The sequence below is a fragment of the Electrophorus electricus genome, chromosome 7, assembly GCF_041902795.1.
Source record: "Electrophorus electricus isolate QZ-2024a chromosome 7, ASM4190279v1, whole genome shotgun sequence".
NCBI classification, from domain to species: domain Eukaryota; kingdom Metazoa; phylum Chordata; class Actinopteri; order Gymnotiformes; family Gymnotidae; genus Electrophorus; species Electrophorus electricus.
In genome coordinates, this window is record NC_137503.1 from 20,900,818 (window position 1) to 21,032,106 (window position 131,289).

The 131,289-nt window shown below is 38.3% G+C and overlaps 4 protein-coding genes across 23 annotated transcripts; 1 reads left to right on the forward strand and 3 right to left on the reverse strand.

The window, feature by feature from the left end:
• Positions 1–6,867: 6,867 nt before the first annotated feature.
• Positions 6,868–81,429, reverse strand: si:dkey-174m14.3 (brain-enriched guanylate kinase-associated protein). Of its 2 annotated transcripts, XM_027003963.3 has the most exons (11): positions 81,102–81,429; positions 47,881–48,089; positions 47,345–47,476; positions 46,455–46,533; positions 45,852–45,924; positions 31,639–31,843; positions 24,071–24,232; positions 23,071–23,137; positions 20,824–20,931; positions 20,512–20,592; positions 6,868–10,381 (listed from the first exon to the last, which is right to left on the reverse strand). In XM_027003963.3, exons 6-11 carry the CDS (start codon positions 31,707–31,709, stop codon positions 8,993–8,995), a joined length of 1,878 nt encoding a protein of 625 aa, XP_026859764.2. In that variant the 5' UTR covers positions 31,710–31,843; positions 45,852–45,924; positions 46,455–46,533; positions 47,345–47,476; positions 47,881–48,089; positions 81,102–81,429; the 3' UTR covers positions 6,868–8,992. The 2 variants fall into 2 exon arrangements, with proteins under 2 accessions (XP_026859764.2, XP_081574380.1); XM_081718254.1 differs by lacking the exons at positions 31,639–31,843; positions 45,852–45,924; positions 46,455–46,533; ... (1 more) ...; positions 47,881–48,089; positions 81,102–81,429 and having other exon boundaries at positions 24,065–24,153.
• A 4,264-nt stretch (positions 81,430–85,693) lies between these two features.
• Positions 85,694–94,010, reverse strand: nt5c1bb (5'-nucleotidase, cytosolic IB b). Of its 2 annotated transcripts, XM_027003779.3 has the most exons (6): positions 93,810–94,009; positions 93,520–93,687; positions 93,243–93,372; positions 88,832–88,954; positions 88,524–88,708; positions 85,700–88,426 (listed from the first exon to the last, which is right to left on the reverse strand). In XM_027003779.3, the coding sequence occupies exons 1-6, from the start codon at positions 93,924–93,926 to the stop codon at positions 88,061–88,063; spliced, it is 1,089 nt and encodes a 362-aa protein (XP_026859580.2). In that variant the 5' UTR covers positions 93,927–94,009; the 3' UTR covers positions 85,700–88,060. The 2 variants fall into 2 exon arrangements, with proteins under 2 accessions (XP_081574492.1, XP_026859580.2); XM_081718366.1 differs by lacking the exon at positions 93,520–93,687 and having other exon boundaries at positions 85,694–88,426; positions 93,810–94,010.
• Positions 94,011–98,105: 4,095 nt separating this feature from the next.
• On the forward strand, positions 98,106–108,918 carry syt14b (synaptotagmin XIVb). Of its 17 annotated transcripts, XM_081718107.1 has the most exons (10): positions 98,135–98,170; positions 99,317–99,387; positions 99,931–101,040; positions 101,193–101,917; positions 102,145–102,249; positions 102,776–102,975; positions 103,859–104,296; positions 104,749–104,971; positions 105,107–105,160; positions 105,590–105,906. In XM_081718107.1, the coding sequence occupies exons 4-10, from the start codon at positions 101,224–101,226 to the stop codon at positions 105,904–105,906; spliced, it is 2,031 nt and encodes a 676-aa protein (XP_081574233.1). In that variant the 5' UTR covers positions 98,135–98,170; positions 99,317–99,387; positions 99,931–101,040; positions 101,193–101,223. The 17 variants fall into 17 exon arrangements, with proteins under 17 accessions (XP_026861673.2, XP_081574240.1, XP_081574233.1 ...); XM_027005872.3 differs by lacking the exon at positions 101,193–101,917 and having other exon boundaries at positions 98,106–98,170; positions 99,317–99,364; positions 100,894–101,040; XM_081718103.1 differs by having other exon boundaries at positions 98,136–98,170; positions 99,317–101,040.
• On the reverse strand, positions 108,128–113,936 carry kcnk5b (potassium channel, subfamily K, member 5b). Of its 2 annotated transcripts, none has more exons than XM_081718116.1 (5): positions 113,311–113,936; positions 111,508–111,619; positions 111,137–111,276; positions 110,671–110,839; positions 108,128–108,912 (listed from the first exon to the last, which is right to left on the reverse strand). In XM_081718116.1, the coding sequence occupies exons 1-5, from the start codon at positions 113,494–113,496 to the stop codon at positions 108,137–108,139; spliced, it is 1,383 nt and encodes a 460-aa protein (XP_081574242.1). In that variant the 5' UTR covers positions 113,497–113,936; the 3' UTR covers positions 108,128–108,136. The 2 variants fall into 2 exon arrangements, with proteins under 2 accessions (XP_081574242.1, XP_026861685.2); XM_027005884.3 differs by having other exon boundaries at positions 111,110–111,276.
• Positions 113,937–131,289: the final 17,353 nt, after the last annotated feature.

A 131,289-nucleotide genomic window follows, 5' to 3' on the forward strand; every position in this document is an offset into this window, starting at 1 on the left:
TACCATTTCTTTACAGTATTACAGTATTTTCCTCCATCATAAACTTTTAGCTTAATAGCAATGAAGATAATATTGTCTTTTAGTAAGTTGTTGAACATTATGATGTTTTAGCACACTCAATATATATTGACTGATGACTTTTTGTGCATTTGGAGAGGTCTTTGGACACCTAGATGTCTAGGACACCTAGTGGAAAATATTGTGTTGCACCTGATTAATTTCATGTATATGCTCAAAATTGTTCACATTGTTTGACAATGAATTTGACAGTGAATCAGGAAATGTAGAGCATGACTGAAAATGAATCGCCAGCATCCAAATACACATTATAAACCCAAAAAATAAAAGGCACTATGAGCGCAAATGGATCCAAAATGATGGAAAAATAAGTCTGGATGTAAATTAATGTCTTGGCCCAAATCTCTGCTTCAGTTTGAATCCTGAATGAGCATTGTGCTATATGTACAAATTCAGATAACTAGTGTTAAATTGAACAATTTGAAGTACAAATTCAAAAATGATCTTAAAACTAGAGGTGCACTTAGGAGTAATAAACAGTAAAGTTGCTATTAGGGAGAGATATAGTATACTTGATGTGATATAATGATTTATTGCTTGTTTAATTGATTGATTGATTGATTGATTGATTCACAGCTGTCAGTCCACCAAAACCTCAAATCCCCTCCCTACCCTTGCTGGATTATGAGTTCTGACAAAATCGATGTACACCCCCAATCACATCCACTCTGTTTCTTGAGGTCACTGACTCTCTCTCTCTCTCTCTCTCTCTCTCTCTCTCTCTCTCTCTCTCTCTCTCTCTCTCTCTCTCTCTCTCTCTCTGTCTCTCTCTCTCTCTCTTGCTCTCTCTCACTCACACACACACACACACACACACACACACACACACACACACACACAACAAACAAACAAACAAATGCATGTAATTTACAACATCTAAACCTAAAGACAAAAAACATATTTTCCTCCACCAAACTGTCCTACTTAAAGGGATGTTTCACTAACTTCATTTCATTCCTTAGTACACAGCCATATTTGGATACCAAGACCTTTGAACGAACATCGACATGGATCACCCATTATCCAAATTTTTATCAACAGAAAGACAATGGTCCTATTTATCCATTCATACTATACCTTATTTTTAGAATAGGTTTTAAAAGTTACTAAAACAGCTGACAGGTAGCTATTATTTAGCTATTGGTTAAAATACTTACTCATGTGTTAGTTCAGGGCAAATTGCATGTCTTTGTTGAAAAAAGGTATTGGAAAAATTCTTAACATTGTAATTCATTACAGGTCTAGATAAACAATATGGGCATGAAACATGAAATGTATTAATCATATTAGAAAATGAACGTGAAATTCGCTGGTCAATCATCTTTTTTTTCCCCCAACATATTAGCTAGAATAGGATTAGATAATAATGATCTTTATGGAAATATGTCTGTATTTTTCCTGAATTAGCTGCCTGGTTAGCATTGAAGCTAACCAATCCCGTTCAGTCGAATAGAATGCTAAATAGCTTAGCTAGTTAGCTGGCTAGTTATCTACCCTGTTGCGTTTTATATCAGGCGACAGTATGTATTATGTACCACTACAAGCTGAGATATTTATACTTCACAAGCTAGCTAGGAAAGGTTATTGTAAAAGCTGTTAAATGTCCATATTCTGATGATTAATGGCAAATATCTGATATTACCACTGTGTAATAGAGATGCAGATATAAGTACTGAATTGTAGACGTATGTACATTAAATATATTTCTGATTATGTAAATAATATGGCTATTCTTATTCTCATGGCTTGGTAAATTGAATTCTAGGTTGTCGAACTAGAAAAAAAAACATCGTGTCTTTTCATTCACTGGCATACAAAATTATGTCTTTTCACATTGATGAACTACAACTATGATGGATATTTTCTTCAGCATAGTAATGACATATAAGGATAGTCTCACCGTATTGCCCTTAGTGGGCAGGAGGAGCTGTATTCATTTATTTCTTAGTATCTTACCCCATCTAGCGGTCATAAGTGGTTAGTCTTGAATTTATTTCTAACGTGTAATACTTTGGATATTAATGTTTAAGTTTTCTATTGCAGAGCAAGACATAGTTCAGAACAAGTATAGTCATCCAGTTCTAACCTTTTGTTACAAACTTTAACTTGAAAGTAAGTGAATATTTTTACCTAAATTGAACCAATAAGATGTCATATCATTTACATAACACCAATGCTTTACGAGCACTTTATGTGTAAGGGTTACTGTCAATGTGTTCTTTCTGCTTACTGGACAAACATTCTGAACTGAATTAATGCTTGATTGCATTAAATGAGAGGCTGTTATGTGGTGAAAGTACTCAACTGTGTGATTACAGTCAGTCGCAGAATTCTCCTTCCAGAATTCTCCATCCAGAGTCCTGCAACAAATGAAAATGATGTAGAGTAGATGGTTAACCCTAAGTGCACCAACAGTTTTAAGCCCATTTTTGAATGACTTGTAGTTGTCACTTTAACACTAGTTATCTGAAATTTTATTTTGGGGGATTTTATATTTTGTATTTGGATCCTGGAGATTCACAAACCAAGGTCTTGTCAAAAAAGTGAACAATTTTGAGCCCAAAAACCTCTCCAAAGGCATACAAATTCATCAGTCAATATATATCAAGCGGGCAAGAAATCCTTTTTTGCTAAAACATCACAATATTCAACAACTTACTAAACAACAATATTAGCTTCATTATAGCTTCATTGTTAAAGGCTAAACAATATCAGCTTCATTGCAATTAGATTCACTGCCATTAGGCTAAAAGGTTATGCTGGGGAATATACTGTAAATGCTGTAAAGAAATAGTATGCCTTCTTTCTCATTTATACTTAGAATTTGTAGCAGCATTACAAATTTTTCCAGCATTGAATAGAAACATCCAGTGATTTGTGATACAAACATAGTATTCCATGCAAGAACCCACTGTACTGTCTCTCAGCTTCCAGTTCATAACTGCACACAAACAACTCCACATAAACTAAAATAAGCCTAAAAAAAGGCTAAAATAAACCTTTTCCTTACCATGATGTGCAAAAGTATTGATCAAATTATTCAATAAAAACTATATTCACAACTGTATCAGTGTCAGCAAACAGTGTCACACGCATGCGCTACACTTTATCTGATTACTACTCACAAGCAATGTTTTGCTGTGCATATGGCTCTAGCACAGTGGGTGACCATATAAGCAAAGTGAGGTGTCTACGTTTTTGTCTAAGCATCTTCTATTTGTGGAAACAGCTGCCAATCACATCGTTTGTGCCTGGAAAACACTTGTGAAGTAATTTGATAGCTAACTACTACTAACATTAACATTCTACATACTATTTAAACATGACAAAATCTGAAGTTATCTTATACTGGAAGCATGTTTTAAAAGGCCATTTAAAAGGACAGGCATGATTGTTGTGGAAACCTAACAAAAAAACTTTCATTCAGTGTGGGATTTCTGGCTACGGTTGCACATAGAAGGCTGAAAATCAGTAAGCAGGTACTTATATTAGTCCTATGAAATTATATGTGGATAGATGGACTGTATTTTAAGAATATTCACTGCTATCAAGTTATTTATTTGATTATGCTAGATGAGGCCCATGGGCGAAGGGTCCAGTAGGTGGTTATGGTTTGTTTAATTTATGTTAATTTTTGTTAACCCTATTCAATTTTCATGCTGTAGACTGGTGTATTACTAAAATCTGTTGTCCGAGATCAATGGTCTTTTGTTGAATTGCTTAAACTTTGTTGAATGACAAAGTTATCCATAAAACTCAGTGAATCTGCTTCTTGGAATAGGTAACAATTGAAAAAGTCACATTCATAAAATATTAGTGTGACAGCCCGAGTGCTGCAGGGGAAGGAACAGGATGCACAGATCTCTCTCAATGAACAGATATTTATTAAGCAAAAGACAAAACAATGAACAAAGGCACTTCCACATAATGTGCTAGTGCAGCATGATATAAACTATACATAAACACGAAAGCAAAGCCCAAACATGAACGTGAGCAAGAATGCTCACATCAACACTTACGTGAACATGCACATGCTATACACATACAGGGGTTTAAATACATACATAACAATGTGAACAACAAGGTGCAGGTGTATGATAATAAGGGGACATGGTAGACAAGGAGCACTCACAGTCAAAACAGTCAACAAAGACAACTCGACATGCACATGGCAGGTCATAAAGCATGATAAGTGGGAAGGGTAGTGTACCATGACAATTAGGTGCACTGTTTATTTTAAAATGTAATATTTGAAAGAAATCTTGAAACAAGAATTGAATTTCACCCATGAGAATTTTTTTTTTTTTTTTTTTTTTTAAATCCTGGCTATTTCCAATAATACACTGTCATCACAATTACTGATGCATATTTTTTTTACAAATAAAATATTCAAAGGTGTCCAAAACCAGACTCTATCATTCGATTCTACTCGATATTAAAAAGTAGATGTTTAATTAAAACATGCATAACAACATATATAGTTGAAATATCTAAGCAACTCTAAATTCTTATAACCTATAATTTTGGCTGAATTCACATAAGAAGAAAAAGGTATTATTCTTTTCTTGTTTTTATCATTTATTTTAACTCCGTTAAGTACTCAGATTTACCATATTTCATATAGTTGTCCTTACTTCAGACACTGTTCATATTAATTAATATGATGATTATTATTATTAATATGATTATTAATGCTGTCTGATTTTTACAAAATAGTTACAGTTTTTACTATATGATTTCTGAGATATACTGTAACTTATTTTACTGGCACTACATTTACAGTTCTATGTATTTGGTTACTGTAGGTTTTATGCAGTTTTTGTAGCCTAAGCTTTTTCACTTGCATCCTGTTATTAATGTTAAGTTTGCCAAGTTTTAGTAGATTAAAATGATTCAAAGAATGGAAGGTACTTGTAAATAATATAAATTATGATGTGCTGGACATAAATGAAACAATTGTTCTCAGCTCGTAATCATAGGGCTGGATCATATGGCAAAAATATAATAATATGATATAATTTCTTCCTCATATTAATCAATATGAATATTTTTCACAGTATATCATTTGGTAATGCTGCAGTTAGAAGAGTATCCTGATGACTGAAGCCTGAGGAAACCATACGATGCCTTAATAAAAGTTAACTTCAATCTAAAAGAGGTGACTACTATCACAGATTACTTTGGCAGGGCAGCAAACATCTCAACTGTTTGTAGCAGTACAACCAAGACAAAAAAATAAACAAGTGGATCACAAAGGCCCTGGCACATTTAAATGTGTCTGTAATATAAACTAAAGTAATATTAAGTATGTACTGGTTTTATATTTCTCACATTTTAATGGTAAATATCAGTGTAAAAAGTTTAAATGTAAACATTGTAAACTAGTTATGTCATTATATCTAGTTTTTTTTTTTTTGAGTATAAATAAACTGCTCTGCCTTTGGAGGAGGTAAAGAACAATGTGTTAATAATGCAGGGCCTTACCAGTGTCCATATGCATACACAGGGGAGGACTTCAGGATGCAACTGGGGGTAAAGCATCTGGCTCATTTCCTCCTTACCTCGGACAGCCACTTCCTCCTCACGTTTCATGGCCACTTCTTCCTCACATCTCCTAATAGACCTGCTAAAGACCTTTCCAGCTGCATCATTTTGGTCTCCTCTGAGCTCTACAAGTACGGCAGCATCAACTTTGGCTTGAATAGTGTACAGAGCTGCAAGGCTTTCTGATAGAGCCAGAGCAAGCTCCTGGCCAAAGCTGTGGATAACCATGTGACCAAACACCTATGGGACCTGAGTGAAATCAGGGTGGAACTGAAGAGTTGAGTGGTGAGGCAGCCCCTTGTCTGAGGTCAAACTAATCTCAGAGAAGGATGGGTCAGTGGCCAGGACAGGAGGCTGGAGAAATGGGAAAGTAGAATTTTTGGTGCTCAGCCTTTGCTGTGTGTCTGAAAATGCCCTGCAGGCCTATGACAACACCTAGTTAAGAAGAGCAAATAGTGGAGGGTGCCATCAGTTTCCCTGAATACCAAACATATGAACCAAATGCCTATGGAACATATGGCTCATTGGAAATCTAAACATGAACCTTGAATATTTCATAGACTCTTGGCAAACTCTCCATAACAAATGTATTACTTTACATCAGAATTGTTATAAACTTGTAATGTTCAGGTTTTCAGCCATAATGTCTAATTGAGTTACAGCTTTAAAGTACAGCAACTTTGTAAAATTATGATCTTTATAATTCTGATCATTGGCTTTGGTAGCACTAGAAAAATTTGAACTTGTTTTGAAGTACATAAACAAGTGAGTGAACAAGTGAATGATTCTTCCAACACAGAATTGTTTTATTATCAGTACTCTGGAAAACAAATAAAAGTAACATCATTGCCTTTTCCACGTAAATCTGATTTAAACAATTTTTACATTCCTTTTGCTCTTTCTGGATATGGGTAGAACTGTCCTTGATCATATTTGTTGTCAAAGTATTTGATGTATAAATCTATTCTTGTTGTGTCCAGCCTGGATAGGAAAATGTGTAGTGGATGGGAGACTGTTGCTGTGTTGAGTGTAACTACCAGAGACACTTCCACTCTATGATGGAGTGAGCAGAGAGAAAGCAGACACTGTTATGTGTTAATACTGGCCTACACTATAAAACTTCACTTTGTATTTACTCACTTTGTACTTATTCATTTTTTGCATACATCACAGAGTGAGGCCTTATAGACAACAGATGAGTATGTATATATATCAGAGAGAGAGAGAGAGAGCAAGCACGAGAACCATGGTGCAGTGCTTCTGCTTTATTTAATAGAGAAAACAAAGCATAAGAAATAGTCATGCATCAGGGTGGCAGCTGATTAGGAGAAAAGGATCAGAGCGCATGAGGTAGAGAGGACCTGGGTGAGACTCTGACCACAGCAGGGACACAACTTGGAAAACAGCGAATAGAGAGCCACCTCAGATATTCCAGCCAGTAACAAAGCACAACAACAAATAAATACATACATACATACTTGCTTTCTAGTGCTTTTGTGATACTGTACTCCTATTGATGTGGAGCTAAATCTGAATAAGTAGACTTTTAAAAGAATATATGTATTAGTAGGATATTAACCTAACCATCCTGTTATTGTTAGCATAACCATGTCTTTATCAGAACTACAGACTAAGGATTCAAGTCAACTGTAGATTTACATTTTGAGGCTTTTTTTATAGCAATTGTATTTAGTGATTCCTCTGTAAAGATTATAATCTTAAGGGTTTATAAAGACAGCTGCTTCTCCAAGTGTTCTGTGCTTTCTGAGAGTCTCTGCCAACTAAGTCATCTGGCAAGATGTGCATATTGTTTACATTTTGGTACACATTTCCTGATACAAGTGATGCACCAATATTAAAATTATTGACTCAAAGTGAAATATGGCCACACTGGACCAAAGCTTCTTTACACTACTGCTTGTCTTCTCAAAAATTGTGGCTACAAATGGTGGCAGCATGCTAGCAGGGACCTTTCTTTTTGCTTCCGTAGTTTTGCTGCATTCTGCATACTGAACGGGATGTCATTTTTAAATGGTTTACCAGACCTGTAGTTGAGAAATCATTGGGTGCTATTATCCTCTTGAAACTTGATGTGAACAGTGATTACAAATTACTTGTCTAATATCCCTCTCAGAAACTATGAAATGGTTCCACATGGTTGACATTTTCACTGTTGCTCTGTGTCTACTGGCCTAAGAAACTAACAGTTCTGCATGACCAACCAGAATAAATGAACCTGCTGCTAACTACCAGCTCCCATCTGGGCTGGCTAACAGAAGGCTGGACAGTACTGTTCATGAAGGATAATAATAATAATAATAATAATAATAATAATAATAATAATAATAATAATAAGGTCCAAATATCATCCAACTGCAGAGCTTTAACCTGCCTACCCACAACATGGAAGCTCCTGTGAGGAATATTAGCAAGCAAACTCATTGAGTATAAATGCGATTACTGAGCACTGCTCAGAAGGGGAATGGTAACAACACCAGAAAAGCACCACCTACTGACAGATAGAACTGTTACCCAGGATTCCAAGATCAGGCTTCCATCAGGAAAGCATATGACTTCATATCAGACCTAGATACTTGCCTAGCCATGTATAAGATCAATAAGACTATAGGGCCTTCATCCAGAATTTAATGGAACACTGAAGGACAACACTAGGAGCCAACTTGAAGATAGTTGCCAAATTGAGCATATACGGTGGTACATATTAAGGGTATTGTCCCCGCTGCTGTTCTGCATAGGCCTGAATACTCTCAGTAATATCATTGATAAGCTTGGGGAAGGGTACAGTTTCAGGATTGTAACTATCATCAGCGATCTCCAGTATGTCCCTAGATGACATCCAGGGACATTAACTCACCGATCAATAGTGTGGGTTTTGGCCATTTTGGCCAAAATCTCTTTGTGTCCAAAATTTTGGTGCAGCAATAACTGATAGTGAGAATACGATATAATAACACATAAGTTAAATTTCATTGTCAAAATGATTTCTTTTAGAATACAGTATCTTCCAATAATCTCTGCAATAAATTCTTAGGTAATCTCAATTTGGCCCAGACTTGTTTTAATGTTATCTTAACCTACACACACTCTCACCCCCCCCCAACAACAACAAAAAAAAAACAAAGTAAATAGCACGGCATCTGTAACAAACTACAATGGCTAGTAAGATTCAGAGTATCTGTACAAATATTGTGATGGATTAGAGGTTCATACCAACTAGAGAATTTGGAGCACTTAATGTCCACTGTGTAGAAAACAACATGAACCTATGCAGAAGGAAATAGAGAAAAAGGTTCAATCAAAGAACTATGCATGTTTGAAAATCAGATGTTGAGATGGGGAAGCCCTGTCCTCAGTTAAGCAGAGTCCCATAGAGTTGAGCCTTGGTGAGACTATCTTTCCTTGACAAACCCAGCGAACTAAATGTTTGGTACTGTGCTGGTGGCTGGGGGGTGGGAGGATTGCTTCCCTGAGGGGAGGCACTATGTCGATCAGGTTGGTAGTGCTGGAGCTCTGCTGCAATCTCCAAGGAACCATGGTGCAGGGACCCACTGGAGCTGTTGGGGCTCACCTCCACGTACTCGCCTTGCTGGCTGGCCGCAGCTACAGCCTGCTCCTCAGGGCTATATAGGCTGTGCTCTGACTCCTGGCTGTCATCCTTGGCTTGGAAGAGGTGAGGCTGGCTGTGTGGCTGCCGAAGCCCTGGGCTCACCTCTGGGCTGGGGCTAGAGAAAGGATCCAGAACCCCCATGTGGTGGTGATATATGTCAGTCCCCTCCTGGAAGCTACTGTAGAGTGGCCCAAGCCGGATCTTTGCAGGTCGCAGGGAGAAATGCTGCTCAGAGAAGCTATAAGGTGAGGCACGTCCAGTGCTGTGATATGAGTGAGCACTCACATCCTCCACACTCAACTGCCTCCATCGACCAATCAGCTCTTCCTCCTCCGGGAGTAGTGTGCTTCCACGGCGACTGTCACCATAGGTGGTGATACTAGGAGAAGTGGAGTGTGGCAGGGGTTCATAAGGCTCACTGTAGCAGGAAGACATGGTCCTGCTGTAGATCGGCGAGCTACTGTTGTGGTGGGGGCTGGGCTCAGGTGGTTGGAACGTGTGCGCCTTGTTGAAGGCACTGGGGCTGTCTCTCTCCCAAGAAGAGTTACTCTTGTGTTCAAAATCAGTGGTATCTCTCCACTCCATATAAAGTCCGTGGGGTCGAGGGGAAGAGGCAGCACTGCTGGGAAGGTCTGCCCCTTTATCCTCAGAGCCACCCCCACTGAAACTGGAATAGGAGCTAGAGGCTCCACCCAGAGAGGTGGCAAACTTGCCAAAGTGCTCCTGGGAGAAACCCTGCTGTAGGGAAGGGGATCCTTCCTCTGGAGTGCTGTCTGTGGAGTTCTGAAGGCTGTAAAGTTTCTGATGGTCATGCAGATCCATGCTGGGCCTCCGTTCCCGTTGTCGCTCTTCTGGGCAGTAAAGAGCTGTGTCACTACTGTACAGGTCAGACTTAAATGTGGCACGCAGGCCAAGACGCTCAGGACTGCCCAGGCCGGTACCCACGAGGAAGCCCTGGGGTTGGTGGTGCTGGGGGCTAGGTGAACGTGATGCCTGAATACTGCACACTTCATCAGGCTTCTCCAACACACTGGCTATTACTGAAGCAGGGACAGTGTCAGAGTAGGGGGAGTGGCACAGGGATGAAAGTTCCATATGAAGTCTCAGCCTCTCCTGAAACTCTTCAGGCAACTGTGGAACAGGAAGAAGAGAAGTAAAGGACTTACTCTTACATAAATGAATCAAATGAAGTCCACTGGGACTTTATCACATCTCATCTTCTAGTTGTGACAATATTTGAATAAGTTTTATGTAATTTTTTTTAGTTTCAAGTCAGGTATTTTTATTGCCCAACAAAGGCTCAAAGTAGCTGTTTAAAATCTCTTGCTTATGTCCCATGCAAAGAAGGAAAATATTACCTTTAATCTGTTTCACTCACTTTCACTCCAGTGATAGTTTCACAAAGCAAAAAACATTGAATATAATGTGTAACACAATTATTACTGTTTCAAATGGAGTTACTGTTGAGGACATTTCTCCCACTTAAACCTGAAGAAAAAGAGATGTTTGTATTAGGCCCAGAGACAGCTAGGTTCTCACTCTCTAATTATTCAATTAACCTCAGTGGTCTCCCAATCATATCTTGTCTAATACTTCAGGGTCTTGGAGTAATTATGAGTCCCAGTCCCTCATTTGAAGCTCATGTAAATAATATTTTTATAAATGCCTTTAGCCACTTTTCTCTCCTCACATAATGCAAAAAAGCTAGTCCATACATTTTTCACTTTAAGATTGGATTACTGTACTGCCTTACTATATGACTATATCACTAAGTGCCTAAACAAGCTCCAGCTAGTTCAAAATGCAACAGCTAGAGTTCTTACTAGAACTAGAAAATTTCACTCCTATCTTCGCTACTTTAAATTGGCTCCCAGTAAAATTTTGTAATGATTATAAAATACTTCTAATGACCTGCAAAGCACTGAATGGTCTTGGTTCCTTCTGGCTCCATCCTTTTAGCTATGCTGCCATGGCTAGTTCTGTTGGAGTCCATCTTTGCACATTTTAGTTGCTTAATTTATACACTCTCATACCTGGATATGCGTAATCTTTTCTCACTTTTTTTCCGAGGTACACCTACCCCTGATGTCATGATGTCACTGAGTCTCAACCCATCTCAGCTGCCATGGCTACTCATACCACCCCCTGATGCCCCCTGCTATAGCCCACCATACCTGCAACCCAGCCAACTACTTCTCTGTTGCCCTTGATGAACTTTCTTGTGTGGGATGGGTTTTGGATATGCGCACACCATTGGGACCAGACAAGGACTTCTAGAAAACCAGACTAGACATTAATTGTTTATATTTTAGTATTTTATTATTAATGTAATATCATTTTTATAATTTTATTATAATTTATTTTTCTCTTTCGTTAATTATTCTGCTCCTTATTGTATATATTGTTACTATTATGGTGACAATTGTCTGCCAGAGGAGGATGCGCTAGGGAGCTTTTCCTTGCTACTGTCACCCTTGGCTTGTTCACTGGGGGGTTGGACTTGGACATTTGCAAAGCTGCTTTGTGACAACATCTGTTGTAAAAAGCTCTATATAAATACATTTGAATTTGAATGTAAGAATACATCTTTCTAGATCGCATCAGAACAGTATTGCAGTCCATAACTTTTATGTTAACATTTAAGTGTGGATCGTGTGATTTTTGAGAAATCTGTACTAAAAAACTCATCTTGAAATCATCTTAAAGATCATGAAACACTATAGACAATAAAGTGGCAAGTGTCAGATGATATTTATGTAAGTCTGTAGAAAAGTAGATGTGTATCTTGTGTATTTATTTTCATCATTCAGCTCTTCAGCCTGTTCCAGCACATATTTATGTAAAAGATTAGAATGGCCCTATCCATTCTCCATACCAAGTCTCTCATGACATTGAACTGAAATTATGTAGCAGGAATGAGACATCAAAAGACAAACAAAGGCACTGATATGACAACGGACATAAAAATGGAGATTCTTGACAAGATTGCTCATGCTGTGTTTGAATTAAAAGTATAACCGGATGGTGATGAAATTGAATCAGTAGCTTTGGCATTAGCACTAAAGTATATTTGCCTAAAGAAACCTGGTAGGGGCATGGGATATGAAGCATGGCTACTCAGCATAAAGGAAAATCTGAAAAACTATAGAGCAAAGTTGCAAAAGGCAGGCTGCACTGAAGTAAGTGTTAACAAAAAAGCAAAAAGCAGATGAAAGCCAAGAGAAGTTTTTGTTCTTCAAGTGAAGCATCATTATGGTTGCTTGGATGTTTTGAGACGTGATTTACTTCAGCATGCTTGGCCCTTTTAAGGTTGTAACTACATTGGCCCTTTTAAGGGTGTAACTACAACTAAATGTAGTTACACCCTTAAAAGGGCCAAGCATGGTGAAGTAAATCATGTCCCAAAACATCCAAGCAATCACAATGATGCTTCACTTGAACAAAAACTTATTTTGGTGGAAGAAACAAAAAAGGCAAGAAAAGACATGGGAGTTGTAAGATAGAAGACAAAGCTGACATTTTCCCTAAGGAGAAGAGAGATGATAGAGGACCAACTTAGTGGTGGTACTGAATAGGTGATGTCTTTTTTAGTATGCTAATGGAGTTTTAAGTATTGAGTAAAATTAAACTTGAAAATGAGGTATACACAAAATAGCATTGTTTGTGCTCAACAGATATGTGAAGAATTTTTCAAAGCTACCAACAAAAACCTGGTAGAAACCTTTAGGGCAGTCATTGACAAATGCACTATTAAATTGCTGAGAAAGCCAGGAATGCCAGGAAGTGAGCTTTTGGGCATGAAATGGAAGACTTATGGATGAAAAGGTTTTTTTATTATTTCAGTGTTATGGAACTGTAGCTACACTTGTTAATTAAACCACTAATTTGTAGCCCCAATCTTCATACTAAATATGCTATCATTTATATGTTCATTTTAAGACATCTGACATTGTCAACCAATTAAAGAGTGCTGTGCTAGAAGGTGTGCCTTTGTTTCTAAGAGAAGATCCCTGAAAGTTATTCAGAAATGTTTGGTACATAGTAGACATTAAGAAACATGTATGAGAGGTGAGAAAAGTATTTCTGTGTTTTCTTTGTGTCTCTCTCATAGGATATAGATCCTGAAAATGGGCAGAACAAAGGGGTATCTGTTGGAGTATTTGAAATTTTGGAGGATGATGTCTCTGTTGCAAGCTCTTCAGCAAACATACAGAACATCACTATTGTTGTTGAAGAGACTGGAGAAACATGCAGACATCTCTATAGGCTTGGCATACCTTTTTGGTCTTATGTATGCCCTTAACCTTTTTTATCTAAAAGGTCTTAATGTGATGCCATTCAGAATGTGTTCATGGAAAAGAAAAGATCTGTTAATAAGATACTGCTTTACAGTGCTTCAGATGTTAGTCCATTGTGCTGTTCATTGTGTTTTAATATATGCATGTGTGTGTCTGTATTGCCACGCCCTCTCGTGTTGTTTGCCTGATCCTTTTTGTGTGTAATTGTCATGTGTGTATATAAGTCTCGTGTCGTAAATCTCGTGTCGTGTTAATGTGTGTTTCGAGTCGTGAGTCAACATTAAAACGTATGTCTTTGTTTGATGTGTCTCATCCTCGCATCCTCTTTAATCCTTAATCGTTACAGAAACACCGACCTACCAAGGATGCCTGGGAAAGGCAAAAAGAAGAAGGGGAGGAAAGGAAGTCAACGCCCTCCCACAGCACGTGCAGCGAAGTCTCCCGTGTTCTTGGGCACCCTCCTGACTCCAGGCGCAGGTCCAGGTGCAGAAGCAGGGGAGTCATACGGAACCCTGGCAGGTGACCTGGACTGGTATAACGATTTCCAGTCCTTGGAGTCGGAATCTGTGGACCCCTACTGTCCAGCGGAGAGACCTTCCCTCATCCTGGCCTCGCTTGAAGGAACTACAGGAAGGGAGGAACCCGCTGAACAATTTTGGGGGGGACCTGTGCATGGTCTAGGATCAGACATTGCAGAGTCCTATGGAGAACAGCCGGACCAGGAGGACCGGTAGTCGGAGATGGACTCTGCTGGGTCCTACGACCCCTGCCTGGATGATCAATGGAGCTACACAGATTAAAGACAAGGGAGTGCAGTGATGTCTATCTGCAGTCAGATATGGGGTCTGATCTTGAGGAGAACCCGTCGATGGAGGTGGAGGAGGTACCTCAGGGGAATCCCTCCTCTCTGACTGACCTCACAGACTCCAAGGGTGATGAGCCTCCAGCACCCAAGGCACCACCCAGGGCACACCGCCCAGGAGCAAGCAGGCTAGTAGGGAGGCATCATTGTCAGAGGAGGACACTGCTCCGCCTAAGGCGAAGAGCCCCAGAGCACATGCGTCTACACCTAAGCCTCATAGAGGCAAAAAGGCACCAGCACCAGTGCCTGCACCGGAACCGGTCAACACAGCTAGTGCATGTCCTGATGTGCAAGCTCCAAAACCAGGACAGTCGGCGCTATCTAAGCTGGCGAGGGACACTCCCAACCAGGCTGATTGGTCCATGACCAAGCCGACGACTGGGGGACTGGCTGGGGTTCCTTTCCCCTTCCCAGGACTATTTAATGTATGTGGTGTTGTTCATGTGCCTATCCCTGTCATCGTGCCTGTCCTTGTAAATGTACCAGTTATTTTGTTCCCCTTTGTGTCTGTGCCCATGCCCATTAGTGTGTGCGTCCGTGTCCATCATCGTCTTGGTCCCTGTCCTTCCCCTGCTGCCCTGCTCGCGCTGGCCCGTGTTGGGTTGTCCGGTCCTCCAAAGTCGCCTTTTGGCTGTCAAAGCTGTCGGTGTTTAACCCAAGTAGTGTGTTAATGACATCTTCAATATCTCTTTCAGCTGCGCCGTGGTCCCAACATGCTTCAAGACCACCACCATCGTCTCCGTGCCTAAGAAGCCCACGGTGTCGTGTCTCAACAACTACCATCCCATCGCACTCACATCCATCATCATGAAGTGCTTCGAGAGACTCGTCATGATACACATCAAGACCCAGCTTCCCCCTTCTCTGGACCCCTTGCAGTTCGCGTACCGCTCCAACCGCTCTACAGATGATGCCATCTCTACCACACTTCATCTGGCACTCACACATCTGGATAAAAAGGGCACCTACGTAAGAATGCTGTTCATAGACTTCAGTTCAGCATTCAACACCATTGTTCCTCAGCATCTGATTGGAAAGTTGAGCTTACTGGGCTTGAACACCTCCCTCTGCAACTGGATCCTGGATTTCTTGACTGGTAGACCTCAGTCAGTCCGGATTAGGAGCAGCACTTCCAACACCACCACACTGAGTATTGGTGCTCCCCAGGGCAGCGTACTCAGCCCTCTGCTGTTCACACTGCTGACTCATGACTGTGCAGTGATGCACAGTTCGAGTCACATCATCAAGTTCGCTGATGACACGACCATGGTGGGTCTCATCAACAAAGACAACGAGTCAGCATACAAAGAGGAGGTGCGAGAACTGCTGAGCTGGTGTAAGGTCAACAACCTGTATCGGAATGTTGACAAGACAAAATAAATGGTTGTTGACTTCAGGAGAGCAAGGCGAGATCACTCCCCGCTAGCCATCAACAGCTCCTCAGTGGAGATCGTCAAGAACATCAAGTTCCTTGGTGTTCACATAGCGGAGAACCTCACCTGGACCCTGAACACCAGTTCCATCACCAAGAGAGCCCAGCAATGTCTTTACTTCCTTCAGAAGCTGAGGGAAGCCCATCTCCCATCACCCATCCTCACTACCTTCTACAGAGGTACTGTAGAGAGCATCCTGAGCAGCTGCATCATTACCTGGTTTGGGAACTGCACTGCCTTTGACCGCAAGACCCTCCAAAGAATAGTGAGAACAGCTGAGAAGATCATTGGGGTCTCTCTTCCCTCCATCACGAACATCTACATAACACACTGCATCCGGAAAGCCACCAACATTGTAAAAGACCCCACACACCCCTCACATGAACTGTTCACCGTTTTGCCATCTGGAAGAAGGTACCGCAGCATCCAATCCTGCACCTCCAGACTGTGCAACAGCTTCTTCCCAGAAGCCATTAGACTCCTGAACTCTGGCTGACTCCAATTCCAATTCAGATTCCAAAATGGGCACTTTTATACATGCTTATACACAGTCACACACACACACACACACACACACACACACACACACACACACACATACACACATACGTACATACATACATATCTATACACACACTCACACATTGTTTTACATCGGACTAGTGCTGAAGTCAAACCTCACACAAATAAACTACGCACTCCTGTTGCAGTCTTGCACATTGTCCTACTTGCTGCTAGAGTACTGTATTAAACCAGCACTGTACTCTGAACTGTCCTGGCTGCTACCAGTGACTGCTATGTTCAGGGTAGCATGTCACTGATTGCTATGCACAACTCGCTTTACATATGCCCAGTACTTTGTACTGTACTAAATAATTGCACTGTCTACTAACTTTGTATTTGCCCTGTCCTGTATTTATTATTGTTTATTTAACGTTTATTTAATGACATTTTGCACTATATTGGACTGTTTGCACTTGTGTAGCATGTTGTCTGTTGCACTGTTGTTTTTGTGTTGCACCATGGTCCTGGAGGAACATTGTCTCGTTTTTGTTGTGTACTTGTATATAGCTGAAATGACAATAAAACCTCTTTGAACTTGAACTTGAACTAATGTGCATTTCGAGTCATGAGTGTTAAATCAACATTAAAACATATGTCTTTGTTTGACGTGCCTCGTCCCCGCATCCTCTTTAACCCTTAATCGTTACACAGACAGGACCAGGACCCCCAACATATACCTGGAAAGTTTGACTTTCTCAGTCTGGTGCAAGTTGTCCCACTGTTAAAGACCCTCTAAAACTAAAGAGGGGTTCCTGCCATAGAACTTCTGCAAGGGGAGACAAAGACTCAGACTTTTCCTTTTCTAAGTCTATAACCTCTCGGTAAGCAGTTAGACAGACTTGAATCTTATTTTATCCTAGTTTTTTTCTTTCATTGTTAGTTTACTTATTGTTAAATTGTATTCATTGGAATTTGCTCACAGCTTATGTCAAGCAAAGGTTGCTTATAAGTTTTTCTTTCTTTCTTTCTCTTTTCTTTATTACCCTACTAATTAGCTACTTTTATCCACTATAAACCATTTGTGTTCATTTTTGCTTGGTTGCATTGCTTTGATCTTTATTATAGTGATTCTAGTGAACTCAATACAGCAGTCAGTATGCAAACTAGATAAGTAATTGTATAAATACATAGGTGTATATATACATATCCTGTACTAGGATGTATAATATCCTACACCATTAGAGCTACATTGGAGCTTCACACAGGGGCCAACTTTCTTTCTTCAACCCAGCAACCACAACATCACAAGCTCTTCTCAGGAGTCATCAGGTAGACATCTCCCTTCATCTGTGTTTTCTTGAATTAAGAGCATGACACTTCCAGGAGGGTTAACAGTGAGGTCTGGAGTCCCAGTCTCACCCCCACCAAGCTCATTTTCAGACACAATCCATGATGGCCTTCCCAGGGACTAAGGCTGTACCCAGCCCCACTGGCATTAATGTGTACTCGGTGCCACCAGTTCCACATGGATTTTACCTCCTTTTAAACTAAGGCACACCTCTTTATTTCAAACGAGGTGTATATATAAAAATTTTAGAATAACGCAATTTGAAGTAAATTTTTATCTAAATGAATGAGTTGGATAATCCTTTTTCTACTCCATTAAATAAAAGTACAAGAGAAATGTAAACCTTTGTATCCAATTACATTCTCAGTCAGAAACTGCGAGTATGCTCTGTGCAAAAACACAACAACTTTTAGCAAGTTAAACCTGATGGGTACTGCTCTTCAGAAGAGTTTTTGCTTTAAACTACAAGAGTTCCATATACTTAGAAGAATGGATGCCCACAAATTTCAGAATAACAATCTGTTCAAACAAGAATATGATCACATGAATGGCAGTTCTTCCCATTGTTATAGTAATGTTTACACTAAATTGTGCTCCTTGTATTTGTACAGTTTTAGATCAGAGTTCATGGATCAGAGTTCACAGCCTGCCCCGTGCAGGAGGGGTTCACCTTTGTAGCTAGCTACAACCCTATAATGGCACGTGCCTGCACAGGGTTTAATGTCAAGTGTTTGTCTGTCTATTTAAACCCCCGTCAGTGCGTGCCTCAGTGTTGGTCATTGTCAATGTCAATGTTAATGGTCATGTACGTGTTGATGTTAGTGTTAGCTGTTAACGCCACTGTTCATGTTCACTGTTGTTACTGTGTGTGAGTGCTGCTGTTGTCATTCATGTTTTATGTCATTAAATGTTGTCACCATGTCAAGGGAGTCTGTACGTCCTGTTCCGCGCCCTGCTGCACTTGGGCCATCACAATTAGATTACTGAGTTTAATTGCATGTAAACAGTTCTGTTGTAATCTACAGAGTGAATTATTTCAGATTGAGGCAAAATAATCTTTGCATGTAAATGTAACCAGTCTAATACAGCAATCTGCCTGACTTGCTAATGCTAACATTTACATCCATGTTGAAAATTTGATTCTAGTTAGGTATATACAGCGGGTGAAATAAGTATCGAACACGTCACCAATTTTCTAAGTAAATATATTTCTAAAGGTGCTGTTGACATGAATTTCTCACTAGATGTCGGTAACAACCCGTCCCATCCACACATGCAAAGAAATCATAGATGTCCATAAATTATGTGTAATAATGAGAAATGACACAGGGAAAAAGTATTGAACACACTTACTGAAATGTATTTAATACTTCGTACAAAAGCCTTTGTTGGTGTTGACAGCTTCTAGACACTTCCTGTATGGAGTTGCATGCATTGCTCAGGTGTGATTTGGGCCTGTTCTTCCACACAAACACTCTTCAAATCCTGAAGGTTCCGTGGGCTCCGTCTATGAACTTCCTTCCATAGATTTTCAATTGCATTCAGGTCAGGTGATTGGCTGGGCCATTGTAGCAGCTTTATTTCTTTCTCTGAAACCAATTGAGTTTCCTTGGCTGTGTGTTTGGGATCATTGTCCACCCTCGTTTAATCTTCATCATCCTGGCAGATGGCAGCTGATTTTTATCAAGACTGTCTCGGTACATTTGTCCATTTATCCTTCCTTCAATTATATGAAGCATGCCAGTGCCATATGCTGAAAAACAGCCCCAAACCATGATGTTCCCTCCTCCAAACTTCACTGTTGGTATGGCATTTTTGGGGTAATATGCAGTGCCTCCAAACATGGTGTGTGACCTCCAAACATGGTGTGTATTACTTCATTCAAAGAGTTCAATTTTGGTCTGACCAGATTATGTTCTCCCAGTATTTCACAGGCTTGTCTAAATGTTGTTGAGCAAACTTTAAAAGCGATTCAACATGCTTTTTCTTCATTAATGGAGTCTTGCATGGTGAGTGTGCATACAGGCCATGGAGGTTGAGTGCATTACTTATTGTTTTCTTTAAAACAATTGTACCTGCTGATTCCAGGTCTTTCTGTAGCTCTCCACTCTTCTGATATTTCCTTTCACTCCTCTGTCTCAAATCTTGCGGGGAGCACCTGGTCGTGGTCAGTTTATGGTGAAATAATGTTCTTTCTACTTCCGGATTATGGCCCCAACAGTGCTCACTGGAACCTTCAGTAGTTTATAAGCAATATTTCACAACAATAAGGTTGCAAAGGTCTTGAGAGAGCTCACTGGTTTTACCCATCATGAGATGTTTCTTGTGTGGCACCTTGGTAATGAGACACCTTTTTATAGGCCATCAGTTGAACCAGCTGATATTAATTTGCACTAATTGGCAGGATTGCTTTCTAATTACTGATAGATTTCAGATGGTGTCATGACTTTCCATGGCTTGCACCTCTCTTTCTTCATGTGTTCAATACTTTTTTCCTGTGTCATTTCTCATTATTACACATAATTTAATTTATGGATATCTATGGTTTGATTTCTTTGAATGTGTGGATTGGCTGGATTGTTACCGACATCTAGTGACAATTTCATGTCAATAGCACCTTTAGAAATATATTTACTTAGAAAATTGGTGACATGTTCAATACTTATTTTACCCGCTGTACTAGTATAGCAATACTCTGATTATTACACTGCCATGTAATCATCTTATTTATGTAAACATACTGAGTGTGTTCTCACTATGCTCATACTGACTGAAGGGCTTGATTATGGGAGCAGAATGATTGCATGATCACTTACCTCTGAGAGCAGGGCTCTGTAGTGGGACTTATTGCACTGCAAAAGCTGGGCAACTATTTTACAGTCCTTCCTGTACAAGTCCTTCAGAGACAGACAAAAACCATGAGGTCAGACCATTGACAGTCATAACATCTCAAGCCTGCTATGAAGATTCTGATTCTGCCATGTTTACCTCCTATGTGTGGAGGAATGACAACAAACATTTCAAGTATCATTTATGCTATTTTCAATATCTGGTGATGTTTATGTGAGCATTTTTGTGAGTACTGTATTTGTGCACTAGTGTATGGTAACTGTGCCTGCAGCCCTTACATTGTCGTCCTTCAGCTTCTCAATCGTCATCTTGGCTTCCATGAGATGGCTGTTCAGGACCAGGATCTCCCGTCCCAGTGCCCGCTTCTCATCATCATGGTGCTGTGACTGAGAAGGGATGCAGAGAGGCACAAGCTGCGGCACACATCACCATAAGAATTAAGCTTCTCTCTCATTAACTACATTAATGACATAACAGTGCATTCCAACTGCTCTCTCAATACTTGAGTACCTCAAAACATTTTAGTCCAACTGCTCTTAATTACATAATAACCATGTAATCCTTCTGCATGCTCATTAATTTAAATATGACTTAACGATCAGTTGTCCTTTAATGACATCATATCCAGGTAGTCCTGCTGCTTTGATATTAAGTATCAGGGTTATGAACTGCAAAATATTAAAAATGTTTGTTTGATACTAATCTAGAAGTAAACTACTAAATATTAAAATTTTAAATAAAAAAACAATATAAATATGAAAAAAATACTGTTCAAAATCCAATCAAGTTGATTCATCTGTTTTAGATGAGAACATTCTGGATATGATACTGATAATTCCAATGAGCATGTTTGATTGACAGCTTGTTGTCACAGACTAGCAGCATGCTATGCTAATGAAGCAGAGTTGAATATAATGATGCAAGCATGGATTCATTGAATTATACAAGCATAAACGTGACATACCAACCTACCAATGAGGATTTTGCAAATCATTCTGAAGTTACAGCACTAGATATCTTTGAAGAGCTGATGGAACATTAACTTTTTATTTTCTATCAGGATGAAAAGAAATCTATATGCATAGGCACAAATGGCTAGCTTTGTGGATAGTAAGAAACTGACATGACCACTGCAAGATAATATAGCCTTGCATTGACCACCTTTTGTTTTGTTTTTTTAGTTAATGTTACTGTAGCATAATCTAATACCTGTTCTGATATAATTAGAATCAATTCATGATTCTACAAGATTGGTCAGGGTAAAGCTTATGTAAGCTTTGCACAACATTAGAACTGCCCATTTTACATTAAGGTGAGAAATTCTGGCAAAATATATTGGATGTTGGAATGGTATCCAAAGGGACACACTTCATATATCTACACTGCATTCCCAGAAAAGCCAGGTTAACCTTAATAGAAAGAAAACACAAATTAAGATTCCCTGGAAATTAATGTTGTCATCATAACCTTGTGTTTTAGTTGTTCTTATATTAATGACATTAGAGATAAGATCAGAATCTTGCAGCCCATTTATTAATGACATTCACTGTTGAGCAGTGCTAGCTCAGTGGTTAAGGTATTTGACTTATAATTGCCAGTACAAGCCCCACCATTTCCAAGTTACCACTGTTGAGCTCCTAAGCAAGGCCCTTAACCCTTAATTGCTCAAAGTTGTATTTAGCCATGATTGTAAGTCACTTTGGATAAAAGTATTAGCTAAATGCCATAAATGTAAACATTCATAGCATCACAAAAAAATCTAGTGCAGCTGCTATCTTAGTAATGACATTATTAACACGAGAACATGTAATAATGACATTATTAACATTATTAACATGTAGTGAAACTGTCCTCTCATTAATAGCACACATCAAACCATGTAGTAAAGCTACTCTTATATTCACGTTAGTGACATTGTCAACATGTAGTCCATCTCTCTAACACCAATCAATGTAATTTATTAACAGTAGGCTATAGTAGAAAATCAAAATTGTAAATAATAATGTTTATACTGTTGAATATTTTATTCATTTTAAAGGAGCCCACTAATATAAAATATGAGCAGTGAAGTAACCTACTCACAAATTTTAGAGATTGCAAGTGAATTGTTTAATAAAAGAACATGTGGCTGTTATACAATGATCTGTAGCAAGATGGCAAAATCTGTAACAAAATTATGGTCTATTGTATTAATCCTCCTGCCAACACATTCTATGTAATACCATAATAGATGGTACAATACACTCACCATCATCATACTATACTTAACAAAAACAGTGTGAGTATAAGGCATTGAAATTCAAATATCTGTTGTTGTATTTATTTAAAAAAGCACCAAGAGCTAGGCACTCAAGAGGAATTTGCCACAGAAAAATAAAAATCTAGTGGGATATAGGTGATAAACACAGTTGCACATGCAAATGCAAACAGACATGGGCACATAGCATACAACAAAGAAATAAATGTCCAGTAATGCACTCAGAGATGTATGTCTTTTGTCTTGGTTTTGAAAAATCTTTACTCACTGTTCTGTGTATCTTTTCTTCTAGGTCCTGGTTGATTCTCTGCAGTGCTGAATAACTGCTCTGTATTCTGCAGTGGCACACAGAAGACAATAAGACCCTCTCAAACACATCTTAGCTTTGGCTCACTTGTGGAAGCTAATTCCAGTTGGAATAAAAATGAAAATTGTATATATACTAAATTACTGCATAATCTTGTCTCACAAGGAAATATTAGAAAAGAAATATAAATTGTGGTATATTTTTAGCTCCTAGTGTTTATCTGCATACAAGTCTTGCCTAACCTTCAAGTTTGCCTCTATTTTGTCCCTCATATAAGCCCTAGAAATAATTCTACTTCTAAGCTTAATATAATTGTTAAGAAATTAATAATAAAAACCATGTCCTAAGGCTTTTTTTTTGGATGGATAGACTATCTAGGCAGACTCAATATTCTGATAAGAAGGCTTTGAGTATATAATTTCTGAGGTATGTCAGTTTCATTGGATGTATCAAAAGACAAATTCAGCACATTTCTAATTTCCCAACTAAAGTACTTGACATCTAGCAACATTGCCCGTGCTGTGATTTTTACAACCACCTAGTGTTGCAATAGGGAGCTGTTTACCAAATGCTTTTACTCTGTTTGAAACCCTGCTACATTCTCCAGGGATGCTTTATGCAGCTATAAAATCATGTCACCCATGATGTCACTTAAGAGGTAGGTCTGATTTCACAGTGGTGTTTTTGTGTACCCAGTCAATACTGCACTGTCTAAAATAATCTGTGCAGATGGAAGTAACATTTATTAGATATAGTCTAAGGCAAAACTTAATAGCAACGGTAACCTATCTATCAATACTAATTAAAGTCTTAAGAGGTTCAATTGAAGTTGCATCAGAGATGGAATCTCTGCATGAGTACTTGTTTCCAGGAATAGGGTTATGCCCTACTGCTCTGCAGAAATCACCAGCAGCTATAAAACCAGTTAGTGGGAGAAATGGTTGGGCGGAGATACTTTTACCGCCGAAGTTTGTCAGTGAACTTGTCAAGTTCCTCCTGAGCACGACGCAATTCAGTCTCCAGGTACTGCCGGGTGGAGTCAAATTCATTTTCTAGTAGTTCCAGCTTATGAGTGGTATAAGATAGCCGCTTCCGCAGGTCTTCCTTTTGCTCCTGCAATGAGCTGCTCTCCCACACACAAACACACACAGCAAATAAAATCAGTGTATTTGCCAGGTATGTGACACATGCAAGGGATTTGTCTTGGTGAGTGCACATGTAACATACCAAACAAGCTGACACACTGGACTACTTGCAGTAGAATACAGAGAAAAGGAAATACACTGAATTTCTATATATTAAAAATGATAAATTAGAACAGACATGAAAAAAATAATGATGCACATATGAGCAAGGACTGGAGAAATATAAGTGTTAGATACACTATAATATGGTAGTTTATAAAATGGGCATTTGTGCATAGTGTCACAGAACGCTCCCCCCCACGAGTCATGTGGTACGGCTGCCGCATGCAGTGGGAATCATGTCTGTTTGTGGCCACGCCCTCCGTAAGGACACACACCTGCATGGGGTTTATCATTATGTGTTTGTCTGTCTATTTAAACCCCAGATAGTGTGTGCCTCGGTGTGGGTCATTGTGGGTGTAGGTGTTGTTGTAAGTGTTAATGTTTTGTATAATCACTGTTGCTTAGCTTTTGTCATCATTATTAATGTTCACATTGTTAATGTAATAATGCTCACTGTTAATGTTTTGTTTGAGTGCTATCGTTGTCTTGTATGTATTATGTTATGAAATGTCTTTCATAAGTTACTGGGCTTAAAAATTTACTGGGCTATCTGTCATGATGGTAGTATGTGGTGGCAGTGAGAATGTGATCTTTGTTTCTGTTAATTTTGTTTTCACGCTTGTCAATGTTCTGTATGTCCCTGCCTCCTTCAGGTGGTATGTGCTGTCCATTAGTTGTCACACCACCTGGGGGTTATTATGTCATTATGTTGCTCCTTATTTAAGTCTCCTTTTGTTTCCATGTCCCTAAAGGTCATTGTAATGTTATGTTGCTTACTTTTGTTGTAGTTAGTGCACATTTATGTTCATTTTTGTTACTTTTGAGACTCACATTTGCTTCCCTCCCTTTCTTTTTATCTACAGATTCTTTGCCCATGATACTGTCTAACCTTTATTGTTTTAAGGCAGATGGCAGATGGTTGCACAGTTAATGTTTCTCATATTTTTGCAAATAAATTGGATTCTAAAGTTTAACTAATTAACACTCTAGTTTCTGGCACCTCAACCTTAGCATAACCTAGTTTTACAACGAGCAATTTACCCTCAGAGCCAGTAAGTCTGCGTCACAACACCATTAAGAGGATTCAATTGTATTTAAGATGCACTTAAAGTTGCAAAGATTTAGGATTTTAGGAACTTTAGGAATACATTTTTTTTTACATCACCTCCGCTTCTGACCATTGGAGTTGTACTAGCTGGGAATATTTCCAACACCTTTTCAAGTTTCTAATGCCTGTTAAGAACTTGTGTGAAACTTCCAATGTAAGAACCATCCTGGTTCAAAATACACAGTCATATCAGAATATTATGGCCATCTAACTAATAGTGGGAATAACCAGCCTTTGCTCTGATGAAACTAGCAAGATGTTGTAGCATGGACTGTATTAGGTGCTGGAAAGTATCCGGAGGCACTCCTGACCATTCCAACTGCAGCACTAAGGTGCTTCAGTTTGTGTGCTTGTGGGTCAGCACGGTGAATTTGCATTGAATTTAATTATAAAAATATTAATACAATCAATAAAGGAAATGTATAACTTTTTGTTTGTAAACACAGGGAAAATGCCTTAGTAAAAATCCCTTCTAGCTGTGTGTGAGCCATTCAAACTATTACTCCTCCAGAGATTTTCTTAAAACTCAGGTGCAATAAAAGTAAGTAGCTTTTACCTGGAAGTCACGGTTTAGAAAAAGTGAACACCTTAAAAGTCCAGAACCTCTCACAAGAAGAACTTGAGTCCTTACATTGTTTAAAGTTTATTAATTTATTTGTTTGTCTTGGTAAGCACTCTGTTTTGTTTATATTTGTCTTATTCTGCTCATTATACACATTCTCAGTTAAGTTGATGTTTAGCAGATTCATGTCATTGACAGAGATGGAATTAGTTCCATCTGGCCAGCATTAATTAGTCCTAATTCGTCAACTAAGTAGTCAGCACCAAGTTACTTTAGAGAAGTGACCGCTCCTACAGGAACATCACAAAGGCCTATTAGATCTACTGTGGAATATAGCAGTTGCAAACAAAATTGGCTTGTGGTGGAGCTTGAGTCCCTCACCACCTCTTTTGGATGTGTACAGGGTCATCATGGTGCATTTGAAGCTACCAGCATCACATGCCAGCTCCCAGAGCCCCTAAAGATCCAATATTATCTAATTCAAGATAATTTTGACTTGAACTCATCCATTAAGTAAGGCCTTAAGGTTGTCTACATGGTCTGTTTTTATGCCAGTTTGCTATCTGTAATCATAACAATAATGTGCACATAGAATTAGTTTAGGGAACACCTGTCCAGTTCAACAATTAGGTGTCCTGTACCCCTTTCCTGGTTTCCTGGAAATCATACCCTGGTTTATCATATCTAAATTCTAAAGCATTTCCCCTAGATTCTGTTGGGGTTTCAGTGGTTGTGGTTATTTAACCTTATTGGCTGGTTTCATTGTTTTATTGTTTTTATGCTTATAGCTTATATGAATATAGCTTTCATGTGTTATTTCCATATACCTGAGTCATATCTGTTTATCTCTCATTTACTGTATTAATGTTTTTTATAAATAAGAACATAAACCTCAAACTATAACACTTGTGACCATGTAAAAAATACAACAGAAGTCATGTAATAGACATTTTCATGACTTTTCACATGACAGTTCAGTGTTCAGTTAACTGATGGCTTTCTAAGTCATTTTACAAAGAGGAAAATGTCTCAACTTTAAAGCTCATTAAAACCTGTCAAATGGACAAATATGTAAATGAAGATCAAGATGAAGCTGATCATCCAAGCTGAAGTCAGACATTAAAAGGTCCCAGGCAGGAAAAGCTCCATAAATACAGTGATGAATATTTAAATTTGGCTTTACTTGCACAGTATAACTAACTCCTCAATGAATTGGCAGTTAAAATTAAGTTATGATTAACTGGGGCACCTCCCTATTTTAGGGGAAAATAATTATTACTTCTAATTAAAAATTAATTAATTAATATTAGTTCAGTCTTGGCTCATAAAATTAGGAAGTTCTATAATGTAATTTCTAAAAACTCATTGACACATTCACCAAGAGATTAGAAACATCACCCACAAATCATAAGATGTAAAACTAACAGGATGTGTATTGATATGTCTGTACAGATTTCAGTATGTAAAACACAGGTTTTATTTTTGCTATTGCTGCAAAAAAAACCAAAATGTTTTACTGCCAACTAGTGGGTAATATGAGAGCAACTTTTTTTCCAGAAAAAAAATTATATTGCGATGCAGCAAGTACTTCTAGTACAATTAAACATTATCTAACAAACATTACCTTCAACTTAAACTTACTTCTGGCTTTAAAAAACTGTTATGCAACTGGAACTGTTTTTCTACCTTCGCTACTTTCTTCACCATTCTTCAATGAGTTTTTTTTGGTTTAAGCATTTGTCTACATGGAGTTTTGTGAGGTTGGCTTGGCAACCCCACCTCTGGAAAGCTGGTTATTGGTTGCTCAATTGTTTGCTTTTGTAATGGGCCAGGCAAAATTTAGACACTTGTGGATAAAAGACAGGGTTTTATTGCAGTTCCACATAATGGAAAAATGAGGTTGCAACAAAATGGGCCAGGTAGAGAGAGTAGCCTGGTAAAACAGTCCGTGTCAAAACCAGAAAGACAATCCACAAATCCAGGCAAAAATCAGTAATGAGAAACTGTAAATCTTAGGTACAATACACATGGTTTTCTTTATTTTAATTTATAGATGATTCTCGGTGGATTCTATGTATTCCTGTATCCACTAAATTATTTTCCCTAAAAGGTGAACACAAAGGCTATTAATATTCATGAAGTAGGCAGACCATTTTCTTAAGACATATCTGAAACACTGAACCCCATCTTCAGTCTGGTCCAAGGTGCAAGCTGCAAAAAACTACTGAAACAAAAAAAGGGGGGGTTGTCACGGACTGCTCCTCCCCCATAGTCACGTGGTACAGCCCACTGCATGCAGGGGGATTCACAAATGTACTGTGTCTTTGTTTTTGTAATCACGCCCCTGAGATTGCACACACATGTATAGGGTATAATGTTAATGTCTTGTGTGTCAATTTAAACCCCTATCCATGTGTGCTCCCTTTATTGGTCATTGTCACTACATATGTGTTACTGTCCATCTTTGTAACCGTAATGTTGGTTTGTGTATGTCACGAGTTACTGTGTATGTGTTAAGTGTAGAGTCACGATTACCGTAAATGTTGTATATGAGTGCCAATGTTGTGGTCTATGTTGTATGTAAATAAACGTGTTTCACCAACGAGGAAGTCTGTGCATCCTGCCCCATGCCCTGTGGCACTTGGGCCAGCAAACGTTACAGAATGACCAACCACCAGAGGACGCTTACTTCCCCGTCACATAACAGACTTCCTAGTGGACAGTGCTTAGGCACAACCTAACCCCCAGCCTAGATCCCAGAAGATTGGGGAGAGTACTGTGACCTAAGATCACAGAACCTCTGGAGGGGGAAAGGAACACCTCATGGAAAATTTTGGGGGGAGCCTAGGGCGATCAAGTCGGCGAGATATACGGCCAAAGACACGAGAGCCCAAGTTCTTCTGCTTCTACAGGCACACCAGGAGGAGGATTGGAAGGGCCCACCCAAAGTCCCTGAGGGGGAGTTCTTCTGGGGCGCTCATAGAGCAGCAGGATAAATGAGGACCGTTAGGGAAGGCTGCACATACAGAACCAGGGCAGATGTGCACCCCCATGTGACTAAAGGGCCCAAGGACACATTTACAGTGACTGCGAGATTAACAGGTGCTGCAGCACAGCACCTTATGTGTTTGTGGATTGACACTATTGTTTATGTGTATTCATGCCTTGTGTTTGTTTTCAGGAGCATCATGTTGTGAGGAGAGTGTCGGACTGACCCAAGAGAGCCAGGCACTCTGCTTTTTTCCCTCACTTGTGGAGGTCTCCCAAGTGGGAGGTTCCTGGTCTGCCTTGTGCTGGGTGGGCACCGGGAAATGCCGTGCGATGTTTGTATGTGTGCACGACGGTTCGCTATCCCGGAAAGGGAAGCGTCGGGAACCACGCCCCTAGGGAGGGGTCATCTTCGAGAAATGCTCCCTCCCCACACTACACATGGAGCATACCGGAATACCATGAGAGAGGCAGGGATGCTGCCTTTTTCCTTCAAGAGAAGTCTCCCCATTTGGCAGTTCCTGACCTGCCTTGTAGTAAGTGGGCCCCCAGGCAGAGCCATGCAGTGTTTATCTGTGTGTGTATGCTTGGCAGCCTGGGATTTGCAGTCCCAAAGGTGGACACTTCGGGAGCCGCGCCCCTTGGGAGGGGGTTCTGTCACAGACTGCTTCTCCCCCATAGTCACATGGTATGGCCCACCTCGTGCAGGGGGATTCACAAATGCATCCTGGGGGCAGTGGTAGCTCACTGGTTAAAGTACTTGACTTGTAATTGGAAGGTTGCCAATTCAAGCCCCACCACTGCCAAGTTGCCAAGTGTATAGGGTTTAATGTTAATGTCTTTTGTGCCTATTTAAACCCCTGTCTGTGTGTTGCCTTTGTTGGTCATTGTCACTATGTATGTGTTACTGTTGATCTTTGTAACCGTAACATTGATTTGTGTATGTCACGAGTTATTGTGTTACTTGTCTAACACTTATGTAGATTCACGATTACCGTAAATGTTGTATACGAGTGCCATCCTTGTCGTCTATATTGTATGTAAATAAACATGTTTCACCGACAAGGAAGTCTGTGCGTATTGCCCTGTGCCCTGCGGCACTGGGGCCAGCAATGTTATGGGGGTTAAGAGGTAAGTCCCCCCCCCCAATGGAACAAAGACTAATTTTTCAGTAACCTGTCACTAAGCAGCTATAAATACTCAAATACAGGTTATCTTAGTTTGTTTTCCCATATTTTGATTTTGATGTTTTTTTTAAATTTATTTTATTATTAACTTACTTATTTCTTATCAGTAGTGTGTATTTGTCAGAATTTGCTCATCATAGCTTATATTGACCAATACACTGCTGTTATCAAACCAGCTCCTGCTTCAGAAAGGCCTGCCTGTGAAGGCCTATATGTCTCTCATTCGTGCCAGCTCTGAAGACCCAATCCCTGATCCAAGAATCCTTTTCCTGGATCAGGTTGAACTCTGGCATCTGAGTTTGTCTTCAAGGTAAGTTCTCTCTCTCACTCCAAAAAAAAAGGGGGGGGGGAGATTAAACAAATAACAGGGACAAGAGGGAATTAATACATTCCCTGACTGTCCAATTAAAATCCCCAAATCATTGACCCACTCCAGAGAGTTGTGAATAACTGGTGAGGCAATACAAGCCTGCTCTCTAATGAGGGTTATACAGTAGGCTTCCCAGTGGACATAAGGATCGAGATGTTTGAAAAGGGGCTAGCTCAGTAGTTAAGGTACTTGACTTGTAATTGGGTGGTTACTGGTTCAAGTTCCACCACTGCCAAGTTGCCACTGTTGGGCCCTTGAATAAGGCCCTTAGTTTCTCAATTGTAAGTTGCTTTAGATAAAAGTGTCAGCTAAATGCTGTAAGTGAAAGTACTGATGAATAGTAATAATTCACTCTGGCCTGGACCTTTTATGAGATTTGTATTTCTGAAGATGAGTAAAAATGCATCTTATACTAGCTATTTTCTGTTTTGATTATAGATCTAGATTAAGTGGCAAAAATAGTATTTTTGCACCTGCCATGCACATTACTGTTGCTGTGCTGCATTCCAACTGCCTGATGTAAAACATTACATTATTTTACATAGCATAATATCACCTATGACATGATTTGCTTAAGGCACTCTCTATTTAAAAAACTTTAACCAAGCTTCAGCTACATTTTTGTAGACTAGGCTAAATTATAGCTACATTTTGAAGTAGGTAGGCGAACACTAACTGTGCTATAGAAAAATCTCTTTACAAAAATAATAAGCAAATTACAACTTTGTTTTTCAGTGATTGCATATTGATATAGTGTTTTTTAACAAGTGCAAACATCAGCATAAAACTGCTAGTGTTCAACCAATACTACTTTTAAGACATTTGCATGCGTTACACTTGTTGAATGGAGTGGGAAAGAAATGATTTTTGAGACATAACAATCATCAAAGTTCTGACAATTTAAAGATCCATTCCTTGCTCTAGTTAAAATTATACCCATCCTTATTCAACTCCCTCCCCAGACTACCCACTTTGTATTATTTACAGGCATAATCACACAATGCACAAGCAACACTGGTTGATGACATGATTCTGGTAGGGAAAGCCATGATTTATTTCCCTCTTACCTCTTTTTCTGATGTTTACCACCATTCCGAGAGGTTTTTGGGGCCGTTTTGCCGATATATATCTTTTTCATGGTTTACTTCTGAATACCAGCTCTCATTAAGGTTTTAAAGAGGTTTTCCCTCTTTAAAATTTGTTCCTTATTTACTGTTGACTGTTTATGTTTTCCCAGATGTTCTTGGAGGCCACAGGTTACCCCTGCAACTCCTGTCGACAGAGAAAAGATTTGCAAAATGACAAGTAAAATGAAACAATCCCTGCCCTAATCAATTAACCAACCAACCAATCAGTGTAGCTTTATTTATATAGCACCTTTCAAACAAGTTAATTGCAATTCAAAGTAATCAAATTGCTTTGCAAGCAACTGACAAAAATGTTAGATGATAAAATGGATTTTGAGACTAATACACATACAATTGAATCAGACAACAATAAAAATAAGATAAAGGATAGGTAATACAGCAAATAGAATTAACCAAAAAATGAAATTATTATTTCCTAAGAATACATTATATAGCAGAACAATAATGTTATATAAAATAACTATGAATGAAAGTAAAATTAATCAACAGTAATGTTGTAATGTTGAACGGTAAGGAGGCGGATGCATATGAGGAGAAGGTCGAGATTTATTAAGAGCAAATCCAGAATCGTAGTTGTTATAGCAATCCAGGGTCATAGAGCCAACACAGAGAGTACAGGGATACATTACAAAAAAACAAAAACACACGAAGGCAAACAGGGGAAGCAGGCTATAACAGAGGCTTGGAAACACGAAGACTAGGATAACAAAACAGGCTAGCATAAACAAAGGCTTTGAAACACAGACGAGCTTTCAGACTTCCACCAAACACATAAATGCAATTAAGTAAACATTTAAAGTAAAAATGCAATTAAGTAAACATTTTAAGTAAAAATGCAATTAAGTAAACATTCAAACAATGAACAGCCAAGACCAAGGGAAAAAGGAAGGGTTTAAATACATTAAGTAAATGCAGGACAGGTGTGGAAAATCAAAAAAGAAGCGGAGAAAATGAAACAATGGCATGCAACTAAAATACACAAGACAGGGAAAACATAGCACATGGAATCTGGGAGGGACTAATCATGGCAAAAATGTTAAACAAAAATAGAATAAAATATCAACAATAACAACAAAATATTGCTCTAACTACTAGAAATGACTTTAGGAGTAAATGTGTAAGCATGAACTGCAGCAGTCAGTGGACCTGAAGCGGTCATACTTACTGATGTCTAAATGTACTGTTCGTGTACAACAAAAAGAAACTTACAAAGTTATTAGGACAAACCATTAGAAATATTAGTATTTGTTCAAATCACTTTTTTGGGATATAATGGTGGCCAAAATCATTGACCCAAACAAGAAAATAGAACAGAAATCTCACTCTTATACCAGGAATGTACCTATTCCATGTTAATACCTGCAGCAGGGCATTTGTGTTGCTCTGCAGCTTCCTCAGAGGGTACAAACAATTACATGGCTGTAGGTGCCGTATACAATTCTACTATGAAGCACAGAATATTCCAATGCCAAGTAAAGTATTAAAAATGGAGTATTGTTTAAAAAAACAAAACCAACAAAACATGCAATCTCTCTCACACACTGCACAACACTGACTGCCAGCAAGCTAATGAAATTGCTATAATTTATCAAGCATTCTGAGCAGTTAATGTTTGTCTGCACAACACCTTGATAGCTAACATTTAATCACATTTAGATGTTAGCCTGCGAGTTAGTTTTACAAGAATCATAAAATGGTGTATGCTTCAGGTAGTGCACATAAAACATACTGAGAAAGGGCATAGTTCTCTAAAGATATGCTCCAACTACTGGTTACTTTGAATGAAATGGGCAAAGTGGAGAATGGCAATCCCCCCTCCCCATCCTCTTGTCCACACTCCCACCTCTAAACAACCTTCAACAGCCATCCTGCATGAACCAGGCCCAAACACACAATCGCTCCCTCATGTCTGGACTTTCCTACTTTATCAGCTCCCCAAATCTTCTTGGTAAGAGAGGTTTAGGACTTCTAGAAGGACACATGGTCATAACTTTATCTACGTATGGACGCATGGTCCAAACTTCTACATGATCCAAACAAGGACATATGGCTAAGGAACCTTGTTTGACCTCTATTATTGGATTTAGTGACCACTTGGAATGTAAGGATATAATCTACATTTTAATCTCCAACTGCACCCACGCCATAATTAAATAAATCACTTGAAAGCATCAAATATATCTTAAAATATATATATAAACTCCATCTATCAATAACAAAAAAATTCATACTGATTTTCAGCCATCTATGTGCAACCGTTGGCCAATCCAAATAATTTACCTGTGCTTTTAAATGGCCTTTTAAAACATGCTTCCGCTATAAGATAACTTCAGATTGTCATAGAAAATTCAATTACCATCAAAGTAACTGTGTGACATGTTTAAACAGTTTATAGAATGTTAGTAAAGTTCTTTATTTGCTTGCTTATATCTTTGTACAAAAACACGAGTTCATTCCTTCATAACCTAACACAAAATATGCAAGCCTTCAGTTACCACAAAATGCATGTTAATCAAATAGCAGTGTTCCTGAATAGACAGCTAAGACCCTCCTTTCTCAGTTTCCGTGGTTGTTATTGGGCCATAAAGAGCTATTTTCTTCCAGTGAGGCTCATTCACACCTACCAAGGTGCTAGGCGGGAAGGGGAGGGGGTGCTATCAAATTACTTCACAAGTGTTTTCCAGGCGCAAGCAGAGTGATTGGCAGCTGTTTTCACAAATAGAGGACAAATAGACAAAAATGTAGACACCTTGCTTTCCTTATTTGGTCAAGCACTGTGTGAGCTACAGCCATGCGCACAGCAAAAAATTGCTTTTGCACTGTAATCAGATAAACTGTAGTGCATGCATGCGACACTGTTTTGTGAAACTGATGCAGTCATGGATATTGCTTTTAGTGAATAATTTGATTGACAATACTTTTGGATATCTTGGAAAGGAAGAGGCTTATTTTAGCTGAAGTTTATGTGGAGTTGTTTGTGTGCAGTTATGAGCTGGAGATGGTTTAGTGGCTTCTAGCATGCACTAGCTATGATGTTTGCATCACAAATCATTAGATTTACATTTATGACATTTATCAGGCACTTTTATCCAAAATGACTTACAATTATCACAGTTTACAACTTGAGCGTTAAGGGCTTTGCTCAGGGGCCCAACAGTGGAAACTTGGTGGGACTTGTGGTGGGACTTGAACTGGGAACCTTCCAATTACAGGTCATATACCTTAAACATTCACTGCTGGAAAAAATGTGTAATTCTACTACAAATTGTAAGGATAAATGAGAGAGTATATTTCTTGATTTATTTTTTTACAGTATTACAGCATTTACAGTTTTACAGTATTTTCCCCAAGGTCACCCTTTAGCCTAATAGCAATGAAGCTAATAGCAATAAAGCTAATATTGTTTATCCTTTAATAATGAAGCTAAAATGAATTTATATTTGTCTTTTAGTAAGTTACTGAACATTGTTGTGATGTTTTAGCAAAACAAATCTTGTACTCTATATACTCTATACTCTTGCAATGTATATTGACTGATGATTGTATGCATTTGTAGAGGTTTTTGGGCAATTTGGAGATGTTTAGGACAGCTAGTGGAAAATACTGTGTAACTACTGAGTAATTTCATGTATATACTCAAAATTGTTCAATTGTGAATGAGGAAATGTATAGCATGACTGAAAATTAATCTCCAACATCCAAATACACATTATAAACCCCCAAAATAAAAGGCGCTTTTTGTTTTTAAAATATTTTCTCCTATATCACATGAGCTCAAATGGAACCTAAATGATGGAAAATATGCCTGGATGTGAATTAATGTCTTGGACCGAGTGTCTACTTCAGTTCCAATCCTGAATGATCATTGTGCTATGTGTATTATTTCAGATAACTAGTGTTAAAGTGAATATGTACAAATCATTCAAAAATAAGCAGGTTAATTAACCCTTGAAGGCACCTACAAGGTGCCTTTAGGGGTTAATTAAACTGTTCACAAAAGAGAACACTTACTGCTTAATGGTCTTTTTATTCTGTGAATTCACAGCACCCCTAAGTGACTGCATTCACGCATATATGGATCACCTTATTGGAAGTAGTGTTGTGAATAACAACTTGAATTGTACTTAGTCATGAACAAGATCCAACTAATCACCCTGGCATCTTTAGGATCCTTCTTTCTCTAACACCAACATATGCTATTTACTTTAATGTTTAAAGTAATGCCTTCATGTAATCTAAGCCTAGGGGGAGAGAAATCATGAATATTCATAATTTCCAGCCGCAGGCTAGTGAGGCAACCTATTCTTTGGGATGCCCCTAGAATCTTGGGGATATATGTACCCAGATGGAGAAAGAGAAAGTAGTTGGAATAGAAAAAAAAGGAAGAAGAAGCTTCAAGTCTAGAACCTCTTGTGAGATGAAACAGTTAGAAACACTTAGAAATGTGCCTGTATGTCATCCTATTAGTTCACTTTAGTTTGTTAAACTGTTTTTTACTGACCCCTATGTCATCATTCTAAAGTAAGTTTGTTTCATTGTTGAGAGAATTAGGATTAGTTCTGTTTGGCTGACTTTAATAGTGCGGCGGAAAAGACACATGGGTACACTCCAAGTGGGAGTCAAAAGGGAAAAGGTGTTTATTGACTCCTAGTGCTCTAGTGCAAAAGAAAAAACATACCAAATTTAAAAAGAAAAATCCAGCAATTATAAAATCTCCCTAAAAAACTTCAAAATCTTCAAAAAGCATGCCCTCTTGAATTTTCACTCTGAATCTTATATAGGGAAAAACATTAAATTAGGTGACATCGCGTCTTTCGGCGGGAAAATTCCCCATAAAAGTCCCCCTCAACACAGTCTATGGTTTATTTTCCCTCCAAAACAACATGGAAGCCTCCACAAAAATAATCACAGGTAAATTCATTTTTATCTACTTTTGTTTTACCTAAATATACAAACATTCCTGGCCAGATAAACATGAAACCTAAACTCTAGAAACATATTATAAGAACAATATTTAATTTATCCTACTTACAATAAATTTATCTTCCCCTGCAGGTCCTCACTAAATAGTACTTTTTCCATGCATGTTAATCACGTCACTCAATAAATCACATCAATAAAGTTTGATCAAACAATTTGTGTGTTAATTTGCATGCACACATATATAAATATATCCATACATAGCATATGTGCATCTCTAATAAAGAGTCCATATGAACACATTGTGGTGGAGGGTAGCTCCATCACACTGACAGTAATTAACTTTAATTAACTTCAAATCCCAGGCTATAGTAGCCTACGTCAATGGCCATTCAGATAACTATACACCTGAAAGCATCTTCGGGACACCTTTAAATGCCTTGTGGACTTTTGCAAAGTTCAACGCAATCCACAAGAATCGATCTGGCTTGTTTCATTGTCTTTTTCAACACCTTGGGACAGAAAAGCTGGGTTGCCGACAGAGTGAAGATTTTGGAATTATGCATGACAAATTACACATGTTTCATCCGAACTTCCAATACACAGAATTATTCCCTCCCCTAGCATGGCCGGGTGGATAACTGGTCTTCCATCATCCAGGAGTAGGCCTTTCTCCTTCATTCACAAGCTAACCTCTGGGAGCCAGCCATGACCCGTCATCCCCATAGATAACTTGTAGACAGAATAATATTTTTCCCATTTTAGTTCAGACAGTAGCCTCAAAGCTAACTTTCCCTGTCATGATGCCCTTGGAAGATTCTTCCCCTTTAATGGATGTTCCTTACAACAGTTTATGTTGAAGGTTTTTTTTTATTAGCATTTCGCTTGGGAAGATTGAGAGTTTGGGTTTATCCAATTAATTTATGTTAATTTTCCATACTTGTTAGTTAGGTTCTTAGGTTTTCTCCATTCTCAAATATTGGTTTTCCCTCAGGCCACTAATGTGCTAGCTAATTTTGCATATCTGAACCAAGTTTTTTTATTCCTCACCAACTATACATTATGATGTTTCATCAATAAACTTCACATGAATTATTTATTTATTTATTTATTCATTGTGGAAAGTATGTTTTTGTCATGGAACGCTCGCCTCTCGTGAGTCATGTGGTTTGGCCCGCCATGTTTAGTGGGAGGATCTTCATTTGTGGCCACGCCTGCACACACGTGCACCTTGCTTTGTCTTTGTGTATTTAAACCCGCATCAGAGTGTGCAGCGTTGTTGGTCATTGTTGATGTGGTGTGTTTAGGTGTTAGCATCTAAATGTAACATAGATAGCTATGTCTGTCTAGTTTGTGTTAATGTTAAAAATTGTTAGTATTAAGTGTGTCTGTGTTCATTGTTTGTGTTTCATGTGAGTGCCACTTTAGTCTCTATGTTTTGTGTAAATAAAAGTTTGTCCATGTCCAGAGAGTCTGTGCATCCTGCTCCATGGCCTTCGGCACTCGGGTCAACTCGTTACAGTTTTAACCAAAGGTCACTGCAAATGGTTTGAATTCTAGTTTCAAAATGAGACTGATACAGTGTTAATTAACCTAGTACACCATTGTTAATCATTTATAGATTGAAACATAATTTGCTACATTGGTTATGGTCTGAACCAGTTAGGTTCACTTTGCCTCCAAGGCAGAGCTGCCTTCGGGACAGTTTTGCATTTGCTTTTGCACATGAACTGTAAATACAAAGACCATAAAATTATAACACACTACATAAAAACAGGCAAAAATAAATGAGTTTTAAGTGTACTTAAAAGTATTCATTAAAGATTCTCTCACATCCACTGGAACGTTGTTCTAGCAGCTGGCAGTGAAATGCCTGACAGTAGCAACATCAATTTTTTTTTTCCTTTTGTGGAACAGAGGATCTGAGAAACCTGGTTCATAAACCAACAGCATTTCTAAGAGGGGATGTAAGGGGATATAGTTCCTTCTAAACTAATAAAAGATTTTTAAAATCAATGCGAAAACAGGTAACTAGTTTAAAGACTTTAAAATAGGTGTATGTGCACTTTCCTTTTAGTCTTAGTAAGTACTTGTGTCAGAGAAATTGTGTTAAATAAACTAGCTGATTCATTGTACTTTTGGTAAACCAGAAAGGAGAGCATTACAGTAATCTAGTCTGCCAGTTATCTAAGCATGCACAATTCTATCTGTGTTGCTCAAAGTGAGAAATGGCCTCTTTGATAAAATGTTGTTTTTGTTACACCCCACACATAAGCCATAATTATAAATAAAAGTCAAAAATTACTAGATTCCATACTTCTTGCTTGAGTTAAATTCTATTGTATTTAGGTTTGTGGTCAATTTCTCTCCCTGAGTCTTTCAAATTAATACTTAATTATTAACATTTAACCTGGCTGATCTGTAAAAAAAAAATTGGGATATCCAGGCAAAAAAATAGATTTAACAAGTATGTCAGTTGGCCTGATCCCATCAGGAGACATGGCCATATAGAGCTGACCGTCATCAGCATAGCTGTGGAAAGAGATGTCATGCCTCCTGATGACACTGCCCAGGGATAGCACAAATTGAAAAGTAACAGTCCTAAAATGGATCTTTATGGTACCCCACAGGTAACCTGATACTGATTGAAGCAGTGGTCATATATAGATATAAACATTTTTACCTGCTAAGATATGAGGTAATCCAGTTAATAACAGTTTCAAATAGGCCAACATCTTCACTTGTATATAATATAGCACAAGTGAGAGCCAATTTCTTTCTGCAAGATGATAAGAAATTGGTGCATGCTTTTTTCTCAACTACTTATTTGTTTGGCCAATTTATAGGTCTATGTTTCGAGTTGAGATCATTGGTTTTATGAAATCAAAAGTGAGAGGTGATAGTCATAGTCATAGTCATAGTACAATACATTGCAATATACTTTGGATGAGCACCAGAGAATCTCTGTGGTTGGGATGCAGTACATTTAAAGAGCACAGGGGCAGCACCCCAAAAAGATCAAGAGTCTATCAGTTATAGACAAAAGATCAGTTGTCTATAAAAATTATCTTAAATTTGTCACATGCAATTTTAGCCATCAATGTAAGAACAGAAGAATGAATTATTCTGTGTCCTTTGTAAGTTGGTAGGGGTCATGACATTGCAGTGTTTTTCCAGCCTCTTTTGAAAGGGTGGTAAGAAAAGTTTTAAAATGTTTTTTTTGAAGTTGCAGACTTGTGGTGAGAAGTATCATTGCTGCTGACATGTGACAACACAGTACTCATGTTGGCATGTTTTTAAAGCACAGCGGAAACTATAATAATAATAATAAGAAGAAGAAGAAGAAGAAGAAGAAGAAGAAGAAGAAGAAGAAGAAGAAGAAGAAGAATTAATTTATATAGCACCTTTCTCAAACTCATGTCATTCCTAGATCCCCCAGTCAGCTAGTCTTAAAGTTAAACATTCAAATATAAAATAAAGATGCAGACTTCAGAATTAGTAGAAGAGAAAGGCTGGTCCTGTCCTTTATTGCAGGTTAACGTTAACAAGCATTATTGAGGCACCCTCTGCAGAATGTCTAACAATCAAACAAAGAACCCAAATTTCTATACATTTGTCAGAAGTGATCATATATTTACCCCATCTTTTTTACATAGTAGTGTTTGCATTTGCCACTATTACATCCAAACCATATATTAGTCAACATATGCAAACTGATATTCAACACCCACACAGTTGGGTGTTTTCCAAGAAAAGACTTCTCTTAAACTTGTCCTAATGAAGTGTTTTTCTATACAATCCTGAGCCTGGTGGAGAGATCATATATCTTACCATGAGGTCCAGCAAAGTCTACCCAGGATCCTTTGCTGAAGCCTGCAGAGGCCTCTACAAAGACCTATGTCCTGTACGCAAATCATTCTGAAAGGACCCAGAACTCCCTTATGTTTTATGTTATTAATATGTCTAATGCAATGTTAGGCCTCTTTTCCCTTTAAACATCCTTTTTATTACCACACTCAAGGTCACTTTACAATAACAATACAGATGGAGAGAGAAAGAACAAAAAACACATTAATTAGCAGATTTAACACATTAATTAACTATTAACAGACAAATGGTGATGAAAAATATTGAGAAAGGTATGTTTTAAGTTTCCTATTTTTAAGGGATTTGGAAGAGGAAAGTGAAGACCGAAGTGTATGGATGGGGCAGTATGAATGCAGGAGTTCAGCCAGGTAGGGAGGTGCAAGACCATGCAGAGCTTTGTATGTAAGGAGTTTATACTGAATGCGTTCAGGGATAGGGAGCCATGATGGTTCTTGGGAAAAAATGGGCTGCTACAGTGGTGCTGTGGGGCACAGCAGAAGCCCCTGAACAAGGGAATCACTGATCAACACATTGGAATCAAGCACTGGTGACTGGGATGGGTGCCGTGGTGGGATGGTGGCCAGATGATGAGTTTGGGCTCAGTACTGTAAAACAGCTTTCCAGCCTTAGTTCCTGAGATGGTAGGGGCAGAGGATTTCCAGTAACACTTAAGTACTTATTAACTTGCCACTAGATAGTAAAGAATTACCATAGAATTATAATAGTTTTTCATTAATCACATTACACTATAATAAATTACTATGTTGGTTCAAGTGTAATTCATTAATAACCAGTCTTTAACTTTTGTGGTAACTACATGCTTAACTACATGTTTAATCCTTAATTAATACTTAAGTACTTACTAACTTAAGAAGCATTAATCAAGCATTAACTTAATAGTTCTCCATAAAGTATCCCTCATTATAATTACTTGTAATATTTTTGAAAGTGGTATAATTTACTAACCAATTACAGACTGTTATAGTAACTACATGTTTATGCTTTTAACTAAGCATAAAGTGATCAAATGTTACCAAGTTTATCAATTACTTTGAATGTTACTGTAACAGTGAGCGGTAAGGAGGCAGACGCATGTGCGGAGAACAGCGAGATTTATTAGGGGCAAATCCAGATTCGTAGTCATTATAGCACTCCAGGGTCATAGAGCCAACATGGAGAGTACGAGAGTACATCATACAGAAAACAAGGGCTAGGGTAAACGAACCAATGGCACAGGAAGGCAAACACAGGAAGCAGGCTATAACAAAGACTAGGGAAAACCTGGGGCTAAGCAAAATGAAGGCTAGGATACACGGAGTACAAACTTACAGGTATACAGAGACGGGTTTTCAAAAACATTCAGACATCAAACTAATCAAACATAATGAACCTAACAACCACAATGAACAAACACACAGATTCAAATAAACAACGAACAGCTAAGACACAGGGAACACAACAGGGTTTAAATACATGAACTTAACAAGACTAGAAACAAGGGTGAGGTGTGGAAAATCAAATGAGGGCAGAGAAAATGAAACTACGGCATGAAACTAAAATACCCAGGGAAAACATGGAACATGGACACTGGGAAGGACTAATCGTCACAGTTACATTCCACACTCCATTTAAATATATTTATTTAAGTATACTATTTTACAAATATATCACACTATTTTACATATATGTTGATTTAAAATGTCAGGCAAACTGTGAACGGCACAAAAAAGACCAAAAGAAAGTGCAACCATACCCGCTTCTCTCAGTTTAAATACTCTCTATGTCATGGGTCACAGGTCTTCTCCACAAAGGGCTGGTGTGGCTGCAGTTCACACAAGAATAAGCCCAATTGATTCCACTTGTTTTATCTTATACAGTTTGTGAATATGTTTGGTGACCCCACACTGAAAAAGAGGTTGCTTTAAATTTACTTGATTCAAATGTGTACACTGGATTCACAGTGATCGCAATGAACCATTTTTAGTGAATGCACTACACTAATAAAACCAGCTGCAACTGTTCTTACCTGTCAAATACCTAAAATTACATGTAGTGGTGCTGGCCTTCTAATATAAGGAGACTTCTAAAATCAAACATGGTGTAGTGTATAGGCTTGCCTCTTACCTCTTCAATGGATCATCTAAGTTTGTATTCTGTTAACACTAGTATTGGTATGTGCATAAAATACAAAAGCTGAAGTTTAAGCAAGTGTGTGCATAGTGTATTGTAGTAGAATGTAGTAGCTCTTCACTTTAACGCTAGTTATCTGAAATTGTATAGCACAATGATCATTCAGGATTCAAATTGAAGTAGACACTTGGGCCAAGACATTCATTCACATCCAGGCTTTTTTTTCCTCACAGATTGGAGATGTCTAGGAAACCTAGTGGGAAATGCTGTGTAATTCCTGAGTTAAGTGATTATCTGTCTAGAGCACACAAGCAACATTTTGCTTTGTGTATTTCCCTCCCTCAGTCAGTGGGTGACCATATAAGGGAAGTGAGGTGTCTATGTTTTCGACTGAGCGATCTCTATTTGTTGAATCAGCTCCCACTCAACCCAGGAGCATCTGAAAAACATTTGTGAAGTAATTTGATAGTGCCCCCCTTTCCCCTAACAGCTTGGTATTCATAGGTTTGAATGAGCGTCACTCAAAGAAAACAGCAATCATGGAATTTAAGAAAGTAGGGTTTTAGCTTTCTGCTTTGTCAATACTGTGCATTGTGTGGTAACTAAAGGCTTGCATATTTTGTATTTTATTTTAGGTTACGAAGATGTACAGATGTTTTTGTACAAAGACAAAAGCAAGCAAATTAAGAATTTTACTAACATTCTATACACTATTAAAATATGTCACACAGTTAATTTGATGGCAATTGAATTTTCTATGACAAAACCTGAAGTTATCTTATACTGGAAGCATTTTTTAAAAGGCCATTTAAAAGGACAGGTGTGATCATTGTTGAAATAAACAAAAATAAATATGGTGTATTCACACTGGGATTTCTGGAAAATGGTTGCATGTAGACATCTGAAAACTGGTAAGCAGGTACTTATATTAGTTCTAAGAAATTGTATGTGGATAGATGGACTTGTGGCATGGGAACAGTAGGAGGTAAATGAAGCATTAATTACTTGAACATCAATATTATGTATTATTCTTTGTGACCCCACAAATAAAGTGGAAAGTTAATGAGCTTACCTGTATTATTAACTGACTAGTAACTACTTAAGAACTAGCAGTAACTGATTACTGGTTTTTCATATGAGAGTGTCACAAGTACAAGTGCTTATGAGGAAATATCTTTCCTATGTATCTATAGAATTAATAACTTGATAATCCATTAATTGTATTAATACCTAACACAATACATCTCAAGAAAGACTACTATTATGCATTAATGTGTTCAAAGTTTTATTCAAAACACTGTAAAAAAGAAAGAAAATCACCTTTATAGTTGCATGAGCAGCCAAACACAATCTTCAGAACTGAACAGAGTACTTATAGGAGTAATACTGTTGCAATCCTAGGAGTTGTAATATGCGATACTAAACATATCACCTACATAGATAACATACTAACACTGTAATTATAAATAAGATATTTTAAACAAAAACTTTCAAGGGACCCAAACTTATTCAATATTTAGCTTCTTCAACATTAATCTTCTTCACATTACAGAAAATGGTGCTTTAAAATTCTGTGATTCAATTAAATCTATAAGCCATTTAGTTGCACAAACATCTGATCCATTGATATAATTCTTGCCAAAAAAAGTCAAATGAAATAAAACTATTTTGTTAATAATATTTTAACATTTTTTATTCATGTGCAAATCATGTAATCATGTAAATTTGAAGATCAGTTGTTTTGGTGCGTATTTAATCATGGGTATGAATATCTAGCAGGCTGCTATCTTCCTTCCATTGTTCCACTGTGGTTTTGAGCTCTGGTTCCTTTGAAAATACAGCTCTGCACTTTTCTGCAAAAAGGTGTGCCCTTTCCTTCCTTTGTGGAACGTAGCCCATATCTAGTAGTAAGATTCAGCTTCAATTCTGCAATGGCTGCTGTCGAAAATTGTTTTACGATTGACACAACCATAACCACAGGCACCGGTTTTCAACATGCCTCTGGACACAGCCTTCAGAACATCTCTATATCTAGGAATGGCATCTTCTGGCATCACAACTGACAAACAAACCAGATTTTTGGCTGTCTAACCTACACTGAGCTGGCAGTTTGTTAAGCACTCCTACTTTGTTCTCACATTAGTTTTATCATATAGGTGCATTTTGTTGTTTTAAAAATTACTGACTGTAGAACAGTAATTGACACATATGCCATACATATCACCTATTCATTAATGGAAAGAGACACCTATAGGACCATCACTCTATGGTATGGAATATGGTAATGTATATGGTATATGGTATTTGGGATTGTATCCAAGCACAGCAGTGTTGTTTTTCAACTCTATATAGACTGACAGTCTATACTACCAGACACACCTTCAACATCATACACACTTACTCTCTACACTAACAAACATACCTTCAACATCATATTCACTTACTGTCTACACTACCAGACACACCGTCAACACAATATACACTTACTGCCTACCAGACATGCCTACCTTGCAGCTCCACTCTGCTTGTACCCAATTCCAGACAACAGCTCATGTGTCAGTGCACATTATGTGTTAGCCATCCTCCAGCCTAAGGGGTTCCCATTTCCAGTCTCTTCACATTTTTTGTGTTTTTCCTATTTTATAGACATGACCCTGCCCAAGAGGGGCATTTTAATTATATACTTTATTCAAGTGTGCTAGATGTGACATAGCACAGAAATGTGCATAGTATGGGATCATCAGGGCAAGGATTATTAAATATTTCTCTTGCATTTAATCAGTGGTAACTTTCTGACTACATAACTGCTTTTGGCTGGGTCTTTTTTGATGAATTGGCAGGGTGGTCCACTCTCAACCTTAAAGTGACAATGGCATGTCTAAAAACTCCATCTACATATCTGTGTCTGATACACTCATAAAAGTAACACAAACAATTCCATGTCAGCATCACTGCTGTGCTGACAATGGACCACCACCCAAATAATATCTTTCAGAGGTGTTCCTGGGATGGTTACTTTTCATTAATGGACATAGTAGAAGGGGGGATGACAAATGCAAAATTACTTATTGTAATGGTTTAATGTGGTCTGCAAACCTACAAAGTGCACCTATATGATGGGTGTACTGATAAAAAGTAAAATGAATACAGGTACAATTTAGATTCAGGTACAACCTAACAAACTCGCAATAATAATTATTTGCAAGTGGTGTTACCTTTTTACTTTATATTCTTTCATCTTCTCTTGTACCTTCTTTTTCTTGCTCTTCTTTTTTAGTGGGCAGTTATCTGTGTAAGAATATGTATCAGAATCCTTAGCTATCTGTCCTTTCTTTTCCTCAGTGCCAGTGCTTAAATAACAATTGCATAATTACAATTTGGCATTTTCAGAATTGAATTATCGTGCTACAGCTATAATGTGAAATTTTAACTAACATTCATATTAAATTCACTTTATCTCTCCCTAATGTATAATGGATGAATTGGCAGCTTTTAGTACTCAAAGCACTTTTCAATGAAATAGATCCCACTCAAATAAAGGTGTCTTGATCAGGGACACCCCTACATTAGCCAGGTAAATTTGGGATGGAACTGTAACTTGGATAAGATTTTTAAACATCCTAACTCTGAACTTTTATCTTGTCTGTTTAGTCACCATGACATCTTTAGTTAGGACTGAATTTAGGACAGAACGTATTACAGAATAGCAGTTCCTATTCCTATAACAGTATTACAGAAGCATTGCAAATAAAATTTCCTATTGCAAAAAATTTTTAACAATATATAACAAGTTTTTTAACAATATATATTTTACTTACCTTCACTCAGTCTTTGCTGAAGAAACTGCTCAACATTCTTTTGTAATCTGGCCTTTTCCTCAAAACTTTCCACCTTCACCTTTAGAGCAGAATTTATTAATTTGCTTTCCTTAAAGCAGCCTGAAGTGCTGGTGATTCTCCTCTAATATAAACGCATATAAACGAATATAAACGCATTTTTGAATGGAGACAAGAGCAACTGTCAACACAAACTTATTGTTAATTTTTTACATTTCTTGCCATGTAAGTTCACTATCAATGTAAGCTTTATTTATATAGCCCTTTTTACAACAGGCATTGTCACAAAGCAGCTTTACAGAAAACTTGGCTTATGGTCAACACTGGATAGCAAAACTATAACAGCACTACCTCAACAATAAATATGGACAGAGTGTAAGACTTTATCATATTGAATATAGAGACAAGAAAAAAGAAACCAGCATGTCACTGGACAGAACAATTTATATTAAGCAATGAAAACAACAATGACTATTGTTAGAGGTCTATCAGAGTAACAATGATAAATAGATCTGTAAGAGTTAAATCCATGTATTTTAAAGACTACTACAAAAAGCCTATCATAATGATCTGTTAGTATGAATATAAGTTCAGTGTACTGGGATGCAGTTGAAACAATATCTATGATTAAATGGTTCTAGCTGGGGAGTAGTTTCCTTTGCAGACACCAATATTATCAGGAGGGAGAATGGCATGAAGGTGGTGGAACCTATCCAGAAGGCGGGTGAGCAGGGCTGCTCGATATGTGGATGACATGTTAAAATTTTTATTTCAAAGTATAGGGCCCCTCATTATTGTCATCTACTGATCAGTATATGGCTTAAAAATCCTTGTTATTATGGTCCTAAGAAGTAATGCTTTATGTTATATACCTTGGGTAAAAGCCTTGAAGTTATTTTTTTCCTGGATCTGAGTTTCCCATGAGTGGCCAGTAGCAGGAGGGTTTTGGTACGGAGAGATTTTTGGTGATACTGCCAAATCTAGTTGAAGATCTTCAGATGCTGCTATGAGAAAGAAAACAAAGTGTGAACACAGTGTAAGAGTAATGTCTCAATGTGGAAATGCCATGGACTATTTGCTAAAATAAACCGTAAAAAAAGCCAGTATCTCATAATACATTTAAGAGCCATACTTAACCATGTTTATAATTGGACCAAAATAGTTACACAACTTTTGTGACTTGACAAGATAAAAAAAAAAGACATCAGTACTTCTGTTCATAAGATTGCTGTAACATTTTTTGTATAAGTTGTGTTTTCCATTTGTGAGCATAAGATAGCTAATTAGATAGCCAACTTAGCTAGCTAAGTTAATGAAGTTATATATTTAATGTTAGCCAGCACAACCTATATTTTCTTCATATTATATTTATAGCTGCATAACTACAGTTTTGTTTTTTTTTACTTACCAGCAGTCTTTGTTGATGGCTTTTCATTTCCGTTCATTAATTCTTTAGATTTTTTGCTCAACCTCCATGCTACACTCTTCTTCAGACTCAGCTTGGTAGTTGCACGGGATAACAGCCACCCATGCAAGCTCATTTAGAGGCTCAGATTTATTGTTGTATGAGAATGTACTTCACTGCAAGTAGACTCTGTTTTTCTGTGGTGGCATAACCTGAAAGTTTAAGTGTTCAGTGAACAGTTACTCAGAATGGTGTCTATTACTGTATTTTAATGTTATACTCTCTCTGGCATTTCTTTCTCAGGGAGTATACAACACACACAGTCAAGAAGTCAGTCAGATCAAGACGTCAGTCAAGAAGTCAGTCAGATCAGGATCCATGTTTCAGAGGAACAACCTAAGCAAGATAAACTGGATTAAATTTAACTACAGGTATGTCAACATTATTTCAGACTCCAGTATTTTCAAATTCTCTTTTATAAGCATGACAATAACAGTGTATATATATATATACTGTTATATATGCTGTTATTGCCCCCCCCCCTTTTGACCAGGTTACAACTATATATAGTTCTAACCTGGTCAAAAGGGGGGCTCTCTTCCACCCCTGGGCCACAGACGGGACCTGGGATATGCTGGTGCCTGGTGAATTAGCAACAGAGCCATAAATGGCCCAGCTACCAAGATGGCCTGATCCCTGACCTTTTTGTTTTATAAAGTTTTATAAATGCCTGTTGTTACATTATTCTGTTCAGTACTTATCCTTCATTAATTTGTATTATTCACTCATATTACCTCATCTGTATGTTGCTTAACCTCATGTATATTCTAAACAAATTGTTACTCACACCTAGTCAAGTTTACAAGAAATACTATATGAACCAAGCAGACAATATTTTAAAGTTAGTAGTTGTAAAGTAATTAAAATGATTATCTAAATGTTCTACCCTCATTCTAAGACCAGGAGGTAGAAATGGATAGGAATATATGATTTTCTTTATTATTATTCCTTTATTGCTTTATTTCCATATTTTCTGAATATTTAATCTGTGGTGAATCCGATGTATTCCTATATTCCTATATTTCTTACATTATTTTCCCCAATTGTGAACAGAGGTTATTGAATATGCATGACCTAGGCAAGCATCATTTATTCCAAGAGATAACTGACAATCTACCCACTCAGTTGAGTGGAGAAGTTGGATGTGTGGAGTTGACAAGTTGAGAGGTGAGGAGAGGAGTATGTCGAGTCGATCAGTCTAGTCAGGTACATACATATAAACTACGACTGAAACAAAAAATGGTTAGGGCTAACCCCCCCCCCCCCCACCACCACCCTCACACTAACCTTTGGCGAAGACAATGTTTTTTCCGTCTATTTCTGTTTCATAAATAAGTCAATAACCTCTCAATATGCAGCTAGAAATATTAGGATGTCTTGGTTTGCCATATGTTAATCATTGTTTATTTTGTTATTATCGCATTAATTTATTTTCATTAGTGTGTATTTGTTGGAATTGATCCATCATGGCTCTTATTGAACACACACATCTAATCTTTACTGAAATTCTAATACACTGCCAGTAAAAAACCCACTCTAATTTTGGAAAATGTCTGCCTGCAAAGGCCTATGTGACTAAAGTCAGATCCTGTCATGGAACGCCCGCCTCCAGTGAGTCACATGGTTTAGCCCGCCACGTGCAGTGGGAGGATCCTGTTTTGTAGCCACACCTGCACACACCTGTATTGTGTTAGTCTTTTGTGTATTTAAATTCTTGTCATTGTGTGCAGTGTTGTCAGTTATTGTTCCGTGTTAACCATGTGGCATTTATTGTTTGTAAATCATGTGAGTGCCATTGTCTTTATGTTTCAATTAAATGTTCATCGTTGTCAAGGAAGTGTGTGCATTCTGCTCCACGCCCTTCGGTACTCGGGCAGATGTTACAGATCCGAAGGTCCAATTCCTCAGTCTAAGAACCCTGGTCTCCACACCATCACTGAATGTCAAGAACTTCAAGGAAAAGCTATTCACTGTAATAAACTACTATGTTGGTTCAAGTGCAATTAATGTTACAGGTTTAATCAGTTCTTATCTAATGCTTAAATATATACTAACTTATGAATAAGCCAAGCAGGTAATGTTCTCCTGGCATTCTCCTGGTATTCACCAAACCCAGACTTGTTCATCAGACTGCCAGATTGAGAAGTGTGGTTTGTCACTCTACAGTTTACACTGCTCCAGTCTAGCGATGGCATGTTTTACATCACTCTATTCAGTGTTTGGCATTGTTGTTGGTGATGTTAGGCTTGTATGCAGCTGCTCAGCCATGGATACTGATGCCATGAAGCTCCTAATACACAGTTTTTGTGCTCATGTTAATGCGAGATGAGGTTTGGGACTCTGCAGTTAATGAATCAGCAGAGCATTGCCGACTTTTATGCAGTATGTGCCTCAGCAACACTGCTATGTAACTTTACATGGTCTGCCACATCATGGATGAGTTTCTGTGGTTCCCAAACACTTCCAATTTTCAGTAATACCACTCACAGCTGATCATGGAATATCCAGGAGAGAAGAAATTTCATGTACTGACTTGCAACAGTGGCATCCTATTACAGTACCACACTCAAATTTGGCGAACACTTTATAAGGGCCCATTCTTTCACAAATGTTTGTAAAGATATGCACCTGCATAAGGCTCTGAAGGCCCATCAGGCCTGCCCCATGGAACATGTGAGGTAGACTATGGGCCTGAGGAACAGTGCAGGGGCTCTTCTTTCCATTTGTTGCCTTGTGTTACAGGGTCCAGACACTGGCATGTGACAGCCAGCCTCCAGGCACCAGCAAGGAACACAACGGCCAGCCTCTGGATGTCGGCACGCTTGTGGTCGCTAAGGCCATGTCTGGTACACTCAGGGATGCGCAAGCCACATCTGCAACACCTCGGGACATGCCATCAGCAACAGCCATGCCTCCAAACCTGCTACTGACTGACACAGTGCCCCCAGTCCTGTCATCTGCAGCAGATGCACTCCCAGACCTGTCATCTGCAACAGTTGTGCCTCTGGACTCATCGAATGCAGCAGTGGTTGGTACGGACCAGCTGCCAGTAGCTGCTGCGCTTCCTGACCCAATGACAATGCCTGTCTGCGGCATGAGAGACGCCACCCAGCCAGTCCCTGTCTCAGTGTGAAGGGTGCCACCCATCCAGTTCCTGTCTCAGGCATGGAGGACACCACCCTATCAGTTCCTGTCTCTGATGTGGAGGGCACCGCTCTACCAGTTTTTGTGCCATGTGCCAGTTTCCCATTTAGGTCCCCTGAATCTACTCCTCGTCCTGAAGCATCTCCAGTCCCGGTTCCTGGTGTCACACCTGATCCTCTGTCTGATCACTGCCTCACCTCCTCTCCTGTGCCTGCTTTGTGTGTCATTCCTGGTCTTCCTACTTCAACTCCATGTGACGTCCTGCCTACTGCTGCATTTCCTGGTCCCATCTGTGTTTTGCCACCTGTCACAGCTCCAGTTCTGACTATGTTTCCTGTGCCTGTACATGTCTAGTCTTGTTTCTGTTCCCTAGTTCTTGGGTTTTCTGCTTGGTTTTGTTTTTTTAGCACATCAGGAACCGTGCATTGGCAGACGAGTGATTCTGTTACGTTCGTCCCTCCCTGGTGTCACGATTTTAATGGCAAAGATACCTGTTTCCTGGTTTTGTTTCCTCCTGCTTCCTTGTTTTGGTTTCATTCTGTTTCGCCCCTTTGTTTGCATCTCTGCCTATCATTATGTTCACCTATGTCTTGTTAGTCATTAGTCTCTGTGTTTAAGCCCCATGTATTCAGTCTATTTTTGCGAAGTCTTGTCAACGTGTTACATTACTGAGCTGTGCATTATTGTTGGTTGCTATTCGGGATTACTCCCTTTGCCTGTTCCCTGTCTGTTTTGTTTGCATCATGGACTGCTCTTTGGAGACTTCCTTTGCATATATATAGACTACGTTTTTGGACTACCCCTGTTCTCTATTAAACTGCATTCAACTCCATCTATGTTCGTGCACAGAATCTGACAACAGCAAACAGTTGAAAAGCATATTTCTTAATTTAACTAACAGTGGTTTCTAAACTAGCACCTGATAGGTATTACCATGGCAACACATTCACCGACATTCTTTCAAACAAGCTTGCAAAGGGTAACACAGGCTGAAACAGTGAAGATCAATGTCCTCTTGTTAAACGGCAGACAAAACTCTCTCACCTGGATTTTAGCACTGGAAAAACAATTCTCAGTATGCCTGGACAACATTGTGTTTTATCACATAGGAACATGCGGTGGAAATTCCCTCCAAATTCCGGAAGTATTCCAGACAAACTTGGATAACCTCAAAATCACCACATGACTTTATAACATCTGGGTATTGTTCATCTCAACACCAAGGGCTATTTAACAGGCATAGTTAATCTAAACATAGTTTCATTAACAAACATGGTTTAAATAGTTAAATGCTATTTTAATGTATTTGTATTTTGTGGTTAATCCATCTTGTTTAGATAACCTTAACCTTAAGATTTGTAGCACACAGAGTTATCTCTCCTCTTTGCATGTGAACACTCTCCCTCTCTTTACTAACCATCATACGTGACATCTCATTATAATCTCTCCTTCCTTAGGATAAGGCAGACCACTGACTTTATTGTTAGTTGGTAAAACCAGTGCTATTGTCCTTTGTTCAGCAGTCACATTACAACAAACCAGCTGAGCTCAGTAACATACAGCCATGTGACTCTACTGTTCAAAAGACAGAAATACTACCTCCTTCCTACATCACACACCCACACTCATGTGGGCTTGCAAACATCTTCACTCACATATTCACTCTCCTCCCCTTTTCTACACACACACACACACACACACACACACACACACACACACACAGGCTAGAAAGCCATTTAGCTTGTTTCATTGTAAATATACTGATTGTTGAACTGTTTTGTCTTAGCTGTGTTAACAAATAAATTACTCTCACCAAGCTGTCTGTCTCGATAGCACTCAGATTCTGGCTGTTGACAAAAGCTAAGACTGTAAAACTGAGATAAATTGTGAGACTGGTGAATTGAGACTGGTATAGTAATTATATGTGGTTTACTAGGTAAAAACCCCATACATTTGTAGGCTAGCTAAAGGCACATATCCACTCAAATAGTTAGACATCTAATTAGTGGGCTATATTTACACTGTGTTGGGACATGTTTAAACATCTGTGATGAGCTTGCCTTTTATTGTCAACAGGTTTCAGTCTTCTCACTCATTAATGCATGACCTAAGAGATAATGAGCCAGGATGTCCTGCTGTCTGAAATTCTACAATGCAGTAGTAACGAATTCAGAAATTGGTATAAAACTCTTGTCAAAACAGTAGTGTCACACAGTAGTTTTGCACTGGCCTTGAAATGGCTCTTCTGCAGGAAGCTATAACCTTTTCACATTCTGGGATAGCAATACTGCACCTATACCCTTATACTTGCATAACAAAATTTCCACCTAACATTGAAGCATTGAGGACTAGAGACTGCTAAATAGAAATCAGTTGTCATTATGCATGAAAAATTATATAATTTAAATTACTTAATCATACCACAATTATGTAAATATTTTTTATTCCCATAATGACTGTATTAATACAATAGTATGAGTATGTATGCTATAATTATGTATATCATAATGATTACATATATATATATATATATATATATATATATATATATATATATATATATATATATATATATATATAATAAAATTGTATAATTGCTCTCTGACTCTGAATACCACTAGAAGAGGTTTCATTTATGATTTGAGCCACCTCTACCAATGTCAGTTTAATTTCATCAAACCTGGAATATCTGCTTCAAGTACCTTGGCGGCTCTGTGCTTCCCTGAAAAGTATGTCTGTTCCCCCATCATTGAATCGGCTTATACTTGGCTGCTAGGGAACGAGTGGAGTTAATCTGACTGGATATTGCGAGAGCACACCTAACCACACCTGCTGATTGTGTATTCAACAACAATAGACAAGATTAAGTGTTATTAGCTCTCCCATTCATATTTCGTAGTATTCTGTCTCTTCATCGAATATGTTGATGAATATATCTGCTAGTGATGGCCACAATGAAGTCTAATTAAATGGCAAAAGCAGTTCTGCTGGAAAATATATTTTTGAAACTCTGTTTTATCTTCTGGCCATTCATATCAAAGCTTTACACAACAGCCATATTAATCATGTTAATGTATATAAAAACATGGGCATAGGATTTGTTGCATGTTGTCCCTAGGGTAAGGAACCAAAAGCCACTGAACCCCTGGGACAGAAATTGCTGAACCACATCAAAACATGAAGAAAACAAGAGATATTTCATCTGTCTTTTAAAAAATGGAAGGTTGTGAATTAGTCTAAAAATTAACAGTTAATCCTTTCCTTTAATTTTCCTAATGAGACTTGCAAAAGGAAATGTACATATTTGCTATACTTCAAACAGACCTGGCTACTGTTTGTAAATGGTTATTAGCATTTAATTTATTATACAAAAAGCCAATTTATAGTATATTTAGGAAGGGAAGGATACAGAAGCATTGTATTATTTGCTTTGCAAAATTTTATTTGTATCTGTTACCAACAGAATAATAGTGTCTGTTCTTTACAGTAATAAATCTTTAAAGTGTACCTCCATTTCCAAATAATTTCTGTGTCCATGTATAAAAGTATATATAAATTCTGTAATGTGACGGCACATATTCTAACAATAAATATTGCATGAATATTCTGTTCAAGGGTTCCAAAGATTTAGTTAGTTGAATAATGGGTAGTATGTGAGGTTTGAATGTTTGTTTATATTATAGTGTCAAATTTTATGCTTGGATTTTATTCGCATTTTATGAAAGATATAAATAATAAGTGTCCATTGCAACTGGAGCTGCCTGCCAAAGCTTTTCAAACCCTCACTTCCCTAAGATCCCATGACATGAGAGTGCAACCACAATTTGAAACATTGCATCAAAGTGCCAAGATAGTTTTGAAACGTTGGTATCTAAAATTAGTAAAGGAAGACCATGCTAAATATTTGATATGAATTATTTGTTATTGCTAGTCATGCTCCCAGCCTTGTGCTCTGGTCTTGTTCTGGCACCCTATTTTACAGGCCTACTAAGCTCCATCTGGAATCAGTATTATTGCCATATATTCACCTTTACTCACTCAGTTCAACATTAATATATTTGTGCACACATTTCTTCCAGTGATTTTATGCATAATTATGTACTCTCCGTGACTCACTTAAACAGGTTCAACATTTATTTTTGCCAGATGTTTATTCTTTTTAATAAAAACTGGATGTGAACACTTGGCAACTTTAGTTGCTGGTGGTAAAATAGCTGTTAAATATACACGCACGTGCATCTTAATCACAATACTACTGGACAAAACAGACTATTGCTTATGATTTGATGAAATATATTATAATTATTCAAAAAGAGCCTCATTTTCCTAAACACAGATTGTTAAAAACATAAAATTGTATTAATGTAAACAGGACTCTCTGAATAATACTATAACATTAAATTCCAACACTTCAAATATAAGAAAAGTAGAATTAGCAGCAGCATGTCATCCATTGTATACTGTGGCATGTTTTAACAAAAAACATTCTTTGAATGCAATGAGCATCAACAATTCAACATCTAAAAACAAATGTAAAAATGTAACATTTTATAACAATATGATAATTCACATAAAAAATGATTTGGTTGAAAGAAAATTGAACTTAACAAACTTAGTTATGAATTTTCAAATTTCAGAAACCTGACTTTAAAAGGTGTTAAATAGCTTTTTAAAGACATTTTCCTCTAAATAATTAAAAACGAAACACAAAAATTAACTGCAAATCGTAGTTTTACCTATTATTCCAAAATGCTTGCTTTAAAGAGCCTGTACAAAACATATTTATCACATATTTATAATATATTTATAACATATATTTGCCTATCAGCAACTTTAATTGCCAAGTTCCAATTGCTTGTATGAACATGTAAACATGTTGGAGGAATTGACTCCATTATGCTTCCATTAAGTAGCACCAGGAAGTTGTTTTTAATCACGACAGGTGTTTATATAAAATTCCTGTGCATCTACACAAGAATTCATAGTAAGCAAATCTCATATCTAGATGAAACAAATTCTGTGTTCATTATCAATATTTATTAGCATTTAAAATGTATCATGTGTGTTAATGACAGCAAAGAATGACATAAAGCATGCTAGCGGAAACAACATAGCTTTAAAGTTCTGGGGAACTAGGGATAACGTATTTATGATTCCTGAACACTTTGTAATGGGAAAAGAATAAACAGCATCCCTACTTCTAAAGATCAAAGAACACTGGTAGCTTCTTCAGAAACATCCTGACCTGCACCATCACTGCACCATCTGCCAGATGAGGATGGGCCAACCCTTTGAGTCTTGGTTCCTCGGCTTGCTTACTGGGGGCTTGGACTCGGACATTTGTAAAGCTGCTTTGTGACAATATCTGTTGTAAAAAGTGCTATATAAATAAATTTGATTTGATTTGACTTTCTCGATTTATAACTGCCGTGCCTCAGATAGGAAATCATTGCAGTCTGCAGTATCAGGAAGGACCTGTTCCACCCCAAAGTTTGTTTCCAGCACTCCCATCTGAACTTAGGCTAAAGAAAAACCAGACCAAGAACTCTGCTCTCACTGCCTCCTACAGGCAGTGTTAAATGGACACTTGCATATACATTGAACTGCTATCTCACCTGACTGACTTGCAGACATTTGCACTAGGCACTGCAATTTGCAATTGTACACATGAAATTAACACTTCTCTTGCTTTAATCTGAGAGGAGCTTGAGCATTTCCAGAACCAGTGGTCATTACTCAAAATAGAGGTCATTAAGCTCGCTCATTTGAAGTGCTTAGCCTTAGAGTAGTAGATCGGTGTTACGATTAGTCCCTCCCAGCTTCTGTGTTCCATGTTTTCTCTGTCTTGTGTATTTTAGTTCCATGCCATAGTTTCATTTTCTCCACCCCTTGTTTGATTGCTTACAGCTGTCCCTCGCTTCTACCTTGTTAAGTTCATGCATTTAAATCCTGTCACATTCCCGGTGTCTTTGCTGTTCATTGCATGTTTATTCAAATGATTGTGTTTCTCTGTACTCTGTGCCTTTGTGTTTCCTAGCCTTTATTATAACCTGCTTCCCCTGTTTGCCTTCGTGTGTTTTGCTTGTTTAATCATGTATCTCCATGCTTTCCGTGTTGGCTTTATGAGCCTGGACTGCTACAACGACTCTGATTTTGGATTTGCCCATAATAAATCTTGCTCTTTTCCATACGTGTCTGCCTCCTAACTGCTCAACGTTACACCCTGCATTCTTTGAACCCAAAATAATAAGCACATTTCTAGAAAGTTAATTTCTAGGGAAAAAGATTATAGGAATAACATTAAAGTATTTTCGTTTTTATCGATAGAGGGGATAAATTGACAAAATGTAGCTATATTGCTAGACATTATTAAAGTAAGTGCATATGAATTGGACACAGTTATGATTTTACAGGTTTTCTGGTGTGTTCAAAGTATGTGGAAGTCAGATTTGTGCATGTTTAATGAAAACACTCTCTGCATCATTTTTAAGACAAGTCAACATGTTTAAACTGTATAAACTGGCACTTTGCATCCAATGAGAAAAACTGGAGACTTTCTGGCTCTTTAGGTAATTACCTCTCCTAAAATGTTTGTCAACTCTAATTCTGGAATATCGATATTTGTCAAAACTATCTACTTTAATCAGAAAGTGTTTTCCATGACACTAGTGGGCCATTGAATAGTGATAATGATCAACAGATTGGCTGCACTTGTATTTCTCTCTAGAAATTAGTTATATGCTGATATATTCCAAACAAGATTCAATCAATGATTAGCACTTTAAATCATCAAATCTAGGTGAGAGCCTAGTAAACATCAATAACATCTTCAAGTTTTTCCTGACCATGCTAATGAGCAGCACATAATTGCATCGATTGAAAACCTACATGAGAAATACTCATTGCCCTCCCCATCCACCCAAGTCTCAAATGTTGCCCATGAGCATGACCTAGAGATGCAGGTGTGCTGAAATAATATCCCTTCTCCAGTCCCCTTTGGAGTACAGTTTGGCATCATTCTATCAGTGTTCATGAGTTGGAGTTATATTTGCATAATAATGGCAGTGGACGCGCCACTCATTTTTGATTGGCATCTGTTGAAATGTCCAGAATTGTTTCATAATTATTACAATTAAAATTCTTGTGAATATCTGGAGGCCAGATTTGTGTAGTTTGAATAAATAAAACTTAGGAATTATTGTAAAAACCTAGGAATTCAACAAAAGCATTATGTTTGGCATGTAGTGTAGGAGTTATGGGCTGGAATGCATTTTGGTGCACTATAGTACCACTTATAGTCCGATTGAGCTGGTGTCATATGCCTCAGTAGTGGGAGGGTAAAAAAAAGCATGACAGGTCAACAGATCTCACAATTCTGTACATGCTAGGATACACCTGGGAAAATCTGTAGGTTTTTTAGACTTACAATGTCTACTGTAAGTGACAATCTTACAGAAAATGGTAAGAAAATAATCCATAATATGGTAAAATGGTAAGGGTTTCCATAATCTGGGGGCTGCCACAGAAAAAGAACCATTTCCTTTTAATCTCAATCTAGAGCAGAGAATAGTGACAAACAAATGATTTGAAGATCTTCACACTCAAGAAACAGAAAGTGGAAAAGAACATTAGAACTATAGCTCAGAGCCATGCAGTGTAGAGAGTTAAAAACAAATAACAAATCCTTAAAAGGTATTCTATACGTAAATGTTAATCATTGGAGAGATCCATTCTCTCTTCATTTTACCAGACAGAAGTCAAGAAGCTGCATTTGACCAGATGTAAGATATATAATGTAAACTGAAAAAAGTCCCATTTAAAGGAAATTACAATCCTTATATGACAGAACACATTTAAGTTTTATAAATCAGATTTTTATCTGGAAAAAAAAACAAAACTACCTCTCACCACTGCATTTATCTCGTTGTCAAAGTTTAAAGTGAAGTCAAAGAAGATGGTAGGATTTTTTGCATAACTATGTATGTTATTTGATAATGGTCTCTGTTAGTCAGCTATAATTTTAGTGTTCACAAGATTTCCAAAAACAATTTCTGTCTTGTCATCATGTAACATGACATTCTTGGACATCCAGCAATTGAAAAGACAATGAAAAGGGGGTTTCAAAGAGCTGTCACCCGCTTTCAGTTGACGCTATAACTGCATATCATCTGCATAACATTGGTAAGAGATTTTATATTCATGAAAGATTGGCCCATGAGGAATTATATACAACAAAAATAGAACAGGGCTCAAAACAGAGCCCCCAGGCAAACCACAAGTAATGGCTGTCATTGGAAAATAGAAAATTGCCAGTATTACAAATATTAACATTCTACTGAGGAAAACCACTTAAGAGAAGTAGCCTAGATGCCAAAACCACATTCAAAAGGATTGTACGGTCAACCATAGGAAACACTGCACTTAGGCCCAAAACATTTAAAACAGTACACTTTTCTGGTGCCAAGTAATGATATATTACTACATATTGGTTCTGTAACATGTATCATTTTGTATTTCCTTTTGCATTTTAAGAGAATTTGGCTGAATGTAAGGTTTAAAGTAGGATGCTTACAAATGATATAATATGATATAAACTATATAATAATAATAAAAAAATGAAAACTAGTGAAAACTATGAAGCCTGCCTAAATCTGAATTACTTTCAGAATTACTATTACTTATAGTACGAAGCAGCACCAACTAAAGTAACAAAATTTATGGTCACAGATTTCAGTGCAACAGGTCTTGTGTCTCATTGTTGTAATGGTATCACATGGAACGGTCCACCCTGTGCATGTCGAGTCATTGCTGACTGTTTTTATTATGACTGCCACTTCCAGTATCAGGAAGGACATGTTCCACCCCACAGTTTGTTTCCAGCACTCCCATCTGAACTTAGGCTACAGAAAAACCAGGCCAAGAACTCTGCTCTCACAAACAGTTTTTTCCTACAGGCAGTGTTAAATGGACACTTGCATATACATTGAACTACTATCTCACCTGACTGACTTGCAGACATTTGCACTAGGCACTGCAATTTGCAATTGTACACATGAAATTAACACTTCTCTTGCTTTAATCTGAGAGGATCTTGAGCATTTCCAGAACCAGTGGTCATTACTCAAAATAGAGGTCATTAAGCTCGCTCATTTGAAGTGCTTAGCCTTAGAGTAGTAGATTGGTGTTACGATTAGTCCCTCCCAGCTTCTGTGTTCCATGTTTTCTCTGTCTTGTGTATTTTAGTTCCATGCCATAGTTTCATTTTCTCCACCCCTTGTTTGATTGCTTACAGCTGTCCCTCGCTTCTACCTTGTTAAGTTCATGCATTTAAATCCTGTCACATTCCCGGTGTCTTTGCTGTTCATTGCATGTTTATTCAAATGATTGTGTTTCTCTGTAGTCTGTGCGTCCTGCCCCTTGCCCTACAACACTCAGGCCATCACAATGCTCCACCACTAACATTAGCAAACACATTTATATGGAAGAGCCTAAGGACAAGGTTAATTTCAAGCTAAAAACTCCTGTCATACCAAAGCTTACTCTATGAACACCTGTTTAATAACAGTCCAAACAGCTGATTAACAGCAGATTAATATTAGCTATATAACAAATAAACATTACTAAAAACTGCTTATCGTGGTAACAATAACATTAACTCCTTAAAGAAATTCACTAGATAGAAAATGATCTAAAGTGCTTGATGTGTTTTGGGATCGTGTTTAGGAGTGCAAAAGTGTTTAATGCTAACTAACTTAAAATCTCTTAATGTGAATTTATGTGTAGAGATATTCATATTAGAGGAAAGAGATGAGCCAATCATATCAAACTCTAACACCCATAACAAACATTTTACACACACATGCACACACATCCTCCTTTGCCCTCACGTCCCGCCTCATTCTTGCCCTACTAACCACCAGCTCTGTCAAAGCTCATACCTTTAATCATTTACATCTATTCCTAATTCTGTCTCATCATACCCTTAGATTTACATTTACATTTGCCTGGTTTACCATTCTCCTGTATTTTTTCCAGCCTTTGTTGCCCTTTTCACTATAGATTGATCTCTACCTAATTGATGCAGTGTTTGGATTGTCTGCCTGGTCTTTTAATAAGATTTCTGATAGGCAGTATAATTTTCCATGTATTACAAATAAAATTTGTTGGATATAGTTTACATATCAGCAGGCCATGAATGGTTCTTTATGAATTTATAGGTTATAGTAATTTGAAAGCTTATGCATCTGAGACTAAAACCATAACATAAATAAAACACGCAGACAATTAAGACACAAACAGTCATTTCGACATCCATTGACTACAGTAGCGAATAAAAAAGCCCCAAGGACTAAAAGACAGCATGTGACTTTGATTATATTATCTAGGCATATTCATGATGAGGCATGGTAGCATGTTTATCTCTCACCATTTTTATTCATAATGTGTCTCACCCATGGTAGACAAACTGACAAATGTTTTTTAAACTGATCTGTCAAACATGATATACTTGTTTATAACTCTGTAATCTTAAAACATGAAAATAATTCTATTACAATATATCAAAATATGTACTTTATTCAAATATGCATGTTGCATTGAAATGGTTCTCAGCAAAATTCTTATTTGGCCATGTTACTTTCACCCCTCCCTGGCATTGTGGTTCCTACAGCGACGCAACCTGTTTTGTTTACTTCCTAGTTCTGATTCCTTGTTAGTATCTCCACCTGTTATTGTAATCACCTGTGTCTTGTTAGTCCTCATTTGTTCTAGTATTTAAGCCTCATGTGGTTGATCTTTGCGAAGTCTAATCATCCTGCCTTGCATTAGTGGGCTATTTTTTTTTTTTTATTGTTTTATGTTATCCTGTTTTGGATTTCTGTTGGTTTTATTTGCTTTGTGGACTACTCTCTGGATATTACCTTAGCCTGTCTATTGACTATGTCCTTGGATTGCCCCTGTTGCCTATTAAACTATATCCTTTATACTGCATTCGACTCTGCCCCTATTTATCTAAACCTGACAGTCCAATAGTGTTAAACTAAATATGACATATATTGCAATCCAAGTAGTTAGTCCAATCCCTATACATCCTGCAGAATGTCAGTCTGTCCTTGATGTTTTTCTTGGAGAGAAGTGGCTTCTTTGCTGCCCTTCTTGACACCAAGCCATCCTCCAAAAGCCTTCGCTTCACTAGGTGTGCAGATGCACTCACACCTGGCTTCTGCCATTCTTTAGCAAGCTCTGCACTGGTGGTAACCCGATCCTGTAGCTGCATCCTCTTTAGGAAACAGTCCTGGTACTTGCTTGACTTTCTTGGGTGCCCTGAAGCCTTCTTCACTGCACTTGAACCTCTCTCCTTCAAGTTCTTGATGAGTTGATAAATGGTTGATTTAAGCACTATTTTATAAGACCTTTTGATGCAATGATGCCTGCAGGTTTCCCTGGAGGTAGCCATGGTTAACAGAAGAAAACTTCAAGCACCACCACCCTTTTAAAGCAATGAGTCTGTTCTTCTAATCAGCAAGACAGCATGATATCAGCTGCCTTGTCCTCATTAACACTTTCTCCTGAGCTAATGAGAAGATCACTGAAATGATGTTAGCAGGCCATTTTGTGGCAGGGCTGAAATGCAGTAATTTTGTGATTAAGTTAATTTTCACGGCAAGGAATGACTTTGCATTTAATTGCAATTCATCTGATCACTCTCAAATTGCCACCATAAAAACTGAAGGAGTAAACTTTGTGAAAACCAAAATTTGTGCTATTCTCAGATCTTTTGGCCACAACTGTATAGTCTTCTAGTCATCAGATACTCTGCTGGCATAATCAGATGGCCAAAGGAGGAGATATAAGCCACCGACATCAAGACATGGAAACTCCTCACAATGCACAAATGGTTTCAGCCCAAATCCAGCACTCTGTATAACGATTGCCCACACACACAAGGAAAAGGATCCAATTGAAAGAGGTTTTATTTTTGAAATCGAACAGATTTGTGGGGTCAGGCAGGTATTCGTAGTCAGGTTGTTCCAAGGTCGATAACACAGGGCAGAGTCCGGTTGGTGTCCAGGGGTCAGGCGGGAGATGAGGTCTAAAAAAACAGGCAGAAGTCCCACAAACAGGAAGATAAACATGATACTGGAAAGCTCGGTATGCCACATAGGGTTAGCAATACTTCACAATGTGAATGCGAGGGAAGGGGGCAGTAATGAGGAGAATGAGGATCAGGTGCGTGCTAGTACTCTGGTGAATCAGATCATGGGTGTGTGCGAGTAGGCGTAGCAGTGTGAGGCTGAGTGTGGCTCCTGGGGTTCATCACACTCTGAGACTATATGCTATGCTGAAGGAAGGGGCTGAGGATTAGTGAACATCAGAGCCACTGTCCAAGAAGAAACATCCAATATCCAGGAGTACACCGGGAAGATGGCCTCAAGTGATCAAGTGCTTAGTGACATCTCAGACAGCAGAAACTCAAGGATGGAAATGAGGAGGAACAGGAGTCATAATGGGAGGATAAACCCTCACATGGTATGTACCACTGGCAGATAATGGAAAGAACTGATGTAGAGAAATCCTACCAATGGCTGAAAAAGGCTGAATTGAAAGATAGCACAGAGGCACAGGAACAAGATCAGTAGAGGCTGGGATCTACCAGATGAGGCAGAACCCCAGATGCAGGGTGTGCAAAGATGCCCCTGAGACATTCCAGCACATAAAAGAGGGATGCAAGATGCTAGCAGGCAGAGCATACATGGAACACCATAACCAAGTGTTTAACTGTCAGAGTATACAAAAACATCTGTGCCAAGTGCATGCTGAAATTTTGAAGGTGAAAGTGAGACATACCCCTGAAGGTGGTGGAGAATGAAAAAGCTAAGATCCTATAGGACTTCCAGATCCAGACTGAGAAAATGGTAATGGTTAATCAAGTGGGCATAGTAGTGATGGACAAAGAGCAAAAGAGGGCCGTAATTATAGTTGTAGCAATCTAAAGTGACTGCAACATCAGGACAAAGGAACACGAAAAATACCAAATGCTAAAAACTAAAAGCTGAAAACGATGTGGAAAGTGAAGGCAACAGTGGTTCCCATGATAATTGGAGCACTAAGGACTGTGACCCCCAAACTGGGAGAGTGGCTCCAGCAGATCCCAGGAACAACATCCGAGATCTCGGTTCATAAAAGTGCAGTCCTGGGAATAGCTAAAATACTATGCAGGTCTTTCAACCTCCCAGGCATTTGGTAGAGGACCCGAGCATGGAGAAAAAGGAGACCACCCAGAGGGGGGCAAATTGGAAATGTATTTATAAGATGAGTAATCAGAGCAATAGGGGCTGTGACCCCTGAACTGAATGCCCCAAGCTGATCCCTGGAACAATATCTGAGGTCTCCATCCAGAATGTCATGACGTGCTGGGCACCCAGCCAGAGGGACATGATCACTGATTCACACACACATGATCTATAAATTTATATTTATATGAAAGTGTTAAGAATCAACCAATCACATTCATACTCATGCAAAATACTGCTTACTGCACACCTGCCATCAATTAAAGTGACTGATTAACCCCAAATAATTCAGCTGTTCCTATAGGATTTTCCTGACATCTTGGAAATATCCAATGAGAAAAGCTATAGCTCCAAAGAGCAAACACAAAGCAGGTGCAGGATCTTATTATTTAAAAATCAATCAGCAGAGAGTTCCAACAAACATTACACTGAAAATACCAAGCAACATGTATTGACAGTCAACAAGTGGAGAAATATGGCACAACAGTGACATTACTAAAGTTAGGCATACACTGTGCAATTTTAGTCCAATTTCAAGACCAGTTTGAAAGTCACCAAATGAAACATAGCAATTGAATTTTCACTTTAATTTATAGGTTGCAGTTTCACGATAAATGCAGAAAGGTAGTACTTATAACATCACATAAAACTGAGAAGTGTGTAGACTTATTATTGCCACTGTATGAACGTATAGTCTACATAAAAATTTCTGAATGATGCTAAGTATCTACTGTAGGTCTATGTAATTGAAAAAATAATCACTTCTCTGTTCATTATTCATGCAAGCTGTATTATTCCTTTGTGTACTAGGTAGTTCAGCTGTTAATTATATTTATTCATTAGTTCTTTATTCATGAAGCATGATGCATATTTATTTATTTTTACTCATATTTACTCATTTTATTTACTATTTCATGCTTACTAAGTGCATCTATGAGTTACCTCTGTAAGCTCACTATATGTTAACTTCTGAGGGAAAAGGCTTTGGATTGTATTTCTTAATCACTTGTGAAAGATGTCTTTATCATGTCAAATAACATATTTGTCCTTGCATATTTATAGGTTAATAAGGAACCTCAGATTTATTCTAGTTTTACCCCTGATTTTTTGTTCTACAGAAGACATTTTTTCTGACAATATACAAAACACTCACACACACACACATACACATACACACTTTTGTCCTTGTGCTAATGATCCTCTTGACTACTGTCTATACACAAGGATGTAGTTATGTTAAAAAAAAAAGCGCCAAGTGCTATTATTTTATTGTGCGCAGTATCATAGTTTTGTAAAATTTTAGAAGGATGGGGAATATGTCAGTTTTTCCCATCCCTATGTGTCATCATGCGCTGTATATATGTGCACACTCTCTTTCTAAATGACAACAGTAGTTTCAAATACCATTTCTCCAATAAATCTCAAAACCTATCACCAGTTCAAAATACTGCCCAACATTATGAGCCAGACTGTTGTGGTATGCCCCAAGCAGGCCATAGACTGAGCCACCAATCTTATAGTAGACAGCATATCAGTGGAAGTGGCTGAGAGCATTCGGCCCATCAGTGGAAGAGGCTGACATTTTAGAAGAATATGAATCAACTGCAAGGTGGCAGGGAAGGGAGCAGCCTATGTCAACAGATTATCTCCCAGAAAATCCCTTAACTGCATGCACAACAAGGAGAACCCAGAGAGGCTGACTCACACCTCATCTGTATTCTTTTCACACAGAGAAAGAAAGAAAGAAAGAAAGAAAGAAAGAAAGAAAGAAAGAAAGAAAGAAAGAAAGACACATGTACAGATGTAGCTATGTTTAAAAAGGGATCATTTAGTGGTAGTATTTTTGTGTGCCCAGTAACATAATTTTGTAAAATTATGAAAAATTATTACATATGGTTCACATAATTGTCTCAATCTAAACTGGACCAAAATAAAATATTTCAGAACTGTGCTGATCACAATTATCTCCACCAGCAGATAGTGGCACTCTTCTAGTCCAGCCAATTTTGGAGTAGTGTATGAAGTGTAACGTTTACTGCCCAAGTGCCGAAGGGCGTGGAGCAGGATGCACAGACTCTCTCGACGTGGACAAACATTTATTTACATAAAACATAAAGACTATAGTGACACTCCTGTGTAACACAAACAGTGAACATAGACACACTTAACACTAATGATTTTTAACATTAACACGCGCTAGAGAAACATGGTTACGAATGTTACATTTAGACATTAACTCACGAACAACATGCTACATTAACAATGACCAACAACACTACACACACTGATGGCATGGTTACAAATGAAGGTCCTCCCACTGCATGTGGTGGGCCAAACCACATGACTCAGTGACTTTCAGCATGGTACCATTACAGGATACCCCATTCTCAGTCTTTAATTTTGTCAGCTTTCTGTTCTGGTAAATCTGTAAAATGGAAATGTTGATACATTTAACAGCTATGTTGCAAGCTGGTAGAAATTCACAAAATCACAGACTAATAAGTTTCAAAGCATGTAAATCATAAGCATTGCCAATCCATGGATAGAACGTACTACGACAACTTCGAAACTCTGGAATGTCTCTGGAGGCAACATTGACATGTTGAAATGTTTTTGAAGATCTTTACAAAAAGGATTTTCAGGAGGGCAGCCACACACCATGTACAAAACCAAGAGTAGCTGGATGGTGTGAACCCCCACTGATCTCAGGACCAGTCGAAACATGATTTATGAATATTGATCTGAACATAATCTTCACCACCAGACAATGTGACAGACAAAATTATTTAGCTGATGCCAACAGAACAATATCTACAGTGTATAATGCCAGCTATATAGTTGTGTGGTGGAGAAAGAAGAATCAACCACTGTTCCAATGTAAGTACACTGCTCCAAAAAAAAATTAAGGGAACACTTAAATCACACATCAGATCTCAATGAACAAAAGATTAAAGTTGAAATCTTTATCTTGATCTTTACTGATATAAATTATGTATTTTGTTGAGAACAAAATGATGTAACAACAGTCAAAGGAAACCAAATGATCAATCCACTGAGGGCTGGTTCAAAATCATACTGAAAATTAAAGTAAAAAACAGAAATCACTGGGTGATCCAGTTTGATCACAGCAACTCATAATGTGACTCAGTAGTGTGTATGGCCCCCATATACCTGTATGCACTCCCGACAATGTCTGGTTATGTGCTGATAAAATGGTGGATGGTGTTCCAGGGAATCTCCTACCAGGGTCTGAGGAATGAGAGGGACAGTCAGGGCATCAATGCCTTCATCATCTAGGAACTGCCTACACTCTCTGGCCACATGAGGCTGGGCATTGTCCTGCAACACCAGGAAACCAGGGCCCAGTGCAACAATGAAAGGTCTCATGAATGACTCTGAGGAGTTTATCCCCATACCTAACAGCACTCAGGGTACCATTGGCTGTCACATGGAGGTTTGTATGACCCTCTTAAAATATGCCTCTGCCAACCATCACTGATCCACCGCCAAACTAGTCATGCTGGATGATGTTGCAGGCAGCATAACATTCACCAAAACATCTCCACTGTTTCATGTCTGTCACATACTTGGTGCAAACTTGCTCTCATCTGTGAAGACAACGGAGCACCAGTGGCAGACCTGCCAAATCTGGTCTTCTCTTGAGAACATCAGGTCCCACTTGAGGATGTCAGACCCTCATGCCACCCATTTGGAAGCTGTTTATGGCAGTTGGGTCAGAAATATGCACACCAGTAGCCCACTGGAGGTCACTTTTTAGGGCTCTGGGAGTACTCCTCCTGTTCCTCTTTGCACAAAGGAACAGATACCAGTACTGCTGCTCAGTCAATGTTCTCCTACAAGCCTGTCCAGCTGTCCTTGCATAATGGCCCCTGATATGTCCCTGTTATCTCCATGCTCTTTAGACTGTGCTGGGAGACACAGCAAACCTTCTTATGATAGCATATAGATGGCACACCTTGAGGTGCTGGACTACCATATATATTTTTGAATTCATGAAACTTAATATTTATTTTTTTACAATGTAATTGCTATATCCAAAACCAACAAAAATAAAATCTACTAGCTTGAATTAAGTAGTTAGAATGTTCATAGTAGTAAATTAATATTGGCTGTATGTACTATGGTGTAGTGGATAGTATTGCAGATTCCCACATTGAAGGTCCTTAGCTCAATTCTGAGTATGAACATATATAGTGTTTCATTTTATTCCAAGGTTTAAATCACTTCATTCACAAGAAACAAAACAATTTTCTTGATTGAAGTACAGGAGATTATTTTTTTTAATGTACACATTGTCACATTCGCAGACCAGAGCATTCCCCGTTTCCATGGCAACATAGTTACTTCCAGGTTTTCTAGTGGTTCCATGGTTCCGTGTCTCCTCCCCTTTGTGTCCAGCTGTTCCTAGTTTGTCCCTGATTGTAGTCCTATGTAAACCCCATTCTTATGTCTCTTGGTTTTTGGTCACTGTCTTTTTGTCTTTCTTTGTTTTTGGTAAGGTTGTCTTTCATGGTTTCTGGTTAATTCTCGTTTGTCCGCACTCATTGCATTTCTAGTAAGATCCTGTTTGTCCTAGCTCCTCGCTCCTCTGTCTGTGTTTAGTTAGATCTCGTTTGTCCTCACTCATATTTGTTTAGTTATCCCGTTTTATCTCGCTACTCATTCCTCGCCCCACGTTCTCATGTTTTCTTCCCGCGCTCTCTGTTTAGTTACCCTCGCTGTCTGTTGCTTTCCTTGTTTAGTTCTGTTACATGTATCTTTCTTTGTCGTGAATATTGTTTTGTTTATCTTACGTAGCCTGGTTCTGTGTTATTCCCACTTGTCTAAGTCTTTTTGCTCATCATTATGTTTATCATTGTTGTTCTCCGTTAGTCTTCCCTTAGTGTACGCCCCTTTTCCCTGTTCCCATGCTCACCTTATTAGCTTGTTTTCATATGTTAACCTGCCTGTTCTGTTTTGTTCTGTGATTGTTATTAAATATCTTATTTATTTCTTCGGTTCTATTTGTCACTTTCAATATGGCATCTCTTGTTAGTTCCATTCTGCATAAGATCCAAGGTGCCGGTGAAGTGCATGTGCGTAATGCATTATACACATTTAAATGATCTAAATTAAATTAAAGGTTTTTTCCAGCATAGTAGTAAATTATTACATGTATTCTTTGGTAAGAAGTTGCTACTAATTGGCCTACAAATCTTTTCACTAAATCAAATTGATCAATCAAATGTACACATATAAGTCACCTATAGTAAGGCTAACAATGGTGCTTGTGTGATGAACATGGTGGCTGTACAAAGAATAATGTTTTGAAATCAGAGTCATCTGTTAAGATGATAATGTAATCCATGAAGCCAGGCAATTCTTCTTATTGCAGCTCACTGTTTAAATATGAACCCCCTTTATCTTCCTGATGATGTGCTGCATGACAAATACCTAGGGGACCCTTTGCCCCACCATGCAGCTGCTGACAGCCCTCTGATTTTATGCCAATGGTGGATTTCTGTAGACTGTTGATGATGCCCATGGGCTAAGCAAAGTTGCTGGATGTAAATGTGTGCATGCTGTCACTAAAACGCTGCTGCACCATGCACTAATATGCATAGCATAACAATGGGCAGTGGTGGCTCATTGGTTAAGGACTTGTAATCAGAAGGCTACTGGTTCAAGCCCCACCATCACCAAATTGCCAGTGTTGGACCCCTGATCAAAGCCCTTAACCCTAAATTACTCAAGTTGTACTCAGTCATAATTGTAAGTTACTTTGAATAAGAGTGTTAGCTAAATGCTGTAAATGTAACATTTCCACTCACTAGCACATGTAATGCATGAAAACAATATAGGTTTTCATGCAACTGGAAACATTCATGGAATTGTTGGTGCAGTGGTTGGCATGCTGATCCCCATGTACACACCCAGCCTATTGAGCTCTAACTACATCTGCTGTAAAGTCTTCTCTGCATTGAATGTGCAGGTCATGTGCAACCACCAAGGATTTTTAATGGACATTGTCGCCTGTGAGCTTTCATGATTCCTTCATCTGAGACAATTCTGGAGTGGGTCAGATGGCAAGGGACAGTGCATTTGCTGTTGACTATGTACTGGGTGACAGCAGTTATACTCTCTAAAGCTATCCAGTATTGAATTCCTAGACTGAGGCTGGGGAGAGATACAAGATGGCACACTACAGAAAAAGCAGTATTGTTGAGAGAGTTTTGGGAGTTTGAAAAATGAATTTTGGGTGCATACACAAATCATCAGGGTGCTTTGGTGTTCACCAGAACATAGCAGTGCCATCATTGTTACATATGCTATGCTGCACAACACTGTGGTGCACATTGACATATGTATTCCTGATGAGGAAGATGATGATGAGAAGAGAGTGTAAGGAAAGTGTACCCCTGTTTTTTTCCCTGTTTGGACAGAGCACTCAAACCATTTCACTATGAGTTATACTGTGTATGACTATGTACGTGACAAATAAACCAAACTTGAACTTGAAAACGTCCTGTCGAATTATAAGTAGAGAGGAGAGAAGGACTTTACCATGCTGGTTGGAAACACAAAGGCAAATGATAAGGAATATTTTCACCTAAATGTACACAAAATAATAAAAATAAAATGAGTAGAAATTATTATTATTATTATTATTAAACTCCAACAATCTATTTGGAGACTTTTCAGTCAGGTTTCCATCCCAATCATAGCACTTAAACAGCTCTTCTTCTTATTCTCAGTGATCTCCTTCTTTACTCTGACTCTGGTTCTGCTACCATTCTGTTAATTTTGACACAATTAACCATAATATTTCAATTACATGAGTTTCAAAAATCATTTTACTGGTATTGTACTGTCCTGGTTTAAATTCTATCTAACTGATAGGCGCTAATTTGTTTCTATATGGAGGTATAAGTCCGACACAGCTATTGTTGGTCAGGGTATTCCCCAAAGATGTGTTCTTGGACCCTTTCTTTTTATCATTTAATGTCATGCCGCCCGTGTCTCAAGCACACTACAACACCCAACATTCTGTGTATCACCCAGATAACAACGCATCCAGTCAAAGACAATTCACAAGATCATCATCACCAGACTATTAGTCTTACCTGTTTCTCTTTACCCAGTATATTTAAACCTGTCAAGTCCATCTCCTCTTTGCGAAGTATTGCCTCCAGTTATTACTGTGCATACTGAGCGGTTTTCTGATGTTTGCCTTATCGTGTTTCGGATCTTGTTTTTGTATTACTCTTGACTGTTCTTTGTCTGCCCTGTTGGATTTGTCTTCCTGCTTTTATTTGCCTTCTGCTTTACTTCCTGGACTGCGTATCTTCCTGTTCGTGATTATCTCTGGCTTCATCTTTCTAGCTCTGACCCTTGCTTGTTTACCTACTACAGATCTGGATCTTCTGATTAAACCCAAACCTTTTTTATCTGTTAGTGTCTGAATTTATCTGCCACGTCACATTTACTTCCTGCCCCTTGGTGATATCAATCGTCATCACAATCATAACTTTCATTGCTATGCTGACAACAAACAAATGTATGTGAATATTAATCCTTCTGTACCATTCCCTACTCCTGCCCTGTACAATTGAATTCAAGAACTAAATTATTTTTCTTTGTTCAAACTTTTTACAGCTTAATGCACACAAGACTGAATTTCGGTTTACAAGCAATAAATCTTCATTTTCCAACTCTGTACTGGTCATCAGCGAATACTTTTGTTAGCTCCTCTACCACTGCGTGAAATTTGGCATTCTTTTTGACATGTGTCTGTCATTTGAACCACAAATTAAATCATTGACTAAGTCTGCATACTTCTATCTCCGAAATATTGCCCGCCTGTACTCTGTGATGATGCTTAAAGACTCCGAGCTCCTCTTTCACGCATTCATTACCTCTAGGTTAAATTATTGCAATTCACTTCTTTATGGTTTACCTTCTACATCTCTCTACCCCTTCAGCGTATACAAAATGCTGCAGCTAGAGTCTTGGTCCCCACAAAGAAATCAGTGCATATCAACCCCATCCTTCAGTTACACTGGTTACGAATAGCTAAATGTATTCAATTTAAAATTCTTCTGCTAACCTTCAAAGCACGCCATGGCCTTGCACCCTCTTATATTGCTAACCTACTCCACCCGCACATTCTGTCTCACTCATTAAGGTCCTCTGATTCAGGTCTCTTCACTGTCCCCAGGTTTAGGCTGTAAACAGTGGGTGGGTGGCCAGTCATTTTGTGTTGTAGCACCTTCCTTCTGGAACTCCCTTCCTACACCTATTTACTTCTGTTCCTCTCTCTCTACCTTTAAATCGCATTTCAAATCTCACCTCTTTTCACAGTATTTCCATTTCCCATGTTTGTAAAGCGTCCTTGACTTTTTTGTGAAAGGCACAATATAAATAATAATAATAATAATAATAATAATAATAATAATAATTTTGTATAAGTGACCTGTGTTTGTTGTTGGGTTTTTGTTTTAGTTTTAAACATAATGTAGATTCCTAGGTATTTATTGTGGTACTTTTACTTTCAATAAACTATTGGTGGCCACCACTTGAAACATAAATAATGTAATGCAACAATCATAGAAATAAATCTTGTTCTTGCATCTTTTTTCATTGCCTGTCACATGTCTACAGCACTGGAAGGAACATTTTAAAATGAATGACAGTGCCACAAAATATGAAGCATTTAGAAGATCCTTTAGTCAGAAATCAGTAAAGTATATTCGCATTTACTATTGTTCCTTGGTTAGGTATCTCACCTTGTTTAGAGGGTGATATAATTGATCAACTGAAACTGAGCCACCGAAACTGGCCATGATGTCAAATTTGGCCCTCTATTTATGGTGACTCTTCCTCTGTTGGAGAATTTCACATTTTATCTGTAGCTGCTCTTTTTCTACCTGTAGCCTTTCTTTACAAGGGCAATTAACTCTGCACTACACACAGAAGTATTTTGTGGAGTATCCTGTTCAGGTGGAACTCTTTGACTGGGCTCTGTCCTGGAAGGCCCAGGAGATGATCCAGGACTGCTGCATTTATTATTTTAATCTTTTTGTTTGTTTGTTTGTTTGTTGAACAAAAAAACTGGTTGAACTGGTTTGTCTCATTGGATTATTATCTGTTTGGTTAAGGTAGGCTCTGAGTTCACTTATTTTTGTCTTAGATTCTGTGAAATTCAAGGCTTGTTGTCTAAACCTAGTTGTTAGTTGCTTGGTAGTGGTAATTACTCATTACAAGTGTAGTTTCGCCCTGACCTTAGGTGTGAATTGAGGGGCGGGCTCAGCACTTATTAGGACAACTCCTAATCAACATCTGGAGAAGGTTTGGTGGTGTTCTCAATCAGTTCATCTACATCTCACCTACAGGACTTCACAAACTCATCTAATTATCTTCTCATATTATTTCAATCCTTTATTTCATACATCCACAAATCAAGCATCTGAAATGTGCTTCACAATTCCTGTTCACATATCCTACAGATCTCCTTGACACAATCATAGACATCGCAATCTCAGCAACCTTACTGACTCACAACGTTTCACACCATCACATATTGTGGTGGCAGGAGGGCTCTGGAATTGCCAATCTGCTGTCCAGAAGGCTGACTTCATCTCAGCATTAGCATCCCTCCACTTCCTCCACTTCCTGGCTCTGACAGAAACATGGATCACCCCTGAAAACTCGGCAACTCCAGCTCTGTCCTCTGCCTTTTCATTTACGCATTCTCTGAGGTTCTTGGCAGGGGTGGGGGCACAGGTTTACTAATGTCTCGAGAGTGGCGTTTCACTCCACTTTCTTTCTCTACACTTTCCATCTCCTCTTTTGAATTTCATGCCATTACAGTGTCTTTCCCCACCAAACTTCTTATCATTGTCATCTACCACCCTCCAGGTTCCCTAGATCACTTCACTGATGAGCTTAACATCCTTCTGAGTCATTTCCCCATTGAAGGAAATCCACTCATTCTCCTTGGTGACTTCAACCTTTCATCAGACAAGGTGCATTCCTCCTGTATTCTTCTGCTGCTGACAGCATTTGACCTCACTCTCAACCACTCTCCTCCAACTCACAAAGCAGGCAATGTTCTGGACCTGATCTTCACCCGTATCACCACAACATCGGACATTGCAGTCACCCCCCTCCACCTCTCGGACCATCACTTTCTATCCTTCTCTCTCTCCCTTCCTTCTCTTTCCATCTAGTCCTCTCCAACATGTTCCTCCTTCCTCCATCGCAGTCTGCACTTCCTAACTCCCTCTTCCCTTTATTTCTACTATTTTGTCCAGACTTCCTCACCCTGACTCTCTATCCTCTCTCTTTTTGGATACAGTTGAAAATACTTTCATTTCTACACTCTCCTCATCAATTAATCTTCTGTGCCCTCTCCCCTCTAGACCTGCTAAGTCCTCCCCACCTGCCCCCTGGCTAACAGAAACACTTCACTGCCACAGGAGAGAACTAAGGACTGCAGAGATGTGGTGGAGGAAATTTCACTTAGAGTCAGACCTTAGCTCATACAAGTCTCTCCTTTCCAAGTTATCACTGGAAGTAACATCTGCAAAGTCATCCTACTACAGAGAGAAATTCGAATCATCATCATCTGATCCACACAAGCTCTTCACTATTTTTTCTTCTCTCCTTAAATACCCCCCACCCCGCCTCATCTCTTACTCCGGAAGATTTTATCACCTTCTTTGAGGAGAAGGTTGTAGCAATCTACCAGTCCTTTTCCTCTGTTCCCACTCCTCCAACTAATGTGCATTCCCCAACATCCAACTCTCTGACTTCTTTTTCTCCTCTCTCCACAGATTAAATTCTTCAACTCCTGACTTCCAGCAATCCAACTACATGTCCGCTGGATCCAATTCCTTCTGCTCTGTTCCAGACTATCGCAAGAGATCTGCTTCCTTTTATCTCTGTCATCATCAAGAACTTCTTATCTTCTGGATACGTGCCTACTGCATTCAAAAACACCAGGATGGTACCAATTCTCAAGAAGGCCACACTTGACAGCTCCAGCGTTACCAACTACAGACCAGTATCACTTTTCTTTCCTCTCAAAAGCCCTTGAATGAGCAGTTTATAATCAATTGTCTCTTTTTCTCACCCAGAACCAGCTGCATGATCCCAATCAGTTGGCACATTCTACAGAAATGGCCCTCATAGTGGTAACTGAGAAACTTCATGCTGCTAAAGCTGCCAAACAGTCATCTGTTTTGATTCTTCTAGACCTTTCAGCAGCCTTTGACACAGTGAACCACAAAATCTTTCTCTCTGTTCTTTCCAGGCTTGGTGTGACTGGCTCTGCTTGGAGATAGTTTCAGTCCTATCTGGATGGACGGTCCTATCAGGTGACATGGAGAGGATCCACATCCAAACCTTGTAGACTCTCCACTGGTGTTCCATAAGGCTCAGTATTGGGCCCCCTTCTCTTCTCTTTGTATACTCGTTCTCTTGGTGATGTAATATCTTCTCATGGCTTCTCCTACCACTGCTATGCCGATGACACTCAATTATTCCTTTCTTTTCCACACTCTGACATGCAGGTCTCCAGACATATCTCAGCATGCTTGAGTGACATTGCATCATGGATGACAGCCCACCACTTGAAGCTCAACCCCAGTAAAACTGAGCTTCTGTTCATCCCAGGCACTCCCAACCCTTACCATGACCTCACTGTTTGCTTTGAGAACTCCCTGGTATCACCATCCGAAGCCGCCCGTAGCATAACTTTGGACAACCAGTTGTCGTTCTCAACTCATGTTTCTAATCTAACCTGGTCTTGCAGATTCCTCTTTTGTAACAAAGGAAGGATTCGACCCTTTCTTGCGCAGGAAGCTACCCAGGTGCTTGTGCAGTCTCTTGTGATCTCAAAGCTAGACTACTGCAACTCGCTACTTGCTGATCTTCCTCTAAGAGCCATCAAATCTCTACAGCTTGTCCAGAATGCAGCAGCACAACTGGTCTTCAATTTTCCGAAGTTCACACGTTACTCCACTGCTGCGCTCCCTTCATTGGCTCCCTGTAGCTGCATGCATCAGATTTAAAACCTTGATGCTTGCCTACAAATTCAAAAATGGACCAACCCCTTCATACATGAGGTCAATGGTCAAAACCCAATCTGTACCTCTAGTACTTCGAACCTCAAGTACGGCTTGGCTTGAAATACCTTGCTTCAGGTCTCATGGACGACAAGCATCGAGACTATTTTCTGTCCTGGCTCCAAGATGGTGGAATGAAGTCCCGCTTGCTGTCTAGACAGCAGAGTCCCTTGCAGTCTTCAAAAGCACACTAAGACCCATCTATTTGCAGAATATTTAAAGGTCAATTGACACTGCTTCCTTACTGACTAATTTAGTATTTATCGTAGGGCACTATTTATGCTTTTTAACAAACTCTTGCACTTATTGTTTATAGCACTTATCATTGTTTAAGGTAGACCTTATGTATTTTGCACTTCTAGGTATCAGTATTCATCCCTGTATTCTAGTTCATTGATATGTTTAATTCTAACCTACTATACTGTACTTGTATATATTCTATGAGTAAATGACAAAGCACTTTTGTAAGTCGCTCTGGATAAGAGTGTCTGCTAAATTCCATAAATGTAAATGTAAATGTTCCCTGAGTTTTTCTTTTTTCTCTGACAAAAGAGTATTTTTGGTGTTTTGGGTTTTGCTTTTATTTCTTCTTACATTTGGGCTGAGCTTCTCTAGGGAAAAGTTATGTTAGTGCTGCCAGTTTGCCATGCTTCATTGTCTAAAGCCTGAAAGGTTAATTGTGTACCTATTTATAAGCTCAATTTGTGATAGGTAGGAATTGAAAGTGTAATCTTTTTCATGTTTTTTTATAACAGTAAGTTTAATACTTATTAGTTTTTATAATAATTATTTTCATAATGATACATTTGGTATGATGAGAAAATGTATGAAAATCAGTTGTTCAGTTTTTGACTGGCAGTGCTGTTCCAGCTCAGATCCATAGGCAGAGACAACTAAGAACTACTTAAAACTCATTTGTAATTTTGGAGACTAAGAAGGCCTTTGACAAACACTCTCAAAACTGACATTACGTTATTATGTTTTTCCATAAAGTTTGCAAAGATTAATCTGGAATTATTTGGAAACACACCCCAGACTGACATTTCATTGACTTGGTGTTATACTGTGATGATTAAATATTCCCTTAATTTTTTGAGCAGTGTAAGTATTAATATTGGAGCAAAGACATGCAAATGCATTACAAACCTTTGGGATGAAGTGCAATGATCTCTGTAACTACATATAATAGCCCATTCTCTGATCTTGTCCCCACTCATTCATAGCTGAACAGAAGCATAAACCCTGCCACAATGGGATGAGGCAACTCCAAATTAAAACCCCCAATTTGGGATTTTGAAAGAGTAGGTGTCTGAGCCTCTTAGTATATTTTCATAGTTTAGAAACAATGGTATAAAATGTCTACTACTTAAATTTGGTATAGAATATTTACATATGTAAAGCAAATGCAATGAAAGGTGTTATCTTAGATATCTTTGAAATAAAATTTGAAATAAATTTGTAAAAATGTAAACATGGCTTTACAAATTCAAACACAAGAATCTACACAGTACTGGCAGGCTACAATAAAAATACATGTTGAGTAATCCAAGATACTCTCTCTCTCACACACATATCCAGGATTCTCTTTCTATCTCTCACTCACTCGCACACTCACACACTCACACACTCACACACACCCCAGAGAGAGAGAGAGAGAGACAGACAGACAGACAGACAGACAGACAGAGGTGAAAGAGATCAAGAGTGTTAACTGACCTGATCCATGTCTGAATTTAATCAAACAGAATTGGGAACAAGTTTTGGCCATAACAAAAATAAATTTTAATATTAATTTCCTTTTAAATAGATTTGGTTCTAACCATCTTTCACTAATGTGACCAAATGTGAAAGACTCACCTTAAATATGATTCAAACCTGACTTTACCAGAATGGAGCCACTTTAGTTATATTCTTAAATCAAGTGTCATTGCTTAGCGTGTAATACATGAAGGAGGAATAAAGCAGCCACAGCACCCGATTCCATAGTGAGACTGCACTGGATCCAGATATCTCTGGGGAACCATTGACTTCTCTAATAAAGAATAAAGACTTAAGCATTAATTCTCAGTCTTGCAGTCTATCTGAACTAGAGATTGGGTGGATGGAGGGAGAAAGAGAAATAAACCAAATTCTATTCCAGACCTAAACCCAATATGCAAAACTCTAATCCAGATCAAACATTAAATCCAGACAAAATCCTAAAGTTAGGCCAAACTTTAAAACAGATAAAACCTTTAACCATATCAAAAGTTCAAATTAACCAAGCTGTAAACCATTCCAAACCATTATCCTGCATTCCATTTGGAAAGTAGTGTCCTAGATAGGGTTAACCCTAACTTAGCCCTGTGTAAATGCTATTGAAAAGCTCCAAAGACAAAGGCTGTGCTATTTCACCCAAATGTAAAGGTAGCATTGTATGTACTCTCAGTAGAAGGCAATGCAATAATCTTGGTCCTCAAACTTATGGTGGACCAAATACATTTATAAATAAAAGTTAGTTGCCTATCACATAGTTAAAACTATTGTTACAGGAAACAGGCAACAACTTTATTTGCAGTGTACATTTTACTTCTAGCCAGCATTAATTAGCTAGCTAATTATGCAATCAGTAGTATCAGCATGAGTAAAATAGTTGTCAATAGATCCATCCTATTAGATAACTTAAAGACCATGCCTTCTATGGCAGAATCTTGTGTACCAAAAGGTAAAATCATAAGCCAAGCAAAATAATAATATATGTAGTAAAACTGTGATGAGTCATGCACATCAGAAAAAAAGAACCTCTCTGTAAGTATAGTATGGAAGCAGTTTACCTACATTTAAAGGAGAAGGGATACTCCTTTGAAGATAACAAATGGCACACAACTTAAATTGAAGGGTCTTGATTTAAAAGAGAACTCAAAGAGGTTGCACTGACCATCCCAGAACAGAGGTGATGGTCATTGCTATCGTAATTGCTATCCTATCCAATCAGTTATTAGTTCACAGTCATATGACTTTAACAATTTTCATAACATCATTGAAATGAATCACCTAAATATAAACCTATTTAGGTAGTTGTGTAATTTCCCACAACTCCATTTAACAAATGAATACTTTCAGAGTGGCGGAATGCAATGCAATGATCAGGATGATGGAAACCATTTATAGGTTTCATCTACTGTAGGTTTTCTTTATGGAGTTCTGCAAAGATCCTTGATTACCAGCTAATTTTAGTTTAGAACTTAATATAGTTGTATCTGTTGGGTTACAAAGGCTTCTATTGTTTATTTGTTAATGGAAAGTCCTACCTAACCTCTAAGACCTCCAAAGATAACCCATCCTTAAAATGTGTCTTTATAGGTAGTGGTGTTAGTCTGCTATTTATATTTAGTGTTAAAAAGTATTCTAATACATTCCTTAATGATATTAAAAGAAAACATTTGAATGTGCCTTTTCAAAGTCACTTGTGTTAAGATAGGACATTTGTTCTGTGGGAAATAATTACCATGACACTTTAGGAGTCTGCAGACCAGCTTCTTCTGATTAAATAATGAATGAGCATTTATTTTTGATATACTAGTTTATATTGCTGCAGTGTGGTGTTGGATTAGGTGTTGTTGCACTTTAAAAGCGTCTACAAGACGCCCCCTACACTAGTTTCCACTAAGTTGTTTATCTGTGATTTGATGCTACACATCTTTGCCCTTTGCCCTTCCCATGCTCTGTAAATAGAACATCTCCCAATCTCCTCTTGCAGAAGCAGCACATAAGCTGTTCTAAAGGATTTGCTTTGCTCATTCTGCATCTTTACAATGGGATCTTGGGTCCTGCTGAGTGCAGTGTGTGTCATGACCGTAATTCTTAGAGCACAGAAGGGAAGCTTTAAGATTTCACATTTGCATTTCATGCTGTGTTCTTTTTATATATGCAGACTGATGCTAGAATGTAAATGCCCATCAGGAGATTACCAGTTAAAACACTTCAGCTCATGTTCTGTAATTAATGTGAAGTGGGGATGTATTCCACCATAAAATCCTGCCAGCCTTTGTGGCATAAGCACAGGAGTCACATGGAAATAATGGTACAGAGAAAGGGAAGACTGACAGAACCACAAACTGAAGCTCATTTTAACAAGCAGCAAGAGTCCTGCCTCTACCCAACTGTAAAGCTCCATCTCCTGTAATGCTTTCTACACACAAACACCTATAACATTCTCAACAAACACACCTCCTGCCCTGTGCCTTTATGACTTAGAAGAAGACTTAGATCTTCATAGCAGAGAAGAGAGATACATAGAGCCATGGACTGAGACACATTCACACAAACAGGCACTCAGCACTAAACGCACACTCACACATGAGCACTAAGCAAAAAATATCCAGCTTTGAAGACATCATGAATGTTCTTGTACATATATCTTCCCATTCTACACGGCCTAATTTTCTGCAAATAGAAGCAGGGGAACACTACGTACTGTGGCAAAGAACTGGCCCCCTGCAATGCACTGTAAAACTGCTTTGACAAGCATTCAGAAGCTCAGCAGTGACTGAGATGGGCATGAAAGAGAAAGGAGAGAAAGAGGGGAGCAGAGAGGGGAGGAAAGAAAAGAAGGGCTTACCTCATGGTCTGCATCTCTTCATCAGATGCCTGCAGGGTTAATGCAAAAAAAGAGATAACAAACATACAGCAATCTGCTCTCTGCCAAAGGCAACCCTTCACTGCACAATCTGACTGACGCACAATCTGACTGCTTCTCTTGCTCTCTCTCTCGCTGTACCTCTCTGAATGCCTCTCTCTCTTTGCTGGTCTCTTTTCTACTTCTACAACGAGCTTTGCATATAAGGAGGGGAGGAAACATGAAAGCGATTTTTTTTTTTGCTGTCACACTGCAGATATAGAGCAATACACACTATTCACCTCCCCACCCTGAGAGACTCACTCAGTAACTGAACAGAGCCTAAAAAACAGCAGAGAGAGAGAGAGAGAGAAAGAGAGAAATGGGAGGGAGTGGGAAAGTGTGAGGGTGTATGTGAGAGAAAGAGAGGGCATGTGAGTGAGAGAGAGGTGTCGGATGAACAGGTGGCCTCATCTGTTGATAGAGGGACAAGGTATACAGTTTTCATCTCTTTGAAGCTGATTGCTTAACGGATTGATTTCGTTCTCTCTCTCAATATTGTAGGAGTGAGATTATGCCCAAAATGTTCACACCCTCATTCATATTTATAAGAGCGGTGTGCAGACATAATTTAACTGTTCTCTTTCTACTGCAGATTTCATATATTTACTACAGTTGTATGCCAGAACTCTCACAGCAAATATTGCTTGTTCACAGCTGTAAAACGATATCTTTACAATTGATGTGCATAATACTTAGTTACTAGGCAACTTGAAATGAATGAAAATATATGCTATGGCTTATCATTATAACAGCAAATTAGACACTTATTACAGTTATTCTATGTATTTGTTTTGCATCAACTGGAAACCAAACCCCATTTTGAGAGACATCACAGGAACATGCTTTTGTTACTGACAGGCACACAGACACTTTCTCTATCTCTCCTTCTCCCTCTTTTTTCACACACACACACTTCTTGTAGTTACACAGGCACATTTCTCTGCCCCCACAACGCCCACCTTTTTTCAACCAGTTGCTAAGGTGACGGCAAAGGCTCCATTTTAATCAGACAGTAAATTACGGAAATGTGGTTTTTCTGTTTCACTACAGAATGCTTGCTGATACATGTGGATTTATCATATAAACTGTCCAGGGAGAATTAGAAGCCAATATGCTGCATTGTTTTTTTAATGTTTTTCAACAATATTTTGTGAATGGCATTCACAACAGAAAGCAATATCATGGAGCCAAAGCAAAAGCAAACATCAAGTATGACATACACAGTTCAGCCAGTAACATAAAAATGGATCAAATTAGTGGACCATTACTTGGTCTATACAGCCTGAAACGTAACAGGTTCAATCCATTTTCTTTAGTTAGATTTTTTTTGAGTTGACAGTTCAAATGATATGCCTCTTTCAAAATGGACCTTGATACTTACAGTTCTCTTGCATATGCTGAAAGAATATTTGGAAAACTACAGTTCTGCAGCTTGTTTTTCATTATTGTTTTAAATTCAGTCTGTGCAGTAAAGTGCAGTGTCTGAGTGTGCAGTGTAATGCAGCAGTCCAGTGTTCCTGCTGCTAAAAGCTCAATTCACTGGTTCAGAGGATGAGTCAGGTACGGCCTGCATTGTTTACTACTCTACCGCTCATATAATGGACAATGCATCTCCATGGACAAAGCTTCTCAATGCCTGAAGAAGTGAAAATTTTTACAGTCACATAAAGCAGAAGGTTTTGTTTGGAAGCAGGGAAGACTCATCATGTTGATGTCCCTAGGCAATGAGGCTAATTCTGCTGGGGTTTCTGATGGAGCTTTGTACCACACCTCAACCACACCTCCATATTCTCTTCATGGAGAATGAGATCCAATCTAGGGAAAGCCATCTCTTTCTCTTTTTTCTTGAACATAATGGCTGTGTGCTTAACCTTGACCTTGTTTAACTCATGCCTCCCATGAACTCATGTGGTTGATATTCATATCTCGATATCCCCTTCGTACAGTCTTTGGGAATGCCTGCACATCCTTTAAGCGCATCCCAAGCTGGGCTCCTTCATGCTGGCCTCTACTTGGTAACCACTGCTCCCAGGGGGCTAACTGTCTGGCCTTGGCCTGGGTGCAGATGGATGGAATGAGGCTGGTTTGTCTGTGAAAGGCTCGCAGGCTGCAGAACTTGATAAGTCTTGTTGTACAGAACCCGAAAACTTTATCACCTGGGGTCTTTATCTTGAGCAGAGTGTTCTCTTCCCTGTGTAATACATAGATGAGCAGGTTGGAGGTGTTAGAGCCCACACTACTGCAACCACTGATGGAGCACCAGTTAAGGCATGGAGCTGCTGAAGATGGCTGAATTAACCGATTTAGCCAAGCAGGACTATAATGGAGATGAGAAGATTAGAGAACGATGAGGTGAGTCCTCTTAGACTGGCTGTACTGCATGTAGACTGCATGCCTTGGGTTGTCTCCTGTTGCTCTCATTTAATCTGCCAAATTATTTTAAATCATGAATTTATTTTAATCTTGTATAATTTATGACCATAAGAATTGGCATCAGTACTCTTGGAATTCTAAGATAATATGTTTTATTTGAAAGCAACCCAGGTCTGCTTTAAGTAGATATTCACTTCACCTTACACTACACACTCCACTACCCTAAATCAAAGGCTCCTTTACCGGCATCACATTACTGAGGCAAATACAGTAGAGTGAACTTGAGGTATGCTCTTGATTGCCCCCTTTTGGTACATTGTGTATGGTGCCTGCCTCTCTGGCTTACCAACACCCTTCCATTTTGAACTCATTCTAGTTGACACTCATTACAGAAAAAGCAGACGCCCCAATTGCTGCCAAGCATTGCAGACTTCGTCCTGAAGAATTCCACTTAAAATAATTGGACAGTTTTAACATTCTCCAATGACAGACATCTTTAATACTCTTCCCTGTATCTCCAGAGGAGCTGGAAGAAAATGTATCCTCCTTGCTTCTGACAGGAAGACGATGAGGTGATAGGCCCCCAGAGAGCTAATTGATTCTTAGTCTGCAGCAGAAGAGGGTAAAATAGGAAAAGCCTATGTGAGAGGCTCCACTCTGTTTCCCTATTTGAGAGAGACCTAAACCAGGAAACGTTGTGAGCTAGGAAGCACTCGACCTCTGCTCTGTAATTAAAGCTTCTGCACCAGGATTAAAAGTCTGGACCTGCTCTGTGTGACTGGATAACAGCTTGATCCCCTACAGGTTCATCACTGATCCAAAAACCACTAGTACCATTGGGTAACTACTACTGCCGTGTATTTCCCACTATCAATCAGTTACAGTATACTGATGGGGCATCAGTGTTCATCAGTAACATTATAGTAATGCAGAATTCTTATACATCAGTAGGACACAGTAATGTGGTGCCTGTGCCCTAGTAATAAGTACTTCTCAATTTAAAGTAACAAAACTCCTCTTTGGCTTAAGGACACTTCATTCATTCATTCATTAATCTTCACCAACAGCTTAAGTAACATTACATTAGCATTTGTTCAAAAGTCACCAGGGTTCCTCTGCTATAACAGAACAAATTATGTATTATATTTATGTTGAATTTACAGTCTTCGGTGGTCTTAATGTGCTTATCAGAATATTGTGAATTTGGAGACACGATGGCAGGGCTGAATAAGATAGAATGAACGATTTAAACGAATACTGTATGCGTATTTGGCAGTGGGGGCTAAAGAACTTTAAAGCCCCCCTAAATCAGTGCCATTGTTTAAACTGTAAGACTTTTTACAAAAAGCTAAGAGGCAAAGTGATAAAAGGCCATAAACATTAACATGACTAGGGAATAACAGGAGAAGTAGCATAGAGACTTCTGGATTTCAAGTCCACAAACAGCAGTCTGCTGTCAATCAACACATTCAAGGAATCTTCATTCATGAGGCTAGAGGATTTGCAAAACATTTAAATAATTAATAATAATAGATTCGTATAAGGTTAGCTGCATTTTGACAGAATGTTCTCTCCATGCTCAACTTTGAGTCTTGATGTGAAATAGACCACTGCTCATGCACATGGAGTAAATATGTTACCAATGTGCGGAGGTTGTCCATTATTTAAGGTTCTATTATCTTCATGAATAAAAAAAAAACAATGTCTTAATATATCAAAGTTAGTGTTAAGTAACAATATTTTCTTAAACTATTAATTTGATAATTAACTGATTTGCTGAATCAGTGTTCTAGAAGTGAGCCCAAGCCTAAATGGGTTTGAAAGTTAAGCAACTACTTAGAACGCAGCATGTCTAACATTTGCTATTTAGACTTTTATTCAATATTTCACATTTAAATTCAGATTTATTGGTAAGCAAAACTATGGCTCTCTTCTCTACTCCGTTCAGTTTACCCTCTTCTATTTCAGATTATGCATAGTCCTTTTGTGCTTTGAGACTTTGTGAAAGTACTACAAAAAGTAGTGCTAAAACAATAATATTCCTGTAGAGTATCTATTATTTTAAACAAAGTAATAAATATGCAATTTATTACATTTTTAAAGTAACTTCCCCAACACAACTGTTTATTATATACTAATATGATTTGTAACAAGATGAAGGATGACCACAAACAGCTGAAACCAAGTCTACCAGCGATTACCTCATTATTCAGAGTATGTGTAATTTGAACACCATTTTATGACTTTAAACCTCATTTCTGATTAAGAATTTAGCTTCCAGCCATGTTGCAGAATAAATTCTAGTCAAAGCATTCAGCATTTGACTAATCAAACTCCACTAACAGGAATATTCTTCCTTCTCTGACCCACTACTGGGTGTATGCAGATCACATGCTTTCAGATACACTAAGCTCACATGCTGCATCTCTAAACACAGTATGTGTGCGCATACTCACATACACAAACATTAACTCACAAAACAAATTATTTAGCAAGTGTTTTCTATTGTGCACATCTGATTATAGTACCTGGGTGGCTGAACTGGTTGTTAAAGTTAAGATGGAATTTCTTGTGTTTCCAATCCTTTATTAATTATGTCTCAGAAATCCTGAGCCTACCCACTTCACCCTGAGCTAAAAGTATCCATGGCAACTAGCAGACAGGCAAAGATCATAGGGAGAAGCAGTCTGTTGGCGAAAGCAGACCTTCACAAGTTTCTTTTAAAAAGTGATACCACAGCCAGTTGGACCTGAACACTACTGTACTGCCCAACGTGAATCTGGGAATTTTATATTGGAGAAAAATATTCACTCACCAAGATTACTTGTAAGACAACGATGTTGTTGAGGGAAATGTCTTTAGGATGGCAAAGGAACAAAAGCAGCAATAGACTGAAGTGAAACACCACCATCTACTGGAAAAAGGATGTTTTACCAACTCAGGCAAAAACTGCCAAAAATATCCATTTACAGTAGAGTAATAACAAGTCTCCTTTCTATTGCAGTCTGGCAGTAATCTACTTTATTTAAAAATCCTGTATTGGTCAAACTCCAGCACTCCTAAAAAGATTTACAAACATGTTAAAAAGTGCCTGTGCAGTATAGTCAGAGACTATAAACTATATATTTTTTTTTTCTACACACTGTAGTGGTTGAATGTGGTCCAGTGTACCAGGATGTGGTTGGCAGGAAAATACCTCATTACTGGCTTACACTATTGCACAGAAGGAAATTACATAATTAACTAACAATTCAGTGTCAGTACAAAGACAACTAGAAAACTCAGCAGAGGAAAAAAAAATCTGACTGATGGGACATGAAATATGCAGCGAACAGTATTTATCAGATGAAGCATTACAAACAAAATATTCCAGTTAAGCTCTTGTAAAATGTATACAGAAGTAACAATTTATAATAAGGCCCGAATCATTATGTAGTGACTCTAGAGACCAAGCTAGGAAAATTGCAACAATTAACTACATGTTTATAACCACAGAGGATGTGGGGGGAAAAAAAAAACAAAACAAACAAACAAAAAAACAGTAGCACAAGCCCTCAGTGTATTGGCTAACAACACAGTGTCATTGCTGCTTCTGGAAACTTTTCTTTTGTTTCTTTGGCACCAAGTCACAATTCTAAATCTCCCAAGAGCAATCAAACTAAATAGCATGGGAAGAAGGTACTAATATCCAAAAGATTACACATTTTAAAGACATTATTTTCTTGCCTTCTAAAATATGCTTAATGGGGACAAAAAATAAAAAAAAATAAAAATAAAAATCTGTAGTAAATGGTAGAATATATCTGTTGGAAGGCATTTTGGGGTAAAATAAGGTATCATTTTACATATAAATATTGTTAAATGTAGTTATTCACATAAAAGGTTACCATTATAAAATATATATCCAAAACATTTATGTGTATCCTGCAGTTAAAATGATTATAAAAAGAGAACGTACAAAAAATGCATTTGTCAAACAGCTGATTAAAATAAAACTACTTAGAAAAGATTAGCCTTGACCTATCCTAAAGATGGATGGGACAGGACCAATTGCCATATTGCTGTGCTTCTTTGTGTGAAACAAGAAGAACTTGAATAAAGTGATACTTCTAAGTTTAAACTTTGCTGTGGTACCACTAAGAATATATTCTACTCCCTGAACTGGAAATGCACAAAAAAGACTTAATATAACAGTTACACAATATTTATATGTTCTAAGCTTCTCAGACATTGTATTGGGTGTTCTAATGAATCTTAGCATGCATATGATCCAATCTTAAAGTTTTGGAAAAATAATACAGGCAATCTTTGATCATTGAGCCTATCACTACAAGGGATCATTGTGTAATCGATATATTGAACAATATATTGTAATCACAATATGTAACAATATATGCAATATACTATTTTTTCCATGCTGCACTAATAGCTTCTTTAAAAGCTACTAACAGACTGTGTTAAGACTATTTGCTAAAAAACATTTGTGATAATGTTCTGGTGATAATGAAACTCCTACACCAGGTCTTTTAACTGTGCTTGGCTGGTTGCTCAATTAGCTTGCCTTTGTGGTCTTTCTGTCCAATCCCATAAGGTACATGGGCAGAGATGGTGCCCAGCTGTTTGGCTCCCTCAATGTGGAACATCTGATCGTCAAAGAAGATGTGCGGGCGAATCTTCTGCAGTAGAGGCCCTTTTGGTGCTCCAGCAAGGAAGACTGCTTCATCAATCTCCAAGCCCCAGCTCCTCAAGGTCTTAAGGACACGGGCTCCTGAGCTGGCTGCACTGCGTGCTGTTACCAAGTATGTGCGAATGGGGCAGTTCAGACGCTCATTCTGTGTATAAAACTTCTTCTGGAGCTTTCCCAGTGCTTCCAGAAAGCACTTCAGAGGACCCTGTGGAAACAGCCTGCTGGTTACTTGGCAATTTTTTTTGTTTTATTTTCTCAATATATAAAACCAGAAGGTAAACAGAATTTATGTGTCAAGAAACCTGAGCGAGAGGTTTGTTCTCATTTTGCTTCTCATGATCAAAGAATGTATCCAGGCCATGCTGCTTCACAATTATCTCTGACTCATCAGAAAAGAGCACAGCATCACCATCAAATGCCACTCGTAGCTGAGTCTCACTGAGCTCCACCTCCATGTCTGGATTAAACATGGTTGCTGCAGCAATGCCTGCAGAGTCAGAACACCCACTCTCAAACACCCGCACAGCGCTGGTCACCTACAAACAGTCCCACAGTTAAATGATTGATTACTGTCTTCTCTGAGACAGCTGAGCTCCAGATCTCCACTCACCTGCTTCAATGGCCTCCTGCACTTTGTCTGAATCCTTGGAGAGGTACAGGTTGGTTAAATACGCCTTCAGATAACCAATGGGGCTTTTACCTCCAGTCATACAGAATCTTTCAATATTCAGATCTGGTATGCATAAAAGACAAAAAAAAAATCAAATCAAAATGTATATACAGAAACATTATGGTGTTAAGCAGGAGGGTACATCTGACACTCATGGAAGCTAAACCAATGTGGTCAAACAGAATAACAGATAGTAACTTTGCTTCAACAAGCTGAGGAAGCTCTGATGAATAGCCATCATGCAGTCAAGTTAGCGAAATGATCGGCACTGTGTGTATCTTTATAAATATATGAGGGGGTTCTGACAAGATGTGGACAGAGGAATTTCTATAATAAAGGATATTGTTAGTTATTACATGGACAGGGTCTTTTTGTCAATTACGGAACTAATTGCAGAAACTACTGAGGATTAGCCAATTTGCAGTTATTCTGTATATTTTTGTAAATTATTTACATTTTGTTACAAAGCTTTTACAAACTAGTCATTGTATTTATATTTAACAAAGCAAAAAAGCATATATGCTTTCTGCAAAGGAGAGAAATAGAGCATTACTTAGACTAAAGAAATAAGACAAGAAACTCCAAAACACAGATAACGGAATTCTTTCATAATTGAAAAAAAAAATGTAAGATCTGCTCTGTTTCTCTGCTGACTCATGTTTCTCAGACAGGGTGGTTTCAGGGGGAGTTTGTGTGTCGCATCTGCAGCCTCCAGCCTGCATCCCAAAGACTACATTCCCCACAATACTCCTGTGTGTTTCCCATTGATTTCTCCTGTGTCTAGTTAGGGTTAAGCCCTTCTGTTTGTACCTTACAAAGTCTCGCTCTGCTCTGCTATGTTTCCAAGCTGTACATATTTTGCTTTCTGGTTTTGATCTTTTGCCTGGTTAACAATCTGCTTCTGTTTAGTCTGTCTGGTTGGTTGTTTGATAAGCCTTTTTTTTAACACTGTTTTTGTCTGTTTTTTGCCTCTGCCTTTGGACTGCCCCTTTTATTAAACCTAGTTATCACTATCTGCTTTCAACCTGACAGTAGACATGCAGGAAATGGAGAGGTTTAGGGTTGGAGGGATTGTTAAGGAATACGGTTTAGTATTGTTAAGGAACACTACAGGTAACATCATACTCATATATAATAATCATATATTAGTAATTGTAAACTTACTACTAATAATAAGCTTAATGTCACTGGCCTAGAGTTAATGACATTCTAACACTAAAATGAAAAAGAAAGCAAGCAAGAAATGTGTCCAAAATCGGTATAGAAATGTGTGCTAATGTATACAGACCTACTATTGAAATAACATTCATTGGGTGTGTTTGTATCTGTTTTCTAAACCTATGTAATTAACCATATGCCAGGATCAGGTTATTTTATTTTATAGCCTTCAAATTTCCAGCATCAGGCCTGATTATAAGCATCACGAAAGAGGAAGGGGTCTTATAGTGCAACAATCGAAGAACAGCGATGTGGCTTCTGAAATGCCCCACCACACTCTGACAAAAAGACTAGCATAATAAGATACTTTTGTATTTTCCTGTCTAGTCTGACAACTCCCATGTTTTGATCCTTGATGCTGATCAATAGGATGCCCGCCGGTACACAAATGTAAACAAGGTGAAGAGAAATACTTATATTGCTATCAATTTCTCTTATAGTGAAGGTGGATTCACCTGATAAACATATTGCATCTTCATTTATCAAAATATACAATTCCCAAAGCCAAAGTTTTTTTTCCCTACACAAGACCTTATATGCATATGTTTACATACAGTGAACCTGGTAGCTAGCTACATTCATGTAATGTTCTTAACATGTTAACACATTAATTATCTGAAGTTCTCTTTGAAGCATAGACAGCCAATACTGTCCTTTTTGTGACACCTAGGGACAGTTTATTTAGTTTGTTCAATAGTGCTTTTTTCTTTTCTTTTTTTCTGAAAACAAAGTAGCCAGCATCACACAGTGCTTCTGTAGCCATGATTGACAATTTCTTGACCCTCCCAGATGACCTACGAACTCACACAAGGACATGAATAATATTTGCTCAGTGTCAAACATGTAATGTTGTCTATACCTACCAAAGACACAGGAAGAATTTATGCCACTATGATCACCTAATCTGACATAGTGAAAGACAAAGCTAACGTGTAGGCTGAGCTCAACATTACTAACATCCCACTGTAGTGAAGATAGACTACAAATTATTCCCCTGATGAAACTCTGACCTGGTCAAAGGGGCGCCCTCACATTCCCAGGCCACGGACCAGACCCAGGACACGCTGGTGCTTTGAGGTTGAGTGGCAAAGCCATAAACCATCTAGCAATCAAGATGGCCTGGTGTTCTGACCCTCAATCCCCTCTCCTTTGATGTCATAATCCACTGAATGAGGAGAATACTATACTTCAAGAAATTGTGACCATAAATTCCATTAGACTCAAATCCCTACCAGGACAACCAATTTCTCATCCCACAGATTCACAAAGTAACAACTTGCCATTTAATCTACTATGATGACAAATAATAATCAATCAATAAAGTATGATTATTTTAATATAATCTCTAAATTGTTACATTTGCTCCTGTAATTTATATGTACATTGTTGCATTATTCTGTTCATTACTTGTTCCTGACTAATTTGCATTATTCACCCAGATTACTTCATTTGTATGCTGCTTACCTCATGCTTTTGTAAACAAATTGTTATTCACTCCTAGTTGTGTTTATCACAAATACTATATCAACCAATAAGACAATATATTAAAGTTAGCACAGTGCGCAGACCTTTAAACATTAAAGGGTTGACTAAGGCAACCGAGGGGTCTACGTTTTCGTCTAACCCTCCTCTATATGATGAAACAGCTGCCAATCACGCTGCTTGCCCTGGAAACACTTGGAAATGCCTGGAAGTAAATGCTAGTCATCCACCCCCTCCCCCTTCACACATAGGTGAGAATTGCTCCAAGAGAATGGCACTGCAATGGCCAATAGAAATCAATATAAAATAGAAAAGGGGGGTGAAGCTAATGCTCTATTCAGGAACACATTTACGTCAGTAACGTGCATTTAGAATTAACCAAAATCTTGCGTAGTTTGGGTTTGTTACGAATGAACTGAACGCTTGTTTTTATGCAAAGAAGTGAGTACGCAATTAAAGAACTTTACGAACACTCTGTATACCATTGAAACATGTCACACAGTTGTTTTGATGGTAACTGAATTTATGACAAAATCTGAACTTATATCGGAAGAATGTTTTAAAAGGCAACTTAAACGGGCAGGCACGTTTTTTGTGGAAATTTAACCCCCCCCCCCCAAAAAAAACAACAAAAAAAAAATGGTGGAGTCAAAGAAGAGTGAAAATCTCTTGGGAAATTGATAAGAAACCTGCTAAATGCAAGAAACAAAATATTAGGAGAATACAAAATTATTAAAATATTATGAAAACTCTAGGATTTAAGCAGCCCAGAGGATCATAATGTAAAAAGGTATACAGCAAATACATTGGAGATCACCAAGGCCAAACTTCCGACAGCTTGCTTATAGGCCATTTCTCTTTTTCCTTCAATAAGCTTGATTTCTGTCTGCCATCTATACTGTCATTTATATTTCATTCATGTTTAAGACTAATATTCCACACTGAAAATTATAATACACCAGTACACAAATTCATTAAAATTAAGGAAACTTGTAAATTGTAAAGTAGGAACACATGTAATGGATAATGTATGTAGTCGTGGCTAATTTTAAATTCATACAGGTAGATAATGGGTTCCTTTTCAAATTTGAACTTTTTCTTACAGCTCTTATTACAATTCTATACTTATTGAAAATCTAGGCAGCCAACAAGAAAATCAATATTCAGGGCAAGATTGAAGATTCTTTTATAATGGTGTAGCCTTTATTTCATACTTAAATTTTATTTATACCAGTTTATTTATTTGTTTATTTATGCAGTTTACCACATCTTCTAGGCGTAACCTAATGTTAGAATCGCTAGATAAATTGTACAATCCAGCTAAAAACAGCATCGGGAGTAATGAGACAACTTAATTTATCACTCACTTTATATTAAGTATTATAGCAATACGACTACTGTTTTCATTTATTAAATGTCGAGAATGGCTTTTGATTATTTTGCTTTGTGCTGTTAAACACAGCATTTTTCTGGACAGTTAAACAGTAGGGTCTGTGTACCACATGCCAGGCCTGGTGCTTTCCCACTGAGGAAGAAGCTAAAAGGAAGTAATCTACCGTCGAAACAGTGCTACGTCAGGCAATTGCATGGAGTCACATATGCAAAATCCGAGTTATTGGCCATACAAACGTTATCAAAATGAGAGACCTACCGTAGTGATTGATGCTGTTGATGAGCCGAACTCCTACCTGAGCGTGGTTATTAGTCATGAGTACAACATCAAACAGCTCTTCGCTGTCTGGATACAGCTTTCTCAGACGGGTGTTCACGGTCATAAGTGCCTTTTGGGTTAAGGAATAGAATGAAGTAATAAATGTTTACACCACAAAAAGATAGGCTTCATAATTTGATACAATCGCTTTCTCTTCTCTCTTCTATACACTCAGAGACCACTTCCTAGCGCACATATACCGTGTTGTCGTCGTCACCTTAACAAAAGGAAATGCTGCGCCTGGCTTTAGAGGCTCGTTTTCATGTTCCTGTTGGTATTCGACATACTTCTCGAGCCCCTCTTCCTCCCAGATCTTCCTCTCCTCAACCATGTTAAATAAAGTTCTTGAAGAAACTGCGACTGTAACGGCATTGGTGGGCTTGGGCTGTTTAACAAATATGTCGAGTTAAATAAGTAAACGTCCCATAAGTATTCAAGTCCCAAGACGTAAATCTTTTAGAAGTAAAGTAAAACTGCAGCTTCCACCAAGTGAGTGTGCCTACTTACGGGTCTTGGTTTTTTACTTTTCAAGTTGTCAAAGAAAGCTTTAGCGACTGCCCAGTCCTTTTCTGCAGCTACTTCATCTCTTGTTGTAAATGTTTCATTAGGCTTGAGATCACTCATTCTGTAGTTTTATCAGTTAAAAAAAACCAGGGTCGCAATTTAAACCTCTACTTCTCTGTTCACAGCCGCTGACAAACCGGTAATAAGGAAGGTCAAACTCAGCGACGGATTGGTCTTCCACAGAGCAACCAATGATGATCAACGATGGGCGTGTCATTTCGGCATCACAGATTTACCTTTGGAACTGAATAGTATTCTATGCCTATAAAAAAATTCATGTCTTTTTTAAACAAAAAGTCAAAGTAATGTTCAAGAAAGTTGAAAACTATATGTTGGGATTCCTCTTTGTGTTAATAAGGGATTATTAACAAAAATTCATTAGCCCAATTAATCTTGAGCCCATTCTGAATTGAAGGCTCTCATCTAAAGAACTGCTCTGTTTGACCTGGTGGACCCAGAGGTGCTGCTCTGAGTACACCTTCCCCCTTTTATGTCTTTAAGGTAATTGCCATTCCCATTGCTCACCTCTGTTCCTGACACTTTCCTGTTCTCAAAGGAGATAAAGACTTCCTCAAAGAGTATTCTCCCTTTACATCCCCATGAAAACAATCTGTTTCCCAGTCTCCATCCATACACTCAATGGCATACCACTAGCTACCAGAGCCATTTCTGAAACATACTGCTATCAATACCTGAGTCAACTACAAATTGATGCTGTCCTGTCTAGTTATATGCTCCTGATTTATAATGTCACTCTTGGTCAATCATGGCTTCGAGTGCAAAACCCCCTCAGTGTTATGGCAACATACTTGTCCAGCTATTGTCTTTGTATGAAATATGTTAACATTTGCACATTCTGGCCATGATGAAGACCTAGCTATTCCTTTCATATTAGTAAGTTAGCTAATGTTTCACACAATGCCACTGATTAAATAATATCTTATGTAGGTGATGGTATCAATAATAGTAATTTGGTAATGAATATGTGCATGTTAGCTTGTGAACATATTACTCTGAATCTTTACCCTTAACATCGTGCTTCATACTATAGTCCTATGTATTTTGACACTAATGTTCTTAGATTGGTTTTTTTTTAATTCAGCAATGCATATTAATATGAAAGCTCCTCACAGTAAATCATCAACACATTAATAATAGGTGTAATTTTACAATGCCTATCCCACAGAAAATGAGCAGCACTCACTTGAGCAAAAAATTTCTTGTAATATGACTTTTTACGTATGCAGTGTTTAAAATGTGTATTTTTGAAATTGACACCAATCCCCCACCATTTTTCAGACTTGGTGCAATTTCCACTTCCACTTATTCAAATACAAATGATCTTTACAAATCGCTAATGTCTCCTTCCTCACTGTCCTAGTAACTTTGCAACAGGCCCCCCTTTTTCAATGTGTTCCAAGTTATCAACCATGCCTGTTATTAATAAATGCAAAGAAAACCCAGACTTCGACGAGTGTTCAACTATTCAGTAAAACATACTGCCTCATACTGGGATTTCACCAAATGCTAAAAAGAATCATACTGAATTTTAAAAGATTTAGATTAAATAAAAAGGGAGTACCCTGAAGCCACAAAGATTTAATTAATAATGCTACATTCTTAAAATTTGTAATTGCCAGTGATGCATCAATTATTCATATTTGTATGACTTGAATTTAAATGGTCCAGCAATATTCCAAATTTGACACCAAAACACCTGCTGAGCCCCTGTAATATTAAAAGAGACTGTATGGACTTCTGCTTTGCTGTGTCAGGATGAATGGTTGGGAAATGAGAAGAGAGGGGGAAAAAAAAGTCCAGGCAGAAATTGAAATTTGTCAGATACAAATCTTTGAGATGCTTCAAAGATCTATTGAATCACAAGAATAAATTATTAAATGAAAAAGGGGAAGGATGAAAATCGAAATGTGGAAAAAGTGTAACAGACAACAAAAACCAAAGCCACAAACAACCCAGGTCTTCTTCTCTGAATTACATTCTCTTAGCCAATGCCTCCAACCTTTTCTAGGCATCTCAGGCTTAGCTGCCCATAAAGCTTTCATTCTCTACTATCTTATCTTTCCTAAGCCTTAAAAAAGGCTTTCCTAAGCCTTAAAAAGCCCCATTTGGTACCTTTCAGCAAAAAAGAAGACTCCCTGATTAAAGAATTAAATTTAGTCACTCCATAATGATTTTACATTGTCACAAACAGTAGCTGGAAAAAGTATTAATCTCTTATGTCAGCAGATTCATCTAGGTTACAACTGACCTTGATATTTTGTGTTGTACTTTAAAAATTAATTTTCATGCAAGAAAATATTCAATTACAAAATTTATAGCAAAGAAGTGTTCTATTTGCATAAATATTCAACTTTGTTTTTTGGCCAAAACTGTGTTGGGCACCTAAGACTGCTTAAAACCCAAGACTGCTCCTTTCACAACAAATACCATCCCAACAGTAAAGTATTGTAATGTTATAGCAGGGATGAAGGGAGAGGCAGAATGCAAATGCAGGAGGCTAACACAGGAGGTTAATGAACAGACAAGGGGAAAACACTGAAGCAAAGTAACATAAGCTAAGCATACAAATAAAATGAATACAACAAATGACAAGAATTACCAAACTTACCAAAATAACCGAGAACCTAGGGAACAAAAACACAGGGCTTAAATAACCAAGACAATCAAAGATTAACCAGATACAGGTGAACACAGGAACGGCAAAAACTTAAACAAGGAAGTAAAGGAAAACAGAGACGACAAGGAAACAGGGACGCCAGGAGGGTGGCCATTCGTGACAGAACCAACCCCCCCAATCAACGTGTGCAAAACCCAGAACACCACAACAGAACCAGGAAAAAAAAATTGCAAGACAGACCAGAGGCAAAGAGACAGAAATAAAGACAAGGAGACAAGGGCACAAGAACAGACACAGGAACAGATAGAGACAACATGGGCAACATGATGGACAAAGGCAGGTCACTGGCTGACAGAGGAAGCTGGTTCTAGGGCAAGATGAGGAGCAGGATCCAGGTTGGGACAGTAGAGCCGGTATGGGGACGAGGTAAGGCGGGGAATCGCAATAGAATCAGGGCTGACACAAGAAGCTGGGACGACACACGATGAGGAACAAACACCAGACAGAACTAGTATAGGAAGAGGCAAACAGCAAGTGTTGAGGACAGGAACCATCACGAATGGTGACCAAAACGGATTAAGGACTGGAAACAGGACTGGCCGCATCCACTATGCCAGGAACAGGAAAGGCAGTGTCTCTTGCACTGGGAACAGGAACTGGATCAGGATGGGCGGTGCCTCTCACTGGTGGCAGGAACTGGCTGGGCGGCTGAGAGGGGAGTAGCTAAGGATGGCGGATTTAGTGGTGTTGCAGCAAATGATGCTGTTAACAGCCAGAAGAACCCTTCCACAGTCCTAGCCTCTTGTGCTCTGTGCTGAAATATCATTTCAGCCCACACTAGTGCTTTACCCTGAAGAAAGGTTTTCATAAACAGTACTTTCACTAGTTCGGTGGGGCAGGGGGATCAGGGCAGGTCAGTTTCCGAAATTATAAGTGGCACTGCATAATCTCCCAAATGACTTGTCCTCCCCATCATACTCACTCAGGGTGGCCATAAGTGAGGGCAAAACCAAAGGCTTTCCATCCCTAAGTGTGGAGAGCAGAGCCTTGATATAATCAAACTCCTCTTCTGGGAGTAAGCCAGTGTCCCTCATCATGGCGTGGTGTGAAGGAGGCTGAACTGAGGCTGCCAGAACACTACGTGACTAATGAGAATGCACCAGGAGGGCCTCATTAAAAGATCAGTTATTCTGTAATGTTATAGCAAGGACAAGGCAAGAGGCAGAACGCAAATGCAGGAGGCTATTTAATGAGTGAAGCTAATAAACAGAGACAAGGGGATAGTGCAAAAATACTGGGAAGTACTGTAACGCAACCTGCCTACGCAACCTGTGTATATATACACACACACACACACACACACACACACACACACACACACACAAAAAAAAAAATGCAATATATAAATTAATATACAAAATGTCCCTCAAATTATATATATATATATATATATATATATATATATATATATATATATATATATATATATATATATATATATATATATATATCAGAAAAGGTGATCACTCCAGATCAGATATATATATGAGGAGGACTGGGTAGTTAACAGTTTTCAGTACTTTTTACAGTGTCCCATTCTTCAACACTCCCCTGCAGGAACATGGAAATCCTGTTGGTAAGATCCGAAACATCATGGCGATTGATGGTGAGTGCTCAAATTATGAAAAAATAACATTACGTTCTCTCTCGATAATTGTCGCTGAGATTACATTCCATGTCCGGTTTATATATCTATAAACGCTGATAAAATATCTTCGTTGTTTGTAGTTTTTACATAGATAAGCGGTCGGTCCATTTATTTGCGAATGTGAGTTGTTTAACTGACATTGTACCAATGCGGATGCAGCGTGTGGTGTGGTGAAAGGACAGACAGGAGAATCGCGTCCTGGATTTATCAATGCAAGGTGATTGATAAGATGTCAAACATTACTGGTGAACGGTTTAAATCTAAAATTTGATTTGTTCTATAGGAGAGGTTCTTAATTTAAGGATTTAATGTTGAGATCATATCGTGTTGTTCTGAGACAATGCTAGTACACTACCTCGTCACGAATAAGGATTGCTTTCATGTTGCTACTCATGACACATCCTGTCCGATTTCTGGTTTGCTAGCAGTCTTCTCAAACATTTTTCTTCTGGTGAAATATAGTACAGATTACGATAGGTGCTTCATGCTGTCACGTTATTTTAGTGTATGGAAAAAATAATAATTTAAGTAGTACAGTGAGGGCTGTAAAAAAGTCATTAGGCAAAATAATAATAATGAATGAGAAGTTTGCTAGTGATTCAAAACAACAAAGGAAAGGAGCAGATGGATTTCAGAACTGTTGCATATTTTTTAAAATACCAGCTTCAAAATAAACCGCAGCACAACCGTTAACATATGTTATTGTAATGTGGTAACACAGGAAAGCTACTAGTTTCTGGAATTCCCTAGTAAGTGAGACATCTCCAACCCCCAACATGCAGTCCCTCCTTCATGCACATAGACACATACACACAGACATGCTAATTGGCCTGTTTGGTTTATGGAGGAAGACATTTAGGTAATGTTGAGTGTTAGGTAGTAAACATAGCTGTATGCTTAAGCCTTGTATTCACAGCGTACATGTCAGCAGGCACAGGTCAGAGACTTTTCTCTTGTATATTCTCATACTTCTTCACTCTACAGTCCGAGGATGTATGTTTTTGAATGAGATATTCTTACATTGAAAGTGTAATATAATGAGTGTAAAGTGTATAATTAGCTTTAGGTACATTATTATATTATGTCCAAGCTATCTTTCTTTAGGAGGGATGCGGAATTGTGGTGTTCATGAGCTCATCTGCGCAAGAAGAGGTAAGAGTTTAGGCCAGACCATGGTGAGTTGCTGGATATTTCACTCATTTTTTGTCTGTTAGTAGTTTTATTAGAAATGAAAATGGGTGGAGCTTTCAAAGCCCTCCTCAACTCTCTCTTTGAATTATAAATGATGTATCAAGTTCAGTGGACAAAAATAAGAGTCATTAATCATTTAAAGAGGACAACTTTGTTACATAACACAAGAAGTGAGTAATTTAATTAATCTGTGAGGAATCCTTTAGAGGTTTGTGAAGGTGACATATGGCCTAATAGACCACACTAAAAACAATAGAATAAATGTTGATATATCTGTTTAACAGTCATGTATATATATTTATTTGTCCGCTAATGGATGTATGAGTTACATAGCAAAAATATGCCCCTGAAGATTTTGTTACTGTAGCTTACCTGGTAGAACAAAGTGCTGGCAATACCAAGGTCATACTGTCATACTGATAATTACATGCAAATTGCTCTGGATAAGTGCCTGCAGTGAATAAGTGTGCATGCCAAATTCTGAAAATGTAAATGTTTTTCCCTGTTGTTTTGCCCTGTCTTTACAGCTGTTCTACAGTAACCCTAAATCCATGAACATCATGTATGCTCTCATGATAAAAGCACTCCCAAAAGTTAATATTATGGATATGTGAACGATATTAGCATGGTAGCTTGATTATCACTTGACTTTAGTGTCACTGTGTAGTAAGTTAGAATGGGCAGGCCAGTTGCATTGTGTACTTTGAGTATAGAGGGGTGTCAGGTTACCCTAAAGCTGTGAATTATTTAGCATTAGGAGAGATAGACCAGGGACAAGTATTCTGAGACTAACCTGCTTTGAAGGAGGGGTACACATAATATGGCTTAACCAACAACAAAACAAAGAAAGGCAAATGAGGAAGGCAAATATATATCGATTTCTGAGGTTTACCAGGATATTTGCAGTGCTACAATTGCCTGGGAAATGACTGAAATCTTTGGACTGGAGAGTTTTACATGGATGCATTTTGCAATAGCAGTCATACTGCATGCTGAACGCTGAGGTTTGCTTTACTTTCTCCCTACTTAGCAAATCCTAACTGAGTTAATGGGTCATGTTTCATGGTGTATATGAACTGAAAGTAGAGAATAATTAAATTGAAAAAGCTGGGATTTCATATTTTCTTTTTTTTCTCTTAGTTCAATGGTTTTACTTGGTATTTGCTTCAAGTCTTAATGATTAGATGTAGACATCTTGGCATATTACCAAAGTAAGGTTTTTTTTTTGTTTTTTTTTTTACACATCTGCTGCCCACTCTTCAAAGATAGTATGCATATGCAATATGACAAGCACCTAATGCAACTAGTTGTTACGCAGTTTTGGTCAGTGATTATTAGAATAAAATGACATGTTAGTAGTATTTTTCAATGTCTCTACCACATTCATATTTTGAGATCTTATTTCAGTCTTTGTTCTTAACATTTTCTTTCTTTTCTTGTCTTCCTTTCTCTGGCACTCTCTTTCTCTCTCTTCTGTCCCTCATCCTCAGTTTCCCCTGAGCTGCTTGGTGCCCTATCCTCTGTCGCTGTCTTCATGGCCGTGATTGCTTTATTTTTTCTTTACCTCAGCAACAGGCTATCAGTGGAATCCACAAACAGTCTCATAAATTTGGAAGGTTATAATAAGACACTGCAAGGTAATGGTAATTGTTGTTGATGTCAATGTGATGCCTACATGCATAAATATGTCATGTGTGTTCATCTTGCAGCAGTTGTTTGTACAGATATGTTATCAATGAAGAGTAATAAAGAATACTGTAACTTATGAGACAACTGGTTTCTTCATCAGAAACTAAAATGAGATGAACTAGGGGACAGCAATGGCGTTCTTCAAAAGCTTTCAGCAGAACCTCCCCTCTGTCTCCTCCATCTTGGACACAGTGTCCAACAGTGTGTCCAGCACTGTGGATGATCTAACCAGTGCTGTGAATGATGTGACGTGCACAGTCAGTGAGCAGCTAACAGTGCAGGTAAACACCATCATTAACAAGGTGCAGTCTGAAGAGCAGGCAAATAGCCAAAAGGGCACACTTACAGGGGAAGACGCAGAATCAGATGCAAACAATGCCCATGGGCAGAAGAAGTACAAAAGACATATCGATGAAGATGAGGAATTGAGGGAGAGACAAAAACAAGAGAATGAGAGAAGGAATGATGATGAGTGGGAGTGGTGTTACGCTCCCTCCAAAGGGTGGTTTCGCAGAAGAAGAGACCCAAACCAAGCCCAAAACGAGAAACAGGAAACAGTGCCTGCAGTGGAGGGAGAGGCACTATCTTCACATGACCAGAGTAACAGCCTGTCTACGATAGCAAAAGAAGAAAACAAGCAACAGAACAACAGTGAAGAAGATAGCAAGACAGAATATGCTAAAGAAACGAATGAAAATGAGTTAACAGAGGCAATGAAGAGTCCATCGGGTGAGATGCACTGTGACAACATAAATGAATCTGGGCAAACAGGAGAGAGTAACACTGAGCAGGAGAACAAAAACTGTACAAACAACAATGGTAAAGGTGAGGTTGTGTGCTGGGACCAAGGAGCTGTTAACATGATTCTGTTCATCCCTGTATCCCTGTGCCCTCTCAAGTGATCTAACTGAAATGCTGATGGAATGATGAGGATGCTTTTTTTTATTTTTACTGTGGAATAATACATAGCTCCTGTGTATTAATATAAAAAAAAAACTATAAATTTAGCTGTCTGTAATGGTGCTGATAGATGATTATATTTTCTCCCTTAGATGGAGGCAGCTTAGAGGAAGAACTGAGAGAGACAACCTCCCAGCTTCACAGTGCCAGCAGTGGTGAGAACAGCAATAGTCAATCAGCTGGAAATGAAAATGAAGGTCAGAGGAATAAGACTTTTGCAGAGTAGAATGAGTAGAGTATTCAAAGGTTTTACATTGCATAATGTAATGTTGTTTTATAAAAAGTGAAGTTCCTGAAAAAATGCACGTAAGTGCATAGAATTTTATGCTGCTTCAATTATTACAATAATTTACTTTTAACAGATGTTTTTTTTCTGTCCAAATAGTTGCATTTAATTATTTTTTAAATATTTTCATTCAGTTATCAAAAGTTAAAATGCAATCATTTATGGCTTCTGTCTCTGTTCACTCATGCATTAGTTTTATGCAATGGAAGCTAAAGGTTTCAAAATGGGTGAATAACCAAGTCAAGTGAAAATACTGTTAACAAGTTTTATTATTTGTTTAGGTTATCAATTTTAAGGCCCTGCATTCATAAATGTGCTTTATTATTCACATCATTAACATTTCAATAAGTCTCTACTGTATGATTAAACCTAGTGGATCATTCATGTCAGTATGAAGTAAGTATGTGCTATCACTTCCTCCTCGTCTTATTTCTTAGGCAGCAATATCCACAAGACCACAGAGTCAAGTTTGTCGAATGAGCCGCTGGCCAACCTGAAGCAGGACAACCCTGAAGAGGGCTCACGGGGTGGGGTGGGCTCAGTGGAGGGCAGCAGCAATGAGACCAATGCGGGAGAGGACACAGTGAGCCCTAATAAGGATGTCTCCAAAAAGAGCAAAGCTGTATCGGGCCCGGAGGTGAGCGCTTCACCCCGCCGCTTGCTACGCTGTGCTCTCCTCTGAGCACCACAGGCCATGTCCCCAACACTCCCACTGACCAGCCCATCTCGTGAACTCTGATTTTAGGTTGACTTCTTGACAAAGGGAAACGAGACCTTGGAGGTCTAGTGTGTTGGGATGGGGGGCAGTTTGCAGAACTTGATGAATACCAAAAATAAAAATGTTAATGCTGCCTAGTTTTGATAAAATATTTAATAAGGAGTACAATTGTTATGCGGGCAAACATCTGCATCATTTTCTGGTATCTTGTGACATTTCACTTTTTGAATGGCCAAATTATTTGAACCATAATTTGTCATTTTCACTCAGTAAATGTGGCTTTCTTCAAATTCATCTATGTTTTTTCCCTTCATTTTATGTTTTAAACTTATTTAAGAACTGCAGTAATTCCTTTTTGGGAATGACATTTTCATTACAATTTGGTTGACTGATCAGTTTGTTGTGTTTTGTAAGCTGAATGCTCATGCACTGGTAGTTTTGATAAATAAGAAGCATGGAGGACAATTTCACAGATTCTCAGACTGGAGTTGGTTCACTCTGGTTGAGTTTGGTAAGTCCTGACCTCTGAATCTGCCTGAGACAGTATGGTGACACTGTAAGCATTTTCTTCAGCTTTCTCTGGTTTATAAACTTCCAGCAAGTCAGTTCAGGTCAATGCAAAATATGTATTTTATTTTGTAGGCTGTTGGCTAATATGGATAAATTGTAAATGCTGCATGAGTTGTTTCACCAACATGGGCACCTCAAAGAATATGTATTTTGTTCACCTTTCTTGAAACAATGCACTGTGCATTCTGAGTGCCACCACTGATGCGTCTCTCCACCACTCGTCCTGAAATAGGTTCATGCTGTGCTGTGGCTACCGGAGATGTACGAGCCAGAGGCTCAAGGGAAGTATGGGACACTGGATGTGGCTTTTGAGTATGACTCCAGCGAGCAGTATCTAGCTGTGACTGTTACTGCAGCTACTGATATTCCATTCCTGAAGAGCACAGGAAACATCTCCTGGCAGGTTCATCTGGTGCTGCTTCCCACCAAGAAGCAACGTGCCAAGACTGGGGTGCAAAGGGGTCCTTGCCCCATGTTCACTGAAACCTTCCGCTTTTCACGCCTGGAACGTGATGCCCTGGGAGACTACGCCGTCCGGTTCCGACTCTACAGTGTCCGGCACATGAAGAAAGAGAAGGTTCTGGGGGAGAAGGTCTTTTGCCTCGCAAAGCTGAACCTGCAGGGGAAGATGGCCCTGCCTGTTACCTTGGAGCCAGGCTCAGCAGCCCCCGTGAGCGCTATTTCAGTGTTTATCTGACAAAACATAAAACTAATATGTTTATTGTTGACTTTTGTCCATCTTCATCTGTAAATCTTTCAAGACAAGTAAATTTACACAAACCAAAGTGCACGTGGCCAGTGAGATTTCAATACTCATTTCATTATTAGGTTGTTTTTTTTTTGTTTTTTTTGCGCATGATCCAGTAAATTTGACCTATGTACTCAAGTAGAGTACTAATGTTTAGTTAATAATGTGTAGTCAAAACATAAAAGCCAACAATGCATTAAATATTTTACATCACACCCTCTATTGTTAATATCTCTGTAAATGGTGTTATAGAGAACATCCCTCAAAGAAGACAGTTTTAAAGTAAAACCCTCTTACATCAGTTCAGTTTAATACTATTTATATGCTGTCTTTCACAACACTCACAGAGCAGTAATCAGTGTACACCAAATCAGGTGCAGAAAGACATCTTGCAGCAGTGTACCACTGGTCTGCAGGGCTGTGGTTCGCTGGTGAGTGTGTCTCGCAGTGTCGGGGCTTTTTCCTACCACTCGACTGGAGAGTCATCTATGCCAGAACTCCTTCTGGGCCTTCTCTACAACTCCAGCACAGGAAGGCTCTCTGTTGAGGTCATCAGGGGCAGCCATTTCAAAAACTCTGCCACTGACCAAACACCCAGTAAGAAATGCCTCTATACCCACACATAATCACCCACACATTTCCTACATATTAGCATGTTTTTCATCTACACCCAATCTTCTTCCTCTCACTGGTCCTGCCTACTGTACTGTCCTTACTCTGCCTTGATCCCAGATCTGTTTTGTTGTATAAAGCAGTTCACTGGGGGGCAGCTGTACATCATGCGAGGTGAGTTACAACTCTTCATCTTATAATTAAACTTTAATTTCCCAGTGAGCTATATTTCACTGAGCTGACAATTTTTTGCATATCTTGAAACAAAGACTACAGTACGTAAAATGTGGAAATGTACAGATTTAATAAATTATTAGTATTACTTCTAATCCTAAACTTGCTTCAGATTTTTAGAACCTGTCATGGCAGTATGCTGTTTTTTTAAAAATAACAAATATTAAGCAAATCTTAATGTTTTGCCATGTATGAGCAGGACTGCTTAAGCAAGCTAATGTCATGTTTAAGGCACCAAAATACTTTTACTTTGAGTAGAACTTAGAACATCCTTAAACTATAAACTCCAGTTAAAGCCATTGACTCCAGTTTTGTGGTAGTTGTGTGGTCCAGGTGGCTCTTTCCAATGCTCTGCTGTCCTGTTTACAGACACATATGTAAAGCTGGTCATGTTGGACTCGAACGGAAGAGAGATGTCCAAGTGCAAAACATCCGTGTGCCGGGGCCAGCCCAGCCCCACCTACAAAGAAACTTTCATCTTCCAGGTTTCGCTGTTCCAGCTATCTGAGGTGACGTTACAGGTGTTGGTGTACAGTCGACGTAGCAGTGTGTGGAGGAGAGAGCGTCTGGGCTGGGTCTCATTGGGTCTGAACAGTACAACAGAGGAGCAGGAGGAGCACTGGACTCAGATGAGGGAAGCTGAAGGACAACAAGTGTGCCAGTGGCACACACTTCTGGACTCATAGAAGGTACAATGTTCTGAGCAAGATTAGATTATGGCTGTGGAGGTTTGTGGAGTCATGTCCATTTGATTGTAGTGGTACATTAAAGTAATGAAAATGAACAGCATCAACAATTCTGACTCTTGCTGGGTATATGTACATGCTGAGAACAACAGACATAACCAGAGACTGAATCCTGATAGCCTAACATCAGCTCTGATGAAGATCTTAGAACAGTCATGAAGGTTATGCCTCTAAACTAGCCTTTCAATTGACAACCTGCCACTGGATTTTCTCATGAGTGGTTAAATCTTAAAATTGTTAGTTTTGTTTGAATTCAGATATGCATTGCATGTAATGTACTGCCATTATGAGCAACGTTTGTATGACAAACTACTCAGTGTAGGACCAAAAAGCCTGATCATCATCTTTGATTTACCTAGTCTTATGGAAAGGGATATGCTTAAAAAAGACACATACTATATATACATGGTAGCTCAGTGGTTAAGGTACTTGACTAGTAATCAGAAGGTTGCCAGTTCAATCCCCACCACCAAGTTGCCACTGTTGTGCCTATGCACAAGGCTCTTAATCCTCAAATTCTACTCAGTCATAATTGTAAGTTGTTTTCAATAAAAGCCAAGTAAATGCATATGTGGGGCTATTACAGACTGCTGTTTAACTGAAGCAAAACTATACTGCATATCTTTACTGTATAAATAGAATCCAGTATGCAATTTCATGACATTAATCATGAGAGATTTTATTTCTACATCAGGCGAATCTATGCAAAAAAGAATGATGCAACCTGTTCTTAGCTGGAATAGCAAGTGACGTTTTTCTTCTAAAGAAAGATTTTACGTTCTGACAACCACAAATGTTTCATAAAATTAAAGTCTGCATTCCATGACATTACTATGTTGTCCTGTTTCTGACTAAAGTAATTTTTCTCTACTTCACTATAATAAAATGTGAGATATGTGAGTTCTGTAACTGGGGGAAATAGTGGGGATAGTATTTGTGTTCATCTATCTTATGAGAATATTTTCCTTCACTCTGGATTGATTCTGTACATGCTACAGAGATGAGATGTATAATGAAAAGGTATTTATAATAGTCACATGGTGACAGATTTAGATTAGGTTACAGTATATTCAAAAGTTTCAGTCAGGTCATATTGTTAAGGTATTTCAGCAGTGTTGAGTTCCACAGGAACATTTGGGCTGAGTTTCACTGTAATAGAGTGAACCGAAACTTAGGGTTATGGTTTAATTGACAGAAAAATCTAAACTGCTACCCCAGCACTTGTTTTTATGCAAAACGGGCCTCATTAGCTTTGTACCTATTATTGTTCCTTTTTAAAACACTCAAAGGAAGAATAAACTGCTTTAGCATTATTTCTTTTCAAACTATCTTAAAATTTATCAAGATTTTGTTTACAGTGAACATGGAACAAAAAACAACCTGAAGATACAAATGCTGCTATGTTATTTAAGTAGACTTTCTCAGAAGCATTAATTATTTTACACTTCTACACACAACAGCTGAAAACAAACCAAAGAAATAGTAATCAAGTGAAGCAAAGGTCCCATATTTTTACACTGTGGACATTAAGGAAACTTAATGAATGCTTACTTTGAGTTATGTCATTTAAAATTGGTCTCTGCATTTACTTATAAATGTGACATCTGCCACTCTGCTAGCATTCACATTTCTCACTCTGTGAGGAAATATGTTAGAACTTCAATAAGACTCAATAAGATTTCAGCTCATTGAATAGCAGCTATCATTTGTTTCTACTGAAACATGTTATAACCGTATTTAATGAAGCTAAAAACTACTAGGCTACTGTGCAGTACTGAGCATCTTGAATGTTAGCATGATGATAGTGACTGTGACTGTTAGCATCCTGGCTATTAGTATAATGTTAGCATTGCCTACTCCTTTTTGTCAACTTATTCATCTCTAATACTTTGTTCAGCTATTGATCTCTGCGTCCTTTTTTCCTGCTTATTACAGCATGTCAGGGAGTTGTCCTTTTCACCAGCTGCACAGACTGCATCACTTTTCAAATGGGCTCCAGGCCACATAAATTACTGTATTAATTGGTATTGAACAATATTCTTATAATCTACTTACCATTTACACTTATCAGACTCAAAGTAAAAACTCATAAATTAGCTGAAGCATAGCTTGACAAGTTTTGCAAATTTGACAGTTAAGAATTATGTGAAGCCGCTCCATGGAGATGGTTTTAGATTCGGTGATCAGACCCTTCCTCACTCTGGCCCTTTTCTAACAAATCAACCTCATCGACTCTGACCACCGAGAATCTTGTTTCTTGTTGGAGTCCTGTGTTCTCATCAGACTTAATGGTAAAGATAGAGCTCTGAATGGGGTACTGGGCCACTGACAAACAGGACTGTTTGGAATCCAATGGACAATGCCACGGTATTTCCACATCTATCTTGTCTACACTGCTCTGCATTCCAATTTCTGGGTCTCCATTGGGTTCCTGAAGGTCTTTGGTCCTGAAGGGTTCCAGTGGTCTTTGCTCTTCCATATCACCACTGGAAGCCCTGACCCTAGAGATAATCATGTAGACATTATCTCCAATGCTGAACCTCCGCTTCTGTCGAGGGAAGTGGTCAAGTGATACCACCATCTGTTTGAGAAGATCACTGCAGCTCTTGGAGCGGGTCAGCTCCTCTTCTTCCTGCTTTCTTCTCTTCTCAGCCATGCCAATCGCTCTGATGACGTCACTGTAATCTTCACCTTTCTCAGACATGAACTTGAAAATATCAACAATGCTAGAGACATGAGGGAGCAGGGCATTTTTCATCCGATCATCTGTGTTGTGTGGGAAATGTTTGTGATGCATCTGCCTCCTTTTCTTCAGGACTTTATGGGCTTCTACCACCATGTGCACATTCCAGCTGAAGAATAGGGACAGCCATGCCAACCCCATATAAATCCACATCTCCACACAGAATCGGTACAGTGGCTCATACTCCACATTTGTGTTTACACCTGTATTAAGAGAGATTTATGCAAAAACATTAAAATGTTACTCTTCTGAATAATGTTAGGTTTTTGGTTTGTATACACGGGGTTTGTGAAAGTATCATAATAAATTTGGTAACAACCTTAAATAAATAAATAATGGAATTAAATGATATTATTGTGTCTTCCATGGTTCTCTCAAAATAAAGCGTTGCATTGGCAAAATTCCCATTAGATAAGCCAACTAATGTACTACAAAGACTTGAGTTAAAATAAGTTAAACAATAGGCCTACATGCTAAAGTTTAATAGTATATATTTTTTTCTAATCCAATAAAGAAATAATTCTGAAAGCTTTTAAAATACTTTAATCTGAAGCTTTCTGAACTGTATTAGTAACTTTATCAAATAAGTAAAATATTTTCATGTCTGATTAAAAAAAAAAATCAAGAAGCTTTCCTCATGATAAAGTTGCACACATTTTGTTTGTTTACATCAATGTTCACATTAGCTGGAAGTGTGAATGTGTTCAAAATGTATTCTGGACACTGCTGCTTTTAGATGCTGTGCCCTTCAACAGCAACATTTTAACTGAAGAGGAGGAACCTTGGCAAACATCACCTCCTAGACACTAATCAGGGTCATTGTATGCCATAACAGTGAAGTGGATGTCTCCAGTCTGGAGACCTCTGGATATGGGCAAAGAAATTGTCAATCACTTTTGCTGGGACAATCACATTAAAGGAAAAACTGTTGGTGGTCTTACTTTGCCTTGGAAAGCGGATGATGATCGTTCACTTTGTAATGCAGTTCCTCGCCATGGAATTACACTCAGCCAATTACTTTCCAAGTTATGTGATTATGTGATAGAGGTGTTGGAAAAGTAAATTAAGTTTGACTTTTGGCAACAGGTAAAAATGCTGTAGTCCAAAAAATGAATTGCTCTTGCAATATATTTGCTTAGAGCTAACTAACTTGAGAAATAATGTAGAATGTTATGCTGAATGTTACCTTGTTAGCTAACTAAGGCTGACTGTCTTATGAAGTGTTTTTGCAAAATGCTTTTTTTTTTTTTTTTTTTTAAATTAATAAAACCTCAGATGGACTATTAAAGCCCAATGTACCCTTTAAGTTCATATAATATTTTGGCATTTGCAGAGTAGAAAATCAAAGTAAGTGGTTCATTGTTGCTCTGCTAAAAATTAGGCATTAAAAATGTTCATGCACTAATTCTTATCCAAGTTCAAGGGTTGGGTGGGGGGTTATAAGATGTGCACAACTAGTGTTTCATCTACCATTGGGAAACTTTCCCAACACCAAGAACAAAATTCCAAATGCTGAGAAGAATATATATGTGATACAGATAATGATGCCTTTGAAGAAAATTATTTTATGCTACTTTTTATTGTGGGAGAGCAGAAATGCTGCCCCAAATTCTGTCCACCTAGGTTGCTGCCTTCTAAATGTAACACAGAGGGTATTTTGATGGGTCCATTATATAGAGGTTGTGCTTAATATAATTTATCATCATTACATACTCACTTCACTATGAATCTAGTGACTGTAGTAAAGAAGGACATTTTCCAGCCAAGTCAATGTGATCCATCTGTTCTTAATATTGGAGCTACATTGCGCCCACCGGCTCAAACAGTCCTTTCTGTCTTATCTTCCTTAAGAGAAGTAATCTCTTATCTCATTGCTTTTTCATAAACTGACTTACATGCAACTTGGTTAAAGCAAGGAAATGAAAGGAACAAGTATTCAGATCTGGCACTGTCAGAACTACCTGCAACATAGTCCCCAAATCCAACTGTAGTCAAGGTGATATAACAGAAGTAGAGGCCCTCCAGGTAGGTCCATTTTTCCACAGCCATGAAGATAAAGGGTGGGATTACCAGGTGAAACAACAGGCCCCATAACAGGAACAGAGTTGTGCAGACAAGCTGGACTTTTTTCTGATAGACAGAAAAACAAAGCTCAACAAAGTTTATGACGCATTAAAAAAGGGCAAGAAAAATAAGAAAATAATGACTAGCCACTAGTACTTCATGTTTCCTTTTGTCAACAATCTAACTGAACGTATAAATACCTGCTTTAAACTTGTTAAAAGAAACTTGCTAAAAGAAATATGTAGCATGTACAATTTCTGTACTGTACAATAAAAAGGTGCTATGATAATCAAAGCAACAGGACTGTGGGATCTTGGCCTGGGAGGGGAATCATACCACACTGAGGCCTTTGTGGAGAAGCACCTGGCTGAGGCGCTTAGCTCTGCTCCCAAAGAACGTGCCCAGCTCACTGATCCAAGTAAGACACAGGGGGATGCCACATAGCCCAAAGAGGATGCAGAAGACACGGCCACCAGCAGTCTTTGGAGCAACATGTCCATAACCTGAAAGAAATACAGGCTAGAAGATTTTGGATGCAGGCAAAGAAAACAAAAGGTGGTAGCCTCATGGAACTCACCACATCAATAAATTGGTGAGTTTACCTCAGATTGCTGAATCCACCTGTTGCCTTATACTGTCATACTTGATTAAATACACATCAGACATTCTCTGTGCTAACAATAATTTATGAAAGTGACAATTCTGACATTTGTCTGTTTCCATGCATAGGTTACCTATGGTGGTGATGATGGTAGCAGAAAAGATAACAGCATTATGCCAGGTCCAACTTTTAAAATACTTTTCTCCTGTGATTGTCACACCTTGGCCTGCTGCAGTAGCTACAACCTGGAGATAAAAGGTTTTCCAAATGAATAAATAAAAACAACATTCTAAATAGACTAATGTAATGATAAAATCTAGATTGAGACACTTATTCTCACATACTTAACAGTTAGTTTAAGGCTAGACTTAAGTTGTCTATTCTCTAAATGCTGTCTTTGGTGTGTTATATTAGGGGTGAACCTATGGTGGGTTTTGAATTGAGTATTTTTGGTCCATTCCAAATCTGAGTTTGACTCTTTTCAAGCTGCTTTCAAGCTTTTCAATTTTGCCAGTAGCGCATGTGCTACTTGTTTTACTTCCTAAATGAGTGCAAGTCATGATATGAACCACCATTCCCACCTATGAGGGCTGTACCACAGTTCAATTGGAACCATACTCAGTTCACCTCCCATAGGTAGAATTGTACTGTTCCTTGGTTCATTGACAAGTTAATAAAAAGTTTACAAGTTAGCAAACTTAAAGTGAACCATTTTCTGATCCACAATAAATGGAAATAAAGTGATGTTTAAATGTTTATAACAAACTCTGTTATAAGGAAGACCTCCAACAACAGTCAAGAAGTAATCAAAGTTATATTTGGATTTTGTTTTCCTCTTAACTATTACAGAAGAAACATCTTGGTGCATTGAGTTATTTTAGAGTATTCTGTAACAATCCTGGCCAAATTATTATTACAAATTATTACAAATTAGCATTAAGTGGGTGTTTTGATTTATAATGGAATTCATATGATCCAAGAGCAGAAATAATTTCAAAATAATACAATCATTTTTAACCATATCACTTCAAGGGTTTACCAACAGGTTTACATCGCAAAGTATAACAATATATAGCAAACATATTGTAATTACAATATAGTTTCGGTCCATATCATTTATCCCTAATTTATTTAAAATATTAATTAATAATTGCTGTTATTATCCAGTAGTTCCACATCTGAAACATGTTGCTCTGAGAATCCCCAATTTACATTAAGAGAATGACACACAAACTCAAAATGATTATGCGCTTTCATGTTAATGCTACTCATTCCAAACTGTAAAACAAATTCTTCCCTGATGTCCTGTGCATTTTTATCTAGTGGTTGTCAGGAATTGCATAATTCCTGTAAAAGATAGACTTGTAGAAACAGTAGAAGCACGCAATTCAGACACACTACCTCACTGTTTTGAACATCTGCCAACCACCACTCCCTATGGAAAACAGGACTACACTACAAACTTATTCAAGTTAGCCTATAAAGAAATTCCTCTGTTCACCTCTCTTTGTTAATAAACTTGAGCCCAAAGACTTTTATGACATTTGCACCCCTGGGTCACTTTTTCAGCATCAACAGCTGTACACAGACAAGTTTTGTGGTAAGATGTAAGACCTGTGTGACAGGTTCTTTGTCGCAACTTGTTGCATTAACTTACTTGCCTGTGGGACGCTGTGCGGGGAAAGAAAGAATAGTTCGAATATACGTAGCGAACAGTAGTGTTTATCGCGAGTTACATGCTTCAGTCCCATGTAGTCTCCCCAAGATCCCTTCGTACTCACGTCATCTAAAATGTTGCAGTAGTTATAGGGAACGCCAGCGACTTCAGCAGCCCAGGTGATTTAAAAAGCTGCAGTATCAAGTTTGATGTCGACTGAAACAAACTTCCCTATAATCGGTACTTAAAATACAACTGATTTTACGCCCATGAGCCTACCTCAATAATTTTGTCCAAGTCTTCTTTTGTTAAACAAGGATGTTTCTCGAGGATAACTGCCTTTTGCTTTTTATAATTATCAACTGCTGAGTGCCAGTGCGGTTCTTCGAGGATTTGAAATATCGTCGCTCCAATACATATGTAGAATAGAATGACCGAAGTTAAAACAGAACCTTTATCTGCCATGCTTTAGTAGGCTACTTTAACGCGCACCGATGACTATTACTTCTGTGTAGACCTACTTAGAAAAAGTTTCACACCTAGTCTTGTAACTTGAAAAACAGCTAAGCAGTTAAGTTATTATTCGCTGATATACTTCTTATTTTGTCCTTAACCTGCAATACCATTTACAAGGTGGGGGGAGAAAAGGAAGTCACATCTGAGAACCACCCGTATGCATGCGCGCAAATCCAAACTATCCGAGGACTTACTACCGACAAACATGCCTTGACTCCTGTTTGCCATTCGCTCTAAAATTATCATTCTACTCTGCGCTCAACAAAAAATAAAAATAAATAAATTAAATAAAAAATTATCACATAATGACGCTTGACGGTGACGTGGTAGAGAAAGAAACATTTTTATTCTACAATCCGTACTCATTCTAGATTCTTAAAGCACTAAAGCACAACGTTGTATACTAGCCTACTCTTAGCTACCCTGCTCAAATTGCCAGTACAAAATACGATCATTAAACCCGCCCACAGGAAGAAAAAATAAAAGGCCCCAAAGTTTCCTTTCTCGGCGTTTTCATGGAACATTTTAGAGAGAGCATCACACGATATGAGGAAAATAACTTTTGTATTTTCTTGTAGGCCTGTTTGAATACAGCCTACGAAGTTAGTTTGTATGTGTAACAATGGGGCTTCTAGAGACAGTAGCTTTTTAGATTGTCTAAGCTTTTATCGCGCGTTTACATCATCTAGCTAGTAGGCCTCCTTCATTTACTATATTCCATTATCAGTTTATCTTTTCCTCTTACTTTTTCACGTAAACTCACTATATAAATTGTAACAAGTCAAAACCATAGCCTTACCAATTGTGCTCGTTTCTAGAAAAGATATTTTGCTGCTTTCACAGGGACGCTCATACCTCGTTTGCTTTAAACAGTTGCTTTATTAGGAGAATCATTCACGTGGTGCTGAAACCCAGTGTAGTAGTAGTGTTAGTAGTAGTAATAATAATAATAATAATAATAATTTATTATTATTATTATTATTATTATTATTATTATTATTATTAGGTAGCCAAGCATTTCATGCTTGGAATTTTAATAAAAACTAACGAGTTTTCAACCAATAAGTGATGGAAATCTACAGTATTTTATATTAGTTTTATTTATAATAAGTGCTAGAAACCTATTGTATTTGTTTGGGTTTCTATTAGTTATTTTTCTCTGTTGTTCTCTGGTGAACTTCATTAATAGGGGGGATAACACCTAAGTGGACTTCCAAAACAGCAAAAACCCTTGATCTTTGAGGATGTTCAACATACCTGGTATGCATGTTTCACACTATGTCTCATTATGCTTTGATATGGCATGAAGTTACACATATTGTGCTGTTCACATTTACATTTATGGAATTTAGCTATAATATGAAGCTGTAATGTGATATGAAGTCACACTTATATTGTGCCTTTCACAGTAATGGCACATTAAAAAGATTCACATCATAAACTTTTCCTTTTTATCACAGCTCCAAAGGCAGCCTCAGATAGAGACTATCTAGCTGTACCATTAAGTGCCTAAACCAGCTTCAGCTAGTTCAAAATGCAGCAGTCAGAGTTCTTACTAGAACTAGATCACATCACTGCTGTCTTAGCTACTTTACATTGCCTCCCATTAAAACTTCGTATTGATTATAAAATACTTCTAATAACCTGCAAAGCACTAAACTCTTCATTCATTACCATCCACCACATCTGTTTTGATCAAAAGGTGCAGGCTCTTTACTAGTACCAAGAACAAGAAAATCTACCACAGGGGGCAGAGCCTTTAATTATAAAGCTCCCATACTATGGAATAACCTTCCTGCAAACGTTCGAGACGCAGACACAGTCTAATATTTAAGGCTAGGCTGAAATATGTGTACAGTCAGGCATTTTATTAACTACTTCACATCTTAGGTAAAGTTGCAGATCTGGACATCCATGGGCATTGAGAGTTATGGTAAAACGGAATGTTATGATGCTGTCACTTCACCTCTGTTTTGTCACTCAAGTTTCTTGACTGAGAGCGGCAGAGTGTGTGATGTTTCGGGGTGCTCTCGTGCCTGTTTCCTTCTGGCTCTTTCCTTTTAGCTATGCTGCCATAGCTGGATCTACCAGAGTTACTGAGCCTCAACCTGTTTCAGCTGCCATGGCTACTTCTACCACCCCCTGATGCCCCCAGCTGTAGCCCACCACACCTCCACCCCAGCCAACTACTCTCTGTTACTCTTAATGGATGTTCTCTTGTGGGATGTTATGATGTTACAGAGCCTCTACCCATCTCAGCTGCCATGGCTACTTCCACCACCCACTGATGGCCCTTCCTCTAGCCCACCAAACCTCCACCCTAGCCAACCTATTGTCCGTTGCCCTTTTTTGACGTTCTCTTGTGGGATGGGTTTCAGACACATGCACACCATTGGGACAAGACTAGGACCTCTAGAATTTTGGACATTAATTGCTTATTTTTGCATTTTTTTATTTATTTTTCTCTTAAAATTGTTATTATTGTGGTGACTGTTAGAGGGAGGATGGGCCCCCTTTGAATCTTGGTTGCTCTCAAGGTTTCTTCCTCATGCTCTAGGGAGATTTTCCTTGCCACTGTCGCCCTTAACTTGCTCACTGGGGGCTTGGACTTGGGCATTTGTAAAGCTGCTTTGTGACAACATCTGTTGTAAAAAGCACTATATAAATAAATTTGAATTTGATAACGAAAGAAAAAACACACTAAATAATCCTAACAAAAAGAAACATACAAAAGACTATCCTAACTACCTAACACATAAACAGAGGCAAAAACCCACACCCAACAAAAATGGCAGCCATTCCTTATCACCAGTATCCAACACCAAAGGATCATACACCAAACAATATTTATATTATCTATACAATATATAACAATATATCTATACAATATATACAACAGCAACCAAAGTAGGAGGGATGAAGCTAAAGTTTCAGGTCCAAATGGAGAAAACAAGGTCATACACACAAATTATACAATGCATTCCACATTATTATGCAAATTGTATTTAAGTGTCATCAAGATTAAATTTGTTGTTTTTTAATTAAACTCATGGATGGTATTGGGCTCTTTGGATCACTGATATCAAACACCTGTGATAATTAGTTTGCCAGCTGAGTCCAATTAAAAGAAAACTACTTAAGAAGGACCTTCCACATTATTAAACTGGCTACAGGTTTCAAGCAATATGGAAACGAAAAAGGATCTCTGCTGCAGAAAAGTGTCAAATAGTGCAATGCCTTGGGCAAGGTATGAAAACATTAGATATTTCATGAAAACTTAAGCATGATCATTGTACTGTGAAGAGATTTGTGGCTGATTCAGAGCACAGATAGTTTGTGCAGATAAAGGCATAAAGAGGAAGGTTTCTGCCAGACAAATTCCTTGGATTAAGAGAGCAGCTGCTAAAATGACATTGCAAAGCAGCAAACAGGTATTTGAAGCTGTTGGTGCCTCTGGGGTCCCATGAAACTCAAGGTGTAGGGTCCTCCAGAGGCTTGCAGTTGTGCATAAACCTACTATTCTGCCACCCCTAACCAGTACTTGCAAGCAGAAATGGTTGCAGTGGGCCCAGACATACATGAAGACTAATTTTCAAACAGTCTTGTTTACTGATGAGTGCTGTGCAACCCTGGATGGTCCAGATGGATGGAGTAGTGGATGGTTGGTGGATGGCCACCATGTCCCAACAAGGCTGCGACGTCAGCAAGGAGGTAGTGGGGTCATGTTTTGGGCCGGAATCATGGGGAGAGAGAGAGATGTTAGGCCCATTTAGGGTCCCTGAAGGTGTGAAAATGACCTCAGCAAAGTATATAGAATTTGACTGACCACTTTCTTTCATGGTACAAAAAGAACTTTATCTTCCTTACCCAATCATCTTCATATGACAATGCACTATCTCATGCTGCAAATAAGACTTCTGTGTCATTGGCTGCTATGGGCATAAAAGGAGAGAAACTCATAGTATGGCCACCATCTTCCCCTGACCTCAACCCTATTGAGAACCTTTGGAGTATCCTCAAGCCAAAGATATCTGAGGGTGGGAGGAAGTTCACATCAAAACAGCAGCTCTGGGAGGATATTCTGACAGCCAGCAAATAAATTCAAGCAGAAATTCTCCGAAAACAAGTTCAATGGATGCAAGGTGATATCAAAGGAGTCCTATGTTAACATGTAACTTGACCTGTTAAGGTTTTTTTTTTTTGTTTGGTTTTTTTTTGTTTGTTTTTTTTTAAATTGAAATGGCTTTTGATTTCAGTAAATGTGACCTCGTAATGCTGCAGATTCAACAAATGACCATTTTCAGTTCTTTACAACCTTTGTGCATAATTTGGAACAGTGCATTTTGAGTTTCTTTATTTTTGAAAAAAATACTTTATCATTGGGTTTGTTCAATAAAATTCAATTTATACTCTAACAGTTGATGACTTGAAAAATTATACTGTCATTTGCATTGACCACTTAGGAAAATCAGAGAAAAATCATTTGCATAATAATTTGGAATGCGATGTACAAACACAAGCCAAAACCATGCTCTGCAATAGTCACCAACATCTGTCTTCCCTATATGAGGGGCCAGCAGGCTCGTAGACCTGGAGAGGATTGAAGTGGAATCAGTCAGAAAGGATGAAAAACCCTGGTACAGGATTTACAATCTAAAATATACCTAGGGTAAATAAACACACACACACACAACAATGTTGATGTAGAAATCATTCCCAACTCAATCTGTCTGTTTCTGGCTTGAGTAGCCCTTTCAAATATATGCACCTCAGTTGGTTGCAATCACTTTTAGTTGTAAATATGAAATATTTTCAACTGAGTCATCACTTGCGTTCACTTGTTGTAAGATGTATGACAGTTGTCCAGCAAGTCCTCTTTTAAATCTAAAAACTTCCATAAGATGAGCACCGTACCAATCAAGGCTTCCATAGAAGTCTTGCTTCAGATTCTTGCCAACAATCCTAATGAGTTCCATGCAGAGCTGGAAAATATTGCAATAACAGAAAATACCAAGTGATGGCAAAAATTAGAAAAGTTAACAAGTGAATGTTTTCTAAATACTAGTAGTTGCAAGGAAGTACATTTTGCCTGATAATTTTGTAGTGATGTTTTATAAATATCAAGTAGAATTCACCTGATTCTCCTGAAAAATGCAGGCCAAGCATTCAACAATAGCAATGATGGCAGGCTTCGAACCCACCACCTCTTTTCGCAGCAAAGCAAATGTCAAATCTATTTTTGCTGTTAGTTCATTTTCCACCTGCTTCAGACTTCAGAACTGTTACCATTTTTAAAGCACTCAAACTATTTTGCTTGCTAGTTGGCTTAAATTACTAATATGAATAGCACTGTTCTGCGCTCACACACAAACATAAGTTAGCTACATTTTCAAACTGGTGATGTTTGTTCAACTTCTTAGATTGAACTGATGCATAAGATGCTACGTTAGCTAGCTATCTTGCTTACTCAAGACTAGCTGTGCTGACAAGAAATAATATAGTGCACTTTTATGCACTCACACACACAAACATTGATGACTACACAGAATTAGGTGTAATAAAAATTTATATATTGTTCTGAGTGTTCAAATATGAACAAAAACACTTGTTCTATGAAAACTAACTCTAGCGTTAATAACATTAGCGGTAACCTCCTCAGTAGCATAACTAGCTTGCTAGCTGAATAGCTATCAACACCTCAACGTAGCTACAATTAGTCATGTAAGTGATTAGTGACTTTATATTTATATTTACATTTATACATTTAGTAATAAGCCCTTTTTTGTTATATGTATTTTGCTTTTATTTCCTGATGCAAAAAATGAAAAACTTGTACTTCATAGCTATTTTGACTAGAAGGGTAGTCTAAGTTTTTCCCAGATGAAGGCAATTTACATGCAAAAATGGCTCTAAAAGAGCCGGAGAGATACACAGCAAACTTTTTTGGCATTGGCTTCTTTTCACAGTTTTGTGGGGCGTCACTGCAACAACTGTTCTAATGATGTTCCACAAAGTTGGATTTTTACCATATAACCTGGTAGACACATAAATCATGAGGAAATGAGACTTGACTAATGAAATTAAAGGTTTTCTGTAATGCTCTTTACCCTTGTTATACATCTCACCTTAGCTGGGTGGATGCAGATATCCAGAGTTGCAGTTGTGCCTCATTTTCTCAGTTTTTGTAAGATGTTTGGTGCTTCAGTGTCCTCCAACTTTATTTAAAAGCTTCTTGGTTTTGACAGTGGTGTTTGTTCAGATATGCTGTCCTAAACTATGGGGCCATTATTTATGGCAGTGAGAGAACAGAGTATTTTCTATTTTCTTTCTGTTTGACATAAGATGACCTAATTTCATTGTTGAGTTTATTTTCTATGATATTAACAGCTCTCCTCTTATTTCTGTGGTAGGCTTTTAATGAAGGACATGCAGTCTACTTTGGACATTTTCAAGGGACAGTCAGGCAACATTTTTTTTCTTATGATCAGACAGCCCTAGATAAAGGAAAGTATTATACTGGAGACAAGCTGATTGCCTGGTCTCTGTTGGATGGGGGACCAGACATTAAAGTGTTAAATCCCTGCTTTTATCAATTAATGTGTGGTCAGGCTCCAGATCTAGAAAGATTTGATATTGCCATTTTGCCAGACAAGTGTGATCAGGATAAGCTTCAGCAGGTATTCTGACACTATGCCATTTTGTGCTTTGTTGAAGATATTAAAGTTAGAGCTCATTCTACATTTTGCAGACATTAACTTTGAGAAAACAAAACTGTGTATCACTCTAGATTTATTATATTGTACTTAAGATTGTAATGTTCAAAATATTACAAAGTACAATATAAGAAATATAAGGTAATACACAGTTCTGTTTTTGTTGCTGTTGCTTGTCTTGTGTTATCTTCTTAGATTAAAGAATTCAAAGATGAGGAGGACTGGAAGAACGTGCAGGACAGGCTGGGTGACTGGATTGCAGACTGTGGTGCATCATGGGTATTTGAAACCAAAGTCCAAAGATCACCTCACAAGTTGTGAAGCATTTTGCCTTTTGCAGGTATTATTCTCAGTGCTATATGTATGTATTGGACAGCAATCTGTGATAGATAGAATTTGTTAACTAATGATATTGATTATTGTTAATAATGGGCAAATTCAGACTGACTAGCTGGTGCCAGCCTTATATCTAATTATCACTATAGACCATTTCTTTTTGTAACGTTGAGGGGTAAGGAGGCGGACATGTGCGGAGAAGAGCGAGATTTATTATGGGCAAATCCAAGATCAGACTTAGGCTGCCACAAGAACTTCAAGCCAGTACCGCAACAGTGCCTGCCTTAGGTTGTCCCAGTGTACACCCAGGATCTTAGCTGTCCTCGGTCACATGTCTTCCTCGACTGACTATCATCACTCATTCCTCACTCAGGCAATGTCAGCCCAGTGGCTAGATCATCCATACCAATTACCCACCAGTAAGGCAGCCACTAATAACAGGTGCCCATCCAGTCCCTTTGATCAAATCAGTAAATCAGCAGTCTCTCATATACATTGTGCAACAACGCAAACTTACGAACCATATCAACTTAATAAGTGAAACCATTATAATGGAAATAAAAACAAAGGAGTAGCAAAAGCTCAATTCAGAGCATAACAGGGCATGGCTACAAATAAGGGGGCATGATTCCCACAGCATGTGGTGGGACATACCATGTGATGTGTAGGAATGGGCACATACCATTAGATAAACTCAATGAACAACTCAAAACAGATAAAACAACCCAAAACAGTCAAACATATGTAATTACAGAATAGGAGCTCCTTTTGGACACTAAGGCAGCAGCAAAGCAAACATCTCAGTCATGGTAACTGAGGGAATTAAGGGATTTCTTTAACCAGTTTATTCAGAGTGATTTTTGATTCCATCAGCCTGTAAGACATTTCATTTTAAACTATTTTGAGGTTAAATCACATCTTTTCTTGTTGAGCAGAGATTATTAGGCATGTCCAGGTACGAGGGTGTGTAAATTAGGGAACTATAATGAGGGCACCCTGGAACATCACACACTGCGCTGCTCTCAGTCAACAAACTTGAGTAACAAAAGAGAGGTGACGTGACTGCATGATAACATCCCAGTTTACCATAACAATTAATGCCCATGGACCCCCAGAGCTACACCTTTACCTAAGATGGGAAGTAGTTAATAAAATGCTTGACAGTATAGTTTTCATCTTAGCCTTAAATATTGAGACTGTGTCTGAGTCTCGAACATTTCCAGGAAGGTTATTCCATAGTGTGGGAGCTTTATGGGAAAGGGTAGATTTTTTATCCTTGGCACTAGTAAAGAGCCTGCACCTTTTGATCTAAGCAGATGTGGTGGATTGTAATGCACAAGGAGTTCTCTAAGGTACTGTGGGGCAAGACCATTCAGTGCTTTGTAGGTCATTACAAGTATTTTATAATCAATATGAAATTTTACTGGGAGCCATGTAATGTAGCTAAGAGGAGTTATGTGATCAAATTTTCTAGTTCTAGGTAAACTCTGACTGCTGCATTTTGAACTAGCTGGAGCTTGTTTAGCTAGAGAGACATAACTGTGGTCAGAAGCCAACAAGTAATTAACTACTTTAATCAGTGCTGTCTCTGTAACCCTTTCTCTCTCTCTCTGCGGCTCTCTAGAGAGGCTCTGTGTTGTGTTGGATAGAATGAAGGAAATCGGGGAATGCAAAATTGTGGTGCATCAGCTGGTGGCACTGTTTTATTGGCCAGCTTCTCTCTCTTTCTGGGTTTGTGACAGGCCACGGTTTCTTCAAGAAATAAAACAGCAATTAATCCAAACAGCTCAGTTTCTTAAAGCCACTGATAAAAGTTACAGCCAGTATTATCTCCTTCATTTCATGTTCCATTTTGCTTGCACTAGACAGTGTGCATAAAACTAAAATTCACAGAAAAAAAAACTTGGGACATATTCTAACCTTTATAAATGTTCCCAAATAACATTTTCAAAGAAACAGAGTACAAAAACAGCCCGTTTGAGGGAGTGAGTAAAGTACATGAATAATGCCAATATCTCAAAATAAATATCCAGATTAGCTAGTTAGATTGATAGTTAGAATTTAAAGATATGAGATCATAAAAATAAATTGAAAATAATTATTAGTTCCCACCAAACAAATGACATAGGGGTTATCACATGTCTAATCTGTGCGAGACATTGCTGGGTGGTTAATGTTGTCCAAGGATTAGCATTAATTATTTACAATGACATAATCAGCATGACTCACCTTCAAGAAATAAAACAGCAATGAAGCCACATCACAGCAAGGGAACATGGGAAACAGCGCATGCACTACCTAGTGGTTCTAATTATTAACACTACTTTACACCTCCATACTATGATGAGACCTAAATTCTGACTGAAAGACTTCAAATATCTAGTTCTGATTCAGGTATGAGCTTAGCTGCTGAGCTACAGCTTTTTCTAAGATCTTGGAAATAATTAGAAGGTTTGAGACTGGCCTGTAATTTGACATCTGACATGGGTTGAGTTTAGATTTAGTGGTCTGACTACTGCTAATTTGAATGATTAAGAACAAACCCAATATTCAAGGAGGAGTTTCTTAAATTTAGTAAAGGTTCAATTACTTCAGGTAGGATTTGTTTAAGAAAGTGTGTGGGCAGTGAATCTAGTCAGCAAATTGAGGATTTTGAGCGCGAGATCAGCAATTTAAGTTCTGGCTCTTGGATATGTGTAAAGGATTCTAGAGTTGTTTTTTGGCTTGGTTGTTCTGATCTCCAAGTAGCTGCCTGATATGTTAATACTTTTAATGTTCTCTCTAATGTGCTTAATTTTCACATTAAAGAAATTCATGAACCCATTACTACTGTGTGTGAATCTAAGCATTGTTGTCAGTTTTATTCCTACTTAGATGTACAATTGTACTAAAAAGAAATCTAGGATTATTTTTTAAAGTTTTCTATTAGGGTTGACAGATAAGATGTTCGAGTGGTAATAAGTGCCTTTCTATACTTGAAAACGCTCTCCTTCCATGCAACATGGACTACAAGCTTAGTGTGGCACCATTTACATTCTGTTTTTTGAGTGTTTTGTTTTAAATTGCGAATGCGATCTTTATACCAAGGTACTAATTTTTTGTCCCTAATTTTTTTTATTCTTAAGTGGAGTAACATCATTGGTTGTGCAGCGGAATACTAATTCTAAGCATTCAGTTATTTGATCAAGTTCCGTGGGGTTTGAGGGTATTCTAGTCGCAAATAAGTCTGGGAGATTCGCAATAAATCTAGGTGCAGTGGCTGATGTGAACGTGTGTCTGGTATGGTAGCGAGGTGAGGTTACTATATTATGGCTCATGTAGTTCAGATGAAATGTGGGAATGGTCTGAGAGGGCATCAGACTATGGTAGTATGACTATGTTCTCTATGTCTACACCTTATGTCAGTACTAAATCAAGCTTATGTCCACCGTAGTGTGTGGGTTCTCTTATATACTGGGTGAAACCAATTGATTCTAATATAGAACTAAAGGCTGATCTCAGAGGGTCTTGGGCACTATCAAAGTGAATATTGAAATCACCAACAATAATGGCTCTTTCTACTCGAGTGACTAGATTAGAGAGGAAATCTGCAAATTCGTTAATAAATTCTGAATAGAGTCCTTGTGGCTTGTAGATGCCAATTAGTAAAACAGGCTGGGTGGCTGTCTACTGTGATGGCCCGAGTGCCACAGGGCAAGGATCAGGATGCACAGACTCCCTAGACATAGACAGACATTTATTAAACAAACACGATATGACAAACACAATGGCACTCACGTAAAACAAGCATGGTGAACACAAGCAATGTCAAACACAGACACGACGAACAGTAAAAATAATTTCAAAGGACTCAAAATCATAACCAGCTTTCTGGTTTATGCCTAAATAATTGCAATGCCACCTCCACGGCCAGTTAGACAAGGGTGGTGTACATAGCTGTAGCCAGAAGGACACGCTTCATTTAAAGCTATGTACTCCTTTGGCTTGATCCAGGTTTTTGTTAGACAAAGTACATTAAATCTATGATCTGTTAGGAGTTAATTTATCATGAGTGCTTTAGATGTTAGGATCTAACATTTAGTAAACCCATTCTTAGGTGAAAGGTGCAGACAGTGTTCTTTGAATCAGTTACTCTAATATTAATTATGTTATTAAGATGTTATTCTTTGTTTTCTGTATTTCTGCTTAGCTCGGGAAACAGACACCGTATCAGTATGATGAACCGCAGGTAACATCATGCAGCGACAAGCAGACGGTTGGTTTAGCCGCTTTGTCTGCTGCCTGGCCTCTGCTCTGGATTAACATAGATTAATTAGGTCTGTTATAGAATATGGTTTATGTTACAGGAGAAGAGAGCAGCACCCTCCCTGGTAGGATGGATACCATCCCGCCCTAAAAGGCCAGGATTGCCCTCGAATGTGTTCCAATTATCTATAAATCCCACATTGTTTTGGGTCTTTTAGGTTTTAGGTGGATCCAGAAAAGAACTTAGAACCACGAGATGAAGTACTTAGTGTCTCATTTTATGTTCATCTTATATTTAGCATGTCCGTTTGTCTTAAACTGTTTATTTTGTTTTCTGCTTTTCTGTCAAGATAGTGGAATTTTTGTTTTGCAAATTTGGTAATGTTAGAATTAATCCTGTTTGGCCAACAGTAATTAGTACTAATTAGCCAACCTTAGATTTCTACAAACTACATCTAGCATACGCTCTCGCATTGACACCAGCGAAGTGAGGGAACTGTTCATCTCAGCTCTACACTCTCAGTGAAGCTCAGGCTCACAGATTCGTAATAACCTTTGGTACAGGGTCCTTGGCAGCGCACTGGAATATTCAGGATTAGGTGCATTTCCAGCCTACCATGGCCACACCTAAACTACAGTGATCCCTTTTACATGGAAGGACCTGCCAACTTGACAATTGTCCCTGGAAACTGACATAAGAGCTACATTCCTAGCATAAATATGCTATCTCAGGGTGTCTCTAGCGAGTTGCATTTCCTGTAGATAATCCTTTTCAGGTTAATATTTCCTCCCCTAGTTAGTTGATACATTAAAAGGAATAGGAATCTCTTCTTTTAGGCAACCCTAAGGTAATGACATTCACCACCAGCTCTGTTAGCTTCTAGGATCGGCTAGTCCTAGTTAGCACCCTAGTTAAACAATTCTCTGATCTCAGTTATTGTCTTTGTTGTTGGTTTATTAGTATTATTGATTCATTTTCTTTACCTCTTCCACCCCCTTTCTTTCCTCACTCACTTGTTACTCGTTAGGTATTCTGTATGCCTGAGCCAAGTCCATCATAGTAGTTTCAGAAGTCCAGCCTCTCTATAGGCCTACTGATTCTGCCAGACCTAGTGCAGGTCAACTCATTGGGAGTACACCCATGTGAGGTACAAGGTTGATTCTTCGGGCTTACTGGAATACCTGAAGATTGGTTAGAGCTATGATATGGAGTGAATGTGGGTGTTGCAACCACTTTGCTTTGTCCTGAGGGCAAAGCCAGAAGGTGATGCCGGTTACTCTGAAGTGCAACAGCTTGTTTCATCTCAGGGATGTAGGACCTCAGCGTGATACTCTTATCAGTCACCACTGCATGCATTGACCAGAGCTTAGACAAGACAGTGTCACTTGGCCGCAAAGGGGTTTTAAACATTTTGCTCCATAGCATGTGTTGTAGTAATGGGCTTCCACTTTCCCACAGCATGCCTGTCTTTGATGAACTTTCTGTCCAGAGGACACATAACAGGGATGGACTTTTATTAGACCAGTGGTATCTGAGTAGTTCATAAAAAAAAATTATATTTGTGATTACCATGGATTTATCATTTGCTAGGCTGATACAGAATGATTTATTCATTCTTGCATGTTGATAGGTTGTGCTGTTGCTAGGTTATACTGTAAGGGTTGGTGCTAGGCCGAGGCCCCCCTCCAGCCACCAGAGAGAGGCCTCGAGTCAGGCACACCACTAATCAGGCTTAACACCCAACAGCTGGGCTAGACCTTATATAAGCCCAGTGAGCCAGTCATTCAGTGCTGTGTCTTTGCCAGAGTTCTGAGCCAAGCTCCTAGCCGCTAACTTCAGGTATTGAGGTCTGTGAGCCCTCGTGCAACACCTCACTTCTTGTCTGTGAGGGTGTTCATGTTTTTACACGTCCCCTTCCCTCTCCTGTTTTCCCTCTCGAGTCTCTCTCCCGAGGCTTCCCTTAGCCATTCAAGTTCCTCCCCATTTTCTGGTTTTGTTTGGGAAGTTTTAGTTTTCCCCAATCCTCTGGATTGCCATTTCTTCCCATGGCGTACTTTGTTCTCCCTTTTTCCATGCTCAGCGTGTTTAGTTTTTTCTTTTTGTTTTGCCTGCCCATGGGCCCACCATTGTTAGAGCATGGTTGCTCACCCAGTAGGCTGTTGGTGTCATTATCTAGCTAACCTGGGTTCAAGCCCACATTACATATACAGAACACAGCCTTAAAGAACTCTGAAAAAAAAATCACATTTAACATGACTACGATTTAGTCTTAATACCTAGCTAGTTACATTCAGAGTGTGTTACTAATTTACAGCATTCATTTTTTAAAGTTTTAATCCAAGTTTGATAGTTTAGCTGGTCTGCTACAATGAACAGCTGTTGAATTGTCTTATTCTTACTATCTTATCTGAAGTGTGATGTTTTTACATACATACAAAATATAACTTGAAATCCATAAACAGTGTAAAATTAGGTATATAGACAGAAATTGTGTGGTACTAGACAGTCTCAATCTCATTAGGTTGAACTGGATGGTAAAATAATAACACTCTGGATGTAGCTGGCTAGTTATTTACTGGTTTATGTTTGTGTTAAATGGGATTTTGTTTTATCAGCATTCTTTAAAGCTACATTTTTTTACAACCTATCAGCAGCAATAAATGGAAGAATGCAAAGCACGAATAGGCCAGTTATTCATTTTGTACCATATACCAATGACAACCATGGTAATCACAAATATGCTCTACAATGCTCTATACAAATATGACTAGCTGTTTGGTTGCCATCCCCTTTCCATGCACCCCAGAAACAATACTTGCATTGTGTTGTGACTGGATTTGCAGTGTTTCGGAAATTGATGTGTTTTCTGAATTTACACCGCATTTCCAAAATTTAATGCACGTTGTCATTTTGAATAAAGTGTTTTCTGAATTTGTATAGCATTCATGAATTTGCATCATGTTTCTGAAATGTAGCACATGTTGTCATTTTGATTAATATATTTTCTGTAGTTGTGGCACGATTGGTAACTTGCAGTGCGATGGGTCTTCCCAGCCACCATAAGCAACAGATCTTGTACTGTGACAGTCAAAGAACAGGGATTTGGTGTCTGAGATGCCCCATGACACGGACAAAAAGTCTAGCATTTTAGAATTTTTTGGTATTTTTTTCTCATCTAGTCTGACAACTCCTACAGGTTCATAGATCTTTCACATCCTGGTGTGAAAATATCTCTAATGATATCTCTAATATCTCTAATGTTTTATTAACAGATGCCAATACACTGACCTGTATTTTGATGACATTTAAATCATCCTTGTTTGTGGAAGAGTCATTTTTCTTCGGCTTATCCAGTTTGTGTATATCTTCAGCTCTATCACCACTTCTAGCTCATGATAAAAATATGGATCATTAAAGTTTTCAAGACCTTCCATGGTAAAAATATATACAGGATGTCCCACAACAGAAGTCGAATATCCACCGAGTTGGACAAAAGGCCAAAGTTTCAGGCTGCAGCAAACATTTTACTATATTTAATTAATTTCTGCATTCCCTGGATTCAGACTTCAAGCATGCTCTTCAGACACAGTCTGCTCCTCCCACAATCTTCTTCTTTCTTCACTGGTGCAATACTTACAGCACTGGCCCTTAGTGGGCAGACCATGTTTAGCCCTCATAAAAAAGACACTGTTGCCAGCCCACAGTGTCCCAAAAGTTTCAAAGCAGCACAATATATTTGGAGCATTTATAGCTGCCCAGCTGGTTAATTTTACCCAACATTTTGGCAGTTGGTTAATGTTTTACTTTTTATACAATGACCCTGAATGAAAGAAGTTATATTTATATATTGCCTTTCAAGGAAAACCAATGTTGCTTTACAGTTAACTGACACACAACTTTTACATCCAGTCACACACAGGTGAGAAGCGGCAGCAAATTGCACACAAAGGAGTCACTACAATACAAGCAATACCCATAAACCTCTTGTAAGTTCCTAGACAGCTGATTTTTATTAGCACCTGTGCCTCGTTTTCCATGATGTATTTCCCTAAATAAGCCCATACATTTCATTCAATCATTGCGAAGTCGTTTGCCTAGCCTTTTGATTCCAAGCTGTTATATCAACGAAAACTACTTTGTCATGGATAATTTATAAGTTTCCCTGGATTTTGTTCTCTTGTCTGCCCCCTATCACAGTATGGCTCCTCCTCCCAGATGTCTCAGTGTGTGTGTGTGTGTGTGTGTGTGTGTGTGTGTGTGTGTGTGTGCTCATTTGTATGGTCACGCTCTCCCAGTGTATCACACCGGTTCCTTGTTTTGTGTCATTATCGTGTGTGTATATAAGGTCTTGTTTAGTCATGGATGTTTGTCGGTGTTTAACCATACATTAGCCTGTGAGCTAGGTTGTCATTTGTTTTGTGTGAATAAACATCACTTTGTTTTACATGGCTCTTTCCTGCATTCTGCTTAACCTCCCGTGTTACACCCCCGTACTGATTTTGGATAGTACTACTGTGTTTTGGTTTTTGAACTCTGCCCATTTTGACTATGTCTTTGGATACCCCAATGCAGTTAAAGTAAGCCTGTTTTACTGCAGTCGACTCTGTCTCTGTGCCACAATATCTGACAAACATACTCTCAACCAGAAACCTCAGCCCACTGGGAGACTGAATTTGGTGCATGGAGGGGAGAGCAGCTAAAACCAAAAATAGGGCACAATCGACCACTGGACATGCAGAAACACAATCATTAACACACTAGGACAACTTTATTACACACGCAGACCAGGACAATTTATTTGGGATAGCAAATTTACCTAACCTCTATGTTTTTAGACTGGAAGCCCACTCAGACATGGAGAGAACATGGAAACTCCACCCACATAAGGACTCAAACTCAATACCCTAGCACCAAGCAGCAAACATGCTAACAACCAAGCTGCCGAAAAACAGTTTGAAATATATAACAATATATAACATTCCTTATAACATCTCATAAATAATAAAGAGACTGGCCACTTTATTAGAGACTTTATTAGAGACACCTGCCCTGAGCTTCCCTGTATGGAAATTAGTCATGGGTAGGGGCTTTTCCTGTTACATGTTTTTACCCACTAAACCACATGTAATTACTAAGCCTCATCTTATGTGTGTGTGTGTGGACAGGGGAAGGAGAGTGAATGTGTACATGTAGGTGTGCACACGCTCATGTGAGTGTTCATGTATGATGTAACATGTAGGTGGGATTTGCTGTTTTTGTTCTCCTGTGGAAAACAAAGCAAATGAAATGTTTTGAACATCAAAGCAACTTGCTTGTATGTTGATGAGCTCAGCTGGTTTGTTTTAGAGTGACTGCATCAAATACACCACTGCATCAGCGGTGTATCTGAGCCTGTGGAAGGCAAGATCCATGATATCATATCATCATATAGATGTTAGTAAAGAGAGAGAGAGTTCAGGTCAAAGAGAAGAAAGATGAGTTCCCATGTGCACAAATGGGATGGGAGTTTCATATGCAGTGTAACAAGAGGGACTTGATAGCCTTTGTTTCAGGCTGTATGACTGTATGACCTTGCAAGATTGTTTGAAAGAGCTTTGGTGAATCTGTTGCTGATACCTGTGGATAGACATTTGGAAAATAGGGATCCTAAATTTATCTTCACACTAAAATCTTAGCTGGCCACAGTGATCTTTTCTGAAACCTTAAAATATTGGTAATCTGGGATGCTGTGAGCCTGGAGAGTGTTTTTTTTTGTTTGTTTGTTTTTTTTTGTAAAATCTTAACTGAAAGGTGTGTTATAAATGAAAAGTGATAATAAAAGACTGTTGATGATATTTCCAATTTTATATAATTTTATTTCATCTGAGGTCATGTAAAAAAAAAATCACTTAATCTACAGGCAGTGAAAACAGAAGATCTTTACTGAACACCTTTGTCTGGTACAACAACTGAACAACATTTGAACAACTTTAACTCTAATTTTTTCCCTGTTCCTGTCCCTTAGTGAAGAGCTAAGTGCCAATCATTACTCCTTTTTTTCATATTGCTGCACCCACATCTTTAGAAATACTTGGGAAAATACACACCTGACTGAAGCTTTTCTGCACATTGTTATCTTCATCCGAAGGTGACACACCAGGCCTAGGCCCACAATGGCACCCAGGCCTCTGCCTTTCCACATACAGTATTTTCATACATAGGATTTACATATTTTCATATTTAAAGTTAACATACCAACCAATTCATGTTCAATCAAAGATCAGTTCAGGAGGATAAAATGTTTTGTTTTTTTTAAACATTATCAAACGACTCAATAGAATCAAACGTCCTGAACTGTCTGAGGTATTTTCTGTCTTTTGTACTTTGATATGCCCTCTATGTTACCAGAAACATCACAATTACACTACATTAAATCATTAACAATTCAGCTGGATTAAAGTCCTTACA

Coding starts and splice junctions, on each gene's coding strand:
- si:dkey-174m14.3 (XM_027003963.3), bottom strand. CDS start 31,709: ATGAAAAAGATATATATCGGCAAAACGGCCCCAAAAACCTCTCGGAAT. Junction 24,233..31,638: donor GGTAAACATCAGAAAAAGAG/GTAAGAGGGAAA, acceptor GTGGGAGAGCAG/CTCATTGCAGGAGCAAAAGG. Junction 20,932..23,070: donor AAGAAAAGATACACAGAACA/GTGAGTAAAGAT, acceptor ATCCCTTCTCAG/TCACAGCACCATGATGATGA.
- nt5c1bb (XM_027003779.3), bottom strand. CDS start 93,926: ATGAGTGATCTCAAGCCTAATGAAACATTTACAACAAGAGATGAAGTA. Junction 93,373..93,519: donor CAGCATTTCCTTTTGTTAAG/GTGACGACGACA, acceptor TTAACCCAAAAG/GCACTTATGACCGTGAACAC. Junction 88,427..88,523: donor AGAACAAACCTCTCGCTCAG/GTTTCTTGACAC, acceptor CTGTTTCCACAG/GGTCCTCTGAAGTGCTTTCT.
- syt14b (XM_081718107.1), top strand. CDS start 101,224: ATGGCGTTCTTCAAAAGCTTTCAGCAGAACCTCCCCTCTGTCTCCTCC. Junction 104,972..105,106: donor TGCCACTGACCAAACACCCA/GTAAGAAATGCC, acceptor CCTTGATCCCAG/ATCTGTTTTGTTGTATAAAG. Junction 105,161..105,589: donor GCAGCTGTACATCATGCGAG/GTGAGTTACAAC, acceptor TCCTGTTTACAG/ACACATATGTAAAGCTGGTC.
- kcnk5b (XM_027005884.3), bottom strand. CDS start 113,496: ATGGCAGATAAAGGTTCTGTTTTAACTTCGGTCATTCTATTCTACATA. Junction 111,620..113,310: donor ACTTGGACAAAATTATTGAG/GTAGGCTCATGG, acceptor TTTTATCTCCAG/GTTGTAGCTACTGCAGCAGG. Junction 108,913..110,670: donor ATTTGGGGACTATGTTGCAG/GTAGTTCTGACA, acceptor CTCTTAATACAG/GTGTAAACACAAATGTGGAG.